Source organism: Emydura macquarii, unplaced genomic scaffold (genome assembly GCF_026122565.2).
Source record: "Emydura macquarii macquarii isolate MOO-44397 ecotype Brisbane River unplaced genomic scaffold, CSIRO-AGI_Emac_v2 contig_431, whole genome shotgun sequence".
Lineage (NCBI taxonomy): Eukaryota > Metazoa > Chordata > Testudines > Chelidae > Emydura > Emydura macquarii.
The window spans coordinates 2,600,111-2,733,838 of NW_027130568.1; the positions used below are offsets into that span (position 1 = coordinate 2,600,111).

At 38.8% G+C, this 133,728-nt stretch overlaps 1 long non-coding RNA gene across 1 annotated transcript; it reads right to left on the reverse strand.

The window, feature by feature from the left end:
* Nucleotides 1–46,211: 46,211 nt before the first annotated feature.
* LOC137146237 (uncharacterized) lies at nt 46,212–120,980 on the reverse strand. The gene is made up of 3 exons (XR_010917859.1): nt 120,846–120,980; nt 53,401–53,534; nt 46,212–46,330 (listed from the first exon to the last, which is right to left on the reverse strand). It is a non-coding gene; the product is annotated as an uncharacterized lncRNA (long non-coding RNA).
* Nucleotides 120,981–133,728: the final 12,748 nt, after the last annotated feature.

Sequence of the window (133,728 nt, forward strand, 5' to 3'; positions counted from 1 at the left end):
CCCTGCTGCTGTGGCTACACTGTGTTACTTGAGCTGAGTATGCCTACACAGGCTGTAATCGCACCACCTAATTGCAATGTAGACTTATCCTTTGGGTGGCCTAAAGTTACTGGTATGGTGGTTTTTGACATGATTACTTTGAATAGTAGCGTCATTTAAAACTGGTGCCAAGACAAATGCACAGTCTAGCAGTACTGAAAAAGTTTTGGGGAAAAAAAATCAACCCCACTCATGTGCTTCCATTGCTGGCCCTTCTGCATTTAGTGGTATGTGTTTCACATTGGCAACCAGATTAAAATACTGGTATTGTAATGAGCTTGATGGCTCTTTATTGAGCATCCTTCTTGAGATCAAGACTTGAGCAAAAGGACAACCAAGGAGGGGCAAAAACCCAGATTAGTACATTGTCTATATGGAGACCAGCCAAAGGAAATACACAAAGAAAGCAGATGTGGCAGATTGGAGTCAGCAGCTGGCTGCAGGGCCCAATAGGTCCTTCAAAGCGACCTGGGAAGAGCCAAGATTACAAAAGACCAGTACCTAAAGGACTGGAGAGAGTGATGCAGGCTGAGAGCATGGCTAACAGGAGAACAGCCAGTAGCACTGGTACTGGTGGAAGATAGCCAATCAGCAGCAAGTGAGGCACAAGTGGCTTGAGCGTCATATGTAGTCAAATCACTAAGAACATAGGCAAAAGCAGTTAGTTTAAGGAGTGGCCTGAGTAGCTACTACCAAGGCATGGAATAGGCAAGTGTAAGCCAGATCTGAGTGTCTCAGTGACACTCTCCCTGCTCAGCAGCTGAAAGGGGGGCACTTTGTTTGCATGGGCTTTATATCTGCATGAGTACAATTAAGTATTTAGCATAACTTACCTAGGTGCTGAGCATAATAGGAAATGGTTAGCAGGGCTGGTTTTGGGCTACAGACCACTTTTGTGTTAACTACTGGGGTAATTAAATGTTGTCCTTCAATTGTATGAACAGGTGTCAGCAAAACTGTGCTTAGACTGTTATGATAGAATCTGCACCCTAAACTAAACAGAGCTCCACAAGGGGGGCAGACAGATGTTTCAGCCTGGAAATGGGGGGGGGGGCGGCGGCGTGGGGGGAGAGTTGGAGCAGTCTCCTATTGGGAGCACATGGGCCCTGGTAAAGGGCTGCCCCCAGGCATGGAGTGATTCTCTCTCCCCATTGTTAAAAGATAGAATTAATGACTCATCTTGGAGTCTTTTGTTTCTTGAAAGCAGGGACATTGCCTGTATGTCAGCAGAAGGTTTACCCATGAGCTGAAATCACTAAGAGCTGAACCAGTAGAGAATCTGGGAAACCTTGCCTGACAACTAACAGAGCTGAGTGAGCACCAGGCTACTCTGGTGAAAGGCTGGCACAGTCGGTGCCAGCTGGGTCAGTGATTGGCAGAGGCCAGCCCGGTGCAGTCAGCGGGAGCCAGATGCGGTCGGAGCCAGCGGTTGGTGGGAAACAGGCGTGGTTGCTGCCAGCGGTCGGGGACTCAGCGAGGCCCGAAGGCGGTAAGAGACAGCAGCAAAGGGGGCCTGGTCAAGCCCGTGTCGGACAGGAGTGGCATAGGGGGTGGAGTCACCCCCAAGAGGTGGACATTGCAACCGACGCCGGTCAGTACAGGGGGAAGAAGGAAGGGAGAGGCGAAGGACATGCCCCGTACTCTGGGTGGGGTTTGGTTCATTGAGTTCATGAACTCTGTTTGCACTGTTCCCCAAACCAGTGCTGTGTTACCTCTCTTTTGCTATTAAAAGGTTTCTTTCTACACTCAGACTCTGTGCTTGCGAGAGGGGAAGTATTGCCTTTTGGGGGCACCCAGGGAATAATGTGTAATTTCCCAGGTGACTGGGTAGGGGCTCGAGCCAGTTTGGTGTTGTATCATTGAGAGGGACCCCTAGATATAGAACCCGGCCCTTGCTGCTGCCGACGCGGTCTGGCAGAAGGATTACACAAGCATCTGTGCAGATGAAGAGAAGTTGATTCTTGATCTCTTTTCCTGGGTGTCACACATTATTAGCCAGGAATTAGAAAGTGCTGATCTCCCCCGCCCCCAGTGAGAAAGAGAAACAAACAACTGTGGGGCTAAAACAAAGATGTTAAAATTTGTTTGTCCTAGAAGTGTCGTTGAATGCATCAATAGAACAGAGTGAACAATTGATTTTTTTGGTGTGCTGGCTGAACTGAAAAAACTGGGGGAAAAAATTACTTTGTTTCTAACAGATGCTAAATTTCAGTATTTTCTTGCCAAAATGAAAAACAAAAAACAGAAAAAACATTTTATTTGAGTTGAATGAAACATGTTAAATGTTGATTTGAGCAGACATTTAGTTTTAAAAATGTTGTTTCCAAAATGACTCTTGAAATGGTTTGTTTCAACCACTGTAAAAACAAAATGTTTCAACATTGCTAATTTTTTAAAATTTTATTTACTGTCCAGATAAAATATTTATTATCCAAAGCTATTTGCCAAATTCAACCCAAATTCTCAAATAGTTTCAGTGCTCTGAAAAATGCATTTTGGGGGGCAAATTTGAAGAAAAAATGTCTTACGTCAGTTGTTGGGTGCCGGGGGAGAAGGGGGAAGACATTTCTTATTTTGTTTTGGTTTTTTTTTTTTGTGTGTGTGTGTGGCAGCATGCTTTTAAAGGATTTACATATGTCCATGAGAGTTGCTTGCTGCCAGTTCCTCAACTTAACACATTATCATTTTAAATGGTCTTCTATGGCATACCTGACACTGACAAAATTTGGTATCTTTTCTTTTTTTCCTTTTTACCTGCTATTTTTATAAGAAAAATTGAATGCATCAATCCTATTTCCCCAGCTATGCTCCTTCCTGTGAAGCAATTGGAACTGTCCAGTGTCAAATCAGTGTGAACTGGTACAGCAATTGTTGTATTCTTCTTGGAGAAAAGCTGAGACAGATATGCATATATTGCACAACCCTTGTTTTGTTGTTCAAAGACAGACATTGACTTTCCAATTACCTACACTTGACTTCTAAATGGAGACTTTTTTATACTATTGCCTAACAAAAATGGGGCACTGTAGCAGAGACTTACACTCAGTGATTAATCCTATAAAGTTTAATGTATTGGAAGGATTACAATATATCGGAGGACCAGAATTAAGAGAGGATTTTCTCACTGAATTATCTGATCCTTGATAATTCAGAAGGGGAATCTTCCCTATGGTTCTGCATTGTCTGAGTAAGTTCTTTAAAATTTAATGAATGCTTATCTTAGGCTTATAGCAAAAACTCTTTCATGCTTGACCCACCCCAAAATAAAGTCCTTTTGCTGAAAAGGACAATCTTTGAGTGAGTGCATTTCTTGGAGATTCAGGGAAAGGTATTTGGAAGTTTCTTCTTTCTTTCTGCAATGCATGATGAAAATTAGCATATAAATAAAAAATAATAATAGAATTATAGAAATATAGGGTTAGAAGGGACCTTGAGAAGTCAGCCCTGACAGGTGTTCATGCAACCTGTTCTTAAAAACCTCCAACAACACAGATTCTACAACCTCCCTTGGAAGCCTATTCCAGAGTTTAGCTACCCTTCATAGTAGGAAAGCTTTTCCTAATATTTAACCTAAATCTCCCTTGCTGCAGATTAAGCCCATTGCTCCTTATCCTACCTTCAATGAACCTAGAGAACAATTGATCACAATGCACTTTAAAACAACTCTTAATATATTTAAAGACTGTTATCAGATCCCCATCTTCTTTCTAATGACTAAACATGTCCCTTTTTTTTCAACCTTTTCTCATAGGTCAGGTTTTCTAAACCTTTAAGCATTTTTGTTACTCTCCTCTGGAGTTTCCTTTGTCCACATCTTTCCTACAGTGCGGTGCCCCAGCTGAGGCCAGGACAATGGGACAATTACCTCCTATGTCTTACATACAGCACTACTCCTTAGAAACAGACCCTTTCTTTGGCTGACTGAAGCAAGTAAAACACCTAAGGAAAGAAAACAGCAGAGACTATATCTAATAAGAAAAATGCTTATTACCAGATACAATCACAGCTGGAGCTCAGCATCCAATATATTTATTTCTACTGGATCTGTGAGGAAACCGTCGCTTCGTGAGCAGCTGGAAAATGTCTTAAATGTCTTTTTCTATTTTCTGTTTATATTCTGATATGGCCTATAATAATAAATAGTAGTAGTAGTAGTACCATGGTATGGGTATAATTATGCACATAGTCTATATAAAGCGTGTTGAATTTTAATATTCTTGATACAATTGTTCAGTAGATGACAATCTTCACAAAAAAAAAGATGTCTGAAGCGTATTCACTTATTTATCAGTATTGTTTTGTTCAAGAGTAAGAAGATAGAGTGTGAAATTTCAGGAATGTCTACATGGTTGTGGAGGATGAATCTGATCGACTTCCAATGGGACTTTAGCTCCTTAGTCAACTTTGAAAATTCCACCCACACAACACATAAATAAAAAAATCCTTATTCAGACAATATCATCCCCTTCTGTGGAAAAACACATGGAAGCTGCTTTGGGGGAAGAAATCTCTCTGAGGATTGAGATCCCTTAAATCTCCATAGCCAGAGGGTTGGTGTTCCTTCAAAGAGAGAAAAAGCCATGAGACTCATTGCCAGACTTGGAAAATTCCAAATTATGTATAAAGGAGTTCAGGGCAACCTGCAAGAAACAGAGCAGGCCCTCTGGTTCCCTAGAAGGATGGCCACATTGGAATTGTGCTATCAGGATCACAGCTGACCATGTGAGTTTCAGGGGCAGGGAAAAGTGACCAATAAAAAAGTTGATGCAGCCACAACTATTATCTTTTTGGATAAATGATACAGGGCTGTGATCTGTGCCCCACCTTGCTTACTCCTGGAACCTGTGCCTCTGCAGCCAGGGAGACACTTCCTGGGGCTACAGGTGCGTGGAAGTGGCTGTGCAGAGAGGGTAGAAGAAGGGGGAGATATGCACATGAAGCCAATACAGCCACCTTGACAAGCAGCCAGAAGTTCTAAAGCCTAAGTGGCCTTAACCTCCTGTGGATCCCTGGAGACCTGCCATGTTTGGGGGGGGTCAGTCCTAACCCCATTTTCTGCAAGAGGTGACAAATTCCCCTTCCTTCCCGTGATATGGGAATCTCCACATATGATCATCTCCCTTCTCTGAGACCTCTTCTGTGGGATTTCCATGGAAGGGAATAACCTGGGCTCTAGCCACACAAAACTCCCATTTAAGCCAACAAGAGTTTTGCCTCAATAAGGAATGAGTCAGAGGTGATCAGTCATCCAGAAATTTTTCAGACATTCATTTTCTGTATGACAAAAAGACATCCCTATTTTCTCAGTGTTCCTTGAGATTTGATTTTTCCCCCATTTGTCCTTATAGACAGGCCCAGAGCTAAGAATCATTTGAGTGTAAAACACCCAGCATTCATAAAATGCATCCCATTGCTCCTGAAATGCTGGGTGATGCTGAGTAAACAGTTAATACACTGTGAAAAAATATGACCCTACAAATATCTGTATCAATTTCATATTTCAACCATTATGCTAAAATTTGATTTATGTGCTTAACCTCTAAAATGGAATGATGCCATTTCAACACACACACACCAAAAGAAAGAAGGAGGCAGTCCTCTCTGAGGGCTTCCAACATGGGAGACTTTTCCAGTTATACTGGTATAATAATGATGAAATGAAACCTCTATAAAGATGAAAGTTACTTAGCTGTAACTGGAGTTCTTTGAGATGGATCTGCACATTTACCCTTATGGGTGCTGTGCCACCTTATGGAGTCTTGAGGTAGAATTCTCTTCTAACAGTATCAGCTAGAGAGTTCTTGCACCTCAGTCCCTCCCCTCAGCATCCCTACGCACTGAGAACGAAACCATACAGGGGTGGAGTGCTCTCTACATCTCAGTTCCTTCCACAACAAAGCCAGAGACACAATACGAGCACTCTGGCAGAGGGGGGGAAAGAGAGTGGAAAGTGTAAATATGCAGAGCCATCTTGAAAAACTCTGGTTACAGGTAAGTAACCTTCATTTCTTCTTCAAGTGGCTCTGTATATTCCCACTTATGGCATAGATTGATAAGCAGTACTGAGACTAACTTGGAGGATGAAACTGAGTCGTAGTTGAAAAAAGACTGAAGCACCATCTTGCCAAACGCAGCACTCACTCTAGAAGCCAATTCTGGCGTGACAACAAAGATTATGGAGGCCAGAGTCAGCATATGGAAACAAAACTTACAGATATACCTGTTTAATTCTCTCAAGTCTATTAATTGACTGAAACTCCCCATCCTCCTTTTGCACCAGAAAATATAGAGAATAAAAACCCTAATTCCTTGGGTAAGCAGGAACCTCCCTGATTGCTCTATCAGAAGCAACTTCTCCACTTCTGTGATAAGAATTGCCTTGTAAGAGGGATCCCTGAAGAGGAATGGGTAGGGAAAATTGGAGGGAGGCAGTCTTTTGAATTCTATGGTACAGCCCTTTTCCATGATCCCTAAGAACCATTGATCTGATGTAATCTACCTCCATGTGTTGATGAAGTGGGTTAACCTGTCTCCAATGAAAGGGGTAGCAATGCGTTGGTTGTCTGGATCTGGACGTTCATTGTCTCATCAAAACTGAGGCTCGGTGTTCCTGGATGAGGATGATGACAAGGACTGCTTTTGCAACCCTGTTTGAAAGGCTTTTTCCTGTAATGACTCTATTATGCTTTAGGTTGTTGATATTGTTGGCATTTTTGATTGGAAGAAAAGTGAGACTTCCAGGGCTGGGGGTAGTGATGCCTTTAATACCTGAAAGAGGGAGTGGAGGACCTCCTTCAAGTAAAAGGGATTGACCTCAGAGATAGGGCTGTTGATCTTGTGTCACTGAATTTTTCTAATAACCCATCAGTTTTTTCACTAAAAAGACCCTCCCCTTCAGAAGCGAAATCTTCCAGCTTCCATCTAGTGTTTATAGCTAGCAAGAAGGACTGAAGCCATGCATACTTCCTGATATTCACAGCCAACACCAGTGCTCTGTCAGCAGAGTCTGAAGCAGTGAAGGATGCTCTGAGGGAATGTTTAGCTGCATTCTGACCCTCCAGTAGGATGGTGTTTGCCAACCTCCTCCTGCCAATCAGGCAAATCTTGGAGGAAGAACATTTTCTCTCATAGATGGAATTGATAACAGGCCATGACTGCCTGACAATTCACTACCCTGATACCAAGGGATAAGGAGAACACCTTTCTCCCCAGGAAGCCCATATTTTACCCTTCTTTATCATGTGGGATAAAGCATGGTTGACTGTACCTCACCTTGTTGACATGGAGGCCACCACCACCAAGTTGGTAGATGGTTGGTAGGAGAACCCTTTGGAAGATATCCGATGTAGTTTGTCCACCTTCTTAGAGATAGATTGACAAAAGACAGGGGATTGGACCATAACACTTTGCCCAGATGTAATACCCATAGAGGATGAGCAGTGATATCATACTCTTGGTAGAAGCACTTGGGATATCAATTACCAGGTAGAAAGTCTCTTCCATTGGTACCACAAGGAGATTCAAGGTGGAAACCGCACGATCCACCATATACTGGAATTGCATAACATCCTTGGAAGGGGAGGAGACTGAAGCCACCTCACATGCTCATCTGGTAACAGGTCAGGCTTGAGGTCAATTTCTAGCTGTCCTTGATTAAAATGAGGAGCTCTCTCTTCGTCCTCTTCCTCAGACAGAATACCTAGTACCAATGTCTGTGATGTCACTAAATCCGAAGGAGTCAAATCCAAGTATCTCCACATTCTTTTCAGATGAAATATCACCTCTCCATATATGTGTGGGAATAATTGAAGAAGTCCTGACATGGTATCCAAAACAGTCACAGGCCCAGAATGGCCAATGTCCCTTACATCTGTGGTTTGGGAACATATCGGGGGAGGACCAAACCTTGCTACAGATTTTTGCTTTCATCTCTATCCTCCTCCTGGAAAGGTTCCAGATCCAAGAAAAAGTGTAATGGACATAGCAATGGAACTGGAGATGAGAATGGGGAACCTGCTGTTTGCGGAGACCCTGAAGGAAGAAGTAGCAGAAAGCATTTCAGGAAAGAGCCAGAAACAGGATCTGGTCTCTTCTTTCCAGCAGGAGATGATAACGGAAACCCAGAATTGAGGATACCTGCTCCTTTTATGCACTGTATACTTCACATCTGGATCTGAAAGATGCTCCAGAGCCAAATCCTGGGCTTGGGCTGCCATAATGACAGAACTCTCTGGACTGAGGAGGTAACCAGAACTGGAATAGAGGCTGGATAAGGAAATAGTAGTGGGTCAGAAGGTTCAAACATCATTGAATACAAAAATCACACATGGACTCATTTCCTTCATTACTGAAATTGTAAGCAGAACAGGTCTCCTTTTAGGAGCAGTAGAGTTCCTATCCAAATCAGATGGATTTGAGAATTCTGAAGTACAGCAATAGGCACTGTTAACATTGGCTGTCTTCTTTCTATGCTTCCTTTTCATCAGTGCCACAGCCTCTGAGATTGATGGTGCTGGTGGTCCTCACAAGGAAGCACTACTTTCATCCATCTTCTGGGATCCAGAACAGGCAGTCAGAAATAACCCTGGTCCTGCAGCCACAGGAGTTAACTCAGGGTCAGATCATTCTGCGAGACAAGGTATGGAGCCAATCACAGCAGCTTAAGTGGTGCTTGACTTTTCTTCCAGAACCAGGACAGTGGGATCCGATCACACAGCTGTTTGCTTGAACACATAATGCCCTATGGGCTAGACTGAGGAAGCTGCAGGAACCAACTCTCCCCTTACAGGGACTATGTTTTTTTGGAAGGTTGCAGTCAACCAAAACTGAGGCCACTGGGGCTGACGGTGACTTTTTAGACTTTGGAACCAAAACCTGAACAGGTCCAGAGGGCTTGAGGGTTTCCTTGAGTGAAAGGTGCTGCAGACAAGTCTCTCTTGCATGCTCTGTGTGGGACTGAAGGTTCATCAGATTGAACACCCAGAAGATGAGTGGCCTTCTCCAAGATACTGCACCTTCTCATCTGATACCAGAAAGATAGCCGGACAGGAAGTGGAAAACTTAAACCCGTGCTTTTTTTATTTCTTTGGATCCACCATACTCCAAAAGCAGGGAAATAACCTAATTACTCACTGATTAACTATATAAACTAACACTAACTCACTAACTAGAAGAAAACAAGACTCTAGCTTCGAAGAAACCAGATGGGTTCACATCTATTGTGGCATGTGGTTGGAAGGAACTGAGATAGAGAGATTCACCATCCCTATATAGCTTCATCCACAATGGGTCTGAGGGGAGGGGTTTAAGTATGAGAAAGCTCTAGCTGACAACTGCTAGAAGAAGGTTCTACCACAAGGTATCAAAGCACAGTGCAGCACCCATAAGTTGGACTATACAGAGCCACTTGAAGAAGACTAGATGGTATCAGAATGCAGATATGCACCATGTGAAATTGATCTCCAACGTAGCCAGGCCTTCTGCCCATTAAAGTTATTGAAAAACACTATTTTTGTAGTGTCACAATTAGCTGAATTAAACAACCTTTATTGGACAAGAACATAGATATATTATACCAAACTAATGGACAAGCCTGGGAGCAAATGTCTTTTTGGCTCCATTTTGCTTTATAGTTAAAAAGGTCAAAGATGACGTAAATACCACTTGGTTCCGAAGCCTGCTCATTCACTGGAATTAGTATTCACAACCATCTGTCAAAGAAGATAATATTCTTTGTTCACTCAGCCAGACAAACACCCTTTCTAAAAATGATTAGCTCAGGGATAACATGCAAGCGTACTTGCAATATTTTGCAACAAATTTCCTTATTCAGTTGAAACATTTCCCATAATTAATAAATATTTTCAAACAAATGTTTTAATTTTCCAATACATTTCCTCTCTTTTCTCATGTGTGATACTGATTTTCACTTGAGCTGCATGTATTCAGGGGGTGGGGGATTGAAGGAAAACATGTTGTTTGCAAAATTCTAGCAGAAGGGAGGACAGGATGTAGGTGGTTTTTTTCCCCCCAAAAGTGAAAGCCAGCTTTTTCCAGTAAAAATTACTTTAATTTCATGAAGCGGATAATGGGATGAATACAAAGTATTGTGAAAAGGATTCTGAAATTAAAAGGGCTAGATCCTAAAGTCTAAGGCTATATTGTAAATTTAAAAATCTAAACATTATAAAATCTAAATATTTTACAAATTTTAGTTTTGCCCATTTCAAATAGATAGATATATATTACCATAATTTATACAACATACTTCACCTAAGAGAAAGCTTAGCTCCAGACAAAGTAATCCTATTGAAATTGATTGTTTCATTCTTTGGATCAAAAAAATTATTTCTTCCCCACTGCTGCACAGAAGAATCTGGAAGATCTTATGTATTCCATGCACTCTAAAACTACTTTAACATCACTTTTATATGCATCTGTCTATGTAAATATTTAAAAGAGAAGCGGAATACCATTATCTTAAACAAATAGAACCAAAATAATCAAAATCCTCAGCTTCATTTTGGGTAACACACAAGTTCGATAAAGCAAGGTTGATCAGGTTTTCACTAATGAAGAGCTCTGTTTCCAACTCTTTCACTGCTTCACTCTTTATTCTTGGGTAAACCACTTACCCTTGCTATGCCTCAGTTTCCCCATCTGTAAAAGGGGGATAATAACTACACGCTCACATAAATGAGCATGAGTCTTATCTCAAGTACCATGGAATAATATAGTAAGAGAGAACATCATTGAGGAAGCCAAAACCCAAACATTATAAGTCAAACCCAACATCCTGAACTTCACCTGAAATGAACTGGAGGCCAGTCTAAACCATCATTCTGAAGGCATAACAACGATCTACATGGGAAAAGAAAGGTCACAAGTTTCTTGTGAAGTGCAGATGGGCAAAAACCACCACACTCCTAGCCACTCTTCCTAAGTAGATAATAAGCAGCACCTAATGATCCAAACACTCCCTATGGCTCCCTGTACCCCGAGAAGCAAATTAGAGTTAATAAAAGGTGAGCAAACTTGCTTAGTTCCTATAAGGTTTTCCATTTTCATCAATCAATCTTGAACATAGGACAGCTAGTTCACAAATGATCATGGCTAAAAGCTGGGGAAAGTGATTTACTACATTAAGTCTGAAGAAATACAGACAGTAAATTTGGGTATCATCTACATGCTGAATGCACTGATATAATTATTTTTATTATATATTACAGTTAATGGGTGTACCACTACCTCTTTTTTCCTTTCTCAAAAAAGTTAAATTCCATTCATATCTTGGCATTAAATAGTTGATATTTTACACAAAAGGCAGTACATTGAAAGTTATGGTTCCCACAGCAACCACTACTTAACCACATTGCACATATATATTAAGAACCTGATCTTGAAATGGTCCTTGAGGGAGAACTCATTTACTACAGTAGGGTTTCTGAATGCAAAGGGTTTGTATGATGAAGCCCAGAGGCATTTCAGCTAACATCATTTAGCAACTGCTACATAGCAAAATCTCAATTGTTGGAACCATGAGTATGAAAATTCAGGGGCTTTGTTTGTGCTAAATCTCAGCCAAAAGCATTATATTAATGGTAGATTTTAGCATTTAATGAAACTTCAGTTCCATCAGTTACATACTAATGTTTGAAATACTACCTGAAGCAAATATAATTTAACCTCAGTAAAAACAGCATCGATCCATCTTGCAATAAGACAACTGAGAATTATCGAAACAGCACCTACAGGTCAGCACCTACAGGTGCACCTTCAAGAATCTATTTAATATTTTTATATAAAAAGAATGAATTGATTTAAAATAAAACCCAGGGTAAAAGTGCAGAGGGCTACTGACTCCGCATGTGAGCCCCTGAAGAAGATAATCTGTATTTTTCTCTGAAAGACTAAAAGTTCATGAGGTTTACCTTTGTATATATGTCTAATGACCGGAAGCAAAGAGAGATAAAATATGACCTCTGTAATAAGATAGACCATTTCCAGTAAAGCAGGTTTCTCCTCGCGAAGCCATAAAAGGATAATGTTTTACCCTTGTTCATCAAATTTCAGTGCCCAAAAATTATCATTGAACTGGAATTAATAAAGAGCTGTGAATTCTAGGAGTATGTTGCATGATGGTCAAATGCAACCTACAACCTACATGCCCAGGCAAACAACTACCTACTAAAATATGTCAGATTTGCTGTAACATTTGAGATTAGGCATCACTACAAATATTGCAATGCATAATTATTGGATTAAGGCACCACTAATGGTGTGTGACGAATAGTATAATATATGGCATCTGGATCTTCTGCTAAGGTAAATCTGTAGAAACCCCTGCAGTATTAAATCAGCCACTAAATTTTCATCACAAAGTTTTGATTTAAAATATCTTAATATCAACACTCTTTTGACTAAAATTCAGATTTAGGTGCCAATTTAGGCAACTAATTTTAGGCTCTCAAACTGAAATTTGGGAGCATACATGGATTTATAGTGGATTGCTGGTGCTCAACTAAGCAATAGTAATAATCCTTTTTTGTCACATTTTAGGCTACTGTTTGGGTGTGGAAATCTTGAGCAGAGTTGCTGCATTCAAGAATGATATGGCAACAGCTGTCACCGTTATCCCCCAAATCATACATAAACAAACACATGATAGTCCTTATGGGGAAACAAAGGAGCAAACCTCTCTATGATCCTGGACAAAATGAATTGGATGTATTTGGACAGCATTCAGGGTCACTGTCCTATAATGATATCACTCTAATAAGATCCTTTTTAAGATTCACTGCAGCAGGGACATCTTGTTTGGGTTCTTCACAATCAAAACACTGAATGCTTTGTTGCTAGATGGAGGAAAATACAGTAAACAGCTACCTTAAACTAAGCAGAGCTTTAAATAAAATAATGTGTGAATATCCTATGAAACTGAAGCTTATTGCCAAAAAATTTACATGAATTTAGATTATGAAGTATTCTGATGCCACTTTTCCTACAGGAGGGAAGACTAACTCCAGAAAATGAAGGGATTTGAATTGATAAAGACACCAGTAGATGACCCTACAGATTGTTGTTTTTATGTTGTGTTGGTCCTGAAATTAACAAAAGAAGTCAATGGGTCTGATTCTAATTTACAGAAAGGTCTTTACACTAGTAAGTTGCTTTTACATCCACTTTAAGGCCCCTTTATACTGACAGAGGCGTGCTCCAACAGTGTAAAAGTCTCTTGATGTACATGAGAGTAAGGATCAAGATTTGTACACCTTTCTTTGATCTGACTGGATCAGAAAAGTCTTGTAAGGTAAATATATCCTATACTCAGTGAACCAGGTTCAAGTAATGTTTGAATGCTAAGGTGTTTTTTAAAATCAGGAAGTAAAAGTAAGGGTATTGAGAAATGCCAGTATCAATAAACTCAGATTTAACATTTATTAGGACATTTGAACCAGGTTGTCTTAATCATCTCCTAAAGATATCATCTGCCCCTGAAAATATTATTCTGAGGTTAAGGATTAAAAGGAGTGATTTGTTAGATGAATATTTCACGTAAGTCCCCAGAAATGCATAACAGACAAGTAATTACAGTTTTTTGCAATAAAGGTCATGTTCAAAAAAGACTGTGCAGTTTCTAAGACACCTTATGAGCTGTACTGAAACTGAGCCAATAACTTACAGGCCTCTGTAGAAGCACAAGCAAAAACTATACTGAAGTATGATGATCACTGAACCAATTCATTGCACTAGCATATTTAGCTCAGACAACCAAACCCTTTATAGTGGAAAGGATCAATGCTTAGGGGAGAGCAATAAGTACACGTATTTAATGAGTTCAAGAAAAAAAATTGAGGGCAGCATCAGTTTTAGCTTTCCATATAATCTTGAGAACGATCAGGGGCCTGACTGTTTTGCTCTGATACAGGCAAAATTAATGAGACCTTTGCATTAGTAAGGAGAACCAAGCTGTGAGTATGTAATGAAGATTTATTCTTTTGCTTGGAAGCAATGCAGTTATAGAGGCAGACGGGTTCAGTGGAGACATTATACATAGGCCATGTGGCTCAGTGGCTGCCAAACAGGTATGAATGCTTTGAATTTCTGTTTTGAAATAACTTTTTGTTTACATGTTAATGTTATAAAATGAAAGAATCCAAAGCAGAATGACATGTTTTGATTAACCTGAAATGCACTTTTTTTGTGAGAATGTCAGTTGATGGGAAATTTCAATTTCATATATTTTTGTTGAATTAATTCTGTTCCAGAATGAAGAAATTTCAAAATTGCAAAGCTTTCCCCAAAACAAAAAATCCAGTTTCTACACCGCTCTAACAAGCACCTTTATATGGGTACTTAATGCCGTTCCACACAGAGGGGTGGGGACAGAGTGGATTGTGGCACTAATTATACTAGCATTGTGTATCTAGACAAGCCCTAAGTAAATCACAAAATTCTGATTTCTCTGTTAATTTCCAAGAATCTGGAAATCTTATTATGCTTAATTAAATAAGATGTATGGGTCCATACCACATTAAAGAGGATTTCTACATATATAAATATCACATGAGATGCTATGTATTGGAGACCCATATGGCAAATTTACAAAAATGGCCTCATAGACTTAGGAGCTAAATCCCATTTTCAAAATTGATTTAGGCCTTTAGGATCCTAAATTTGATTGACTTGAAATGACATTTAAGCTGCTAACTGCTAAAGGTATGTCTACATGGCAAATAAAAAGCTGTGGTATCAAATCTCAGAGCCCAGGTCAGTTGAATTGGACTTGGTCTGCAGAGCTAAAAATAGTTAGACACGCCTGCTTTTGGCCTGGAGCTCAAGGTCCAAGACCATACCCCACTTACTGGGATTTAGAGCCCTGGGCTCTAGACCCAGGCTGAATGTCAACACTGCTGTTTTTAGTCCTATGTCCCAAGACCTAAGATTCTAAATTAATTGACCTAGGCTCTGAGACTTAGAGATGTAGGTTTTTCTTTGCAGAGTAGATATGCCTGAAAGTAACTTTTGAAAATGGGACTAAGGTGTTTTTGAAAAATATTACATCACTACTCTAGAGCAAACAACAAATGCTTCAACAAAATGTGAACCAGAGACAGTATTACTAATTGTATTTTAGCCAGAATACATTACACTAAAAGATTTGTGAAAGATGACCTACAGTCCATCAGTAATTACAGGCAGTAACACCTATAAAGTTGTCCTACACTTCCCATTATAAGATCCTGTTTTTAAGCTGCCAAACATAAACCATTAGAGCTGAAATTTTCCATGCTAGGTATCTGCTCCAAGCTAATTATTATTAATTGTTGTTGTTATTATTTTGAAAGTTTCAAGCTGTTTCATTGCTGTTTGCCAGAAGCTGGAAATGGGTGATGGGATGGATCACTTGATGATAACCTATTCTGTTTAATCCCTCTGAAGCACCTGGCATTAGCCACTTTCAGAAGCCAGGGTACTGCGCTAGATGGACTATTGGTCTGCCCCAGTATGGCCGTTCTTATGTTCTAAGCTAAAATGATTCAACTGCTTCTCAGAATGAGAATAGGAAAAATATGCTTTGCCCATGTTAAAAAAAAAAAGTGTTTCATTGAGAAGCATAGGCTCAAGCCCTTAAAACCCAAGAAGCAAATATAAACTGTCAGGGATACAGGTGATGCATAGTTACTAAGTGACTCAGATTTTCAGAAGTATATAAGGCCTCAAATGGACACCTAACTTTGTGAAATCCCTTTGAAAATTGAAGCCTAAAGTCCATTGTTGCAAGTGCCTCCTGTGAGGTGCTGATACCTTAATTCCTGTGAAAGTCATTTACATGCACAGTTTATGCGGATTTATTGCACTCATGATGATCTTCAGCCTCCTCTTTGTCAATGGCTGTTCTATGTCTGCCCTGTTGGCTGGGGGCCCCAGATAGACCTCACTGTCAGGCTCCGAGTGGATCTCTCTCCAAAAGCCAGAGGAGTAAGAATCATGTTACTGAGACTGAGGAAATAGGCATCCTCAGCCTTAAATAATATTGCACATGTTCATGTTGTGTGTGATCCAACTGTTTCTTTGTGAACACGCCACTGACAAAACTGTAGTGGGATGTGGAGGTGTCCTTAACCATAGAATCATAGAAGATTAAGGTTGGAAGAGACCTCAAGAGGTCAAGTCCAACCCCCTGATCAAAGCAGGACCAACCCCTACTAAATCATCCCAACCAGGACTTTTTGAACCTGGACCTTAAAAACCTCTAAGGATGGAGATTCCATCACCTCCCTAGATAACCCATTCCAGTGCTTCACCATTCTCTTAGTGAAAAAGCTTTTTCCTAACATTCAACCTAGATCTCCCCCACTGTAACTTGAGACCATTGCTCCTAGTTCTGTCATCTATTATTCCTGAGAACAGCCTAGCTCAATCCTTCTTGGAACCCCCTTTCAGGTAGTTAAAGGCTGCTATCAAATCCATCCCCTCATTCTTTTCTTCTGAAAACTAAACAAGCCTAGTTCTCTCAGTCTTTCTTCATAAATCATGTGCACCAGCCACCTAATCATTTTTTGTTGCCCTTCTCTGGACTCTCTCCACTTTGTCCACACCCTTTCTGTAGTGGGGGACCCAAAACTGGACACAATACTCCAAAAGTGGCGTCACCAGTGCATAATAGAGGGGAATAATCACATCCCTCAATCTGTTGGGCTGCATTAGCAGAAGCATTGCCATCATGCCATTAGCCTTCTTGGCAATGAAGACACACTGTTGACAGATATCCAGCTTCTTGTCCACTGTAACCGCCAGTTCCTTTTCTGCAGAACTGCTACCTAGGCAGTCAATCTCCAGTCTGAAGCAGTGAATGGGATTCTTCCGCCCTAAGTGCAGGACTCTGCACTTGTCTTTGTTGAATCCCATCAGATTTTTTTGCCCCAATCCTCCAATTGGTCTAGGTCACTCTGTATCCTATCCCTAACCTTCAGCGTATCTACCACTCCCTCCAGCTTAGTGTCATCTGCAAACTTGTTGAGGGTGCAATCCACCCATCCTCCAGATCATAAATGAAGATGTTGAACAAAATTGACCCCAGCGCTGACCCCTGGGGCACTCCGCTTGTTACCGGCTGCCAACTAGACATCAAGCCATTGATCACTACCCATTGAGCCCAATGATCTATCCAGCTTTCTATCCATCTTATATTTCATTCATCCAACCCATACTACTTTAACTAGCTGATAAGAATACTGTGGAAGACTGTATCAAAAGCTTTGCTAAAGTCAAGGTATATCACATTGACTGTTCCTCCAAACAACGCTTAAAATTTCTCCTTAGGTGGTGTGTCCACGCTTCTTGCAGTGGCACAATCCTCATCCTCATGGGGTAGAATGTTGCACCATCGAAAAGGAGGATTCAGTCTGCACAGTCTTTCCCGTTACACAAGAGACAACAAGGAGAGAAACTGATTCCTATCTGAAGTGCCATGCCTCCCTGAGCTCTCCTGGGATGGTTCATTTCAAAACTATCCCGAAAATGGCCAGGGCCTATAGGCATATATTGGTCCATGTTAAATATTGTTATGGTTTGGGCTAAATATTGTTATGAGCCAGGAATGGCTGGCACTTTCCGTTCCAAATAAATGTACAGAAGCCATTGTAATCAGGTGTCTGAAACCCAAAATCACATGGAAATACTGGGTAAAAACTGAATCATGTAACCCAAGGTATTTTAAAATGCAGGAGCTGATGCTTATATTGCTGGAACTTCAATGTGCATGTGACAGAGACAGAGAGAGACTGAACAAGCACTGTGTGAGATCCTGCAAGAAGCTAGAAAAAGGGCTTCTCGGTTCAGTAGTAGCAAAAAGAGAGTTGGGAATAAAAGCAAAGAATCTATCCTAAGTTTTTGGTTCCTCCTGCATTCAGAGAAGTAGGACGTTCCTTGTAAACAAACCATACTGCATCAAAGAAAATACCCAGCTCCATCATCAGCTTCTCTTTCTCACTAGAAAAACCTATGAGGCTTTGAAGTTTGACTAGCTGCTTGGATCAAACAGGGAAAACAATATTGTTATTTTAAAGTTGTAAAACAATTACCAACATTTTTCAAAGTGATTAATGATTTAGGGTGCCTCTGGTTTAGGATGCCTGTTATTCAGAATCTCAGGTAGACCTCAGCACCAGGTTTACTGTCCTGTACAAAATTTTGAGATATAAAAAAAAAAAAAGTCCTGTCCCCAATTGGGACATAAAAATAAATAAATCAAAATCTCAAAAATTTCAAAGTGAAAATCAATTTTTTAAAAAAAATAATGGTTTGAGTCAATTGAAAGTTTTTCTTGTCTTAACTGCAAAATGTTTCATTTTGATTTTGACTTTTTTATTTTTTATTATTTTTAACTACAATTAGTTTGTTTCTAAACAAAATGTCATTTCAAAGCAGAAAACCAGATTTTTTTTCATTTTGAAAATGTCAAAATGAAATATTTTGACAAATTCAAAACTTATATTTTCTAATAGAAAATTTCATCAAATCCAACCTTTTCCCATTGAAAACCTTCCATTTCAATGAATTGGCATTTTCCAACAAAAAGATGTTTAAGTCAGGAAATTCCTGGCCAGTTCTAGTCTCAGGTTAAATGGAGGCACCCCATATCACAAGTCAAACTTGGCCAGCATATTTTAATGGATCTGGCTGATGTTTTGTAATTTTTGACATAAATCATGGAAAGGAACATATAGTCATAGTTAGCCAGTAGGTGGTGTGGGAGAGCTAGTTAATATGGAAGTAAAGTATTTGTGCAGTTCTATGAATGCATTAATAAATATTCTCTGCGTTGTTGCAATTACTAGTATAAAGTGTCTTGTTCTTCATAACCATTCACTTACTACCCTAGATTTTATTGGGATGTTTTGACTTTGCTTTCATGACTTATTGATCTTAAGTTGAAGCTTCTTTTGAACATGTGTTTCCTTTTCTGGATGATAAATATGTTCCCATAAAGTGAAACTGGTATTTTCACATTTTTATTGTAATACTTCTGCAGCATGACCTTGTAAAATTTGAAACATTTTGCCTTTCACTAAGTGAATGAGATATAAATTCTTATCCTTGTGTTTTGTATATGATCCAGAACTTGTATTGTTCTTTGAGAATCAAAAGAGCAATAAAAAACTGAAAGAACAAAACAAAAAATCCTTTTTTATGCCTGCTCATGAAAGTGCTTCAAATCCTTACCATATACACCAGTCCCTTCCATCCCAAGAACAACAGATAAGTAAATCAAACTTAATATTTTTATTTGAGTGGCTTGTATTTATATCTTGTATTTATAAATTCCTTCCCTGACTTAAAAGTTAATCAGATGTAATAGAAATCTAATGCTGTAACTAAATCAAAAACAATAAGTTGCTTTTTAAAAATCAAAGCAAAGTCTAAAAGACACAGTGACAGGGTTTCTAAATAATAACTACAATTAAAATAAATCTAGTTTATTTTCATCCCCATTTTCAGATAATCCCTCTATAAATATGTGCATCACCTGTAGCCACTGCCATTTTACAGTACTATATCAAAGAAAGAAAAGTAAAACCGCATGATATAGATAGCAGAATAGTAGTAATCCATATATTTTTGGTTTTAATTCTCAGGGTACAATTAAATTAATGGCAGTAAATCTCAAAACATTTGGATGAATGTCCAAAAATTCAAAGGTTTATCTAAATATCTATTTTTTTTATCTAGAAATTAGTCAGGACATATAAAATCTCGCTTCATTACAAGATTTCCAGAACCTTCTGGTGTTGGCCAGGCAATAAACACTATGAAAAGAAGTAATAAAATGAAAATAGGTCATTCCTCTTTGGGTTAATCATCATGAAGCCAGATTACCAGCTATTGTAACCTGATGTAGCTCTGTTGAGCGGCAATTTCAATAGAGTTATACCAAGTGACACCAGATGAATATTTGGCCTAGGAAACGCAGAATGTTTGTGAAGATTGAAAGAAACATTGAAAGATTAACAAGATATTTTCAAATCCCACAAAATTTTTCGTTCAGAATTGGAGTTGGGTGATGGAGCACATTAAGATTTTACCAGTCTAATCAACCATCCCTAATTTGTACCCATCTCATAATAATGAGTGTTGCAAATGTCATAGTTTCTGTTGCATTTGGAACTGTAGGTTCATACGGGTAATGGCTACTGTAAAGAGTTTCACCTTTAGGAATAAGACTTAGTACACTGACAAAGCAAAAGACCTTTCAAATTGTTATGCTACATCTGTTAGCATCCTGCTATATGAAACCTGGCACTAGCATTATCATTGTTACCACGATAGGCATTGAGGCAAAGATGCAAAATAAATGGGAAAAGCCACGAAGAAGAATGAGAGGATGAAATGGAAGTACAGGAAGCTTGCCTTAAAAAAATTCCTAAAGCTAAAAAGGTCTATATTCCAAACTAAAGTGGCTTTTTACAAATTATTTTATTTAACGATGTGTTCTTATCCCATTTGATTTATTTATAGTTCTTTAATTCTTTCCATCTCCTAATAACCAGCTTGTTAATATGCAGGTGTATAAGCTACAGTATTTTGTGGTAATTGGCTAATCAATCAAAGAATACTCATTTATTCCAGATCCTCTGAAGATGAATGGAGGTCATTTTAATGTTCAGCAAATATCTTTAAGCAAACCCAAGAGACAAGTTAAGTCAGAAGTGATTCAAACGTTTAGTTCCGATGGCCACATATAGAATTTGTATTTTGCCATTAAATATTGTATGTTGATTTTGTTGAGCCTCATTCTAATGCAATGCATAAATGTTATATACTGGCATATGGTTTCTACATATGGGCATGCTGCAATTAGCGTTGGAAACTGTAATTTGCCTCTTAGTTGCATTATTTATCTATGCTATCTAAGTTAGCTCTGTCATCTGTACCGATGATCCATGCATAACAGCTTTTGTGCTTAAGAATTGTTCATGAATACTAATGTTTATTCCTTATATACAATGAACACTAGAATGCATATGCAACATTTACCGTTAATATTTTTGGAAAGCAATTTTGCTCTAGTATTATACATTTGTTTCTTGGCTTTATATGTGGATAATTGCCAGCAATGGCAACATTCAAATTAGTAAGTAGTGTGTCTAGTGTTTGTGTCCGCCCTAATTTCATGGGTTTAATAAATTCAAGACATTCAGCTAAAGCTGGCCTAGTTTATACTTATTCTGCAAAATCTCTAAATCCTTGTTCAGGTCTGGTCTACACTGACTGGCAAATTCTGCGGCAGTCGACAGGAGTTACGTAAGCTATGTAGAGTAGCTTTTATAACTTACATCAACTTCCTAACTTCTGTTCCATGCGCCGTCTCCACTATGCTGCACCAACAGGAAATGCATGCCTTTCGGTGCAGCAATATGTTTCTTGTGGAGGTGGTTTTAATAGATCGACTTCCGGATTGATTGAGTGTGTCTTCACTGCCATCCAATGAAACCATGTAAATCAATCTGACAGCGGCGAATTTGCCACTCTCATTGTAGACATAGCCTCCGATTTTATTCAATACTTACTAAAACTTCCAGAGAAGCCAACAGAAATTTTAGTAAAGACCGAGTAGATATAAGACCTAGGCAAATACTACAAAGAATATTCGTGAACAATAATCAGCATTGCCAACCCCAATAATAAACAATTTTTGAAGTAGACATAAAAAGGAAAGGGTGGATTTTGGAGATGTTAAAAGGAAAGAACTAACAAGTCTGAGCAAAAGACTGAATAATGTGGAAGAGAAAGACTAACTCAAGATATAGCTGATATAGTCAGCATAGGAGCTGGGAAGTGCTGTAGAACAGAGAAAGAGAAGGTCAGTGTCAGGTGCTTGCTTGTCCCCAGTACATGAAGTACTGCCACACACCCAGAGTCACTTTCCAGGCAGTTTTATTTTTCAAATATAGGCAAAAAAAACCCCCAGAAGAACAGTTCCTCAGGCCACCTGGGCTATAGCTCTTTGGGGATTTTCTTTTTGGCTTTCTCTGTCCTTCCTGCTACTGGGCCTACTGCAGGATTCTTCTTCAGTCCTTGAACTGATCACCACTTCCCAGGGCTTTCTTTCTCCCTGGAGGCTTTTTTTCCCCCCCACTGCTCAACAGCTTTACACTGCCTCCTCTCCCAAGGGACTCCCTGCTGCTTCTGCTTCCCACTTCCTTACTGAAAGTCTGACTTTTTCTGCCCCAGGTGCTGCCCCACCCTCTTAATTGGCCAAACCAGGAGCACCTGTTTTAGCACAAGGGCAGCTTTTTCCAACTACCAAGTCCTTTTTCCAACTACCCTGTGACAGTCAGGAAGAAAGGTAAGTTTAGTTTTGGGAAGAGGGCATATGAAATAGCAATGGAGCACCTAAGCGACATCTGAGAATGATTTGGGTTTTGAGAGTGGACAGAGGGGAAAAAGGACAGGAATATGTGAAAAATTTGAGAACCATCTGTAAAGAGACAGGGAACTATAAAATGTTAAGACCGAAGCAGTGAGCAGTGACATAGCAATTATAAGGATTAGCAAGGATAAGGTACAGCATACTTCACCCAACTACCCAAGACCTCCTTATCTTAAAATGAGAACATTCCGAGTATGCTCCTATCTTGACTCCCAATAGTGAGCTCTGGCACTGGAAGCACAAATGAACTGCTTGAGTATCAGAACAGACTGTATTAAGAGTTTTAGCAGCCATATTGAAGAAGTTCTTCTTGCCATTTTGTACTAATTCAAGCAATTTCTTTGTCATGACTATAGGACATCGCCACTTAGTTTGCAATATAAACCACGTAAGATAATTCAGCAAATAAAATTGCTGTATTAATAGCGTAGAATATTCCAAAAGATGAAATCAGATTTTGTATCTTCTTGTGCACAGTTCATAAACTAATACATAACAGCCAAAAATCAATCCAGGTCAAAATAAGGAGATCAAATTAAAAATATAAAATGGTAACCTGCAAATGTTTCTCTTAGTTCCTTTTGTTTTACCTAAATTCTCTGAGAGGTTTGTGCAGCATATTTAATCATTCTCAAACATTTTACAACTCACATTAATGAGTTTCATGAAATAGATTAGATTAGATTAGATTCCATAATTTAAACTGGCTCATGCATATTTAACATATTAATTGGTTTGTATAACACACTACTATGTTATTAATCAAATATATGGGCTTGAGTGAGATGAGAATACTGATTTGCAATGGACCAATTTATATGATATCCTCTACCTAATGAATTTGCACCAACTACTGTACAGAACAACGAATGAAGGTGAGTATACCTGAACACAATTAAACATTTGCTTGCTCAGCACTATCACAAATTTTGGAAGTGGATTGAAGAGAGTTCTCAGTAAAGTTCCATTTTCAGAATACAGAATATATATTCTACAGTGGGAAGGTTTGATCTGAGCTTTCAGTCAAGGTACCAATATGAAATTCATAGTAAATAAAAGTTATTTTTGAGGGGCGTGGGACAGGCAATTTATTGCATGTATCACCAAGGAATCTTTTCAAGAAAACTTTTCCCTAATATTCGGAAATCTTGGAGGCCTGCCTACTTTAAAAGTGAGGATGCTAGACAACAATACTTGCCTTTAAAGTAAGTACCTACTTGGACTGAAAAGATTGATGTTGAAGGAGAAAGCTTGGGCCCAAATTAATTCTTGGCATAACTCCACCAGAGTTAGCGGAGTTGGGCCAAGGTTTTTGCTGTGCTTCTGTAAGGCTGCTTTAAAATAAGAACAATGGAATGGGATGGGTGGGGATGAGGATAGGAGGAGAGTCAGAGTTGACTGGATGGCAGCTGGAACCGGCCTAAAGGGAACAGTTAAGTATTTTCCATTTAAAAAAAAAATTGTTCAATAAAAAGACAGAATTCTACTCTTTCATGAGATACAACAGGATGATTTTGATCTCTTCTGTTTAAGGCCCTAATACTGCAAAGACTTACAAATATTTAACCATAAGTATGTGAAAACTCCCATTGGCTACAGTAATATTCTTTCATGTTAACATGTGCAACTCTTTAAGGGTCTGGGGCCTAAGAGTTCAGAAAATGCACCAGGGTTGAAGTTTGCATTTGAGGAATAGTCTTACAGGTTTTAGAAGTAATGTAAGAGTTAGTTATGTTACTTCTGCATGAGATGCTTTGTCATCACAAAGTTTCACAGAGTTTGCTTTAGGTGTCCAACAGCATTTTTTTTTAATTCATATGCATTTGTTCATATCATTTGGTGCCTATCCCAGGCTTCAGGTGAATTACACATTTTTATATGAAATAATTTAAATAAATTAATGAAAAAAACACGAGCCTACACCCACAGTTTGTGCAAGAAAGCACATTTCTTACAATATATTCACCATTCCAACAGCATGTGTCATTCAACTGCAACAACTCCTCTGATGCCTCTGTGCTGCTTGACAAAAAGGAATTGTGCGCAACAGTTCCAGGGCTGGTGAGCTGTTTTGACAAATACTAGCGACAGAGAGATTTTCTAGTAGCATAAGATTTGTTGTCTCTACAGAAGATTATGATTGCTTTGTTCTTTTAAATAGATTTCTAGTTCCACCACACCCAGAACTTTCAACAGCAGAATCAGACCCATTACACCAAGGTTTCCCTTACGTAGGCTGGAACAAGGCACAGTCACCATAGACCTGGGCCTAGGGCCCCAGCTCCTCATGTCACACCATTATGTCACAATCTCAGACTTTTAAATATGTCCTTAAAGCTGTGAAGAAAATTTTGAAATAGTGTGATATCGATGCAGTAATGTTCCCCTGAGTCCACAGACTGCCTGAAATAATAGCTTGAGGGGTGAATGGCCTCATTCCTCTCAATGGAGTGTTAACATGAAGACTGGGGGAGAGGAGAGCTGACCAACACTACCTAAAGGAGGACTTTGCGTGTGGCAGGAGAAGAAAAGTGTGCAGCCACCCACCCAATCTCATATAACCTGGCCTCTGGGGTAAGTATTTAGACAACTCTGCTGCCACTCCTGCCTTTCCAGGGGCCAGAGGAATCCCTGTTGTTTTCCCAGCTGCTCCAAAGGAGAGCAAAGTGTCCTATGATGCTGTGGACTTTGCCTCTTTGAGAGAGAACAGAGGGTCCTCTCTACCATCACCACCTCAAATGGGGGGCAGGGCCACTGTGTTCTGATGTGCTCCTAAATTGCCTTAATCTACCCTTGATCCTTGTCTTTAATATGTAACTCTGTGTCCTACAATTCCCAAGTGTGGGTGGAGTCACAGTCACACTGTAGCCTGTAATCAAATGTTAAAGTATATTATTCTGCTCATAAAATGAAACCAACCACACAACACCTCACTGATGGGCAGAACTGATACCATTTAACAATTCACATATGTTCCATGCTGAGATCTCAGTTGAAACAAGTGGAAGCTAGAGCAACGTTCTCCTTTCTCTGCTCTAGAAATGATTTTAATAAAAGGAGACACAACCATGCTGCAGTATCCATACTGTTCTGAAAAAACAAATCCTGTTATCTGAGATGGAATTTCCCAAACACTTCCATCCAAACACACTGGTTTAGATAAAATAATAAAACAAATGTATTAACCACAGAAAAATAGATTTGAAGTGGTTACAAGTAATGAGGCATAAAAGTCAGAATTTACAAGGAAATAAAAGTAAAACACAACAAGTGCTTAACTTAACAAGCTGAGTGGAGTCAAAGCAAACTTCTCTCTCACCACATATCCCAGCAGTTTTACTGGCTGAATTCCTCTCAGTAAGGATCCGTCCCTAGTCCTGTGATGCTTCTTTTATTCTTCAAGTGTTGTCAATGCCATGTGTAGAGATGATTTGGGACATTTGCTCTTCATTCTTATACGTTTTTTTATCTTTTTTGAGAATCATCTCCCGCTGAGGTTCGCGAGACAGAAAGTCTGTGTGGACAGTGTTGGGGTTGCTTATACGAATTAAGTTAAGTTTGGACACCGCTTGCTTGCACCTATCAACGAGGCAGTCTGGGATAGTTCAAACAAATGTATTGAGGGCTAGATAACAAGGCTGAGGGGAAGATTGCTTGGGGGTTAACAATTACAAATAGGTATGAAACCAAGGACCCTTTACCTCAAACGCAAACCTGGGGTCTAAGGGAACATACAACGTTATGTGTTGCTTCACCCCACAGAGTGAGGATCACCAATGTTGATGCAGCAGAAGTAGGACCAGGACCAGGACACTGATCGGGATCAAGCTCTCCAGGAACAGGAACAGGTAATTGAAGCTCAGGTGTTGATGAGCTAGAACAACTTCTCTCTTTTAGACTGGATCTGTGATGTTGAGGAGGATGGACTGCCCATGGCACACAGGAGCTCCTCAGGAGGACTGCATCACTGCTCCCTCTTGGGTGGACAGCCCTGCCTGACGGGGCTCTTAGTTCTAAATAGTCCTGCAATGTCCAATCAGAGGACAGGGATTTCCCACATCTATGCTTTGCACACGACACAACCCTAAACCTTTGCACACAAACTGTAAGCTATTTACATAAAGAATATGCCATTCTAACAGCAAACGGACAATACCAATGGAAAAATTTGTTACAGCCCTACAACGGGAACCCCCAGCTATTCCTTTGTCAAGATGTAGATTTTGGCCCACATCCTTTTTCCTGCCAAAGAATGGACTCTTAACCAGGTCATGGTCCATTTGATCTTATTGACACCTAGCTGGGGGGTCAGCTGGCCTTTTGTCTCTGGAGAACCAGTTTGTGAATGCTCTCCAGATTTGGAACATGTCTTAGTAACATCAAACAGTAAAATCTTAACTTCACGTATATTTTACCAGGACAATAATGATCAGCAACTTATAGGTTTTCAAATGATACCTCACAAGGCATACTTTGTACAAGATTTATCAGAGTCCTATAAACAGGGAGAACATAGGGGTACAGACTGTCACACAAACATAGTGGAACACATTCTCCACTGGAAAGCAATCTGTGGTGAACATATGCAGGGACACTGTCTAATTCTCTACACCACAGAAGCAATTTCCATCTAGTCTCCACAGGGGAACAGGGGAAAAGAACAGGAACACAACAAGTGGATCTACATGTCCTAAACTTCATGCTGCTGTAGCAGTGACCATTATCTGTTACACTTCCATATCTATTCAGCTGTAACCAACCCCAGGTCAGTTAAACAGGTTGTTCTTCAGCTTTTCTGGCTTATAGTTCAGCTTCAAGCAAAGTACTCTTATTTGAGCTTTGTTCTCTTGCTAAGGCTTATGCCCTATGCTTTTAGGGCCTGGCTTTCTTGATCATTCTCTTCTTAGACAGTCCATAAGACCAGTCCTTTCCGGTTGATTTCAGTGAAAACTGCATGCCCATCGGAGAGTAGAATTTGTCTTGTCCCACAGCAACAGGAAGGATGAATTATAATGTCATACTTTGGCAAGCTGTTTCATTTTTGCCATCCTTTAATTATGACATCCCAAGAGAGCAGCCCACATTTCAGACTTTGATGATATTTTCCCTAAGGCTGAGGATCGCTTTCTAACAAGACACTGGCATTTGATTATTTCATTTTGTATGACTATGTCAATGGCACGTGCTTCAGAGATGTGCCTGACATCTACTTTCACCTTTCCATTATATTATTCCATCTCATCCACTTTCACTTTTATTATGTTCCATTTTCTGAATGTGACAGTGCTGTGACTTTTCTTCCTGAAACCAATTAATTTGTAGCTTCTTTGCCTTCTGGTTTCCTTGGAACATGCAATATTTATCTTGGTCACATTGTTAACATTGTTTATGGATTACCAGTGAGTATCCACAGAAATTCAGTGCCTACTTTGTTTTCATGTTTCTCTCAAATCTAGCCTATTCTTTATTCGTCTGCTAATAATCAACCTGTATAGTATAGGTAGTCATTTTCATTTGGCATTGATTTGCTAATACTCATCTTCCCCATACTTCATAAGTCTTTTTAGATTCACTCAATAAATCACTTAGAACAAAAAGGAAAATAATCCTAAATAAAGTCCATACATTCATCACATTCCCTAGCTTTTATTTTAATTTTTAAACTAAATCTTTGAAACCTGTGATGCCAAAGCATAGACTATTTCAGTTGTTTTTCTATGGAAGAGAAGATAAATACACTAGAGTATAGTCATTGTTGAAGGGCAGTTAATATTAATATTCTTATGCACAGACCACAGACTATCTTCACTATGCAGAGCAGAAAGTAACAAAATGTACAAACAAAATGTTTGGAGACAAAAGCTATGATATGAGAAAGCAGTAATGCCATTGTTTCTCCTTTCTTGTCCCCAGAACTTCAGAAAGCCCTGGGGTTGAAGTTCTATTGCTCTAGGAGAGAGTGGCTAATGCTGGGAAGAAGGATCAGCCACTGGAAATCCATCAGAAACTTGCTGCTCAGTCAACAAGCAGTAACCACACCTTTGTAACTGTAATCCATAGTGAGGTGTGGTTCACTCAGCTTGAAGTGTGAGCTTGATTCTACAGGGAACCATGCTGATGGATGGTAGTAAGGAATCAGGGAAACTGTCAGAGAGCCTTGGATTTTCATATGGATGCTTCTATTGCAAATGTCCCAAGATTCATGAAGATATTGGAATATCCATAAATTTATGGACATAAATTCCTCACTCCTCCGTCACCACCATTTCTGTGGACTTCACCTCCTCCTCTCAATAACAGAATTGGGAAGAAATTCAGTGAGTAGAATCACATAAAATTTCTACAGGAAATCTGATGCAGGGTTTCTTTTGGCCTCTAGTTTCTAACTTTAATGGGGAAAAAAAAAATCTTTCCCTGCATACCTGAAAGCATGACTGTGTTATTTCTGGAGGATGTAATCAGGTAAGACCTTGAACACTTCATCTCCTCTGGGCACTCATCTTATCTAATGAAGCATTTACTTGGAACTGCTGCAAATTCAGTTCCGGGAGTTAAAAGTCACTCTTGACAAATGTTTGGGGTTGGTAACAGTTCAAAGCCAGGGTTTTAGCTCTGCCTACTATAAAGTTTATGTCTGGTACAGAACGTCCATAAGTGGTTTGGAGCCATCTGTCACTAATATTAAATCATGCCTTGTGACCAGGTCCTTGCGAGGAAGTTGTCTGCAGAGTTTTTCTACAGACTCACCTTGGCAGCCACACCAGGTGGCTTTTCTCTAGCTCCAACTTCACAATACAAAATGCTGATGTAATTCCTCAATGCCCAATAAAGAGGCAAAGCCCAGAAAAGTGGCAAGAGTTTAGAAAATACCTGTGTGTGGGGTACAGTACAGATTCTTAACAGACATATATGGGGTCTGTAAAAAATGACATCTGGTAGGGTTTAGCCATAAAATTATCAGGTAATTCATCACTAGAAAAAGGTGTTTACTTGCTAAGCTTAATGGATGAGAATGTGCTCTTTCTTCAAATTCAAGGGGAATAAAAAGAAAATGGGCTCTTGATCCTATAAATCCTACAAAAGCTAATAACATATGACAAGAGAGACAGGAGACAATTTTGCGAGTAACGATAAAAAGAAAAGAGGCAAAACTCAGCTGCAGTGCTTTAGGAATTCACAGCAACAAGTAAGGGGAAAAAATAGTCTAAGATTTCCCAAGCATTCTCACACAGTAACCACAATCAGAGGCATACTATCCATAAACAGTGTTACCCGAGGTTCCTCAAACATAAAGCTCTCGGTAATTTTACTCTTTGCAAGGTAGTTTCAGAAAATAAACCAAGAGAGACGCAGTACCTCCTTCTGCTATGTGGTTGGCATAAACCACACAGAATCAAGTGCTGTCACTTGAAGCCTTTACTTTATTAGTCTCCATCACTCTCACAAGAATGCCTTTACTCAAATCTCTGCTTTATTTAGTCTCAAGCACATACAAACACAATAGGTTATAGAGCACCCCAACCTAATAGTTACCCCACAAGTCTGGAACGGTCTTAGGTCAGCAGCAGATTTCTGTTGGCTGGCCTTTCTGTCTGCTGTTGGAGATTTTTCCAATGTGTCCATGAAGCGATCCGCTTGAGCCAGACCCACAATTCCCCTCTTATACTCAAAAAGTTACAGAGACATGTCAATCAAAAATGTAACATAGCTGACCAAATAAAATCAATCATTGGGCTAAAAGCAGGTATTACAAAAACATGTCACTAAAAAAAATTGTTAAGCAAGCAGTTTCAAGCAGTTAGTCTGGCAGTATATTTCCCCATAATGACAGTCCTAAAAGATATAGACACATATCAGGGAGGATATAAAGTCAGGCCCACTCCTTGTGATTGCTCCCCCTCCATCCCGGTTTTGCCCTAGTGATGCTGAGTTCCTACAAAGGCCTACTAAATGCAATAAGCAAAATAATTGCTAGTCTATCCCAATAATTGGCAGTGGCTTGGACACCCGTCTGGTTGCTCAAAATTCCCCTCGTCAAGAGGACTCAAATTACTTAGAATAATAAGTCATTCAAACAAAAAATCATTGTCTGATGCAACTCCAAAAAATGCTTATTGTTCATTTTAAAATTTCGCAAGAAAACAAGCTAAAGTATTTGGGGCTAAATAATGATTTTCAAATGCCTTTTTGTTTTATGGCCAATACTTGAAATATTCCATATGCTGAATACTGAACAAAAAATTAGCACATTGGAGGTGGAGGATAGCTTTTTCAGTTAAATCTAATCAGAATATTTAAAGAGAAAACCTCACATACACACACAGGAGTCCATGCTTTAAATAGAGGACATGTTGTAAACAGTGCATCCGTTTCTAAATTTAACACCAGAATAGAAAAACTGCCACAAAGACATGTTTTTTCTGATCAGTCAACAGTTGTAAAAAGAGTGCAGTTCAAGTCAAAAATACAAATGCTTGTGTAATTTCTGAACAGCAAACTCATGACCATTCTTGTCACCTTGTTTAGGGACAGCTGAGACAGGTCCCTAATGCAGTCTACCCACTAAATTAGAGATTTCTTATCCTGACTTTTTCAGACACTTCCTGGCTACCCTCTGGCACTAATGTAATCATTTCTTTAACTGCCGTCTCTCACCATCATTCAAAAACAGCTTTGCTGCATAGTTCTTCATGATAGTAATGTCTTCATTCAGAATTATCGTTCTGATCTGATCTCATATACATTTTTTCCTGGCGATCTGTAACTACTTCTATCCACTAATTCTGTCTTTGTGAGCTGCCACTTCAATCACAGACAAAGAAGAGGCACTTCTGTTTGTGTTTAATAATGTTTCTCGCAGCTCTTGCTCTAAAAAAAATTTCTTTTTTTTTCTTTGAAGCAACAACCTCTGGGTGGAAAGTTTTAGCAATGGAAAAAGCAGAGTATAAATACTTGGAAGGTATCCCATTTCTCCTTGTCAGACATTTCCTTCTCTCCCCCAGAGAAATCCACATGAACTTCCTGCCTGTCAAGAGTCACAGATGTTTTGTTTTCATGTAGTATAATTCCATCTTAGATTTTACTGATGTGGTCTCATTCCAACTTCAGCTTCCCTAAACAATCAACTCTTTTATCCCACCCTAATGTGGATTTATTCTCTTTCTTTGTAAAAGTCTCTCTCTGTGTGAACTGTTGGTGTAAATGATTTATACTATCAAGAGGAGAACAACTTGCTTCAGAAGACAAACCAGGCTCTTCCTTAGCTTCTAATTTTGCACCTGTTTTCTCCTACTACCATGAAGTAACGAATTTTGTATTGTACGATTTATATTAGAAATTTGTGAGAATTTGGAACATAGTATATGTGCATGCAAGAGGGTACTAAGTGGTAGTCCCCCACGCCGCCTGACTGACACTGACACTGACACTGACACTGACACTGACACTGACACTGACACTGACACACACACACACACACACACACACACACACACACACACACACACACACACACACACACACACACACACACACACACACACACACACAGAGGAGTAACAGCTATTGCCCTGTCGGAGGTGTGGCTGCTGAGACCAAAGATGAGCTTCCCTTTTGGAAAGCAGGGCTCTAGACTTCAGGGAACTACAATCAATGCCAAGCTGTGGCTGCTGTTGTGTTAGAGATATGCAATGTTTCAATTACAAATAGTTTAAGCGTTAAATACAAGCTCTCCATGCCTGAGGGAGAAGAACACCAACTGCCTCCACAAAAATGTCAATGTGTTTACGATCCTAATGTAGGGTTTTGTACCTGGAAACAGGCACTCTCACAAACTTTTCAGGTTATGTTAGGGAGCTCATTTGAAAATGTGGCCCTACAGAGATCTAACAAGATCTGATAATCCTGGGCCATGAATCCTCCCTTGCAGGATATGAGTAACTCCCATTGACGTCAGCAGAAGTTACTTGTACCCCAGAGGCTAAGGAAATCAGGCCTCTTTTACATACCTATCTAAACAGGACATACTCTCCTTTCAAAGACCTGCTAGCTGCTGTGGATGAACATTGAATTTCCCCAAAATCTGTTACTTCCCTTTTGCCTTGGGTACAACTCAATGGAACCATTTACACTGAGTAATTGGTGTAATGTTTCCTTGACAGGAAATCAATAATAATGAAAATGAAGTTATGTAGTTATCAGAGCTGCCTGTCTGGAGACCGGTCATTAAGCAATGCTTGAGCTTTCTGTTTACATTGCTAGTATTTCTGGTCATGACTGTATTTATGGCTGGCTTTGCTAAATATTTCACAAATGTAGTGGTTACAGTAGACAACATGAATCATCATAACTTCAATGGTTTTCTCTCTCAGCGAAGGGGGAGAGTAAAAAATAAGGATTTTTTTGTTTGTGTAACAGCATGGTTTGCCCCATAGGCATGACTGCCTGGAGCTAAGCCAACACTGATTACAGGATGAGCCACACAGGAGTGGCTGCAGTGGACAGGAGATGCTCAGGGTGAACAGAAGTGCTAGGAGTGAGCAGGCTCCAGCAGACTCCTGGGATTTGAGACTAAAACCTAGTCTATTCTAGAAAATTAGATTGGTCAAGGGTGTGAAAAATCCACACCTCTGAGTGGCGTTGTTAAGATGACCTAAGTCCCTGTGTAGACACCACTAGGACGACAGAGGAATTCTTCTGTCGACCTACGTACCGCCTCTCAGGGAGGTGGATTACCTGCGCTAATGAGAGAATGACCTCCATCTATGTAGGTAGTGCTTATGCTGCAGCTGTGCCATTATAGCCTTTTAAGCATCAACAAGCCCTAAGACTCCAGCCAGGGAAGGCTGGGAGTTGCCCGTTAAGGCAGTAGAGACCCTGGGAAGAGGGCAAAAGCTCTCCTGGCAAGGAGGCCTGGGAGTAAGAAGAGAAATGTTGTTTGTGGGACTTGAATTTGGGACTTGGAGTTATTTCCTGTGGATAAACCTAGACATCAAGGGGGGCTATTTTGACCTTAGAAAAAATGAGCGGAGTGTGTGTTCGGAACTCTTTGAGGGAGTAATTATTAGCATGGCACCAAAAAGGTATCCCTGGCCAAAGGGGGGATTCAGAATGCCATCAATCCAGTTACAGTTTGCTTCTGTTTCTATTTCCCTTTTCTCTAAGGTACTTTACAGGGCCCCCATTACCAAAGTATGTGTGTGCCTCACAATCTCTAATGGATTATCGTCACCACACACTTATGAGGTAGGGAAATAAAATTATTCCCATTGTACAGATAGGGAACGGAGGCAAGAGAGACAGAGTAACTTGTCTAAGGTTACACAGGAAGTCTGTGACACCCTGATCTCTCTCTCTCTCTCTCTCTCACACACACACACACACACACACACACACCTTTGATGAGGATTACATGCCTACAACTTCCATGAACTTCAACGTCCCTGAGATTTTACTTTAACCACTTTGATTTACTTTGATTTGTGTGATACAAAAATACACCTATTTTAGGCTCTAGGCACTCTTGAGATTTGTTTACAAAAAAGAATCATATAAGCAAGAATAAAACAAACAGTCCTGCCTGACCTCCCAAACTAGAAAAGTAAAATCAAGAACTGCCCACAAATACCAGCCTTCTGCCTCCCTGGGAGGTTTTAACTTATTTTATGAAATGTTGCTTTCTATGTACAAACAAATTAAAAGCAAAATTAATGCAAAATGTGTCTTGGATAAAGTATGGGCTCAAAGATAAATAGAGAAGAAAACTGCCAATTCATCAAGATCTAAACATTTTGCAGGGACTTGTCAATGTCATTGAATCTTCTAAGGGAAACCAGTCTGATGTCCTGCCAGCTTGTAGGCTTGCTGCACAGCCATGACCAGCCGTGTGAGCCTGGCAGCCCTGGAATCCTCAACTCAAGCCTGGGCTGTGAAAGCTTCCAGGCACCCAGCTTCTCAGTAGCTTGCCCGGGCAGCTTAGTCAATTTCATGCTGAAAAAGTCAACACAGAATTCCATTTTGAGTTTTCAAAATGAAAATTTCAACTTTCCCTAGCCCCCTGCCCCCCAATCTTCTAGCCCCTGGGAAACGGCAAAAATGCCAGCTTTCTGATGCAGAATGATTTTTTTTTTTTAATTTCCGAATTTCCCATGGAATGGAATTCTGGGTTTTGAGAGCCTTTCAATGAGATTAGAGCTGGTCAAGAATTATTCACAAAACAGGATTTAGTTGGAAAATACCAATTCATCAAATCCAAAATGTTTCATGAAAATACACTGGATTCAATGAGCTTTCCACAAACCACAGGCAGGTTTCCATTGCCTGGCTCTTGCCTGTTCACGTGATAGGTGGCTCCGACCTCTCTTCTTCCAAGGTCTGCAGTTCTTGGGCAGCCTCACCACTTGCTAATAATAATTTGTTTGTTTGTTTTTTTTAACATCTTTTGCCACACCCAGTTACAAAATAGCTAGCTGAAGACACATCAGCTGAGGTTTATTTGAAAAATATTGTTGAGATACAACATCCACCTTGAAATTTATATTTAAAACTTATCCAGTACTGAATTAGGAATCCTAACATGATCAGAATCTTGCAAACTACCTAAGGCTTATCCTTAGGATGTTCACCTGGAGGTTATTGGTTGTTACTTTATTTATAACAAATTTAAAAGCATCTATTCCCAAACTCGAGGAGCCTTTGACAAACTTAAAATGCTATTGTAACAAATTAATAACTCACCTGGATGAAGAGCTGGAACTCACAGTGTGCCCTGAAAACCTCAAAATTTGGGCTATTTTAGACTAAGAAAGATTTTCAAAGTTCAGGATCCCATATGGAGAACACCTGTCTGTCATTCATATTGATGTGTCTCCAGCTCGAGACCTAATCTATTTGTACAATAAAGCCCTTTTTTCCATAAACTCTGTTGGCTACACAATAGGCTGAAATCAGTGCAACTACTGGATGATTAAGAGCAAGGTGTGCCAGTCTTCAATGGCCACGTACGAGATGAAGTTTGGAAGGATTAAGGTAATTTAAATGGCTAAGGCCTGGTCTCCACTGGCCAGGGATTTCAACGGCAGTTGACAGGAGATACACAAGCTACATACAGTAACTTGCATATCTCCCGTCGACTTCCTAACGTCTACTTACTGCAGTGTCTCCACTGTGCTACGCCGATGGGAAATGCCTTCCCGTCGACGCAGCGCTACACTATTTGTCTGGGTGGATTTACAGTCGACTTCCAGGTTCAATTGGACGAATCTTTACTGCCGCTCAATTGAACCCGCAAAATCGATCCTGCACTGCTGGGGGTGCTGCTGGCAGTGTAGACATGGCCTCAGTGTGAATTTCCATAATTATTTTTTTTTCTCTGAATTTCTAGTTCTTTTAAAAATCTTATACAAATATTGTGTTTATTATGACATTTAGATTTCTAATACTTATTCTGGACCCTAATTTCACACCTAACGAAGTGTGATCTTTTCCCCTCCCCCCACAGAATATATTTTAGTTATATGATGATTCCACTTCCAAAGAGCCCCACAGATTTATTGTTGCTTTCTGTACCTTTTTGGCTTAGGTTTTTTTAAGAGGAAACTCTCTGCTTCTTCTTTCTCCCCCTCTTTTTCTCTGCTTTTTCTCTTCCCCACCCCCTTCCTCTGTCACTTTTTCTTTTTGTTTGGAGAGGTAAGGGTTAAAACCACATTTGGAATGTTGTTGCTGTTAGCCTTACTTTAAAATGATCTCACAGGGTTAATCAGTTGTTTTCCACCTCACTCCCCTTTTGCACTTACGTTTTTCTACCATTTTAATGCAGAGAACTTTGGATACACTTTGAAGGTGGTAAGTTTTGTTTGATAAGGCACAGAACAAGGCAGCTGTGTTTCAAAGATTGTAAAACCTGAGCCATCAAATACAAGCAAAATGCACCAGTTTAAGAAATAAATAAAATGCATAAGAATCACCTCAGTTAAAACAGTGGCTGATAAATACAGCACTCTGAGTAAGAGAATGGAGGGTTTAAAATGACAAAACCATGTTGCCAGTGAAACATTAAAAGCTATGGCAGCAAAGAATAATATAGTAGAGCTAAGATATGGCAACTTGAATGCAAAAATAAGTGATTTTAAGAAAAAGAGAAGAGTTAAATGTAGCTTTTATAGAAATTAGTACTACAAAAGTTGAGGAGAATTAAACAGTTGAAGGTTGCGGAAGGTGTTGTGGAGGAGAATTCTTGGTTTCTTTGCAGCCATCCTGAAGGAAGGATGGGCCCTTTTCCCAAGGAAATGGTCTGTGAATCATAGAATATTAGAGTTGGAAGGGACCTCAGGAGGTCATCTGCTCAAAGCAGGACTAACCTCAGCTATATCATCCCAGCCAGGGCTTTGTCAAGCCTCAGCTTAAAAACCTCTAAAGATGGAGATTCCACCACCTCCCTAGATAACCCATTCCAATGCTTCACCACCATCCTAGTGAAAAACGTTTTCCTAATGTCCAACCTAGATCTCCCCAAATGCAACTTGAGACCGTTTCTCCTTGTTCTGTCATCTGCCACTACCGAGAACAGCCTAGCTCCATCCTCCCTGGAACCCCCTTTCAGGTAGTTAAAGGCTGCTATCAAATCCCCCCTCTTTCTTCTCTTTTGCAGACTAAACAAGCCCAGTTTCCTTAGCCTCTCTTCATAAGTCCTGTGCTACAGCCCCCTAATCATTTTTGTTGCCCTCCGTTGTACTCTCTCCAACTTGTCTACACCTTTTTTGTAGTGGGGGGCACAAAACTGGACACAATACTCTAAATGCGGCCTTACCAATGCCGAATAGAGGGGAATAATCACTTCCCGTGACCTGCTGGAAATGCTCCTTCTAATGCAGCCTAATATGCTATTAGCCTTCTTGACAACCAGGACACACTGCTGACTCATATCCAGCTTTTTATCCACTGTTACCCCCAGGTCCTTCTCTGCAGAACTGCTGCCTAGCCCGTCGGTCCCCAGTCTATAGCTGTGCATGGGATTCTTCCTTCCTAAGTGGAGGACTCTGCACTTTTCTTTGTTGAGCCTCATTAGATTTCTTTTGGCCCAATCCTCCAGTTTGTTTAGGTCACTCTGTATCCTATCCTTACCTTCCAGGGTATCTACCACTCCCCCCAGCTTAGTGTCATCTGCAAACTTCCTGAGGGTGCAATCTACCCCATCCTCCAGATCATTAATAAAGATGTTGAACAAAACCAGACCCAGGACCGACCCCTGGGGCACTCCACTTGTGATTGGTTGCCAGCTAGACATGGAGCCATTGATCACTACTCGTTGAGCCCTATGCCCTAGCCAGTTCTCTATCCATTTTACAGTCCATGCATCCTGACTGAGATCATTTGAATGTGGATGATGTGATTGGAATCACTGAAGGGAAAAGGAGGCTTTCCGTTGAAACTTAACTGCCTTCAAATGTGTAAAAGGGAATGTAATTTGTGTACAGCTATGTGAAAATAATTAGAGCAGTGCAAGTGAAAAAGAGAATTTGTGTGTGAAAATGTATTGTGTAAATCTGTAAGGTTTTAAGGACCTAAACCAACACTCTTGGTTTGTAAAAACCTGCCCTGTAGGTTTCAGATGAATTGGTTTTGTTAGCATTTAACCTTTTGGGCACTTCCATGCTTTATAAAGTTCAACATCTTTTGAAGACCAAAGATGTGGCTGTGGGAGAGGCAGCCAGAATTGGGGAGAGAGTCTGGATCCCCCTCCCCCCCATTTTTTTTTTTTTTGGTGACAAAATAGCACAAAGATGCTGCACATAATGGACATATTTGGGCAGCAAAAAAACTACTTGAAACTAAAAAGGCTCAGAGTTCAATCCTCCAAGAAAGTAAGGTAGAAAACATTACAAACTTTGCTTGCCCATAGAACAAAAACACAAGAGAAATGGGGGTTATTCCTGTTTTGCCTGAAATCAGCAAAAAAAATGTAAAAAGAAGGGGTATTTTAAGCAATAATCTGTCACTCCTCCCCTTAAAGGGGATAGAAAAATGTTCTTTTTGTCTTTCAGAACTTCAGGAAAAGCTGGCACCAGCAAAACAGCTGAAGAGCAAACCATGGGTCTACTGTTGCAACAAAGATTGTGTTTTATGTTTTGTGTTGTTTGTCTTGTTACTAACATTGTTATGTAATATGTTTAAAAAAAGTGAGGTAAGGTAAATGTATGTATAATTTGGTACAGTCACATTGTGTGGAGCCCTGATGGTTAAACAAATTATACGAAGAGGTGAGGTAGCGGCTACTACCATGTTTTTGTCCCCAGGAGCCTTTACAACAATTCTGAAGGAAAATGGGCCCTTTTTCTGAAGAATTGTCTGTAAACAATTAATTGTAAATAACTGCTGCGGGCAAAGGGACAATTTGATTTGAATCATTTGACTACTTAACAATTGGTCAAAATTATAAAAGGGAATAAGGAGTTTCCATTAAAACTTGACTGTCTCCGAATGTACAAGATGGGACTGTGGGTACAGTTGCATTAAAAGAATTGGAGTAGTGCAAGGGATATTAAACAAACACAGACAGCTAGTGTTGCTTGTCTTTGTTATTAAGAATTTAATTTTTTAGGTATCTCAATGACACAAGAACATGATCATGTCAAGGACAGGCAGAACCAAAATAGTAAAATAAATCCTGGATTGAGGAAGTCCAAAAAAATTGAAAAAATCTGACCCAGGACTGGTGGGCATCACAAAACTAGGGACCAAGCATGTACCAAAGGGAACTAAGGGAAGATATTTGATGTGCTCTAACAACCGAGGGATCAGTAATGCTGTGCCATCTGGAAAGTTGGATGGCTTTCCTAAGCTGGGTGCCTGGGAGCTTGGTGGAGGGGTACCCTTGATTTGAGGAGTTATTAGGGAACTTCAAAAAGGTTGTGCTAGTGGCCAGGAATGGCAGTCAACTTAAAGTCATACCTGGAACATTGTTTAGATTGTGCTATGCATAATTCACCTCACAAGGTGCTAAGGGGTGACTTAATGAGACAAACTCCACAAGGACCTTGGGAAAGGATACAAATTAACTACACAGGACCCCTACCACTGGATCAAAGAAGAAATTGATTCATGGTGGTGGTGGTAGATGCTTTCAGCAGGTGGGTGGGGGCATTCGCCACAAGGCATCAAACTGACTAGGTAACTGCTGAAAAGTTGGAAAATGAAATATTCACTTGTCACTTGACTCAGACCAAGGAGATGCTTTTTGGTCGGACCTGTTGGGGGAGCTCTTAGCCCTCATTGGAATCACACAATTGTTCCATATTGCTTATCACCCACAGGGGCCAAGGAATCAAAGGGCACAGGATTCTCTCCATATGAGGCTCTCATGGGAAGGCCCATGGAACAGTAGGAAAATATTCTTACTCCAGTAACTGGGGATGTCACCACACATGGCCTAGCAAAAGAATGGGTTTTAACCCTAATCAACCATGTGAGACAAGTACAACAAGCGGTGGCCAGGCGAGATGAGCAGGGAGAAGCAAGGCTCAAAGCATGTTTTGACCTGCTGAGAGAGCACGATCTACCCATGGTGGGAGATCAAATAATGTACTGGATTCCAGGACAACACCATCCATTCCTAGCTTCTAAATTGAGGGGCCCCTACCTGGTTCTTGACTGATTAGAGCCCAGCCTGCTGCTATCGGGCACAGAGAATGGAGGGTGGGAGTGGGTTCACTGCACACAAATAAAAGGTACAAAAAGGGTATTGGGAAAGGGGATGAATATTTATCCACATTTGCAAAAACCTACCTGTCCACCTGGAAAATAACATCCCCAGCATGTGGGGCCAGCACTTGCGTAATAGTTACCAAGATACCGTGGGAAGGCAATGCAACTAAGGTGGTCACCCTGAGCCCTATGGGAGTAACAACAAAAGGAGGAGTGCATTGGGAACCACTGGAGATAGGTGGGGAGGCTGGAATGGTGTGAACTGGACTATCATTAAGTTAAGCAATTGTATATCCAGAGGAGATGTCTGGATGTGCCCTCCGCCTATGACTATGGAGGAGCAGGATCAATAGCCTGTTGCAAAGGGGGGGAGGGAAGGAGGGAGAATCCAGGGGTAATGTATATGGGATATGGAGTATTCTGTTGGGAATGCATGCAATCCTGTAATATAACACTAGGAGGCAAATCACAGCAGCATATGACCGGATTAAAAGCATCTATACTCTGTCATCTGGACTAAGGTGCACTAATGGATCAGTGGATCTAATTGTTGTGAACAATCAAACCAGCACCTACTATCCCATCCAGTACCAAGTAGTCTAATTGGTTTGGACAATACCGAATTTCACTGGACACACTATATGGACAAAAGTACACAAAAATTACAGGAGCAACTCATCACAACCGCCCATGGTTGGACACACTTACAATACATACTTCAGGATGGTGTTGACAGGATTTTAACACTGTCAAAGGATTAGAAGCAGTGTTTTTGGTGATGGCCAGGATGTTGGACTATACTGCAGTGGTCAGAACTCTCGGTTTTGCTGTAGATTATCATGGCAGTTGCTGTATTGTTAAGAATACTTGTGCTTCGGTGCATATGGAAACAGTCAAGAGGGGCACAACTTCTAAAGCACAGTCACTGAGTATAACACATAAATAATGTAGTAAGCCCTCCCCCCTAGTGTAACAGACAACTCAGACTCAACCTTCTCGGGCCCACGACAATGGGAAGTCTGGAACACTAATTGGAATAGGTATAGTATGCCAGTAGGAGAGAAGGTGCAGAGGGCACTGTGCTACACGGGGGCAGTGGGGCAGATGGAACATCAGTACATTCCATATTGATGCCTGGCCCTATCAGGAAATATGTCACCATATGTCCTATGCTTTTCCAGGGATACCTGCACAGGAGGATCCCAAAAGAAAAAGAAAAAAAAAGGGGTGGAGTGTAAGAATAAAGTCATTTAGGCCTGCCTGTAAAGACCTATGATTGTTTAAGTATATTCTTATTACTTAGCTAGTTATAGGGGTATAGAAATAAAGAATCAAAATCACAGGCCACCTGTCTATGGGTCTTCTCTCACTGTGACAGTCTGAGGCCTTGTACTTCAGCTAAGCAGCAGAGTCAGCCATAAACTGGGAAGTGTGTGGTCACATCCACACATTCCAAACAAATTGCATTAAAACAAAGCAATACCAGTCTGTTAAGAAGGCGATCCAGTCTAACACCTCCAGATAAAGGAAGGATCCTAGAATGTTTAAAGAAAACTTTGTTTGATAGCATTCTGTCTGGTTTTTAAACATTTTTCAAGAGTTGTGGTTGTAGAATCTACACTTCATATTGTTTGGTCATTATGGTACCCACTGTTCAGATTCTTTGATTGTTTCTTTCTGTCCATAACTAATTGTAATCAGTTAAGGTGATGGGGTATGATTGGTTAGAGAATTATGTTACAATATGTTAGGATTGGTTAAAGAATGATCTTGTAATATTTTAAAGAAAATGATTGGTTAAGATACACTATAAAAACTGAGGTCAAACAAGAAGTAAGGTGGGAAGAAAGAAAATTACTGGTGTGAAGAATTGAGATTCTTGCTTCATTACTTCAATAAACCCATAATATTGCCTGCTGCTGGACTCTGGACTTCTGCTTCTGTCAGCAAATCAAGAACTGAGGGAGGGGGCCTTAACACTGCTCAGGCCAAAAAGGGGCAATAGTATCTATTTCGGTCCCAGCCCAACGTTCATTTAAGTCTGTGGAAGTTACATCAATCCCTTACACTGTAAATTTTTGAGGCATAGTTCTAATCTTTATACATGTCTTTAAAGCATCATGCATATTTTTGCTGCTATACAAATTATTTGGAAGCTATTCCTAGAAACGTTTTGCAAGTGGAAAGCATTGAAGATAAATAGCTTAAGGCTTGCCTGCAGCTAAGATTATCAGTGTTGGAAGTGGGAGAGTAAACTTTTTGTTTCAGTTTGTTTTTGCTTTGGTGTTCTGCTACATTATCTGAGCACCCCTATTGCAGACTTTTGCAAGTTCCCTCTTTATTTGCTGTCATAATTACATTTGTAATGTAGTGATATCTGATTTATGATGTCTATTTATCCCATACACTCTGTGCAAGTCAGGAGCTCTCTTTACTTTTTTTTAGCTGATACTTTTGGGAAGCCATTATTTTATTCTGTTTAAATATATCTGTTCTTTTTCATTCTAAAATTTAATATTTTTCAAATTTTTCAAAACCCAGCCAGAAAACCCCCAAATTATTTCTTGCTTTAGAAAGCATTCACACATCCAGTATGAGGCATCACTGTTACCAAAACTCTTGTTAGCCTTTCTTAGGGAGCTGTTAACAAGACAGTAGAAATTTTATGAGCAGCTCTACAAATCCTCTACAATAGACACAGGGTGATTATTGTCTGCTATTAACTCAGTTGGGGCAGTGAGAATTCTTTGTGCTTCTGGAAAACTGATTTTCCAAAGCTTTTGCACACTCTTCCCATAGTGCTCTCTAATGTGTTTGCTTAAGTTTGGTTGCAATTCTAAACATCCAATCTTCCACATAATCCTTTGCAGGATGAGTTTGTTTAGCCTGTTTCCAAAACACACACTACCTTAGGGATTATCCTTCCCAAACTTCTGGGTCGTTGATTTATGCACTCATCTTCTTGGCTGCTTTGGAGTAGTTTGACATCATTGTCACAACTGATTATGACACTGCACTATTTTCAGGCAGTTTAAGCAGGGTCAATGTCATAGTCACATTTCAAAAACACGTGTGAACATAGTCATTTCAGAAAGAATCTGAAGTAACAGACTTCCTCATTCCCCAATTTGCCCCTCAAAAAACTAGTGTCTCTTTTCAGTAGATCACCATGGCTAAGCATTAGCAGAAGTACTAAAGCAATATTGAAAATAGACATAAGTGGTAACTGCAGCAATGCCATCCAACATGACATAAATAAAAAAGCCAGGAAAATTAAAAGCTAAAGCCAAACTCTCATTCCAATAACAATCCAACACCTTCACAATTCTCCACTATTTTAAAATGCCCGTCAGTGTGCCCTGAAAGTCAACAAAATTCAAAGCTACATGAAACCAAGGTGCAGATCAAATTCCAAAAGCCATGAAGCCCTTCCAGTGAATTCCCAGCCAGCAGTTCTTTATTGTTATTTATTATTTGTAGTACCATATATCACTTAGGAGCCCTAGCCAGTGACCAAGACCCCATTGAGCTAAGCACTGTAATTCTTTTTACTAACAGGGATACAAGTCAAACACCTCTGCTATGACAGTATGTTATGGAAAAAGAGACACATACTCTTTGGTAGGTCAGTCCTAGGCCACATTGTAAGCCCATTGGGGAAAGGAATATCTTTACATTATACACATGAAATCTAACTGTGTCCTCTAAGCACTACCATGATATAAAAAACGCAGTTTAGAAATAACCTGTACTATATGAGACATCCCCAGTCAATTGGGGGGGAAAAAACCTTTTGTTTTATATACTTCCTATTTAAACAATGGAATATTAAAATAAGGCAGACTATGTGGGAAATAAACACAGTTTCAAGGGAAAATAAAAGAGGTAAAGGAGGAATAGAGGTTTCCAAGATCCGTTCACACAAAGTAACATTTTGGTAGGGTATGTGTTTTAAGTGGTTTGTATATTCATTATTTCTGAATACCCAGTAATGTGCTCAGCAATTCACAGACAACACAGAAAAATATGATCTATGACCTGAACAGTTTATATCCAGGGCGTTAAATAGATATTTAATATTTATTTATAACAAAATATTATTTATATAAAAATGAAATCTTTATTTTGATCAATTAGTATTGTTAATCTCTATTTTGTATCTTGGAATTAAAAACACTTTAGTTACAATGGGCTCAAGGTTTTAATATAATTCAAACAAAAGAGAAGAAGAAAAATAATTCTTCAAGGCACTCATGCAGCAGAAATCAAAAAGAGATTGAGTGATGCATGGATCTCTCAATTCTTGTGGAAAACAACATAAATGATTCACAATTTTATTTTCAAAAGCCACAACAGTTAGAGAATGAAAAGATGCTAAAGTATTTGTTTGGCTCCCAAATTAATCATCCTATTTTAAAAATTGCAAATAGCATGGGCACACTATAAATATTACAGTTTTTTCCTCCCCAAATCAATTCTTGCAGGAACTGGGCTCATCTAGCTTTCTGTTCATTCTGATCTAACCATTTTATGCTATTTTTGCTGGGACCTCTAAATAGTGATCTTGATCCTTGTGCACGTTCCATGCATCCCCTGACAGTGATGAGCTGACCTTCCATTGCACATTTATTCCTGTGTTACTAAGGCAACCGGTTGATCAGGTTGTGTCATCATGTCTGCCCAGCTTTTTATGTTATGTCTGACAGTGTAACTTTGTAGTATATCATATTTCCAAAAAAAATCTCCTCAATTTAATTTGTATATGTTTCTTCCTCTTTATCTGCATGAGAAAATACTACCACCTTTCCCAATTACTGCATATTTTGATGGCACTACTGCCCATGCATTTGTGTAGCTATTGACAGAGTTGCTCTATTTTGACTGTTTTTCTGTCAAAACCCATATCCAATTGAGCCTTACAGTATTTGCAATTAATTGCTGTATTTACTGAATCTAATTTAATTACATTGTCTTTCAGTGGTCAATGTCTCTTTTTTGGACTCTTCACTAATAATGTTTTTAATGTGACGTTTAATATCTCAGTTCTTTCAACTTGTTCCCCAAAATACCCAAGCACCACCAACAGCAAATGAACTAGTATTGGTACGAGCACTGATAGAACATCTGAGACCATTTAAACAGTAGTGCTGATCAAGAAGTAGAAATACACAGGCACAGTACCCTTGCACTTGTTAAGATATTAAAAATGGCTGAGGCAGGCTGTTCTGGAACAACTGATCCTTGTTCCCCTAGAAAGCTGAAGGCCCAGGAAATGTGGGCAGTTACATATGAGAAAGTAAGTCATGCTTATTTCCAGTGGGTGCTTGATTAAGTTCCTCGTCAAAGCAGTCCCTTGTTGACCAGTGCTCAACTTGTGTGTGATAGTGGTGGATCAGCCATTTACATTTTCAGAAGACGCACTGATTTTTTTGGTTTTAGATTATTTAAAGCAAATATTTTAAGAACTGTGGGATGGCCTCCTTAATTTACAGCTTCGTATAACTTCCTGTTCATTGTTGGTTTTTTTTCTGTTATGCTCTTCTAGATTTCAAAGCATCAGTTCTGTCAGCTCCCTTAGCCCCAGTGGAAAAATGCAGAGGTGATGCATAGTGGGATGTAAATTACATACTTGTAAGTGGTTGTGCCTATAATGGAAGCAGAGCTGATGCAATTTACATATTGAGGAGAATGTTGGAAAGTGTAAATTGCATCAACATACATTCCCTTCGGTTTCAATCCAAGGACCATAGCCTCTCCTCCAGTGATGGAAGCTATGAGAGACATCTCGGGGAGAAGAAATCTCCATGAGAATCCCATCATGAGATCCCAATTACACCATTCCAATTGGATGAAAAAAGCAGCAGGCTCTACTCAAAAACCTGGCAGATCCACAAGGCCATATCACCCCATGCTGGACTGAAACCTATAGAAGAAGTCTGGAGTAAGTGCTCAGGTAGACACAATTCTTTTCTAAATTGCCATCATGGTTTCTTTCGTATTAATATGATTTTCTTTTTTTGTGCTTTTAGCATGTACCTTGGTTCTGATATGGTCCCCATCACTGCAATGTCAGAGTATCTCACTTATATTAATGAATTTATCCTCACAATTCTGTGAAGTAGGGACATTTTATTCTTCATTGCGTCAGATCCCCATCTGTAAAAGAGAGATTAGGTGACTCACCAGAAGTCACACAGTAAATATGCTGTAGAAATGAGAATAAAACCCAGATTAGACTAGGATTTGAACAATGCCTTAATCACAAGGTCGACCATGCCATCCATCTTTATTTGCTTAGTCTTTACTAAGGGTAATATAGGATAATAAAGGGCAAGAGAGAAGGGTTAGGGCCAAAGTCTACTAGCCTTATGCATGCACGTGATTCCTTTGTCAACAGTAGGCTACCTCACATGAATAAAACAATAGGATATTGGGCTTTAATGGCTCAACATTAACACAAATTAGAAAATGTAAAGAAAATCTGGCAAAAATCAGAATTTGTTTCTAGAGTAAAAGTTTTTTAGTTAAAAATGTTAATAGTTTTTCTATCAACTCTAGCAATTATATCAACCTGTGTATCTTTGCAACAACCCTGGAATTTAACAGTAATTGCACTGTACGGGAACACTCCTTCCAAAAACAAAGAAACCCACCACTGTTCAGTTCCTTTTGAAAGAATTTACATAACTCTTTGAACGGCATTAGTTTGGTGTTTCTTTTGGATTTGAAAATGGACCTGCTTGTTGTGGGGCTTTAAGTACTATCTCCAAAGAGACATACAAATAAACACTAGTTCTAATCATGCCAGTTTACTTCCAGCATATTGGCAAACAAAACAAACAATTTTTTTTTCAGAGAATGATTTTGCACCAGATTAAACTATAAAAGAAACTGTTACTTAATATAAAAAGGTGATAATATTTCATTGGAAGTATTTGTGGGTTTTTTTTTGTTTTTTGTTTTTAAAGTTTTTCCACGTTTTTTAAAATCTTAATCCAAAGAAATGTTGTGCCTGTGTTTAGAAAAAGGACTATCTTAATGTTTAGTTCTTTTCAAGTAGAGAAAAGAAGCTATTTTAAGGGCAAACATCTGGTTTGCTGTTGGCAATGAGTCATTCATAGGCAGCTGGCCACAGCTACTTAGTGCTCTCTTGTGCTCCATATGGTAAAAAGCTTTAACATTCCACACAACCTGCTTCTCTGATATGAAATTCAGAGCTCATTCCTTCAACAAAATGTAGTCTAACTCTATTATATTAAAGAGAGAGAGAGAAATGTTCTACCTGTTGCCAGTGTAGTTTTAGAGACCAAATATGTGGAAGCTGGGATGTGAAAGGATAACAAGATCAGGCCTTTGAAGTGGTGGATTTTTTGTTTTTTTGCTGGGAGTTGTACCACCTACAGGCGGAATGTGGCTTGGAAAAATCATCAACAGGTGCTGGGGTTTATCGTCTAATATTTTGATGTGGTGTGGCTTTCCTTACTTATTCCAGACATATCCCTCTGTAGTCAGATGTGCATTTCTTCCAACCCTACTGGATTACTTTGCATATGTGCAAGGGCAGAGATCTTCTCTCTCATATGGTTAGTCAACACAAATGTTCTAGCCATTGTAGGACAGCCTGTTCCTTGGTCCTACGTGACTGATCAGAGGGGAAAGGGGAAGTGAGGTCTCCACTCATTCATCTTCCTGTGCAGCCCTGCAGAACCTTCTCACATGTTGGGTTCTGAAGCAAGGAAATGGCGGGACAGAGCAGATGCTGCATTCTCAGGACTTTTTCCCTCAAGCAAGTGGACAGGGAGGAACAGAGAGAGGGAAGAGAGTAGAAGGAATTATAACTTTCTTCTCTCACAATGTCCCAACCAGTGGAGTTGGGCTTGCACAAAGGAGAGAAGTAAGCAGCACCCCTTTCAAGGATGCAGCAAACTGCCTCCCCCACCAGGAGATTATGTAATTCCCTGAATCCCAAATCCTTTCTAGTAAATTCTCAGTCTAGCCTTGTACTACTTAACCAAAAGAAAGAGAGACTATCAATTTAATATTTGGAATTTACATATAACTGTCGTTATATGATGTTAAAGAACTTTAATTAAACCCAGTTACTATCCTGTGTTGTAGATTTTGTTTAACTGATTTTACAAGCTTGGCAAACTGGGGCACTAAAAGAATAAGTGATTTGCACAAGATCACAAGACATTTTATGCTTTCTTCCATGCCAATGTTTATGAATGGAAAAAGCTCCCGGTCAAAATCTGTAAAGTTACCGTCTTATCAAAAGTCCCCTTCAAAACTCACCTCATCTGTAATGCATACAGAAAACTGCAACCAGATAACAGCTAATCAGGTAGACAGCTATGATCACTAATATTGACTGGCAAAAAATTCACACACATTCTAGTATCCCTTGACTCCTCCACCCCACTCCATCCCATTTGTTTGTTTTATCTAACCATTATGTCTTTTTCTGTTATATTAAAAAATCTTTGGGGCAAAGATTAAAATTTATTATTGTTGTTCCTGATATTATATTATTATATCATTGTTATATAATATATTATATTCTAGTTGTTCCTGCTATTATGGCCTTGCAGATCGGTTTCCATTGGAGGAGAAATCAGTGACAAAGAGTCTAGGTGTTTTCTTAGAGCAATTTGTTTATTTATGTTATATACACCAGCCCTTGAACAGTGGTGGCCAAAAGAGGCACACAGGAAAATCCCTTTTTCAGAAACCTCAGTTCAAACAACAATGCTAATTTCCCAAGAAGCAACACGGCTCTAAGAATGACCTCAGGTTAGAGAGATTAAGACAGAGAGCAAACCTTCATGCTGTTTGCCACAGCTCCCCTCACAAAAAGCGTGTATGGGAGACCAGGTTCATGTCCCTGCTCTGCCTGATTCAGGATCTTTTGCATCCAGGTGAGTGCCCTGCCTATTGGCTATTCTGGGGTCACTCTCTCTCTCCTCAACAGAAATTCCATTCTTAACCTGAGAAAACTTCCCAACAAAAGTTCTGTTAAAACTGACTGTGATAATTGCACTTGTATCTCATCTCCTTCCATCATCCAGGAGTACCCGGTTCCAGGTCTCCAGCTGTCACATCTCCCTGAGAAGGGACATTTGGTCCACTCCCTTTTGACTGGAGAGTTTTTGAGGCTGCACACCTTTCTTGCTCTATAGTGTGAGTTTCCCCAGGAAGCCAGTGTGCCTAACAACCTAACAACCTTTCTTTCCAAGAGCTATGAACAGCGTATTACCAGGAATTACAAGTTACCACACTGCTCTTTATAAGCACACTAATTTATTCTTAAGGTAAAAGCATAGCAGAGAAACCATAGTAAAACAATAAACAGATTTAAACCCACAGTAAACATACCAGGAGTCACCCATCAGTCTAATGGGGCTTTAGGAGGCCAGAGCCTTTCCAACCCTTCCACAAGGAATCAGTCCCCCTTAGACTAAAGGTCCCATCCATTGGCTGGATCAGAAAGAAAGCTCTGAGTCAATTTAAACCCAGCCTTTTTATATCTCCATCTCTTGGTTTCTGGAAAACTCAGTTTATGCAGGCCTCTACAGAGGGTGGTAAATCTCTCCAGTTGTTTACAAGCTGAGTGATTCACCTTAATCAATCCCCCCCATACACATACACACACACACACACACACACACACACACGCTATTTTGAGTTCCTGGAGGAACTGTGATAACCCTCTCCTCTGGGTTTACATATAATCCCTGGCCCATAGTGATACAGAAACCATTCATAAACTTAATACAACACTGTCCCCAAAGATATTAAACAGGGCTGCAATATCTATCACACTGACCCTTTCCCACAAAAAAATATGTTTAATTAAACTGGCATTTAACAGACAAAAAAAAATGATCAAAACATTCAGCCCTATTCGTGCCACCACTATTTATTCTGGAAGCTCTATTTCCCTTCTTGTAATCTATCTGAATATGCAAGACTAACAGACTCCAGCTGAGTTCATATCAGCACCATTATGTACAAGACAATGGTTACATTAAAAATTTAGCCTGTGCGGTTGGAAGCTTTTTCAGTGGGCAATTTTCTGCACTACAAGATTGTTTGAGATAGGATGCTACTTCTTACTGTCACATTTTCATCAAGCTGTTAGTGGAATTTACTGATAATAAATAGGGTTTTTTTTTTAAAGACAGCTGGAGCTTTTAAGACATTTGGTTTAATCTCCATTGAAACTATTTTTCCCTTTTTTCAGACTATTCCATTGGATAGTAGAAGCCAGCAATTTGCTGGCTAATTCCCTTGAGCAATAACAGCTGATGCTCCTACACCCAAGACTAATTCCACATGCCAAAATATGTCTTTATCAGTCTGAGGTATTTATATGACCCTTCACCATGGTATTTGAACACCTCAAATCTTTGGTGTGTTTATCCCCAGATCACTCCTGTGAGGTAAAGAAATATTGTTTTGCAGCTGAGGAACAGATCAGATGAAGATTTTAAAAGGTATTTAGGTGCCTTACTCCCATTGACTTCAGTGAGAGCTAGATGCCGCAATATTTTTTAAAAACTGGTCCTAAAGGACTTGCCCAAGGTTACACAGGAAGTCTGTGGTGGAACAATAAACTAAACCTAGGTATCTTGTATCCCAAGCTAGTCCCTACCCCAATAGACAATCCTTCATTTAATTCTGATCCTGAATGTAACTTTCTGCACCTAAAGTCCTCAGGCTATAAATGCTTGTGTACTGAGATTTACCGCCTTCTAGGGAGACAACATGAGCCTGGAATGAAGGGGGGAGGGAGTGGCAAGGGGTGTAGTGATTTGATAGGACTGGACCAGAAGTAGTGTGTAGCTTGGGGAGGACAATGAGGCTGGGAATGGAAGAGTGCACAGGAAAGGCAGTTAGGGAAAAGCTGGAGGGTTCATGAAGACAGGAGAGGTACAAGAGGCAGTAGCGCTCCCTGCTGTTGTGAGGTAGCTGGAGCTTTCTGCTCCTAGTGAGAACCTCAGGCAGTTGTTTCTGTGCTCACTGAGTCCCAAACACCAACACTCAGATTTTTGGCTTTACTTGGAATCTCCGCAAATACCACAATCTTTGTGTTTGTTTACTCATATGATTGCAAGAATACTAATGTGTCCACAGGAACTTCCACCCTAACTGCAATCCAGACTGAACCTCTATTTTGGATCCTGCTGGTCTGTTTTTTGTGCTGTAGTTTTGCACAGTGGAATCCTCAATGATTGCTTTAATCTTGTGATGTTTAAAAATATCTTTTGTCCTTGCAAAAAGGCAGAGGGTTACATTTCCAGCAAGAGAGAGCTGTTGGTAGGAATTGCACATCTAATGCCTTTCATACTTATTGAACATACATTGCTGATTCTGCTATTGTACTGTAAGATAAACCCAGGCAGGACTGCAGGGCAGTAATTCTACAGACTGGCTTTTGAGTTGTTGTATGTGGGACTTTTTGTTTCTTTGATTGTTTTTAGGCCACTCTTGGCTCCAGGGAAATGGATACTATTCTATAAAATACTGTCTGAATCAGTTTAATGTCATAACTGTGAATGAAACAAAACCTGTTTAAAAGATATAACACGCTCCCCATAAGAGCTTGATTGGGAGAGAATTCTCTCCCTAAAATGATGTATATTTCACAAAAAGATACATAAGAACATTAAATGAAAAAATATCTACTATATCTGTGTCTGAAAGAGAGAAGGAGGCATCATCTCTGGCATTTGAAGATCTGAGATTGCATAAATCCTGAAAAATCCTCCTCCTACACACCTGAATGTACAGATTTAGTTATAATGGTGAACAAACTTCATCTCTTTGTACAATATTAAGTGATTTGCTTGCCAGTTATACCAAAAAGGCAGTGGTGAATGACAACAGATACGTGCAAGGAATTAATTCAGGCATGAAACTTCAGGCAATCTAAAATCCTGCTTGTTGGGACATCCATGATATTTATTCTAGAACAGGAGTGTCCAATCTTTTAGCATGAGGGGCCACATTGCCATTTTTTTCTGATTCTGGGGGCTGGTGAGCAAGTTTCGGATGGTGGGGGTGTTGCTGATGTTGCGCCCCACTGACCGGCACAGGACTCTGAAGGTGAGGGGGCAGGTGCCAAGTTTTATTTTTGTCGGTGGGTGCCAGTGGGGAGGGGAGGTGTTTGAGGGAGGGGTGGGGGAGGACACGCTAACTGGTCACATGACTCACGTGTCTCCCTCTTGCCCATGGCCAAGGGGAGGGGAGTTGCACACTCTGCACAGTGTGCAGCAGAGTCCCCTCCCAGCCAGAACATTGCTGATCTCCTACACCCACCTCTGCTCCTGAGTCCTGGCTGGTGCAGTGCAGGGTGGTGCGGTGCAGGGCTGGAGTGGAGGGGCTATTCCTTGGATGGGATGGGGGGTGAGGCACAGGGCTAGAGGGGCCTCAGTTCCATCTGGGTTGGGGGGGGAGGGTTGCTGCACCTGGCGGTAGACAGCAGCCTTTGGCGGGCCAGATTCTGGCCTGCAAGCCCAGTTCTAGAAGTATGAGACACCAGTAGTTTTCTTTTCTAAACAGCCATTTGCAAAAAAATGCTGCTTTAGTTTTTTTTCCCCATATATATGATTTAAAACAAAATATTAGCACTTCCACCATGAAATGCTAGGAGAATTTGCAACAGGTGCAAATTCACAATTCTGGCACAGAAATGTTGGCATATTCATGGTTTAAAACAGTCTTATTGTGATGAACTAACAGTTTCCTAACTACAATTCTGAAAAACTTGAGGAACAATCTTAAAAAGGTTTCCCTTATAGAATCATAGAAATGTAGGGAGGCAGAGCCAAGTAAATCTAGATCATCCCTGTCAGGTATTTTTATATCTAATCTATATCTAGAGCTATAGATATATATATAGATATATACACACACACACACCCCACGTTATCATAACAAATTCAGCTTTGTAACTTTTGTGAGAGCTAGGAAGGCCCAGTCTATATTTATGCAATGGGGATGGGCAACTAGTCTTCCAATTTTGATGGGGGAGCGCATTGGTCCTTAGAAAAATTAGAATCTGCTCCAATAGGCTGCCAATCCCATTTTGGAAATGGGTGTCCTGAGAATCAGGAAAAGTGAAAGTAGAGAGATCAGCTGTATGAATTTTATTTACCAGTGTTTAAAAGTAAAGATGAGTCCCCCCCTCCTCTCCCTATCATTCATAAGAAACAGACACCCACCTTCCCCCCAGCTCTTCTTTCTTGTTGGCTCCTGCAAACAAAAGTGCCTCCTCCATTTTCAATCTCCTTTAACAGCCAATCTTTTCTCTCTTGGTGAGAAAAGGATTTCATTTTCCATGGATGAATTGGCCGTCCTGCAATACAAGCGAGAATCCACAGTCTTATGGGGCTTGTGTAATCTCAAACAGCTATAGATGTGTTCAGTTGCATCAGGCCCTAAGTTCTTCAGGTGGGATTTTGACACACACATTTATTACCAACCAACAGAATCTAAAGCTGCTTTCAGAAACTCTGCAACTGAATACAAACTCCTAATAACTGGCAGCACTTTTCTCCATTGTTGAAAGAAAAGCTGCTTTTTTAAAACTATATTTTTCAAATTCCTTCCTTTACTGAACATTTTTAATTAATCACATTTTCAATTAATCACAATAGTCTGCTGGGTTCTGTCTCTCCCATGCACATTTTCTCTCTCTACTGCTAACTCATCCTGAAGAATGAAGCTGTGTAATTCAAGGTAAAGAACTGAATCATGTTTCTCCAAAAGAAATGGAAAAGAAAACACGGTGACATTCTTCTTTCATGTACATAGGGCTATAAATCTTCAGTTTTCATAAAACATCTCCAAAGGTATAAATTACAGTAAATTTCAATACAGCAAAAACTGCATCTCTTTAACAAAGTCATATGTTCCCCCCCCCGGCCTTTTTTATTTTTTGCATTTGAATCAGTAAAGCAAATTGAGCACAATGGCTTGCAAGCTGTTTCTGAAACTTTAGTACGTTAAAAAAAGCAATTTTCAGTATGCTTCTGCTTCTATCCAACATAAAAGAAGTAAAATATTGTACTTCATTTCAATAAACATTTCCTGCTTCTTTTTTTTTTTTTTTTTTTAAATGTGTAGTCCATTGTCCTTTTGCAGGAAAAAATGGCTGGCTTAAAAGGGAGGGAAAGAAAAGGTGTTTCTTCATGAAAATCTTGAAAGGTCATTTTGTGTGTGTTCTATTGAACATTAAACAGTTTTAACTTCACAGTAACTGCCAAGAAACAAACACAGAGCTTAAACCAAAGCAACACCAGGATAGACACAGAATGCCATAAGAATTATGGGTGATTAAAAGAGTGGGAAGGGAAGTGGTCCAGAAAACAGTCTGCAGAATGCTAAAGTTGGAAAACTCTGCTATACAAATCTATGTTTGTCAAAAAGGACTGTAGCCTTTTCATTTAAATATGGACTTTACTTAAGCTATCTATTCTTTTATTATAACACCCTCCACTAGAGGAGCTTCATTCAGAAACAATTCAGAAACTCCATTTGGTGCAGAATGGGAGCTGTTCCCTTAGAAGCACTTCTTACATATTACGCCTGCTATCCAGAATCTGTAATGCCTTCTGACTAGTTCCGAGATGCAATTCAAGATATTAGTTTTGATCTATGAACCAGCCCTTTATGTATTTTAGAGATCACCTCTCCCTTTATCTTTGTACCCTGCAGTCAAAAACAATTAGGATGTTCAGGAAACTGTCCCCAGATGTACATTCTCCGTGGAGGGCTCTAGATTCTGGAACTTGCTCTCTGCTTAGTCCGACATATCTCAGATCTGCTGACCTAAAGAGTATGTTGCAAAGACCATATTTTCCCAAGTTGTAGCAGGTGGAACAAGTTGAGGTAGGTGGAGAGCATTTACTTCTGGTGGGTCGTAAAGACTGTTAACAATGAGTGAAATTGAATCTATATGTACTTGTAAAGATAAATTGTACACATGCTTGCAGCTTTGGATAAGTGTGTTTCTATAAAACCAAACATGTCTGAACATATGCTATGAATTAAAATAGGAGCAAAACTATGTAATCAGAAGTAGGACTCAGTAAAATTATTTTGGACAATAAATATATATGTGATATTTCTTGAGCTCATTCCATAAATGGAAAATCTCAGGACTACTCATTGATATTAACTGTCTGATCTGCACTGTAATTGCAGCATGCAATTTTTTTTTAATTCTCATGATAATGGCAAGAGAAATAAACATAAGTTATTTGTGCTGAAAGGTTAAGAAGGGATGGAAGTATCCTGGGGGTTTAAATCAATTTATACAAAGGCAGGAAAGGGCCTTTTAGCTAGCAAGCCAGAATCTTGAGCCAGGTTCTTTGAATATTAACCTAACCCTGAATAAGTAATACACAAATATTGTATGTTAATATTTTATTGTAACTTTGGCTTAATAAAAAGGTGGTTTTTGGTTTGTTTTTTTTAAAGGCAGGAAATTTTACCTGTCTTTTAACTTAAAGCTTTATTGTGCCACATACTATATCAGTCTCTTCCTATTTTTACAAAGGATGAAATGTTTATAGTTAGCTCTTGAAAGATTACATAGGAATATCTCTCTGTCTCTCTAGTATAGAAAGGGAAAGAATACTTTTTAGTGGATAATGCTCTTAAAAATGTAAGACTTCAATCTTTCACATGGATCAGCTTCCTTATATGATGCTGTTGTGATTTTTCTTATTTTAACCGATGTCTTCCTCTTGCTTAAAATCAAGCAGTTTTAAGTTGAAGATACTGGACATGATTGCTAACATGACTGATTTTGAATGTCATGGGACTCTAAAGTTGCACTCAACATGTCATAGAACATTCAGAGGACTTCTTTAGATTATTAAAACTGGCGCACAGTTCAGTGAGCACAGTACCAAGTAAACTGTATAATAAATAAAGATACATTAGGGTACCAAGGAAAAACAACTGTTAAAATTGTGAGGGTCTCAAATTCTTGACTTCTTTTAAAGAGCATTAATCACCATGTAAAGGAAAATCAAATATCCACTACAACTATTTAAGACAAACATTTCCAGACAAAGGAACAAACAAAACTATTCACCACCAGCACTGACTGCAGCAAGAAAGTCTATCCTTCATAATCTTTGCTTAACTTCAGGAAATTGGATATCTTTCTGTACTTTGTATTTTACATTGATTTTTTTACATTGATTTTTTTTTCCCGTTTAATGGAAAATTTGGTTTTAGACTTTTTTGCAAGAGGGATCAAAAAACAACCCCCTGAAAATAAACATTTCAGCCAAAACACAAAATATGTGGATCTGTTATTCTGCAATGGTGCTGCATGGGATCTGTACCTTAGTTTACTCATGTCCTCATTCTCCCCAATTGAACTATATCTGACAACATGCAACTGCTTCCCCTCACCTGAATGGAGAACTTGGTGCATCATGGAAGATGTAATTTGACCATGGAGCCCAGTTTATGGAGTGAAATGGGAGCATGAGGCATCTGAATTATAACCCCCATCAGGCACCACAACAGCTTTTCTGAAACTGAATATTTCAGTCTTTAGTTTTTCACCAAAAAGTTGAACTTTGTGATAGAAACTTTTACTTTTTCTTCATTTTTTGTCAAAGTTTTCCATAGGGAAAAAATGCCTTGTCCTGGAACAGAAACATCCAACCAATCTGAATATTCTTGTTTTTCCACATTACCAACTGGATAATAACTGGCTCTATTGATAAATCTAATTGAATAAATATCAGTTTTAGAAGTAATTTATCTAGTCTGAAACTGTAATAAATTTGGTGGCAATTTCTCATTTGTGATATTTATAGTAATTGAGTATTCCATTTTGACCCTTTTTAGTATTTAAAATTAAAATTAATGGGATTTTGCTATCAACTTCAATAAGTATAGAAGAAGGCCTTTACATAGTATAGTAACACCTACTATATGATCCTGAAATGCTATTAAAACTGTACATTTCTTTTCTTCTTTCTATTAATCTCTCTTCTTCCTTCTTTCCAGTCACAGATTCCCATTTTTCTGTTCGTTTCTGTTCATTTGTTTCTCTTCAACTTTCTGCCTTCATTTCTGATTCTCTTCTCATTCCTTCATCTCCATCCCACAGCACGCTCGGTCAATCCTGTGTTGAACCTGCTGTTCCCATTGGGTTGGTTCCATAACCTGCCTTCACCATTGCACTCCCTCCCCATGCTCCCTCTGTTTTACAACTCTCTGATTTCATGCTATTCTATGGCAGCTCTGACTGGTCTGAAATCAACCTTTTGTGCTTTTCCCTCACATTTGCCAGTCATTGGAGGCATCAGCCTACTCCCCCTTTCCCTGTCAAGGAAATCCACTGGTGACTGCCTCATTCGTCTGCTCCCCTGGGGCCTGAACTAAAGCTCATTCTAGTCACTGGAAAGTCACTGAATGGATACAAGGGCCTGATTCAAGTCATAGGCTTCAGTGGGCCTTGAATCAGTCCCTGGAACCAGAAATCCTCAGAAGTGCAGTTCTTTCTTCCCAGTTTTATGTTTAATAGCTCTGGAGTTCAGTTAATTTGCCTCCCAATGCTTAAATGTAACTATTAGATTTTGAATGAAGTTATCTTGACTATCTTCTATTAAAATTGAAATGCAGAAATTATCTCTAGAAATATTCATTAAAATTCATAAGAAGATAAATCATGATTAGGAATGTGCCATTTGTTTATTAAAATACTGCTTGCTATAAAATTCTATTGCTTGGGTCTTTTACGATTCAAGCTAATGAGAAGAAAGATTATGAAACAGCTGCACTAAACAAAAGAATTACTTCTTGGTATGCAAAGCCTAAGGAATCGCTGCACAGTAAATGAACAGCAAAAGGAAAAAAAATCTTAGATATCTTTTCAGCCCAACTGCTAACACATCACCCTCAATGGATGAAATTACCAACATTCACCTATTTGCCCTGCTGGCTATCTCTGCTCCATCTACAAAAGATTTAAGATAACAAACCAACAATATTCAGCTCCACATGGTTTCTACAAATACTTTCATCTAAAAGATTTTATCCACTTTACAAAGGCCGCAACCCTGATGTACAAAAGGAAGTTTCTAACTTCACAACAGTATTTGTTCTTGTTTCCTGATTTTTACCAATAAAAACATACCTAACTTTTGAACAATCATCTTTTTTCATGCATCATACATAAACGGAGTTACTGCTCTAAACTGCTCCAACATACTGGTTTCCAAGGTAACCAAGACAGAGCTAGCAACAGAAGTAGACTGTAGAAATTAGACAAAAAAAAAAATTAAACAAACACATACTTGATTCTAGATGTTGCCATTACTAAAATGTAACAAAAACGATACCTAAATTATATTGTGGCATGAAGACCAACAAGGTAAAGAGTAAATTCCTGATCTTTTCCTGCTACATCCTTCCTTTTTTTCCCCTATCACCATTAATTACTATATTTCCCATCACCCAAAGTCACAATGATGGCCTGGTCTTTAATTGCTTTCTTCCTCCTGTCGAGGAACTTTCCAGATCATGCTATTGATTTCTCTACAACATCTCCAAAATCCATCCTCTCTCTTCTATTTCAGTGGCTCAGATCTGAGTCCTACCTCTCAATCTCATTTCAGTTATTGCAACCTTCTCCTTACTGATATGACACATTTTCCTATTGCTTCACTCCAGTTAAGTCAAACAACAGTTATGTAGATACTATTTTTCTTCTCTGTCATTATGATAATTTATTTCCTCTTCTCTGCCTGGCACCCTCTCTTTTTCTGTATCATTTTCAAATTACTTCTCATTTCCAAGGCACACTAATCCTGGCCTACCTATATCTTTGCCATCTTCATGCCACTCATTTTCTTCCCAAGCTACCCTTAATGCCCACTGTCTCCCCTACTACTTCCAACTCTTTATCATATAGTACACTACCTCATATGGCTGGAATAACTAGGAGCTGGTCGGGAAAATTCTGCTGAAAAAATTGTTTTATTGGAATTTTCTGATTCAGTGAAGTCTGAACGTTTGTGGAAATGATCCACTTTTGCCCAAATTCCAACAGATCTCAGGCAGATTTCCATTGAAAACTTCCTGATTTCCTGCCAGCTCGCTCACCTGGATCTTCAGCAGCCAGTCTTGTGAACTGCTAGGGACTCTGAGCTTCCAGGGACCACAGCTCTGGGGGTTTCAGCCATGTAGATTGTCCCTAGGCCAGGGACCTCAGGGCTTCAAAAGTCCATGGCTTCGGAGCAGCCAGCTATAAGAGCTCCGTTCCCTTTCCCAGATAATTTGAACATTTGGTTTTGTTCGAACAAAACCAAATTTTGAAATATCTAAATCCTCTGTAAAATGGTACTACCTTTCTTCACACAGCTCTAAATAACCTCATCAATGTACACTGAACTACCTTAATCCTTCCTTTCAATAAACTATTAAAAAATCAACTATGTGTTCAAGCTTTAATAACCATGCTCCAGTCCAAATTTTGATTTTGGCTTCTCTCATTCTATTTCTATTCAATTTTGCCTTTAGACCATTAGTTTTCTGGGGCAGGGATGTGTTCTGTTTGGTGCCGATCTACCAATCTACAGCACAGAGCATATTTTTATTGCTAAATAAGAGTAAGGACAAATGTATAAATTAATGCTATGAGTACTTCCCTACTGCTATAACCCTAGTTTCTAACTATAGTTTCTCTCTTTCACCCCCCACATTTATATCACATGAAGGAGGCAAAATTAGATTGTCTCTCTGCCTGCTTTACAGAATAAATAATTAAAAATTGTACAACAGTAGACCTCATTAAAAACAACTAAAACAACTCCACGTGGGTTGAAAGTACTGGGTCATTAGTGAAAGGTAAATAGTCTACCCATTCAACTTAGGCCATTAGGCACACTAAGAATACAAAGAGAAATTAAATGTGTTTTTAATGTTTTATTGAACTAGATGAAATTTTTTGCTGCTTGGGCAGCTCCACCCTGACTCAAAACATTTCACATATAATAAAATTCATGCTGAAAAAAGAAATATTTCAGCTGTAAGACAGCTGTGATCGATAGCCTGCTTGGAATCATTACAAGCTTCTTTCCTTCCTGAAAGTGAGAGAAATTATGATCACTCTACCACTTTATATGATCTACATTCACCAAATATGCCAGGGACTAAACCTTGTCTCCTTCCATAACCTGCATTCCCTTTTCTTTGGACTATATAATTAATTTGGAAAAAGGTTAAAAATAAGACATTTTGTTATTTTAAAAGAATATCCAGCTAAGCAAGACATACTTAAAGCTAACTGAGGCCATCTCAGAGGGAAGTATTGTCAAGTGGTTAAAGCAGGATTAGAAGGCAGGAAACTTGAGTTTTATTATGGCTCTGCCATTGACTTGCTATGTCACCATGGGCAAGTCACTTCAACTTGCTATTCCTCTTTTTCTTCATCTGTAAAAAGGGATGCTAATAACACTTTCCTAACACACAGGATTGCTGCTAGGCTTAATGCATTAATCAATTAATAGGAATTTTGTTATTAACTTTACTGGGGCTAGGATTTCACTGAGTGTTTCTATAATTTATTAGATTGATGAACAGAAAAATAGTCAATGTTTTCCAATAGTTTCTGCTTCTTGGTATGTGAGAGCCAATCATGCCCTTCTGAAGTATTATTAATGAGCTATGTGAAGAGCTGTAGTATCTGTTCAGATTCCTAGTGGAATAATTCAGGAAGCACACTCTGGGGAGAAACTCATGAAAGATTTTTCCCCTAATCCCTTCCCACAGATTTTTCCACAGCATGGTTGATCACATCTGAAGATCCCAGAGTTACATTCTCAGACTAATTACCAATACTTCAGATAACTGCATGTGTAGCTTTAGGTAAAAACTGAGGGTGAAAATTTTCAAATCATCTGGAGTCCCATTTTCAATAGGATCTAAATGATTTAGGCACCTTTTGGAAAATGGTTTTAGGTTCCTAACTCAGTTACGAGCTTTTAAAAAATTTTACCTTAACTTTTTAATGATGACAATTTAATGGCTGTCATTATGGTTATAGGGCAAACCTAGAACTAGAAGCAAATAAGTAGCCACTATGGAGAAGCAGGTGCTTTTCTAAGAGCAGTTCAGAAAAAACTCCTCAACATTGTCTTTTTTTTTTATATGCACCTTTCTTTGGTCTGATTGTACAGTGAATTCATGAACCAATTAGCACTGAGGTAAAACACAACCTCTTTTTTCTTTAAAATTCTGTTGTTGGTACCAATTCAAAACTAGTAAAAAAATAAATCTTTGTGAAACTAAATAAAGTAGCAAGATACAAGCAAAGAGCTACTGTTCAGATATCAACTTGAAGTATTAGGCAACACTTCTTATTTATATAAAATCAGGCCCCTTTCAAGAGCCTCTAGGTTTCCAAATAAAAATGTCCTGTCCCAATTTTATCTGAACTGGTAAAAAAAAAATCAACCTCTGTTAAATCATAATAGGTCATTTTTATTCTGAACTAAAGACTTCCAAACATAGATTTGCAGCAAAATAACTAAAGATGTAAATTAAAACTGACTTAGTTATCTTGGTTCCAGTCTGGATAGGGAGGCCTTTAAGCAGGGATGAGAATTTGGCCCTATGTATTTATTTAGAACATAAAAACTACCATATTGGATCAGACCAATGGTCCATATAGCCCAGTATCCTTTCTTATGACAGTGGTCAATGCCAGGTGCTTCAGAGGGAAGGAACAGAACTGGCAATCAAAGAGTGATCCATCCCGTCATCAACTTCCAGCTTCTGGCAAACAGAGGCTAGAGACACTCAAAGCATGACCATGAGCTGCATCCTGAGCATCTTAGCTAATAGCTATTGATGGAATTCTCCTCCATGAACGCATCTAGTTCTTTATTGAGCCCTTTTGGCCTTCACAACATCTGTCAGCAACGAGTTCCACACTGACTGTACGTTGCGTTAAGTACTTCCTTTTGCTTGTTTTAAATCTGCTGCCTATTCATTTAACTGGGTGACCCCGGTTCTTGTGTTATGTAAAAGAGTAAATAAACACTTCCATATTGACTTTCTTCACAGAAGTCAAGATTTTTTAGACCTCTCTCATTTCTTCTCTTAGTCATCTTTTTTCCAAACTGAAAAATCCCACTCTTTTTAATCTTTCCTCAGATGGAAGCTGTTCCATACCCTTATAATTTTTATTGCCCTTCTCTGTACCTTTTGTGTGTTTTATGAACACATTTTTTATATAGCAGTCAAACTCCTGATGAAGTTTCATTTCACACTCTCACTCCAGCACTGATCACTCTCCTGTATCATACCAATAAAGATGATAACATTTTGTTATTTCACAGAGAGAGAGAGAGAGAGAGATGTTGCAAATATCCAAAACTTCTGGGCAACTTTGCCTACACTACTGATTGGCTGTGGCTACACCCTTCACAATGTTTTGCAAAGTCAAATGGAAAGAGTTTGAAATAGACAGACATGTTAGGACTGTTTTGCCCCATATCACCATTTCCTAACATTTTAAATAAATAGAAATGGGGAAGCATCAATCATGCCATATACAGCTGCTTGTAGGATAATAGAATTTCACTCCCTCTTAAGAAGATTGTTATATGAGCAAGTTTTTATAGAAGCCTACAGATTCCTGTATTGAGTTTGTTTTTCCTGGCATTTGATCCAACTCTGCATATTTGGTAAGTTCATTGCAGCAAAATTGCTAAGAGATTCCATAGCAGGAAAGGAAGTATTGAAAGAATAGCATGGAAAATAGAATCAGAAACACTAGAAAAGAAATGCTACCATTTTGCAATTGCCATGCAATTGAAAATAGAGGATGAAGGGTCTGAGTCACCACTCTGTAGTCACTCCTTGTTCAGGCAAAGAGGGATATGAATTTAGGAGAAATTTTGCCTCAGTAAGTAATTATTAGGGTCTTAAGATAAAAGATTGCATGTAATTCATCTAAGCTTACTTTTATTTTATAACCTCAGAACTCCTCAGGGCAGCATGCTTCACCACACAGTGCATTTCTTTGTCAGATTACAGACACAGTAATTTGAGAAACACAGTATTTAGCTGTTCAGACATACGGACAGACGTGTCACAAGGGAACCAGAGGCTGCAATGGAAACAATGCTGGAATCAGAGTATTGACTTGCACTTCCAATGGCACAGCAGATATGCTATTAATTTTGCTGCCTACACGGGTCAGGGCTGCTAAATTAACTGTCTTTAGTGATATATTAAGTTCTCAGGGTTTGTGACAGATTTCGTTCCTCATCTGTTCTGAAGCTGACAGCAGCCATTTCCATTGCCTCTGAAAATCACACGGCAGTTATAGACTTTGAGTGTATGACAGTGACTTTAAGTAGCGTTATGGCTGACATACAGCATTTGCTGTTATTAAAAAAAAAAAAATCAGTATCCTCAAGTGAGTTATCAGCCTATGGTAAGAGTGCTGACTGCGACAGTTTAAAAACTCTCTCTGTCTCTTAATGGAGGCAATTCAAGATATCATCAAAATTGTTATAACACTTGTCTTATTTCTACCTGAACTCGGAGAACTTGATGCTGATGACCTTACATGGCTAAAGTAAATGAAAGCACTTACCCACTCTGAGGGTTACCTTAATAACCCTGCATCACAAACAAAAAAAGTCTACTTTTTTTAACCCATTCTTACCCTTTTGAGGCAGGAAGACTCAGCCTTTTTACTGATACTTTATCCCTATTTTCTAAAAATGGCCAGGTATTGAAATAGCAATCACACTTCATGAATCTCAGCATGTCTTTAACCCACAATTCCCTTTACACACACCGTGAACTGCTAGCCCTAAAGAAACCATGCCAAAAATTGTGTTTGTGGTCTTTGCACTCCACAGCAAAAGAACTGAAAACCCTGGCCTCTGCTCTTCTGCAGGGGAAGGGAATAAAAGAAATGACATGTTATTTTAAACTCTGTCTCCAAAACATACTGTTGATAACAGTAGTTGCCTTAAAGTCTACTATCCCAGACATTTTCTAATCCAAACACTTTTTTTATAAAATATAAAGAGTGTCAAGTGTATAAAAACACTTTGTGCTACCTACTGATTCTGTTTTCAGGGTGATTTTTTTCCTTTTCATTGTTGTTAAATTTCATTCATGTTAACACGCACATTTAATCTTTCTAACAGAATGATGCAATCCTGGACAAAAGGGTTATTTTTTTCCCTTCTCTTTTGAAGGATGGCTCTTCAAAATGAAGATTACTGATTAAAAAGCCACATTTATCTTTATACTTTTCTAACAGGCATTATTAGGCAGTCAAAACGCAAAATATCCTTAAAACCCATCTATGTAGGGGTGTTATGTGAAATAGACTGGTGAAATTAAGTAATGATATAACTTAAATGTGAGGGACAATGTTGTTTATTTCAGTATTTTCTCTTAACACAACACTTTCAAATGTGCAAAGGTCAGCTTAAATTTAATGGGTCAAATTAATTTACATTCATTGTCACTTATTTTGTGATGCCAATAGTACTGATTGCAATGCATTTTAAATTACTTGTGGTTTTGCAAAGTACTTCAAACCCACTACTTTGAACATTAGCAAGCTGTAAATCTTAGGTAGATACAATAAATACTTTACAATCAAACTTTTGTCTGCTTTACAACTTTTAAAACCTGCGAGGAACATGCTCTGAATTCTAAATAAAGTCGACCAATCTGACACTATGAACCACTTGTAATAATATGAGCATAATTAAGTGATGTTGAATTTTTTTTTTAAATCAGTATTTTTTTTTTCTAGATTTTGAATTTGGATGAAAAATTGTTAACTTTTTCCATGAAAACGTAGTCCCATTTTTCAACTGGTTATAAAGCTTATTAAAAAGCTTGAAAATCCATTAATATTTCATTTTGGGGGGAGTGGGGGAGGGATGACGTTTTCTCACACAAACAACATTCATTTTCTTCATCAGTTCAACAGCAAGTAAAAATTGTGACTAGAGTAATCACTTTTGCAGAAACCTACAATATTTTTGTTCTTCTACAGTCAAATTCAAATGTAGACTATTCTGTAGAATTGGCACAAATAAGATCCAGTCACTCTTTCAATCCATTGTTATATTAACTACATTCTTCATCTCACCTTTCTTCCCCTCAGCTGAATTCTGTTCAGAAAATGGGAGAGATGATCAACTGATGGGGCCATGAAATGTCTCGACAATAACTATTCAATCCCAACTCTAGCAATGCCCCAGAGAACTCCATGAAGAACCCCAGAGGTGTCTACAGAGTTCCAGAGAGGGAAGACAGAGGATGATGATGCTGTAGTGGAAATGGCACTCTCTTTCTGCATAGACCTGTGCTCCTTGGGGGCCTTCTGACTTACTGATACCAAGGGTGCTTGTGTGAAAAAACAATATTACCAACCTGTGAAGAACAAAACCAGTAAAGTAGTAAGTGCTATTTTCTAGCTTCTGGGAGGGCATTTCAAACAATGGAATGTGCAAATATGCAAGATTAACACTGACAATTCAAATACAGTTCTCAAATCCGTATTCTAGTACCTCTGACAACATATACAGTTTGTAAGCATATCAATTAATGTTATTACTGAATCCATTATTCCTCTGTGAAGCTACCTAATAAATCACTCTGAAAAAAGATACCAACTCATCCTGTTCTAGAGAAAGCCAATTCTCTAAAGTACTGCATGTGGCTGTGAAGCAACTAGATAGTTATTTGAGTGTAATTTGAGTGTAAATGTACTGGAAATAGTTTGAATTATAAGTACATTTCCAGTTACTTTCAGAGATGAATCTGAAAAACAAGGGTTAGTGAATATTGATAGTAATGTTACCAAACACTATATATTCTAAAGTTTCACATAATCAGCCAGCGACTATTCTTGATTTTACATCAAGTTTGCTTCTCTAAAATAAATGTTAAGGGAAAACTGGCTGATAAGTTAAATGGACATTGGATAGACAGGCCAGTATTTTCAAATTAGGCACCTATATTTTAATGCTTAAATCCATGTTTAGACACTTAAATCAAAATGGCCTGATTTACCAGTATACTGAGAACACACAATAGTCATTCAGTTTTGTGGAAACTATGAGTGCTCAGCACCTCTAAAAATCAGGCCACTTTGCTTTAGGTGTATAAATATGGATTTAGGCATCTGTATTTCCAAAATGGAAACATGTAACGCAAAGTTACTTTTCAACATATAAAATTAAATAAAAAATGATAAGGAATAGGAAAATGGTATGACAAAATATAAGAATTTGTAGTATTCAAGTCTTCATAGAGAATTCCAACCAAATTTCCTTGATGTTCAGTAATGTTAGTTGGTTGGCTGTGCACTATGAAACTGTGAGGCATTAATTTTCTTGAAATATCTACAAACTGTGTGCACGCAGTGGCTGTTTTGTTCTCAAACTTGCTGCACAGGAGATACTCACATATATACCATGTGCTGTCTCGTAGAAACTTTACTTTTGTTCTTTCTTTTTGTTTTCTTTAATCTAGAATAAACTATTTAGCACTTCCAGTTCACAATTCCAAAAAGAGTTCTAACAACCCCATGTCTTGTTAACAAGTACAGGTCAAAGTCAAACCCTGGATGAGTTCAAGTTACTTTTTCAAAACAAAAACAAAAATATTTTTTCAGAACTCTAGTTACAACAGAATACAAATATATTAATAAAAATCCATAGGATAGCTTTAAATGGCCCACATTGCAGCCAGATACTGAACATTTTCATCATAGTTCAAAGAGTACTAAATACCTATCCCTGTTAGCAGTAGTAGAGAGAATTGTGCACCTTGCATGATAGATCCAAAAATAGGCTTCATGGGAAAACCCAGTGGGTTAAATTTATCTCTTGTCTAAATCTACTAAGGCTGATTTCAATTACAGCAGTGCAAACAGCAATTAAAATGTAAAATGCATATAAGGAAGACTAAAACGAGACTCAATGAGATCAGTTTAATTACACCAGGGATTAATTTGTCACATCTTCAACAGCAAATGGAAGTTTGGTTTTTGTGACTAATGTTAATTAGCATACCAAAAAAACAGAAATTGTTGCTCCAGAACTTGACTCCCCTCCACAGATGCATACAACCACACCCGAGTAGTGCAAGACATCCAGAAAACTTCAGATTCCCCTGAGGTATGAGATATTTGGATAATGCAGAGCTGGATCTACTAACTCTATACCAGAATTCACCTTCTTCAACACAGAAGCTTTGCCAAGGAAAAGTATGACAAGAGCACTATTGTTCTCCAGCAAACCCTGGGTTGTGAATGGCTTCTTGCAGGGACATGATAATGGCACATCTTTGAGAAGCAACACTACAAACTCTGTGATGACCATCTGAGAGAAGAGACAGCTGCTAACATTGTGCAAAGTTTGCTGGTGGGAGATTTACCATCTATTATGCAGAAGCCTCTGGAATGCTGGAAGATGACATTTAGGAAAAAGAGAATGAAGTAATTGTTTAGACCACTTGTGAAACAAAGGCCAGTGGAGCTCCATTGATTTACACCAGCTGAGGTTCTGGCTTCCGGACTGTTTTTGACAAAGACCATATCACATCTCCTAAATAAAACAAGTAATTTACAAGTGGAGCTGTATAGTTAAGTTCGTTTTGAGAAAGAGGAAGAACATTATTTCTGTGAAGTGTAAATGGGGTCATTACTATGACAAATTTCAGAATACTGAATCTGGAATTACAGATGTCAGCAAGACATAGTGGACCAAATTCTGCTGTCAGTTATACTGGCATCTATCAAGAACAATTCAGTGAAATCAGTGGATTTACTCTGAAATCAAATAAGTGTTAGTGTGTGGGTAATATCTTTTGTTGCTTAGTTTGCAATTTACAAGATGTTCATGTACTGTAACACATTTATATGATGTAGAGCCCATATGATTACTCACACGAGGTGAATAGGATTTGGTTTCTATGAGTGTATAATTCACAAGTGAGAATATTGATCAGACAGACAAACACAATTACTTTCTGGTTCCCATAGTGCAAGTCAAACTACATTTCCCTTGAGGTACTAAGATAGAGAAAACATTAGGCTACCAAGAGATTTCAGAGAATGTGAGAACCTAAACCAAGCACATTACATATTGAATAACCAATACTGTGGTACTTAAATCAGTCACTTTTAACACTTAGAAGTCTACATCTGGCCACTAATTACACTTTTTTATAGCAGTAACCTTGATCGTCCACTCCGTAACTAATTTTTATGTTGGCATTAGAGTTCAATAGCATAAAACTGGTTTAACTGAATGGAGAAAGAGACAAACACTGTAACTTCAGAATAATTACAACTAAACATGAAATCAAATGAATCAAACCATCAAACTGAAAAGAGAACCCCCTCAATGACTAATTGGTACAGGCACCAGTGGAGTTGCACAAATGAGAGGTTTGTATTGTCTATTCAAAACATGTTTTAGAATCCTTGTCTGGGAACAATTTTTAAAGTTGCACTGAAGTTACAAAGCCATAGTCAATGTATTCAAAATGTGGTTTATAAAAGGATAAACAACAGATGAAATATTTTGGCAAAGAATATGTAGGCTTTGTTAGGGAAAGACTATGAAACTAAAGATTCATATCTGTATTTGATGGGTAGATATACTGTTGTGACCGGAGAAAAGCACTTTAGATAACAGAACATAGTTTTTGCTTGACTTAATTCTTACAGGCACTGAGAAGTGTAAAACACAGTGTTACACTGGTGAAATGTACTGTTGTAAATCAGAAGCCACAGTGCTGGTAAAACTCCAGAGACATAATTCACAAGCTACACCAATATGATACTAGCCACAATGGAGTCCAACAGATAACTTTTGTGATGTCTGGAACAATTTATATTGCCATCATCAAAGGAACGGTAACGAATGAGAGGGAGTCTTGTTCAATGGTTAAAGCTGGGAGTTAGGGGCCAGAACACAGCTTAATCTCCCAGTTCTGACACCAAGTGCTGTGAGAAGTGGGCAAGACACTAAGGTTCACTAAGTCACATACTCTCAAAGGCCAGATTTTAAAGGTACTAGATGCTTAAAAATGCACCTCAATTCCTTATTCCCATTGATTTTAATGGGATTAGAGGCCGAGGCTGCCAAATGCCTAACTCACTTTTGAAATGGGACATAGGTGCCTGATTCATTTAGATGCTTTGGAAAATTTTATCTTAAGGATGAAAATTTTCAAACACGGTCACTACTTTTGATTGCCTCAGTTTCATCTGAAGAGAATGGGATCTGTGGCTCCTTAGCATTTCTAAAAATCAAGCCATCTATTTCTGAAGGTTGGTGCCCAAAAACAAAGGTACCCAGAATTAGAAGTATCTTATAAATAAATAAATACATTAAATTGGACTTTAACCTCTCTCAGCTTCAGTTTCTCTATCTGTGAAAATGGTTTAACCTAATTTATATAGCTTCCAGCACCCTTGTGAAGTATCTGTTTGTAAAAGAACACAAGGTGCTTAAATGAAAAATCTTTCAGCATTTGAATTTATTTTTATTAGTATAGCAATAATTTCAAGCAGCTCGTTGTTGAAGAAGCAAAATGTAATTTTAGAAGTGCAGTACTGAGGTTTGTTTCATAAAATATTCACAAAAGTAATTTTGATACAGAAGCTTCTAATTTAGGTCTGGTCTACAGCAAAAAATAGATCAACCCAGCTATATTGCTTAGGGCTGTGCACCCTGTGAAATGTAGTTAGGTTGACCTAATCCTCACTGTAGACATAGCTGGGTTGATGGAAGCATTATTCCATTGAACTATCTAACACCTGTTGGAGAGGTGGCTTAACTACATCAACAGAAAAACCCCTTCCAAGGATGTTGGAAGCATCTACACAATGGCGCTACCTTGTCACAGCTGGAGTGTTGTAGCTGTGCCATTGTAATGTAGACATACGTTAAGTGCTGTAATTATGGACATGCATTTACCTGAACAATTTAATTCCACATGCAATTTTTTTTCCCCTTCAGTGGGATTTTAGGAGCAAATGTGTTTAAACTAAGGGGAGAATCTGACAGGTCAGCACTGAGCTCAGGGGAGGCAGCTGACCACCAATTTCCAGCAGAGGGTGCTAGGCAGAGGGTCTGCACACTGAGAATGTATATAAAGGGACAGGACCCTAAGACTGACACAATGGCTGGATTCCGTTTAGACTCTAGAGGCTTAAAACATACGAATAACCAGCAGCTGGCTAATGAGTGGCCGAGTAGGGGAGCTCAACTGGGATCTGTGACTATACAAAAAAATAAATAAAAAGAACAGGTCAGTCATAAAAATGTGAGACCTGGTTCTGATATTAGTTACATCAGTGTAAATCTGGAGTCATTCCAGTTAGCAACTGGAAAATGATACAAAATATCTCAGTAACTGAGGTAGACAATGATGAAGCACTTACAACAGTACAATTAACTTTTGGATCTCTGGAAATGTTTTAATGCCAATATTAATGTCAAGGCAATTTAGTCAATGGTGTTTCAATAGGGTAAATTCCAGTGTTAAGTAAGATCAGGTCAGAATCTGGCTATGGTTATGTGAAAAAACGTCTATACTGTTGGGGATAAGGGAATCTAAAAGTGCTGGATCCCTCATTCCTTGGCACATCCAAAATTCCTACTGAAGTTAGTGGAGTTCTAAATGGTTAAGTCAAACAAAATATAGTTTTGGCAAAGTTAGTCTCTCCCTCTCCAATTCAGAGAGACCAGTGGGTTTATAAATGCTAGGATGGAGCAACAAGCTGTCTTGCCCTCCCAGCCTAGTCATTTGAAAAAACACAAAGAATGGTTCTGGTACAGCCAACAAGGGGCCTGCAGCCAAGTATTCACCTGAAAGTTGGTAATGCCATCTGGAATGGAGGCCTGGCTATGGTTACCCAATGGTTGATCTGATTCAGCATATCTAAGCAACTTCTACCAAAAATCCTATGATGGAGAACACAGCAGGATGTAAAGCAGCTGAAATCCAAAGGAATAGTGTCATGGTGCCTGGAATGGGTCACAGCAGAGAATATCAATCTCAGGGCAGACACACCCAAATACGTGGTATACTCTATACCACCAACCAAACCAGCAACATTTAGCTGTGTGCTCCTGGATCACTATGCTATCCTGCCATGGAGCCACAGCCTGTACACTTAGATCAATCTATGTTACCACCCAGACAAACTAGACTTAATGATAAAAGGTTATTAAAACCAAAAAAATCTTCACACATTCAGTTACTCCAAGCCCCAAAGGGCCAGTCACTTATCCCAGGTCAAGGTATACTTCAGATCTCACCAAAAGACAATGCTGAAGCCAATTTCTTTACTAAACTAAACTAAAGATTTATTAGCTAAGAAAAGAAAAGAGAGCAATTAAGAGGTTAAAGCAGGCAACACACATTACGGGTGAACCAAAGTTTGTAAGTCCAATATGCTAGCCTAGATGGTGTATCTGCTTAGTTCTCCATAAATCTCTCAGGGTTTCCCAAAATGGCTTTGGGGACCTCCGTCTTGTATCTGGAATGCCCACTGACAGCATTCAACTAGATCAGAGATACAGGATCATTCCCTTGAATCAGTATTTATAGATCCTGCTCACCTAAGACAAGCTGGCAAGTATCTTGACCCACGTCAGTGCTTCCTTTGATGATGAAGATTAGGAAATGCAGACTGGGACTGTGAATCCATTGTTGCTTAATGACTCTTGCTTTGAAGTTAACAACCTTTTCATTTATATTTTCAAGGCTCCAATCTCCAATGTGTAAGCATAATGTAAACACAGTGTGATAGCCAAAGACAATACTTCAGCAGTTTTACACATCAAGTAAATGTACATCTAAACACTAACACACATTTCTATTTAAGGCTAATTAAGTACAGGATCACAATCACAGGAAACAGTTTAGGTAAAGAAAATAACATTATTATTTCACTAGCTTTCATGGATTTAAAGTAAATGTAATTATTGGGCACATGCCATGTACAGTTAATGGGATAACATCCCCATGTTCCATTCTAACAAGTGAGATGGCTTGAACACACTATGACCTTTTAGCATTTGAATTGGCTTGAATACACTATGACCTTTTACCCTTTCTTTGATATACACACACCAGTGAATTATCCTATTGCTCTAATCTGAGCTGGTCTGCCAGAGTCAACGAGCTAGTAACCTGTTAGACAGCATCACAAATGGCAAACAGAAATACCATCACGTACATTCCTCCCTGGTGAATCCCACCAGGGATGAAGCAGGTCACTCCAGTGTAAGGAGATGTAATTTGCATCTCTCTGTGCCAGCAAGTGTGGGCTTGACACCATATTTTATGTCTAAAACATTTCCCTATCCCTTTCTAATTTGAATGTTCAATATATGTGATGTGCTTTGGAACAGATAAGAACAAAACAAGTGGTGATAACAGATTGATTTTATTTTAAGCCAATTTCCTGTCAACTTATTGAAATAAAAAAAATGCCCCAGATTCTCCAGATTCATTCTTCAAGTTCATTGATTCATGAGGCTGAGCACTTTTAACAACTGATATCTGTGAAAAAGAGCACCACAACTGAAGAACTGTCTCAGCATTTGTATTTGTAATGTATGGTGTAGTATGCAATTAACCTCAAGCAAGTGAAAAGGCTATAAAGAATATGACAAAAACAACGAGAGTTCTGTAGCACTTTAAAGACTAACAAATTTAATTTCAGCAGGCATAAGCTTTCGTGGGCTCCAGCTACCAACTGCATCTGAGAAAGTGGGCTGAAGCCCACGAAAGCTTATGCCTGCTGAAATTAAATTTGTTAGTCTTTAAAGTGCTACAGAACTCTTGTTGTTTTTGCTGTATACAGACTAACATGGCTACCCCTCTGGAAATCTTCCATAAAGAATATGGGATTTCAGATTTAGCAATACCAGCACAGGCTTTTCCACAAGAATAGCCCAAAGGATGTCTCTCATATACATTGGATTGTTTCATTTCACACATAAGAACTTGCACGCTTTGTTAGCAGTTTACTATTCATACATTGTATCTAAAAACAGAGACATTTATTTCTGAACATAACTGTGGATAGGATTTCTTTTTTTGCCACTCTTAAAATATGTAACAAACATCACTTTCATGCACAACACAGCAGCTTTTGCAGGAAGCCCTTACACGATAATACCATTAATTTAGGGGGTCTGAATTACACAAAAGGGTTAATAAATTGCTTTGACATAGATATTGATTATATTTTTATAATATCTGCTTGAAACAACATTTAATTTTTTTCTTACAGTTGTTGGAAACACTTCACTGTTTTCCCCAGTTACTGAGATGTTTTGAAGAACATTTTTTTCAGTCATTGAGGTCTCAGAAATAAGTATTAACATTTCAGTATATGAACACACTCATATAAAGTGTGCGCATGATTGTGTTTCTGCTTTACAGGCTCAATAATGCTTAATCAGTATTATCTACAGAAATTTTGTTTTGTAACATAATAAGGAGACGGAGTCCACTTGTTTATTTTTTAAAAGTTTAAGTGAGCCTCTCATATCTACTACATACACATACTTCATCTATTCTTGGAATGCAGGAGAATGTAGGAATTGCCATACTGATCAAACTGAGGTTCATTAAGTCCAATAACTTGTCTTCAACCTGGGCCAGCATCAGATACAGTCAAGAAAATGTATAAGAATTCTGCAGTATGCAAAACATGGGATAATCTGCCCCCTCTCTCTCGCCCACATTAGGTTTTATCCAGATCTCTCAGAGTCAGTGATAGGCATAATCCCTGAAGCATGACGTTTAATATCCCTTCCATATTTTTTGTTATCATTAATAATGAAAACTTAAAATGTTCTTGATATTCACATATATCTAATCTTTTTTTTAAATCTTGCTATGTTTTTTGGCTTCTACAACTTTTTGTGGCAATGAATTCTACAGTCTGATGACCTGTGAAAAAATATTTCTATTTATTGAGCTTGAATTGAATTGAGCATTTAATTTAATTGAATGTTGCAATGAGACAAGGAAAACAGAAATTCCCAATCTGCCTTCTCCATCCATTCATTATTTTATATATTTTCTTCCCTTCTTGTCTCCTTTCTAAAGTAAACAATCCCAATCTTCATCTCTATTTTTATGTGATTTTTTTCAGTCCTTGATCATTCTCATTCCTTTTTTCTGGATTCCCTCTAGTTCGTCAATATCCTCTTTGAGTTGGCATGACCAGAACTGCATACAGTATTCCTGGCGAGGCCACATTATTGATCTACATGAAATCTTTATAATATTCTCTGTATAAGTCACCATCCTGTTCCTTATTTATCATAATATCTTGTTAACTTTTTTGATCACAGCTGCATATTAATCATATTCTCTACAATGACACCCAGCTCCTTTCTTGAGTAGATATGACTTGTATTGAGACATCTATGCCATAACTATGGCACATTTACTCGCTAAAAATAATGAAACATTTATCTATCAGCGCTGGCCAAAACATTTAATTTAATTTTCTTTATTATTTAAAATTATCTCTTTTCAAAACCTAAAACTTTTTGTGAAAATCTTTTTTTTCCTGAAATTTTCCAGTTATTCATGTTGTATCTAAGATCCCAAAGTTATGAGTTATTACTATTTAAGAATTCCCCAGGAATCAATGCTTTTTAGATAAAATAGAACAGAGGGCTAAGAGAATAAAAATCTAAGGTCTAATGGATAAACTTCTTAAATAGTTTGAAGAAACTCAGAATTGCTGCAGCCTTTCACAAGCATGTACTGCTGGTTCATCTAAGGAGACTTCTTTTTCCCCAGTCTATGAATGAGTGAATTAATTACAAATTAGATTAATATCAAATACTGAAATTATAAGATGTGCCAGAGACAGTAGTAAAATAGGGATTTGGGAATCTAATATCATGATTAAAATGTCTATAAAAAGGAAGTTAACTATAAGTGATACAACTTTGGCAAAATATGATAAAATATGATGAACTTTAATGACAAGGGCAGTTCTGTTAAGAAAGAAAAGGGTTGTGTTCATACTGATTTATTTTAGTTTAAGTAATAATATGAAGGAGTAAAGTTAATGTTTGCAATCAAGCATTCTTATGCTATCAAGTTAGTCAAATACACCTGTTCTGAAAGAGGCGATAAATACAAGGAACTGAAATCAAAAAGTGTGATTATAAGAACACTTGACCACAGAGTGGAATAATCAGAAATGAAACTGATTAATAATGCACAGAATCAGTTCTCACCATTGTTGTTAAAACAAAGAGAACAGAAATGGAAAACGTAAGCAGCTGCTCTGGCCTGCTGAAGAACAAACAGTGACTTTGCATTGTAAAATGGTATGTAAACACCAGTTTAAAGAGCATCAAAGAATATAAAGGGACTTTGTATAAATTATATGAACTTTAAATTGGACATTTCAGCAGCTATGGAGAAACTGCAATCTGAGCAAGGATATGTGCAAAGTTGGCCCAGGGATCACAACAAAGAGGCCAATGGAAAGCAACTTGAAGAGGTAACTTGCTGAGTAGAGCAAACCACTGTTCAAGGTTCAGGAACCACTGTTCAAAAACTGTTCAAGATAGGTCCCTAGATGACTGCAGCAACAGTTGTTGCCTAACTTGTCTTACACAAGCTGGTGTGCCAAGATGTGTTGCACAAAGATTGCAAAATTCCAGTTCCAGATGCAAGAACTCAAAAACTGATATCAATCATTCCCTGATTGGATGGTGAGAGAGGACTACTTATTTTGGTTGGACTTTTCAAATCTTTGGAAGAAGTATGGGTCACCATCTGATTGATCCATGCCAGCACCTCCTAGAAGAGCCACCGAGTTAGATCACCCAGAAGAAATAAGATAAAACAGTCTGTCTCTTTCAGCACATCACTTTCAGAAAGCCAAAATCAGCTGGAAGGGATAAGATTGAGATGCTAAGCTGCCTGGGCTGGTGACATCAAGTACCTATCTCAGATTGGCCACTTTAACTGTCTCTTTCTATTTTCCAGCAATTTGGGATGCCCACTAGTACACTGGGAAAATTCTATAGTCATCATAATGGCATCATAGAAATATCTCCTTTGCTTCATCTGTCTTTACAGTGTCAATTCTTGCTGTGAACAATAACTAGGCTAAAAACTAATGGCTAAGCAAAGATCTGGTCATGAGTAACACCGACTTTCTCTTGGGTGATGAATCAGTCAATCAACCAGTTTCTGAAACTGGGTACCGAATTGGTAAGGAAGTGTATGTGCTTGTGTATCTGCTTTACACACAGTCACAGAATGTCCTTGTTTGTAACAGGTTCCAATCAAGATTATTGGAAAGTAGCTTTGAAACTGAACAAGTTGTTGTTGACTAAGATTGTAGAACACTGTACATATGTCTCCCATAGTTAATGGTTTAATACTACCTTTCAAATTCTAGGTACACACAGATATCAAATGAGAGCAAATGTGCAAGCTTCTTGAACTGCACTCAATCTATAGATGTAGGAGTACCATAAATCCACTGGCAAGGAGACCTTCAAATTTGTCGCCGTCAGATCGATTTCTCTGGATCGACTGAGCGGTCAGTGAAGACCCGCTCAGTCAATCCAGAAATCGATGTACTAAAACCCGCTACACAAGTAGTGCAGCACAGTGAAGATGGAGCACAGAAGAGAAGCTCAGCAGTCGATGGGAGTTACGCAAGTTTTTTGCATACTTTGCGTAACTCCCGTCGACTGCTGCCGAATCTCTCAGGTAAGTGTAGACAGGGTCTAAGTGATTGACCAAATTGTCTTGTGAGTTAGCTTTGGATTGTTTTTCCCCTGTTGTTTCAGCAACATTGGAGTTAATAATCAGACAAGAATCTAACAAAGTCACTTTCCCCACATAGTGATTGAGTATGAATGTTATTTTCTATTGTGGTTGTGTGATCTGTCCTGAAAAACTTAAATGGTTATATCGACCAATTTTTACTATTTTTGTCTTCTTAGATGTTATACTATTAGTTGCTATTATTAAGGATATTTAATAAAACTCTATAAAACTAAATTAAACTTTCCTATCTTTTTCTTTGATTAAACAATCAAAATTAAAAGGGCCATTAGAAAGGTGGAATCAGTTAAGCAGTTGATTAACTAAGGTTTGTTTGTTTTGCACCCTTTCTTTCTTACATTCATCAAAACTGAAAAAAAAAAAAATCAAATTTTTAAATTTTTGATTTTCTGCTTTCCCCCACCTCTTCTTCCTTTTTCCCCACTGAATGCAGCAGAATGAATTATATCCAGTGCATGTATGTGGCTTTTTAAAAATTTCATTCAATCTCCAGCTTTTCAGATGAGGGCAGGGGTTGGTCTCTCTTTTTTCTTTTTCTTTTCCTCCAGGAAAAAAATCCAAGTGTCTCTAATAAAAAATATTATTATTCCCCTTTATAGGTGGAGAAACAAGCAGAAAAGTGAAATGACTTGCCCAAAGCCACACTGAGTCAATGGGAGATCCAGGGTTAGAATGGACCCCTAAATCTGTGCTCAGCGCTTGTCTACACTTACAGCACTGCAATGACATAGGTGCCTGCTGTAGCGCTTAGTGAAGATGCTAACTTCACCAAAGGGAGAGCTTCTCCTTCCGGCATAAGTCCTTCACCTCCCCAAGAGGCGATAGCTATGTCGATCGGAGAAACCCTCCTGTTAACATGGTGCTGTCCACATCCCTGAGCAATGTAATTATACTGACAGAAGTTTGTAGCATAGACCAAGCCTTCAATTGGGTCAGAGAAGATAATTCTGAATAGAGTTCATTACGGAGTGAATAGGCCAGTTCCTCAGCTGGTATATACTGGTGTAACTCCATTGATGTCAAGACAGCTATGCTGATACATACAAAATAAGGATCTGGCTCCATTTCAGTAGAGCTCAGAGAATGCGCTCACAGTTTCCTCCTTATGCGACTGTGTCTTTTGTGACTTGGACCACCCAGAACCCTCTCCACAGTCCTGGTTACAAACCAATTAAATAAATCATACGATAATCTGCTTGCACCCTTTGTAGCTGGCCTTTCATGTGAAAATTACTTTGTTTGAATGTGAAGAAAAAATACTTTAAAAACTGTCCCCATATTATATTACACTAGTTAATTTTCTGATAGCAGCAATATCTCAACCAAAGTCTAACTCAAATGGTCTGGCAAATAAAAGTTTTAAATTATCCTGAAAACTCTCTAACTCTGCCAGCTTAACTGTTTCTATCTCCAAAAGCTGTTGCATCCTCTGCCTAAGAGATTTAAAGGCCAAGTGATGTGGTCTCATTCTCCAGCTTCATTTTCTAGTTATAGTCATGCAGTCAGGAAACATAAATAATACCATAGGACTAAGGTAATTTATCACACATTGGTTATAATAAGGACTGGTCAAAAGGAAGAAAGCAAGCAAGCAAGCAGCATTCCCCTCCGCCCACCCTCCCCCCATCAGAGAATGTGTTTTCATCTAAATCAAAGCTTTCCACAGGAATATCAGCTTTGGTAGAATTTTTGCACTGGGAAAAATCAGAATGCTTTGATATTTCCCAATTAAAATTAATGCGAAATTTTTATTCAGCAAAAGTTTCTGATAGTTTAACTTTTCATCCTGAACCAGGATGAAAACAATAGTCAAAGTATTGTAATTTCCTGTGGAATGGATAGTCCTTTTTTTTTTTTATCATCTCCAGCTATAATGGATAGTGACCTCATGGAACAAACATAGCTCAGGAACATTTCATAGGCTTAAAATATGTTTGCATGAAGAGGCTGAACAAATATACAATTATCATTCCTAAAAGTCAAAGTCTGAAAACTTATAAAAGGCAGAAAATAATCAAATAACTGACAATCAATAGCTCAGATAGCTCCACTCATTACTGTTGTGGGGTTTTTGTTTTTTTTTTTGTTTTTTTGGCCCAATCCCATCACGTTAATTTCCATGTTAGCCTTTGCAAAGCAATAAATGCACCTCATCTAGCTGGTTTGATAGCCATCTAGAAATTCCGTAACACTGTCATCAGCAGAATTTAACTCAATCTTTGTTTTGTAAAAACACACCCATTCTATGGTAGCATAATTTGCTCTGGGATTTCATTAATACATACATAATTTAATACATAAAAAGATCTTTCTCCTGTGAAAGATGACTTGATAAAATCAGATATTCAGTTCAAATAATTCTTAAGGCAGCTTGTTGTTTTTTTATCTCTTTCTTAATCCTAAAAAGGAATTTTAGTTTTAATTATTTTCTGTAACTCTTATTAGATTATGGCTTAAAATTTCCAGGGAGCCTAAAGTAACCTCAAAAGAGATTTATTTCGTATTCCATCTGCTTTTACCCAGACGTTTTAAAATTAATTTTCACTAATGCCCCACAATGAACTTCAATATTTCAGACACCTGTCTTCATTTTAATGAACAGATGTTAAACTGCCTATTGGATTTTGCTATAAATTATTTCCCTAAAAGTTGTGTTAATTTAAAAATTAATTTGAAAACATAAGACAAAAGCATATTAGAAACTGTATTATAGAGATGCCCTTTATGCTAGCTAAAGAGAAAATGGGTGACTGGATAGTTATGGGGATCGGTAATGGGACTTACAGCCACTAATTTCTAAGGCCCCTAACCAGAAAAGTGCTCCATGCATGTGGATTCTTGCACCCAACCAGAGTCCCACTGATTTCAGTGAGGATCTACCCTTGCGAAGCAACTCAAATATCAGTTCAAATCTAGCCTATGCCCACCCAGCAGTTAAAAAACATTGCTATCCAATCACTGTTGCTTATGTGAAATTAGCAGGGGGTTCTTAAGCCAGTTCTTAGTGAATAGCTGTCTATAATCCCAAAAGCCACCATCAAAGGTGAAACTGGCATACTCACTGGTATCCTCAGCAGAGGGAAAAAAGACTGAACAGATTATGGGGACTGAATTACTCTGGTCGTTTATGGTGATACCTACAAGCGAGGTCTGGGAGCCTAGTTGCAGAATGTGCAAAAAACATGCTATCTACTAACCATGTTGTGTCTGGCTATAAAAAACGAAGAATTTGGTGTTCAATCGGTCTATCTGGAACCTTTTGTATACACTTAATTTACGTCTGACCAACTAGCCAGTAGCCACTACATAATACCCTGCCTGGAAATGAAGTGATAAAGTTACCTGACACCAAGATTCCAGATCTGTATAGGTGCTAAGTAATGCATACAACTGACTACCTATGTGCCTGCCTCAGTATCCACTGCCTCATTTCTATGCTACATTAGTCCAAAAAAAGACAGCCTATCTGATGACACTTATCCTGCAAGGAGCTCTGAGCAGGCAGACTCCTGCATCAACATGAACTGACTTCAGTAGAACTCTCTATAGGTACAGGGATCTGCCCAAGACAAATCTATCTCACTCACCTTCTGCAGAGGCAAAGAAATTGCACCAATTTAGCCAAATCAGCTTCCAAATAGATTTTGTTAAATTGATGCAATCCCTTGTGTGGACACACCTAACCGGGCATAAGAGTGGCTAACACAGACATAGCTGACTTCAGTTTGATTGAAATTGAAATTTGAATTCAGTTTGATTTAGAATTTGATTATTGGCACAATTTCTTTGTATAGAGCAGTCCTTAATACTTGCGTGTCTTTTTTTTCATTGACATTTCACCCTGTTGGGCCAGTGGCCTTTTAAGGGATAAGGACTACACTAGCTGCTAAAAGCACAATGTTTCTGATAATGACTGTGGTGTGCCTGTGACTAAACAGCTGTAATAGCAAACTCAGAAAAATAGACTTCATTCCTGGATCTGTACTATAAAGGACACTATTTAGAAAAAATATCAAAATATAAACAAACAAGAGTGGCAATTTAAAGTGTGGTTCTGTTCTGGAAAGTGAGTGCAAAACTATGATAAGGCGCTTCCACATGTATTGTCCTTCAGTGATTACCAGATTAAATAAACTCAATTTACAAGGTAAATATAAAAAAAACTCAGTGCAATTATAACTGCAACTTGGATTTGAAAATCAAGCTAGGTTTTTTCCTTCCTGTGCCTCATCACTTATAATAAAGGTTCTGCAGCCCTAATTATGGCTTCAGTTTCACCTATGTGATCTCATGGTTTTGAGCATGTTTTTATTGGTGTAAACCAGTGGTTATGTTCAGTGGAGAACCTGAAATCATTTGGGGGCTGAAGGAAGGGTCCTTGATTGTGAGATTCCCTACCACCAGATATCTTGAGTCCTGACAATTTTTGTGATCTATGAAAGAGTGGAACCTCCTCAGTGCAGTTAAAATGGAAGTGCAAGGTGCTATCCGCAACAAGGCTTGTCCATTCAGTATAAGAATGAGCATATTTGCCTCAGCTATGGAGCAAATCCTTTCTGCCTCTGCAATTAATAAGGATAATGAGCCCACAAGATAAATTATTCTTCGCACTGAAAGAGAAAAGATATAGGCTTCTAAAAAAAGAAAAAAAAAAAAAGAAGTGCTCTCAAATTATTACATGGCAAAGATTAGAGTCCATTGTGAGATCAAAAAAACAAATATATTGTCCCAAGAAAATAAAACATATGCACAATCAAACAAAAACTGCTCTTCCTCAATCCCCGTGACTATCTGTAGCAACACAGGTTACAGGAAGCATTTCAAGTCACCAACAGAAGCAAGAGAGTCCTGAGTCATCTGTGCCAGCAACAATAGCAGAACCAGGAAGTCACAAAATGGGGGTAGGGTGGGTGGAGGGAGAAGGAAAAACCAAACCACAAAATCCCATTTCCCCAGAGCCAGTGTCAACTGAGACCTTCACTTCACAATTTACATGTAGCCCAGGAGGCGCTCCCTGTCTACAACCCAGTTTCTCCCTGTCTACAACCACCATAGAATCTCAATCCCATTCAATTTAGAATCTGTGCTTTCCAGAGCACACCTGCTCCAGAACGAGCCTTTCACGTTCTTCCCCCGACAGTGCACCTGGGAAGCAGATGGTGTTACACAGTGGAATTCCATTGGTCTATAAAGTACCATGCCTATTTATGACGTATTGGTTATTAATGATTATATTATAGCAACTTTTCTCTGTGAGCAAGCCTTTTTTTATGACATGAGCTTTCAGTATAATGTTTGCTTGAACAGCTGTTTTATGAACTAAAACCTCTAGACCTGAGCCTTACATAAAGGGCTTTCACATTGCCAATAGAACTACATAACTCACAGTCCTCTAATTCCCTCCCTCCAGCATCCTGTTCCTTTTCCTCCCCTTTATAAAAGGGAACTGTTTATATATTAATTTGTATGCAGAAACCCCACATTTATGCCCATAAACAGATAGGTGGACATGAAATTTACAAATATACATATGCATGTGTCCTAACAAAGATATGCATAACGTTTGAAAATAATAATTGAAAATTAGTCCCAAAGCATAAAACCAGTGGCTGCTTTTGATAATTTTATGTTGAAAGATCATAAAGCAGTGAAAGGGTAAACTCAAAGCAAATGGGCACTGGGTTTCTTCCCACGACTTCTTTGTGTCATCTTGAGGGACACTCGTTCTTCTCTTCCTGCTGCATTAATGATTGTCTATACACATAGGAATCTATATAAAGCACCTACTCTACATTACTCCACACTTCAATAATTCCTTTCCTTGTATTATTTCCTGTCCTTTCAGTTAATTCCTTTCCAACTTATTTTAAAGTTTGTGTTGAATAATGATAAAAATCTGCAAGCAAATTTTCTGACAATGAAACTTCCTCAAAGTGATTTTAAGAAGCTGAGAAAAAAATAGGTAAAATTTCTCTTTCTTACCAAAATGCTTTCAAATTGAAGCAATCTAGCTATTTTACACAATATTCATCACGGAACCTGTTGACTGTAACCGACTCTCTATTTTAAAGATCTTTTGAAAAAGAATGCAAGCTGGCACCAGAATGTGAGGCAATGCCTTTAATGAGGTAGAGACTAACTAGAAAGCAGAAAGGAGACTTTCTTGAAATCCAGGAATTACCTCAAATTCAGGAGCCAGCTTCTATCATCCATTTAAATCCGAAAGAACTTGTTAGAGTGAGTCCATAACTAACCCTGGTGGACTTGCTGCTGCCCAAACTGTGTATGATTCTTTGGCTTTGGTTCCAATGTGTTATTGCCAGATTTCTAACTAGACAGAAAGAAATAAACCCCTCTACCTGGCTTTGGTCCCTTTGTTTCCATTTTCAGAAGATTTGTTTAATTCCTCCAATGGCATTTAAAACAAAGAGTGCCTTTCCACTGGCTACTCTTCCAGGCATGCAAAAACCAAGGTGCCTTCTGAATACATGCAAAGATAGTAATAATAACAGTTGCCATAGAAGCAGAACATAATGCTTAGGAATGCAGAAAGAGGAATGAAAAGAAATAACAAAACCAGTAGAGATTTCATTAAGAGCATATTGATGATAGGTGCAATGTTAGCACTCCCTAAATATATTGTGATAAATCAAATTTACACAGCTGAGGATACCAAAGTTCATGTTTAACTGAGCTCAGTTTATTTACTCCTACGAAAACGTATGGTCTCCGAAAGGCTCATTAACATTGATTTTCATAGCACCCACTTGGAATTAATGTGTGTCCTTGATACATGAATGTATCCAGGCTTGATATAAATGGCTACCTGGAACGATTCCATGTATCTTCAGCAGATGCATGTTATCTTTTGTGGCAAGCCAGACAAAAGATCTCGCTGCCTGAAATAACTGCACCAACAGAATGATGAAAAAATAATGCAGGGATACATTAATGCCATAGGGGACTGCTGATTTTGTTGAAATTCTAAGGTCAAAAAGGGCCATTCACACCTCTAAGAACCAGTCAGCCCCTGAAAGATCAGACAATATATTTTCTTAAACCGAATACAGAAGGTCTCTAACTACTTACCTTGCTTACCAAAATAGCATACTATATACATATATATCTTTCTAATTTTGCCAAACTGCAGAGGGTTACTTCACCTGGGTAGTTTTTTAAAATAAAAATAGATATGGAAAGTTTTTTCTGCAGTACCTGGACAATGTATTCTCTTTTTGTTTGCAACTATATTAGCTCAATAGGAAAAAAAGACCTCACAAAGTATTTTCTTTAACAGCTTTCTGGTCAATTGGTTGTTTGATTTTTTAACACAACCTGTTGATTTCCAGTGAGCCTTTTCTTACATGAAAGAATCTGTCTGTTTAAGCCAACAAATTTTAAAGACTACAAGAACGCTGTATTCACATATTCAAAATTAATCGGCTGTAGTAGCTTGACTACACAGTAAGGTGACCTTGTTACATATTTCTATTTCCATACTCCCACGATGCTTTCTCTAGTCTAATTAATCCCTTCAGCAATTAAATTGCCCTTTAGGTTTGCCACTCTTACACAATGCACCTGGTCTCTTCTTAGATCTCCCACATTTTCACACTGAAACCTATAATCTTGGTTGATTTTTCAGGCAAAGCTGCAGCTGCTGAATAGTTTTCTCTGGGCTTTAAAAACTCAATTCAAAACCATTTTGCATTTATCTTTACTCTATACACAAGTCTTTTTTTTTTTTTTCTGGTCACATAGTGGGGGTAAATTAAGGTGAATTAGACAAAGAAAGCTTCAATATAGAATTATGCCAATATGTTGCACTATGTCAACCCAAAACACAAAAATGCGTAATTTGAAGCCTAGCCTGGGGCTTCCAAGTTTGCATATTTGACCGTAGTCTTTAAAGACTTTTATTTCCCACACTTGAGTGTTACTCTGTAACCATTTGTTTCCAACATCATTATTCACTATCTCCTGAATCTCTAGTCTTTTGTAATAAACTTATTCTTGTTTTCACTATAAATAAATCTCAGTCCTGTGGAGTTAAACCAAAGTGTTTGGTCCTGAGCTGAATCTGACAAGCTGGTGTGTATACTGTTCCATAGGAACAGGAGGCCTGGTATTTCTGCGAGTGTTCAGTGGATACGGGGCTGGAGAAGTATAGGGCTCAAGGATCTGATATGTGCTATTTGCTAACTTTCACAGAGGAAGCAAGGCCTGCAGAGGCCGGGAAGGCAGTACATGTTTTGCCACAGGCTGCTGGTTTCAGGAGCTGCACCACAGCAAGTTCAAATAAGACATCTTCAGGTGGTGATATGGTGGTTCACAACCCTGGGTGCCTCTGGAGAGCATCAAACTACCTTCATAACAGCCCACTTCTGGATGTGTTGATAAATGAGCTATTAAATTAGATGTGTTACTTTTTTTTCTTCTTCCCTCTCTTTTTACCAATTTATTCTATTAATTGAACTTTTAGAGATCATGTTATGGTTTATATAGGTTACATGGTGCCAAAAGTCCCTAAAATTTGCTAGTTTTAACAAAGATGAATGCTATTTTAGTGCCTGAGGTATTTCCTTTTGCTTCTTCACACTTAGTATAGGAAATACCTTGAATAATCCAAATTATGAATTTATCTAATGGCAGATATTTATGATTAAAAGGTTTCGGACACACCATTATGCAGAATCTGACTTCATGCCATATAAATATTGATAACTTCGAAGACATAGCCAAAGACATACCTGAATGGAGAGCAACTATCAATAAAGATTGTAAATGCTTTGAGGAAGACAGACACAAAGAACTGATCGAAAAAAAGGTCTAAGTGTCATGTGAAGTGTTCAGTGGGAGCTGCCCATTCCTATGCAACATATTTTTATGATCATGGCGGATTGAACAATACAGCCACATGAGAACACACATGATGTTGTGACATTATTGGATAGCCTACATTTATGATCTGATCCTATTGTCACTTATACTAGATTTAAGCCATGTTAGCGCCATTGATTTCAGTGGAGTTACGCCATGTTCTACACTGATGTATGGGTATTTATTTACTTAATTATGGAAAGTTTATGAGGGTCACCAATGTGGACATTACAGAAGTATCTAAAATAAACTGAAAGACAAAAATACTCTCTCTTTCTATTATGCATAGGCATATGCCTTTTTTTGTACAGCATTCCATTATAATTCTATTGATTAATCAAATTTTAAAAAGAGACTAAGTTGTTTTGGAGCCAAGTTTCATTGAAAGTCTATGGGACTAAGTCTCCTAAGTGCCTTATTCACTTTTAAAATGGAGACCTTAAGTCACTTAAATACTTCTGATTTCACCTTAAGTTTTGTCTTTAATAAATATTAATTTCTAAAACCTGGAGAGGTGGTGTTTTGGGGGTTCATTTTATTACTAGTTGGCCCACAAAAACAGATACTTTTTCTACAGGAGTCATAAATAGGAGGAGTAATAATATATTCTACTTGCCCATCACCCTCTACCAAGATCTTTGAAATAACAACAAAGATAAAAATCTAATGCCAAGATTCTTTCCAGCTCTCTTATATGATGAGATGACATTTTCAGGGAAGCACTTACTTACTGATCCTGAAAACAGTTGATGCTTCCATTAGTGATGACTCTGCATGGATGGGGCTGGGGCATTTAGACATGCACACTGGTGGTAGCATAGTACAATATGAGATTGTATGAGTCCTAGAATTAATCAGCTGATAAACCAGTAAAGTGCTTGAGCTCTTTCTATTGATTATACTATAGAAACATTATCTTCCAGCTATACCACTTCAAACAGGGCAGGTTAACATTTTGATGGATCTTAGGAGCATGGGAGATATCTTAAGAGACAGAATCAAGAGGGATCTTAGCTTGATTAGGCAGTCGTGGTCAGGAGATATGGTCAGAAATGCTCGTAGGGAGCCGCAGACCCAGACTGTGTGGACAAGGCTAGGAAGAAAGTGAATAGGGAAGTCACCAGGATATTCATGGAGTCTGGGGTTCAATGTTACAGCATAGAAACATTTATTACAATCAGCCTGAAATGATTGATGCCATGCACATGTCAGATGGAGGTGCTGACACATGGCTACAGAATGTGAGGGGATGAATTGGGCAGGGCCTATGATACCAGGCAGCATGGTTAGGTGAGGGGGTGGGGGAGTGAGAGCTAATCTATACAACACCCTGTGGCCAGTTTCCAGTGCAGTTCCTGCAAGTAAAAAGACCTGGGATTTTGTAGATGGTCCTTGGTCTCATAGGATAGGATGAGACCTTGTGATCTTCGCAGGCCAAGGTCAGACTTCGTGGCCATTGTGGGCTAAAGTGAAGGGGAATAAGAAGGGTTTCTACAGGTATGTTACCAACAAGAGGAAGATTAGGGAAAGTGTGGGCCCCTTATAGAATGGGGGAGGCAACCTAGTGGCAACCACAGAGGATGTGGAGAAAACTGAGGTACTCAATGTCTTTTTTGCCTCTGTCTTCACAGACAAGGTCAGCTCCCAGACTACTGCACTGGGTGGCACAAAATGGGAAGGAGGTGAACATCCCGCAGTGCTGAAGGAACAGGTCCAAGACCACTTAGAAAGATTGGACATACACAAGTCTATGGGGCCAGATGCAATGCACCTGAAGGTGCTGAGGGAGTTGGCTGATGTGATTTCAGAGCCATTATCTTTGAAAGTTCGTGGCAATTGGGGGAGGTCCTTGATGACTGTAAAAAAGCAAATATAGTGCCCATCTTCAAGAAAGGGAGGAAAGAGGATCCAGAGAACTACAGACCAGTCAGCCTCATCTCAATCCCTGGAAAAATCATGGAGCAGGACCTCAAGGAATCCATTTTAAGGCACTTGGAAGAGAGGAAGGTGATCAGGAACAGTCAACACAGATTCACCAAGGGAAAGTCATGCCTGACCAACCTGATTGCTTTCTATGAAGAGGTGACTGGCTCTGTGGATGTGAGGAAAGCGGTGGACGTGATATACCTTGACTTTAGCAAAAGCTTTTGATACGATCTCTCACAGTATTCTTATCAGCAAGTTAAAGAAGTATGGGTTGGATGAATGGACTATAAAATAGATAGAGAACTGGCTAGAGCATAGGGCTCAACGAGTAGTGATCAATGGCTCCATGTCTAGCTGGCAGCCAGTCACAAGCAGAGTGCCCCAGGGGTCGGTCCTGGGGCCGGTTTTGTTCAACATCTTCATTAATGATCTGGAGGATGGGGTAGATTGCACCCTCAGCAAGTTTGCAGATGACACTAAGCTGGGGGGAGTGGTAGATACCCTGGAAGGTAGGGATAGGATACAGAAGGACCTAAACAAACTGGAGGATTGGGCCAAAAGAAATCTGATGAGGTTCAACAAGGAGAAGTGCAGAGTCCTGCACTTAGGATGGAAGAATCCCATGCACAGCTACAGACTGGGGACTGATGAGCTAGGCAGCAGTTCTGCAGAAAAGGACCTGGGGATTAAAGTGGATAAGACACTGGATCTGAGTCAACAGTGTGCCCTGGTTGCCAAGAAGGCTAATACCATATTGGGCTGCATTAGTAGGAGCATTGCCAGCAGATCGCGGGAAGTGATTATTCCCCTCTATTCGGCATTGGTGAGGCTGCATTTGGAGTATTGTGTCCAGTTTTGGGCCCTCCACTACAAAAAGAATGTGGCAAAGTTGGAGAGAGTCCAGCGGAGGGCAACAAAAATGATTATGGGGCTGGAGCACAAGACTTATGAGGAGAGTCTGAGGGAACTAGACTTGTTTAGTCTGCAGAAGAGAAGAATGAAGGGGGATTTGATAGCAGCCTTTAACTACCTGAAAGGGGGTTCCAGGGAGGATGGAGCTAGGCTGTTCTCAGTGGTGGCAGATGACAGAACAAGGAGCAACAGTCTCAATTTGCAGTGGAGGAGGTCTAGGTTGGACATTAGGAAAAAGTTTTTCACTAGGACGGTGGTGAAGAACTGGAGTGGGTTACCTAGGGAGGTGGTGGAATCTCCATCTTTAGACATTTTTAAGCTGCGACTTGACAAAACCCTCGCTGGGATTATTTAGCTGAGGTTAGTCCTGCTTTGAGCAAGGGGTTGGACTAGATGACCTCCTGAGATCCCTTCCAACTCTGTGATTCTATGAAAGTCTCCACCTTTCTGCATCCTCTGTCCCCCTGAAGGCGGGAAAGGTACAGTAAAACCTCAGAGTTACAAACACCTCGGGAATGAAGGTTGTTTGTAACTGTGAAATGTTTGTAACACTGAACAAATCATTATTGTTGTTCTTCCAAAGTTTACAACTGAACATTGACTTAATATGGCTTTGAAACTTTCCTGTGCAGAAGAAAAATGCTGCTTTTAGTCATCTTAATTTAAATGAAACAAGCACAGAAACAGTTTCCTTACCTTGTCAAAGCTTTTTTTTTAAAAACTTCCCCTTTATTTTATTTTTTTAGTGGTTTACGCTTAATACAATACTGTACTGTATTTACTTTTTTTTTTTTTTTTTTTGGTCTTTGCTGCTGCCTGATTGCGTTCTTCCAGTTCCAAATGATGTGTGTGGCTGACTGGTCAGTTCATAACTCTGGTGTTTGTAACTCTGTGTTTCTACTGTAATAGGACTAAAAACAAACTGAATCCTGGGGGTAAATTGAGGAGACCCTGCCCTGAGGTATGGATTAGATGGTAGGAGCCCTGTAATCCCTGCACTGGAACCAATTAAATGACTTACATAGGAGAGTATGGGTGATAAGCAGGTAGCACCTCCCTCCCATGCTAAAGTAATAGAAGTTGCAGCCTGCTACTTAAAATCCATCCATGTCTGTCCTCATTTCACCATTGTGTCCATATGAGAGGCTTTTGCGAGGGGCTGATGCACTTCCCTAGGTGGAACCTTACTTGTACAGAGCCTAAAATTTGTAGTGTGCTTCCTGTGATGTGAACCTCATAATAAGGGTGACTTTTTTTTTGGTAGATGAAACCTCACTAAATTTGAATTAGGAAGACACTTGATGTATTTTGGTTATGGTGAATCGAGTAAATGACCAAAATTAGAATAAAATTATCAAGGCGAAGAGCTTTTATGGAAATAATTGCAGTGGTGTGCTTAATTTTAAGAGTATCCAGATATAATTCCCACAGGGAATATAACCATGGTGAATGCCCTCTTCAAAAATTATATTGTAAATATAGCCATTGCCTCCTTTTTGTAAAAGTGTTACAATCATAGGTTCAATATGATTAATATTGTGATTATTGTTTATGATGTGCGGAATCAATGTTGTGTAAACTCAATGCTAACTTAGTAGATGAAACACAGAAGCCATTTAACTGTATCTCATGGTGCTTGATGTTTCTAACATATTTATCTGACATATTTGCATAATGACTCTCTTAAACAAAAGCAACATTTTCCTTTCCTAATCGAATCTGGTAACTTTAGACAAAATATCCCTAGATTTGTTTTTGGGCTTTAATATGTATAATTAATGTGCTGATTAATAAAGAATTTAAAAGCCTCAGGAGTATATGAGTATGCATATGGGCTTGCATATAATATATGGGACATTTTGGGGGTACATTCTCAACTGAGTGCAGAGAGTAAAGGCATGCAAATCTTTTTAACGATAATGGGATCTAAGCTACTAATTCCCCATGCACACAATTGAAAATTACTTTACACTTTGTTTAATTCAAGGTAAACTTTAATACAGTAATGATATTTTTCATCCCAGTCTCACTGAATGAAGTAGTTTCCTTAAATCTGTAAGAGATGAGCTTTATATCTATTCTTCAAGATAAGATTTTAGAAATTTATTTTCCAGACTTGTTAAGGCCCTGAAAAAGCAAGACGCTTAACCACATGCTTAACTTTAAGTTTGTGTTCATGTTCCATTGAGCCCTTTGCTGAACAGGGATGTGTTGAAGTATGCAGTCAAGGGCTTTTCCGAATACGGGCCCCTAGGGCTATACAATTGTGTTATTCCATGATGCATTTCTTTTCACACTTTAGTTTCATCAAAAGGTGACCTGAAGGGTTATATCAATTATGTGAGAGCCAAAGATGGTCTGTTATTTTCAGTCACCATCTTTGCATGATGCATGAAACCTCACCAACAAGCTTGTAATGTAATTTTAGGTGATATTTTCCATCAGCAGGTAGGGAGATATCCATAGAATATAGCTTATTGTAAAATGTTTTTGCTGGAGAATAAAAGGAAAAATATCCTGAAAAAAGTTAAAGCTGTCTCTCCCCCCCCCCTGACATTTTGATTTTGGCAAAAATTTCTGAGAAGCCACAGAGAAAGGAGAGGGGAAGTAAGGGACCATGGTGAAAGGAAGAGGTAGTAAGGGAAATACAGGGAAAATACATTTTTCTTCTCTACTTTCTTCTTTAAAAGGAAAAAAGGCAAACAAAGGCATAAATTAATTAGGTGCTACACTTCATGCACTTCTTTTGGGCCTTCATCCCAACATATCACTAAATCTACCACCTTATATAGACACCCAGATCAAGAACCTTCTATGTCAATTTGCCTGGAAAAATCTGCTAATTTAATACATACAGTAATTATATTATTAATTACACTGGTGATTCCCTCACCTGTGTCAGTGCACGTTCCTCCTTCTGGCCCTACACAGGAGAAAATGTTTGTAGGCCATGTATGACCTGGCTCCCTAGTTCTTCTGCAACCAAATGGCTTGGTCTCCCATGAGAAGTCATTGCTGCTTCTAGCCTGAGTTTCCTGTTCTCCACTGTTTTCTGACCTCTGCTATTGCAGAGGGGCTATCTGCAAATCTGGATGAGTGCAAATATGTGCTTCACGTGCAAGCAGTTGTGCAGTCCTTGGTGCACTTGCTTTTTCATCCATCTCCTGGGATTCCAGCAGCAACTTCTGACTGTTACAATTCCTAATTTTAAAATATTTTCAGCCTTTTTTTTTTTTTTTAATGAAAACTGATGGTGCAACAATGCACTCATTGAATCTGATCTCTGTGAATTCAGTTCCTCCTGAAAAGCTACCCCTAAATACTTCCAGTGGAGCCTGGGCCATGTGCTCAGAATCAAGATAATCATTTCTAAATGTCATTGCACTTTTATCCCAGTATCCACCTTGTTTTCAACACACGAGTGAATATGACTGCCTTCTCTTAGCAGGGGATGTGTGTATAAATCTAATGTATTAGGAATTCATCACATCCTTTTGTTTATAAAGGACCAGTGCATTGCTAACTAGAGGCCTGACCTTGCAGTAATTTACTCATAGTAGAAATTTCTGCTTGTAGTAGTGCAATTAACTGCAATGAGATTATTTGCAATAGTCAAGCGTTCACAGGGCCGAACCGCACAGCTGTATTGCACTCCCTTGAAATCTTGAGAAATTATTCTTTTTTTCCCCTGGTTCTCTAACTAGATTGGCATTATTTTTCCTTTTAATAAAAGATGCCAACAAAAGAAAAAAACAAGTGGGAATAAAAGGCACTACAGGCTGAGTCAGACACTCTAGGAATTGGCATACAGTATTGCAAAGACAAACGTCAGCTAAGAGGATTAAAAATTCATGGTTTCTGGAGAACAGCTTATTTCCTTGGGTATGTTCATTTGTTATGTTTTCTTATCCATGAACATGTTAAAAATAAAACCACCTGTATTTTTACCAAAAAAAAAAAAAAAAGGACTTGTGTCAAGACTGGACAAAAATCCATTTGTAATGAGCCTCTAGGACTGGAGACGCTGTGGAAAACAGCTCATTGCAGACTGCCCTTACAAACAAATCACCTGAATCTATTCTGTGCCACTTTAGCTTCTACCGTACAAAATAAAATAAATGGACTGGACTTTTTTCTCCCTTTCCCTTAGCTCAAAGACAAGACTAGAGAATTTCTTTGCTGCCACTCAGATAAAGGGAGATATAGCTGACTTGGTTTTTTGTTCTCAAAAAGACAATGATTGACAACAAAGGAATCCTTTTATTCCAAGAGAGATAAGAAATGGGAAAACTGTAGATGAGAATCTCCATCCTCCATCACTTCCCCCGTTAATTAAAGCAATGGTACGAAGTTTATTAACCATTGAACTGAAAAAAAGGAGATGATAGAATTTAAGAGCTTGGTTTTTAAGTTTACGAGGTTTTCATAGGAAGGGTATATAACAACTCCACACACCCTCAAAAAATATAAAAACCTACACCCTCTCCTTACTCAAAAACCTATGAAAACCCCTAGTCTCTAACAACTCCAGTCAGCTATAAGTTCCTACAGCTAAAATATGCTGCAATATGTAGGAAGGAAGATTTTGGGGTTTGCAACCCCTCAAGAGTGGAATTGATTTAGTAGTTTCTTTGAAAGAGGAATCTACATTGTTTGGATTAAAAAAAATCCAAATCCTTCTTCTGAAAGTGCCTTATTATTGCAAGAAGGAATTTAAATTATTACTGTTCCCTGGCCTCTGCAACTTTCGAGTGCCCTGATTTATGATTAAGTATAATTATCTGTTTACAGCACACTCCCTGCTGTGAGCATCCTTATGATAAATCTGTTCCTCTTTGAACAGTGCTTTGTGATCTACAGATGGAAAGTGCTCTGAGCTATGTAAGTGCCAAGCATTATCATTATTATTTATTTGTATTGTACTCACTGGGTGGCTTCACTCAATAGCAGTCCCTTTGTGCTAGACACTGTGCAAACACATAGCAGCTGAGACGCCTAGCTTCAAAGAACTTACACGCTGGTTGATCAGCTTGTATTGTGCTGAAATATGCTCAGATAAAATTACATGACCACTGTCCCAGTGGAACATCCTCAGAAACATAGGCCCCAGTTCAGCAAAGCTCTTAAACAGATGCTTAGCTTTAAATTTTATTGGGACTTAAACACATGATTCAGTACTTTGCTAAATTCAGGTCACAATGAGACCATCCAAGTGAGCAAGATTGTAAACTAAGTTTTTAGTCCAAGTCTTTGAACATTTGTATCAGTTTTGCTTGTTCTGAGCTTTGTCAGACAAGTCATTTTCCCACACCTAGGCTGCCTCTTGTTTTATTGTTGATAGAAGAGGGTAAAGTTTAGACATCAGTCACATGCTGAAAAAGGATCAAGACTTGCCTCACATCTGACAGCTACCCCTTTAAAAAAAAAAAAAAAAAAAGCACTGACATGTCAAACATCTCTAGAAGATAGTAAAAATTAGAATGTTTCTAAATCAACAGGAAAATTGCCTTCACAGCATTTAAAAAATAAGCAAAAAAAGAAACCAACTTGTCATGCAAATCTGTTGTAATGAAGCAGAGACTACACAATAATAACCTGCTTTGGAGTTTGTGATTTGCAAAAAACTAACACTAGGATGAAAAATGTATGGTTTCATAGGAAAACTAAAAATAGCCCCGAGCTGAAAAGTTTCTGTCCTGAACGGACGTCACCAGGAACTAGGGAGTATTTCCTCATCCAGGGCTTTAGTTTGGCCATTTGCAGAGACGGGCCAAGAACTAAGTTTGGATGCAAACAATAACTTTCCGAAGCATAAAAATGTTTGAACTGGGTATTTGGTTTAAGGTTTCAAATTGGAAATACTTCTATGTCAAAACCATGTGAAACTCACTGGTGTGTGGTTAAAAATGTACAGCCAGGAGAAACTTTTTTTTTTTTTTTTAAGATTCAATTTAACCTAAAATGTAAAGTGAAATTCAGGAGATGAGGGTGAAGGAATACATCCACATAGACAAAACCCCAAAATAATATAGATATGAATCCCTGCAAAATAAAACCACAATTTTTCACAGTTGCAGCGTAGAGCCATCACATGGTATGCACAGGGCTTGAGAGAGATGGAGACAGTTTAGGGGTTCCCTGAATAAAATTTTGAATCATTTTAAATCACTTATGTTGTGGATATAAAATGTGAAATATGAGTAGTTCACTGATATTGGAGACTCTCTGCTTCCTCAAGAACGCTTCAACGGTTTTGTTCCTTTATCATCCATACCATGCCATTAAAGCACTAGCTCAGACCGACCACATGAGATACATTGTATCTCTCAATGCAAGAAGCAGTGTATCTTGAGGAGACAGGAAGAATCCCAGAGAGTGCTATCACTATATCATCATGTCAGAGAGCACACCATATGCCTTTTTCCACAGGTGGCCAACTCCACTGGCTGGTGTATAAAGACTCCTGCTTCCTCCCTGCCTCTGCCTATTAATTTTGGGGTGGGCACTAGTAGGGAGAAGTTTCTGCACTGAAGGGCCTACAGAGTCTGTGATTGTATTTGGATCCCATGTGGAAGGCTCCTTCCATTCACTCTTCTTACCCTTCATCACCAATGCAAGGGCAAGATAAAACCTGACCCTAATGCATTTTCCATTTGTTACTTTTAGATTGGGAACAAATGGCATCCTGTCAGCTACAACCAAACATTTTTGCAGCAAGATTTTTCTTTGTCTACAATGTGAAGTTTTGTTTGAATGCCAAGAGACAGCAAATATTAAAATGTATCCCTCAGCTTTACTGCAGTTAATTTATAGCTCAAGGATACATGTCTTTATTTTCTGTCTAACTATATGATTAAACTTCACGCCCTTGCAATGGTTGTGATGTAAAAATAAAAAAGTCACTTTTGTGCAGATTTGGCATTGCAGATATCCCCAGGTGAGAAATTAGTTCTGACATTACTGACTCTGATGCAAAAATAGATCCCTCCTTCCAGAGAAACAATATTTACATAAGCTACAAAAGAAAAACTGTACTTAAATTATATTAAGGCTGTCTCACAAATGTATAGCAAGCCAGGTGGGTAATTCAAAGTGAAAGATTGTGTTTTGGCTTTAAATCCCAGTTGTAATACCCCTTGCCATGTCAAATATCTATGAGCTTTTTAATTTTTGTATATGTGCATTCACAGTGTGTAGCGAAGAACATGATTTGTTCCCTAGTTCTTATGCAATCTAGTGTTTGTGACAAGGTAAAATAAAGAATGTTAAGTTAATTTAAAGTTTACTTAAAATTCACACCAAATATTTCTTTTTTCCAGATAATTTATTTTTGCATGCTTCTCTGATCCTCAGTTTCACTGATGTAAGCATAGGAAGCAGTGAAATAATGTACAATACAGATATCTAGTCTTGCGGGAAAAACTGAAAGGTTTGATTATGTTTGTTCTTATCGTCACCATTCTGCATTTATTATAACTGTTTCAGAGAAGGCAGACCAAATGTGGTTATCAGATTTTGTCAAAAATAATAATAGGTGAATGCAAGGGAAAGACTAGAAAGACCTGATCTGGCTCAAGATATTACACTCCTCCCTTCTTTGAAGATTAGTGCTTCAGGGGAAGAGACTTAGAGCAGCAGGAAAGAAGTATGGTGTTCTCAGAGATACATTTAATAACAGCAATCATGCCATTAGGGGGAAAAAAACACCTAATATATCATTTTCATTGTCATCAATCTTGAAAGGAAACAAAATCTTCTCTACGGAAAAAAAATCATAAAGAAGGTAAAACAAAGGCTTTGAAAAATTAACACTGAGCCAAGAATGCACCCGAATTTTTTTGTTTCTGCATCTGTGCCCTTGAACATCAGACTGTGAATCTTTGCTGGCAAACAGCAATGGGTTAAGTCTCCGGTGAGCCTGCCTCTACTCCAATCAAGGGGTTTCCACAACAGACCAAAGGCTTCCCACAACTAGACAGAGGGCTCTTGCCATTCCTGGCTCCATGGTCTGCCCTACCTAATTACATCCTAATCTTCACTGCAGATCCCTATTCTCCGGTGGTCTGCTTAACCCAAGGGATTCTTGGACCCAAACCACATAGGTGCTTCACACAATACTGTCCCCTCCAGACACACATGGAACCCCTTATATTTTGTGGTTTGGGGGAAGAAGCAGTGGCCTGTTCCTTCTCAGGACTGGGTGGCCTTTTAGCTCCTGTCCCCTAAGGAAGTGAGAAGGGATGGGTGGCAACTTTCCTTTTCTGTTTGTTTGTGCTGGGGGTTCAGGGGGACAACTGCAGCACCGGCTAATGTCCCTGTCCTTCCCTCACAGGTCTAAAGCAGGACGATGCCATGAACCTAACAGCTGAACACTTGTTGGAGCAGCTAGTGCTGAACTGGTTGGGTCAGAGCTAATCTCTCCAAAATAGTCCATTTCTACCTCATCTCTTGTTTGGATTACTGTAACTTCCTTTTCACCTGCACAACTCAATACCCCACCAGCCTTTCCAACGGACTTCAGCGAAAGTGATCTTCTTTGCCCTCATTGCCCTATTAAAATCCCTCTCTGACTTTGTGTATAATTTAGTATCCTTGTCCAAAATTCCAAGACTCTGCATAGTTCTGCCCGTACATATCTCAGCTTTCATCTTCTTCTGTGTCCCTTCTTGTATTCTGCCAATCCTCTCTCAGTCGCCAAACTATCCAATTTATTTGCAGCTCCATGATGTTTCCCTGATGCTTCTTACGGCTGGAATTACCTCCCAATACTCAAACTCTTTCAAAACCTACCAAAACACTCCACTCTTATAGTTATCAGATCATTACTAAATATCCCATCCCTGTTACCAGTTGTCACCAGAAAGCCCTGGATTGTAGGACATGGGCCCTCCCTGCTTCATAATAAATGCAGTTTCAGCAGTGAGCTGAGAGGAAGCAGTGGCGATGCAAAAAGGAAGTTACTCAGCTCATGAGAAGTTCTGTGTCTGACTAATTCGGGTGAACATTTGAGTTTATGGATGATCACCTGAATTCACACACTGAAATTTTGAGGTTAACCCATGGCAATGTAATGTAATCACTCCTTTATCAAGACAGAACCATGTTTTTAAGCCAGTGGATGTCAAGACCATGAGAGCTACAAAGACAACTCTTACTTGAAACCTCCAGTTAAAGTGTATACATTATTCACAAATCTTATAAAATAAAAAAGAAACATGGCTTAGCAAATCCCTTAAACTGGCATTAGGCGTAACTGTGGATTCAGTTATAAAAGTTTTAAAACTCTAATGGGTCTCTGGAGAATTAGAAGATGACTGAAAGCATATTTTAATAAACATTATCTGAAAATGCAGTGGCCTGCAACAGGCAAACAATTACTAGATCATTTTATTTTGATCTGTTTTTATCCCTATTTGGGGAAACTGATTCAAGACAAGATGAGGCAATATATAATTTTAATACATCAGTCTGAGCTTCATCTTTAAGTGTCTGGGGTTTTTTTCTATTGCATTTTATAATTTCCAAATGATTTTTGTTTGGCTTTTCTGAATTTATTCAGGAGACCCTAGTTTTGATTTTCTGCTCTATTCTCTTTTATTGAGCAAATAGCAGCAAATGGGTTTGGATAGGGAGGTATTAATAGAATTTAAACAATATTTAAATAAATAATTGTGATCTATAATTTAAGAACAAATGTATTTTTAAAAAATCTCTTTATAGCACTCCAAAAGTCTCAGTACTTTAGTAACCTTCTCAACATTTATGCCATCAGTCAGACCTATCCTCTGCTGATGGTGCAATTATTCACTGTCAGTCTCTATCAGACCTATCATATGATACCCATCAGCGAGAGTTTGCTACTATTCTCAAAGAGAGTGTAACTGAAATAGGTTTTGCTTGAGAAAACTAATAGGTCACTTATAAAACAGTTTGATAAATCATAAAGTGATTTAAAAGGCCAAATCCTATCTATCTTATATGGCTCCCATTACCCTAATATCTAAGTAGCTCAAATTTTTTAATATTAGTTGCCTACCTCTCAAACTCTCCATGGTCCACCACGGCACCCACTGTAGGCTTCTGACTCCTCAGCCATCAACTATCTTGGGAAGAGGCTTGTATCTTTTCCTCCTGACTGGGATTTTTCCAGGCTGCACAGTTCCCTGACTATACTGTGATATTCCCAGCAAGCCAGACTGCCTAACCGGGCCATCTTTTCTTTCTCTCCAGAGGTTATGCCCCATGTGTTCCTCACAGCTATAAGTTACCCCACAGCTTTTTATATGCAATCCCATTTATTCTTAAGGTGAAAGCATTACTAGAGAAAACATTAAAAACAATAAAAGAACATACACATGCTAGAAAGCTTACTGGAGATCAACTCCAACCTCGGGCTCTGGTAGGGGTCAGTCCTTCAAAACCTAAAAGTGGGTTATCCCTATGGTTACAAGTTCATGACTGTCTCAAAGAGAGACTCAGTACTAACAAGAATAGTTCAGTCTTTCCTTTATACAGTTTGGGCCTTTGATCTTGGCCTGTTGTAACAGATGACCAGCAGACAACATCCCACTCTTCAGAGCATAGCTTCAAAAAGGGTTTTGCATAACTTGAGGTGGGAATTTGCATTCACCTCCCCTAGGTATTTTCCAGGAAAACCACTTAACATGTTTTGTTCCAAGAGTCCATTCTCGTGTGGCACATTGTTCAATATAGTCCTTTGAACCCCCAAATCTCACAACTGTCATATCTCTCCCTAAAGAAGTTACATACAACCCCAGTCCACAATGATACATAAATCATTCATTTACTACAACAGATACCAAAGATAATTAAACTCAGTTCAGTAAGGTCTCCAAAGGATATTGCAAGAAATTGTCATATGTGTCACATTATTAATCATTTTACAGGCTGGAGAATGGAGGCACAGAGTGACTATATGACTTGCCAAGAAAATCTGTGGCAGAGAAGGGAATTAAATTTGGGTGTCCGAAAATCAAGGATAACACTCTAACAACAGACAATCCTATCTCAGATCCTTACCTGACGTAAACTGGTATAGTTCCATTTACTTCAGTGGAGCTACACCAGTTTACACCAGCTGAGGATCTGGACTTCTGGTAGTATTGCCAACCTCCTATTAGAGCTGCCATTCTATTCCTTGGAAGCATTATTATTTGTTTATCAAAAACAATGTGCTTGAAACTGTGTGACAGACAACATGGACAAGAGTCCCTGCCCAAAAAGATAAGATACATGGAATATAGAAAATCCTGGATACTACAAATACATATATTAGAGCAGCACCCAATCTTTTTAATCAGAATCAAAGTACCACTGTGTTAAACTTTTTACAAATACCTACAAATATGTGGTCCCAGCTCCCAAGTACTTGGTTTTTGTTTTGTTTTTAGTTATAAATTCATTTCTTGTAGGCCTCAGAAAAGTATCAGGGTTTTTAAAGGGTGAAATTGAGTGTGAAGGATGAAATTGACAATGGAGTGATGAAATTGACAAGAAAGACCAGCCTGGGCTGCTGAAAGCCCTGGTGGCTGTCTCCCACTCCCAGATGGGAGCAGGGCAAGACGACTGGGCTGCTGGTCTCCACTTTTGGCTGGGAGCAGGGTGAGAGGTCTGGGTGCTTCTCCACCTGCTCCCTGCAGGGGCAGGCTTGTCAATTACATGTGAGCCGTGAAATTGACATGGCTGGAGAGTGGGGAACATAGAAGCCCCAGGTGGCTTCCCCCGGCTCCCAGCAGGGAAAGGAGAGGAGAGTCCTCCTCAGTGGCTTCCCCAGGGTCCCGACTGGGACTGGGGAGTCTGGGGGAGGCTCTCTACTCTTCACACTGTTCCTTAGGTCAGTGGAAGTACTCCTATTGAGGACGCACTCCACCAGCCCAAGGAAGGCAGTGTGGACATCAGCCACCATTGTGATTACAGCGGTGATTCTCAGTCAACCTATGTTAGGTTGACTTATTTTTTTTAAGTGTAGACAAGGCCTACATGTGTCTATGCAAATGTGGTCTGCTCCTAAGGTCTCTTCCCCCAGCTCATCAATAGATGCTAGGGGAGAGCTCATTCAGAACACTGGTTTGGAACAGATTTAAACACCACCAGTAACATACCAAAATACATAGTTAATAAAATATGTTCTCCTTTCACAGCTATGTAAAGTACTTAGAAGCGTTAACATATTGAGCATGATCTTGCAAAAGCTGGCAAGGTGTAATACTTACTACAGTTCTGAGAACTCCCAGAACGTAAATGTTTGCAGTAGCTGGTTCTAGGTTATTTGATAATTTTGTAAGAAATGTGGTCATCTCAGTTTCAAAATTCTTCACTTTTTAAGAGGATTTGTTATGCTTTCCATCCACATTTACTGCATAATGATTACTATATCTTTCTGTATTTATAAAGCCTCAAAAATAGTGAATTAAAATAAGACATATCCTTCATCTATGTTACAGCTATACTTTTCAATATTAAAAAAAAAACGAAAAAAGATTTTTCAAGATAAATTACCACATTATACATATTTTCAATTTCCTGAAAAGTCAGGTAGGCAATTTAGATTATAGCCCCTGGAAAAACCTATGTTTCACAAATGGCATTTATACAGCAAATACCAAAGCTGACATTTACTTTTCCAGCTTAGTAGGTAATATTTTCACAAGGATGAATTGTTCTTCCACAAATTTTCCAATGCACTAGACAGAGAGATAAATAGATATGCTGTTTTCAAATGGTATGTCTATCATAAATGTTAAATGTACAGTACAATGCTGTCTGGGAAAATAGCAGAAAGTACTTGAATCTTTTGATTGCAAAAGCATATGACAAGAAAGGTAAAAAATAAAGTCAATCTTTTTCCAGTCTCCAGCAATTATTGTATTGTATTGTATAAGTATTACTCTAGTACCACAAAGATATTCATTTTTATCATTTATTTATTGTGATTGAAAGCTCAAATTGCCACACTAAAGAGTGTCCATCCAGGACTCTGGGCTATTTTGAAACACAACAGAACAGATTAAGAGTTACAAATCAAGGTCCTGCAAACACTTACATATCTGCTTTATACCCCATGGACTTTAGAGTTGGCATATACTTTACAGAGTTGGTTGGGAATTTATGAATCAAACGTTTTTAGTCAGGAAATGGTGATTTGCCAAAAGCTTTTCAACCTGAAAAATTGGAAAAAGATTTTTTGGGGGTAGGTGGGAGGAGGTACTTACTTGGGAGGGGCTCAGCTAAATGGAGATAAAAGGGAAGGGAGTTAAGGGGGGCAGGGCAGGGAAGAAGAAGAAGGTAAGAGGGGCAAGTGTGGGTGAAGCTAAAGTGAAGAGATGTGAAAGAGAAGATTGAGTCAAACAGCCAAATATCAGAGAGCAGAGAACATCAAGTCAAAACCGGAGAATGTTCTCTGAGTCTGTATCTACACTTACAACAGCATGGAGAGTACAGACACGGCACACTCCCCTAGCACGGGTATAAACAGCAGTGTAAATGGCAGGCTTTGCTTAGGTAAGTAGGCATACCAGAACCTTAGCGTACTGAACTCTACATGGCTCTCTACACTCAAGCAATACCTCCCATGTCTACAGTGCTATTATCATCCACGTACTGTCATACTGCCTCAGTGTTGCAGTGAAAGACTCCAGCAGTGGGAGCTGCCGGAACCTTTCACTGCCTGTTCAGTAGCTATACAGTGCAGTATGGACACTGCCTGCTTTTCACAGGGGTGTATAGCTACATGTACCCTATGCACTGCTATCAATGTCGACAAATCCTGACTGTCTGGAGGTCCCTGCTTTGGCTTCTTCTGCCCCTAATGGCTAGAATCTCTCTGCAGTTTCCCACAAGTTCACATGGCAGCAGGAGGGGAAGACAGCAGCTGAGTTCTAGTGTCCCCAGAATGGGAGGGGGAGTCCTCCTTTGAACAGTTCTGGCTCCAAGGAGCTGCTGGGGGCAACGATGGTCCCAGCTGGGACTCATTTTAATCCCTCCCCCAGAGAGCAGACTTTCAGAGTTTCTGAAGTCAAAAGCCAGCAATCCTCCTCCTACCCTGCTGCTAAGCCCCTCTTTTCCAGCTTTGTGGAGGAGGGACCTTATGGATCATTGCTCCCCAGTGTCCAACCCCAGTGTCCAAGAATGTGCTGGGAACACATAGCTAAAAGGGCATCAAATGTGGAATTGTTTTATTTTAGTTATTATTATTCATAAGAACCATTTTATTGTGCCTACAGTTCCTCAAATATAGGTGTTATATTCATTTATATATTGTATATAGCATCAGAGAAGACACTTGATATGTCACAATCAAGTCCACATGCACTATGTGGAGAGCTGGACTTAAATTCCTGGTGAAGGTTGCTAGAGACTGTGACCCACTGATGGAAATTCTTGAAGTTGTAAAGCAGCATTGGACAAATTTTTAAAATAGACGGTATCTTAAAATGGTTTTAAATAATAATCAACATGTTCTTCCCTTTTTTTTTTAAACTAAATTCAGTTTCTTTTAAGCTGCCCCCACATTTTCAGTTTTCGTGTCACAGACCATAATCTTTGCAAAATTAAAATCCCATTAAATTGAATGGGGCAATTCACCCCTCTGAGCTATTTTTTCCAGATTTCTTGCAAAATCAGAAGTCTAACTGTTCAGCTCACTATTTGAGATGATATTCACTACCACGAGAGCTAGAAACAATTTTAAACTCAACCTTATCTATGGAGTGCTGATATAATGAAAGCAGAGTACAATTTTCCAACAAGGAAGGTGGTCAATTGCAAATTCCATGACTGTGAAATCCCAGAAAACACTGGGCCCTGAGCATAATCAATAAAATTTCTTTTCTTTCAGCAATTTGATAGCTCCTTTCCTCTGAATCTCCAAATCATTCAGTGAGGCCACAGCTAATCCCTTCTAGACCTGAAACACTTTCTGAGTAAAGAATCAGGATGTCAAAAACCCTGGATTCTGAAATCTGTTAGTGACTCAATCAGGCATGAGACAGAGGAAGTGAATGAATAGGAAAAGAAAAGGACAGGACATGACAGTTTGATGGAGTTTAGGTAAAATATTAGAGTACTGTGACTTCCAACACTTGTTAGCTTGTGTGTGTTATTTTTTGTGGGTCAATTGTTACCTCTTTTAAAGAAATTCCATAGTGTTAACTGTCAAGGGAGTTTGTAGGTTGTATGTCTGTAACGTAGTAGGATAATTCAAGATCGTAAACCTTTTCATTATATAAACTCCACGTTCTCCGTCTTTTTCAGCTGCTAAATCTGCTGATCCAAGTCACTGATAACTGAAGAGATGTAGATGGCATGACTAGACTATGACAAAATAAAATTTAATTTTGTGGGTGTATACATCTCACACTGTGATAAACCAGAGTTATAGGTCAAAAGGGACATCATGGCTCCATTCCCTGTGACACCTGTACTGAGCTTTACTTTGGCTTGGCTTAATATTGTTCCGGGAGTAAAAATGTGTAAGTGTGCCTCCCAAGTGATTAAAACATTTTAGAGAAAAACACAGGGTGTGGGTACTACTGAGATGATTCATGGCAATAATATCTTTATTACATCAATATGTTCCCATAATTGAGCAATTAATAAATCCATCTGCTCATTTCCAGAGATTTCCTCCTAATTATAGAACCAGATCTTATGTTCCATTTTCAAGAGTGTAAGTATATATATATATATTTTTTTTTTGCTTTTACTCTCACATACAAACCTGTAGTTAAGTTTGCACTACTTTTTCCAGTATATTCATCTTGTAATTGCAGTTGGAAGATAACTAGAGTAGTATCTTTCTGATTGGGTAACCATTTTGAGAATGTCTACTTGGCTCTTAGTACTCATTTTCCTTCCCGATCACAAGTTATTCTATTATAATTCATATCAGACCAACCATTACTTTTATCAGTCAAAACCTCTTGAAGTGTTTCCAACTGTAGATCTGTGCTGTATTAGATTTAAACTAGAAATGGAAGACTGGCGAAACCCAACCTGCATTATACTCTTGGTTGTTAACATTCTGGTTTCATATTGCTTCAGATTCACCCATGAACATTTTACATCTTTTAACTCTGCTATCCCCAATCTTTTCTTCTTGGGGGATGTCATAGAAAACCAGCACTAGAAGGCACCTGGATACAGTGACTGGACTCCTGATCCCATATCTTTGGACAAAGGAAAGATAATTTATGCTGACTAACTGGTCTACTTTTTCATCTAGCTATGTGGCCTTTTGACACAGCATATCATGCTTGCTTAAACCACCTACATAGAGAAAACAGTAAGAATACTTACCTGGCTCTATTCATATTTTGCAGACAGATTCCTGAGGGTCATAACTGAAAACTGCTTCTTTTCTCATGCAGTATCTCAGAAAGTACAGTCATTAATACTCTCTTATTCAACATTGTTGGACCCTGACAGAGATAATGAGATTCCATGGGCTCAAGAGCCAATTATATCCGGATGACCGGAGCCCTTTTCTCATGGGCATCAGACAGTGTTGTTTGCAGTGTTTTTGTATACATGTTGGTCCCAGGATATAAAAGAGACAAGGTGGGTGAGGTAATATATTTTATTGGACCAACTTCTGCTGGTGAGAGACAAGCTTTCAAACTTACACAGAGCTCTTCTTCAGATCTGGGAAATGTACTTAAAGTATCACAGCTAATGACAAGGTGGGACAGACTGTTGAGCAGAAGCAGTTAATTCACATTTTAATATCTATAAGGGAATTTATGTCATCTGTCCAGAGGATGAAAATATCATCTATGTATCTCTGTTATATTATTGGTATGTTGGGCATTTGTCCAGAAGTTTTTCTTCCAGGTGGCCTATATACATTATTACAACAATCTCTAAGCCAGTTAACTTCCCACTCCAACATTTTATTATTATTTTTCCTTTCCCCCTACGAGTGGAGAGGTGCTAATAGGTCACTTCACCTTGAATGGTACTTTGAAATATGTGTTAACTACTTATGCTAAAATCTGTTTCACCTTGTGTTTAGCTGTGAAACTCTGAGTGCATTTCCCAGATCTGAAGAAGAGCTCTGTGTGGGCTCAAAAGCTTGTCTCTCTCCCAACAGAAGTTTGGTCCAATAAAAGAGATTACCTCACCCACCTCATTAGACGGTGCTTTAAGATGGCTAATTAATTGTCTGAAAGAAATAAATTCTTTGATTAAAAGTAGCTGGGTGAAGTTTAATCCAGGTAAGACCAAGAGGCTACTGGTAAGACCAGGAAAACAATTCAATAAATGACTGAGACAGCAACTTTGCTCTTTGAATTTGCCTTTCAGCAATCAAAGTGGCGCACAGTTTGTGGGTTTTCCTTAACTCAGATTTAGACACCCAGATATCAGTGGTGCACAGAACTGGATCTATGACATTTTTAACACAGTATTCCATGCTTCTCTCACCTCAACTCTGGACAATTTCAATGTCCGCTAACTAGGCATTAAAGTGACTACTGTACAAAAGATTCAGATGGTCTGCATCCACCAGCTTATCCCCTGTGTGGAATAAATGGGAGAGAACATAGCACACCGGTGCCAAACTTTTCACTTGTTCCCTCATAATATGAAATCTGCTCTGAGGTACCAATTCCTGTCTACAGAGTTATTAACAGAGAAGGACCTGACTATTACAATAGACTTTGTGCTCCATATCTAGAATTAATCAATCTATACAGAGGCCCTGGTTAAAGAAAGCCATGAAAGAAGTCTCCTGTGATGGACTAAGCATATATTTTTAGTGAAGGACAGTTAGGATACATTCACATCTTGCTACTTATGGAGTATAATGCAAGATATAATTTTTTGTTCAGTTCTTCAGTGAGGCCAGAGAAAACTTCTTTCCAGTACTATTGTCACGCTGCCTGATATAGGACACAGCTAAGAGCGCCAGTCTTAGGTCAGACTGCCAGGAAGCAGGGCATGTGCCCCAAACTAATGGTATATTCTATCATAAGATTTCACCAAGCCAGTAACAAATGTGTGCTTTGGAGCCCATGGGGTTAGATTGCCTTTATTATATTCATTGCCTTTCCTTTATTATAACAAGTTCATCAATATTATTATATTCAGCAGTAATGCAAGGAACCTACAGGGTAGTATCCTGTAAGACACTAGCCTGAGCAGTTAGCATAAGGCTTGAGGCCTATGAACAAATAAATGACTCAACAGTAACCTCTAAGTTTTGGAGAGCTGGAAATGGAGTGTGACGGGGAATTTTCTCCATAATGAAATCAGCCAGCCACAGAAACATAAACTAACACCATCTTTTGGAAAGAATATCCAACCACAAGAGGGCCATAGCAACGAATTGACGTACCTGATAATAAATTGAGATCATTAATATACTAACCTATAGAAGAAGGATACTTCAACATTAGTAAGGTGAGGAAATACCAATAAGGAAAGGGGGAGAAACCCCTACTGAATATGAATTAGACATGGTAGGGTCAGAGCAACATATTATAAAAGTGGCATCCGAGCCTGTGGGCAGTAGGAAACAGATAAAACTCTTAGGAGATACCAGAACGATGGCCACTATTGATGAGGAGGAAAGTGATGGTGATAAAGGTGACAATAGCTAACATTTCAGGCTGTTCTACAAGGGACAGTGAGAGTATATGGATGTTCAGAGGTATGTTCTGTAGCATCTCTATCTACCTTATTGAGTTGGGGTGTTTGTGACTGTGCTAAATATATTAATACATTATTTGTAAATATAGAACTGTTTCTATAGTGTGAGTGTCCCAACTGTGCACATCGGGGTTTCTGACTATATAATAATTTGAATAATACTGGGCCTGATCTTGGGACAAGAACCTGTCAATCGTCAAAATGATAACTGAAAATTCTTAAGTAATCAACATGATCAATATATAATCTATAGATAAGGCTACAGCTTCCAAAATACTATACTAGTTATTATGAAGCCACAGATAATCCCTTTCAGACACTCGAGCTCCTCATGCACCACCCAGACAAACCAGACTTCTGTGATAAATGATTATTAAAACCCAAGAATCACATATATTAGGTTCTTCCAGTTCTAAAGAATCAGACACACCCCCTCAGGTCAAAATACACTTCAGATCTTAATCAATCCTTTAATAACTAAAATTAAAGGATTATTAATCTAAGAAAAAGGAAGAGAGTTATTAAGAGATTAAAACAAATCATATACATTACAGATGATTTCAGAATGTGTAGATCAGGATAATAGCAGTGATGTTAAATCAGCCAGTTTGTAATAAGTCTCTCCGGATCACCCAAAAAGATGGGGGTCATCAGTCCTTTGTTCAAAGCTTCCCTTTGTTAAAAATCATAGACCAGAGATGTGGATCAGGAAAGAAGACAATTTATACCTCTTAGTCCAGGTGCCTGGAAAGTCATTGGCACAAACATGGAGTCCTGAATCACTTGTGCCTTTCTGAGTCATGAGGCATTCATTGCTTATGTGCTGCCTGAAGAGACCTTGGAAGTGGTCCCTGAAAGAGCTGATTGTCCTCAATGGGCCATCAAGCAGGCTGGCTAATGTTGATGTAAATCTATGTCGGCAGTGTTACCCAGAAATACAACGGCTTTGAGATACAAATACAAAGAAAAGTTTCATAACTTCATATACAATGTTACATGCATATGAACAGGATAATCATACTTAAACTTTTCCAATGATACCTTACACAAAATACTTTATCCAAGATTTGTCACAATTATGCAAGAGTGGTAGTACATCTGTGATGATACATTAGCATAAACATGGTCATCTTTCTTTTTTACAGCATCACTATACCTTACTCCAAGGGGATCCATGAAATACCTAAACAATAGTCTGCTATCAGCAAAGAAGTGACTTAATCTCTGTTACAGCTGCTACATACTAGGATGACAGAGTCAAAGTCCATATAATGAACTGAACACGAATTAAAGACATGTTTTGACATTTTGTAACATAAGCTTTTATGAATAAGCTTTAACTCTAAGAATAAATCAGTATTCATACAAGCAAAACACAGTGAGGATTTGTTTAATTCCCAAAATCCTTAGTCAACATAGGTGTTTTGCCCATATCAGACATACAAGATGAATCGCTTACTATTACAGCAAGAGGCATACAGGGTTTGAATTGAAGGGGTGGTCTTTCAAAGGAAGCCAAAAATCCTCTTTTTAAAAAAGGTCAGTTGAATGCACATGCACTGAAAAAGGAAATAAAGTGGAAGTTTCCCTTAAATATTTATAATCTGAGTCTTGGTAGAGGCACAGTCTGTTTGTGTCTTAAAACCTATAAATATGCGACATAACAAAGGAGATTCCTGAGGGCAAACAGGAGAATGGTACATAGGTCAGAGAAAAGAAAAAGTTCACCACCAAGAGGAGCACTGTAGATGAAGTAGTAAAGGGAGCCAGGAATTAAATGTCTCTACACACTACCGTAGCATTCAAAGAGCTGAAAAGTAGAATCATATGGCCAATCTTGCTATCACTATTCAAAACACTTAAAAAAAATAGACAATGGCTAGAGATGTGCATAAAATTCACATTGTACCATGGAAATGGTAACTTGACAGCCTCTAATGATTTCAAATTCCATGGTACAATGCAAGGAAGCAGGATATCGCTGAGATAAATGGGACACAACCCCTATAAGGCTTTACCGAGTAAAGACAATACCTTAAACTGTACTGAAATATTAACTGGCAACACAACTGTAATGTACCCCCTGGGGAAAATATCCGTTAACTCAGAGGCCTCTACATTCTGCCCTGCTAAAATTTCTGGTTGGAATTACACTGTTGCTCCATGCATTAATCCAGTGTTGCATTAATTAGTGTTGTGCATTGCATTACTCCCATCTCCAGCTGTCAAAGGCATGTATCACTGCAGTAGAACATGTCCAAGAGGACACAAACTTCTAATCAAAGGCAAATGATAAGAAGTCCTCTTGGCCACTGACTTTGCCTAGTCCTAAAGGAGCAGCTAATGAGTAAGAGTAGGTAAGCAAACTCCCCCCCATCAAATGAGTAGTAATAAACTTCCATTTCTTCCAGCTGCTTCTCCTATCTTCTTCCTGTGCTTCTCCAGCACAACCCAGCAAAAAAGCCTGAGGCTAAGTCCCAGACAGCTTGATCCTAGCCCTGATCCCAACAAGGCACTGAGTGAACAAATCAACTGTACTTGCCAGGTCCATTCAAACAGAACCTGTGCCAGCTGCACATTGAAGAGACACTGAATCCATACTACCTCACTATCTCATCCAACAGCCTCGCATTATTCAACCTACTCCTCTTCCTCAGCACACACCTTCCCTGCTCACATGACAATGCAAAAACAAAATCACTAACAGACTCTCACATATTGAAAACCAGTCGCTTCTTCTTTTCAAGGTCAAGAATCTGAGGCTGCCCTTTAAAGTGATCATTGCTGCTGAGGGTCTTAGGGCAGATATATCCAGCCCTGAATGGTGAGATTCCTTTTTAAAAAAAAAGTGCAGTAAGGTACTTGTCTTTTACATGTCTCACACTCTCACTTCCATGGCTCTGTCTGCTGCTTATAACTGCCTGAAGACTAGACAGATTCCTATTTAGGAAGTATACATCAAGCTTCTGACCATCAGAAGGCTTCATCAGACCTTAGAGGTATTAGAGAGGAAAAATTGGTTGTCATGTGTTTGTACAATATAGAAAACCCAAGTTTTTAACACCTTCCCCCTGCCCCCCTTTACCTCTGTACCTAATCATTAAGAACTGGAAGAATAGTACCTTGAGAAGAAGAAGGATTTTACTATTTAAAATTTTCAGTTAGCCTATTTCCTGCTACAACACTCATGACTCTGTCACTAGGGTTTTGGTTTCACTCATTGTATGCCAAACAAAACATCTGAACATTTATTAAATACAAAGAAAACCCTCAAAACATTTAACTCAAAAAGTTAGAGCTGGTTGAAAAATGAGATGTTTTGTAGAACTGTCCCTTTTTACCATTATGAAATTTCAAATTATGGTTTTTTAAACCACCCTTATAGTTGGTTAAAAAAATTGACAATTTCCTTTTCTTAAAAAAAAAAACCAACCTATTTTATGGGAAACTTAACTGAAAATTCAGGACTTTCTCAGGACACAGCCATGGAGATGGTGATGTATCTGAACAAAGCATCTTTAAAAAAGAAGGCCCATGAGTGCACTTATAAATCCCAGAATATGGTGATGTGCATGATGAAGATATTCCACTTTCACCACCACACAGCTTGCTGCCCACTGCTTTCCAGACAAGAATGTGAGGCGAATTTGTTCCATCAAACTTGACTATCCAAACACATTTCTGATGGTCTATATACGTAAACTTCTTTGCATTTTAAACACAATTTGGTCTGTTACCAAAATGATTTTGTAACCTCCCAGAAGCTCTAAAATTGGTTAATCAATTGTTGATATCACTTATTTGATTCCATTCCATGTTCCTCCCAACCAAACAGCATGTTTTTGAGTTAATATGGTCCTCCTGTCACTTTTCATCCACTTTAGACATTGTAAAGAGTTTAACTCAGGGAAGGGTTCACCAAAACCGATAGTGGACAGAAACTTAAAGGCATCAGTTTGATGTCAGCCTGACAGCAATTAGAAAAATAGACCACTGGGATAGATAATTATATAGGAGAGCACAAAGCAGAGAAACTGTACTGCACAGTATGAAAATGTACAGTACAGAAGTCTAGTGAGAATAATTTGATGAGTCTCATTATACGGGGGAACACAGAAACAAAGTGAGCGATAAAGATAGTAATATGGGCCAAAGGTTCAGAGGAGAGGTTAGGGAAAGTTTATATTAATTAGGAAAGTAGAGATTAACAGCAGAAATTATTAAAATGCATTAAGTTTTAAAGGGCACATAGAAGGCGGATGATTTGAATTTATTCAACAGGGTAATGGGCTGAAAAACAAGAGGGCATGAACTGAGGCTAAGAAAAGAATGGGCAGCAAGGGAGTTCAGGATAAATCTCTTCATATAGAAGGTAATTAATGGGTAGCACTGAAAGCAATTAGGAGGGGAAAAATAAAGACACAAATGCTAAACAGATCAGTGGATGGACAGATAGGTGGATAAGCTGCATGGCCTAATTTCATTCTCAAACTCTGCTCCACTACCTCTTCTGACAGAAGGACGAAGATAAAACATTACCTAAATTAGTGAGATAATAAATGAAAAAAATACATATAGTGAAGAATTTACACAATAAAGCCAAAGGCCATTACTATGGGCTAAAAGAGTAAAGAGATAATCCACTAAAAATAGCCAAATGGCTATTTGGCTAAAAATGGCTGTGCAGTAATGGGGGGAGGGGAGAGAGACATGGACAAATTCTGTTAATGGTAAGAGAGGGACACAACTGGAAAAGTTTGCTCCATACTACTCTAAGGACTCCCCAACAGGCACATTTGCCTCAATAATACCCCTCTTTGGAGCTGGTTTATTACAAAATACAATGCAAATAATCCCTTAAATCCCACAATATCAACACAGTATATACCACATTCCAGTGTAACACTTTGGGGTTCATGCAGACCAGGAAGGCTTTCTGTCACCTCCTGCCCTGTAACTCTGGGTGCCTCTGTGCTGTGCAGCTTTGGCTCAGAGGCCTGACACCAACAGCCTGCTCACTGCACAATGGTCTCACCCTGGCCTCCACCAGAGTGGTTACTCATTGCAAGGGGACATCAACAGCCCTTCCAGTCTCAAGTCAGCCCAAAATGATCTCCCCTGCAGTGTCTAGTCCCTCTCACTGGATAAACACATTACTGGTTCGCATAGAATAACTTACAATCTATATCTAAAAGGTGTCATGTGACACAATGTGTCAATGTCAGGCCTGATGTGAGTTATAGCATGGTGTACCCTCTGCTATTTGACACGGAGAGACTCCCTGGATAACATCCAGCATCTTCCATCATATCCAGGCTCTTCTTCCATCCTCTCCTGTGGTTCTGCCAGGATGGCCACCCTGATCGTTTCAGGTGGAGTGCAAACCTACTCTTCCCAGCAGAACCCATCGCCCACCTTTTCTACTGGGAATTCATCCTCACCAGGGAAGCATTCATCACTCCCCCTGTTCTATTAACCTCTCATCTCAGACAAGCTGGCAAGTAGAGCCTTCCACTGTTCCCCTGGCACTCAACCCTTTCTGGTCCCCGATCACCAGCTCTCAGCATGGAGATGTTGCTGGGGAAGCTTCCCTACTATTCCCTGCCTTCAGCCCTCTTCAGGCCTTCTGCTCAAGCAAATCCTTCTTCTGCTCTCCTTCCTTCTATCCTCTCCAGCCTTGGCTCTTCAGCTTAGGGTTGACAGCCAGCAAACCACTCTGCTGATGTACCTTCCCCCTTCCCCCAGGAATCTCCGCAGCTTCCTTCGGGGACCTCCTCCCCTTTTTGATTCTCTCTGATCTTTTATAGTCCAGCTGCTGCCACGTCCTTCTAATGATCCAAACTGGGGCACCTCTTCTGGCATAAAGGAACTGAACCTGCTTCATTTAAAGGGGTCAGTCCACCCTGTGGCACTTTCATACATGTTTTTTTTTTAATATAAATTTTCCATCAAAAACATCCTCAGTAGAAGATGGTTTTCTTGCAAAATACCTCACCGTCTCCCAATGTTCTTCAGCAAATCAACTATTTAGTTTAAACGCTATTTACAGAAAAGAACTATTGATTTGATTTGATTTCTTTCCCAAGGCATTAATGCCCACAGTATCTGAGCACTCAAAAATTAAAAACTAGCACTGAGTGTAACCTAAGTGGATATTTTCTCAAAGCTTCTCCCTTGTTCCACATGTTTGACGTGGGATTTCTCTCTCTCTCGTTTTTTATTTTATTTGGGGAGGGGGGTAGTGGGTCTGCAGACAAAGAGGCTTCTCATTTTCCTCTTATGCTACATCTACACTGCATTACTTCATTTTTAGCAGCATATAGGGCATGTACAACTACACACTGCAGTGAAAAGCAAGCTTTGTCCACACTGCGGTATGTAGCTACGTCTGTCAGTGAAAGGCAAGGGGGAGGTAACATGGAAGGGCTTCAGTAGCTCATTGCTTCCAGAGCTTTTCACTGCAGTGAGGAATTTCCCTGCTGCCTCTTCCAGCCACTCATCGCCACCCAGGAGAGCCATTCCCTGCTGCCAGAATCGTTTCTGGTAGTGGGGAAAGGCTCCAGCACCTGGGAGGCAGCAGGTCGCTACATGGCTAAAAATAGCAGTGTAAACGGGAAGACACCTCTTGGGTGAGTAGAGAGAGTATAGGGTACATACTCGGGTACATACCCATATCTTTCAGGTGTGACTGTACTCTATTTGGCTAAGCCATGCCTCACCATCTACAATGCTGCTTAAACTCATGCTACCAGAGTACATACTGCCAGGCTACCAAGTACGTAATCTGCACGCCACCAAAAGGAGCATAGCCGTAGCTATATACACCAACCAAAAATGGCACATCCTGAGTTCTGAAGTCATAGATTCCAAGACCAGAAGGGAACATTGTGATCATCTAGTCTGACATCTTGGATAGCACAGGCCATAGAACTTCCCCAAAATAATTCCTAGAGCATATTTTATAGAAAACACATCCCATTTTTTTTTGAAAATTGTCAATGATGAAGAATCCACCATGACCCTTGGTAAATTGGTCCACTGATTAATAACTCTCACCATTAAAAATTTACTCCTTATTTCCGGTCTGAATTTCTTTAGTTTTAGTTTCCAGCCATTGGATCATGTTAGGCCTTTCTCTGCTTGAGTGAAGAGCCCATTATTAAATATTTGTTCCCCATGTAGCTATTTTATAGACTGTCATTCCTTAACCCCCTCTTTGTTAAAATAAATTGATTGAGCTCTTTGAGTCAATCACTATAAGACATGTTTCCTAATTCATTAATCATTTTCACGGCTCTTCTTTGAACCCTCTCCAATTTTTCAACATCCTTCTTGAATTGTGGGCACCAGAACTGGACACAGTATTCCAGCAACGGTCACAACAGTGCCAAATACAGAGGTAATATAACATTATTACTCCTGAGATTCCCCAGTTTATGCATTCTAGGATCACATTACCTCTTTTGCCCACAGCATCACACTGGGAGCTCATGTTCAACTGATTTTCCACCATGACCCTCAAATCTTTTTCAGAGTCGCTGATTCCTAGGATAGAATTCCCCATTCTATCCGTATGTCCCACATTCTTTGTTCCTAGATGTATACATTTACATTTAGCTATATTAAAACACATATTGTTTGCTTGTGCCCAGTTTACAGAGTGATTCAGATTGCTCTGTATCAGTGACCTGCTCTCTTCATTATTTACCTCTCCCCAATTTGTGTGTCATCAGCAAACTTTATCAGTGTAGTACACTGCTGATTAGGGTTAATAAATGATTGACCAAAATGCACAACTTCTTTAAGCTACATCGTCATTTGGCACAATAATGGCAAATAAGATATCAACATGAATAAAGGATTTTTTTAAAAAACAGAGAAGGATTACAGATTAGAAGGCCACATGTTTTCATAGAATCATGGGGCTGGAAAGGACCTCGAGAGGTCATCTAGTCCAGTCCTCTGCACTCATTGCAGAATTAAGTAATATCTAGACCATCCCTGACAGGAGTTTGTCTAACCTACTCTTAAAAATCTCCAGTGATGTAGATTCCACAACCTCCTTAGGCAATTTATTCCAATGATTAACCACTCTGACACTTAGGAAGTTTTTTCTAATGTCCAACCTAAACCTCCCTTGCTACAGATTAAGCCATTGCTTCTTGTCCTTTCCTGAGGTTAAGAACAATAATTTTTCTCCTTCCTCCTTGTAACAACCTTTTATGTATTTGAAAACTGTTATGTCCCCTCTCAGTCTTCTCTTCTCCAGGCTAAACAAACCCAGTTCTTTCAGTCTTGCCTCACAGGTCATGTTTCCTAGACCTTTAATCATTTTTGTTGCTCTTCTCTGGACTTTCTCTAATTTGTCCACATCTTTCCTGAAATGTGGCACCCAGAACTGGACACAATACTCCAGCTGAGGTCTAACAGGGCAGAGTAAAGTGGAAGAATTACTACTTGTGTCTTCCTTACAACACACCTGCTAATACATCCCAGAATCATGTTAATTTTTTTTGCAACAGCATTACACGGTTGACTTATATTTAGATTGTGGTCCACTATGCCCCCACCTCCCTTTCCACAGTACTCCTTCCTAGGCAGTCATTTCCCATTTTGTTGCTTTTCTAGGCCAACATCAATACCCACTGAGGGTAAGCAACATACGAAATATCTTTGGCTCCATTCTTGTAGTGAGCTGCATATAGTTGGATCAATGTACCTGCAAGGATGCAGCTGCAGGATCCTGTCCTTTATACACAATGCATGAGTGATGGCTTTCTGTATTGGAGACAATCATTTCTAAATAGTTTCAAAGTAGATTTTTTAATAAAATTTTAGATATTGAAATTGCTAAATATACTGATCTGAGAAAAAATAAACTAGTGATGGATTTTGAATATTCATATTTATAATTGCTTCAATAATGCAAGAGATATAGAGTAGGAAGAGAAAAAGTAGTTGGTACAATGCACCTTTCTATACTTGTCTAAAAAGTTCCCCTTACTAATCCAAAAAAAATCCATATCTTTATGTGCCCACAGAAAGAAGTTCTGCTCAGCATTCAATTGATTAAAAATGTTAGAAGAAATTTCTTTTAGATGGAAATGAAATGTAAACAAACACTGTGGCAAAATTATCAGTTGTAATAAGGTTAATGCAATCTATTATTGAAACATTGAAGAGAGAAGCTATTTCCCCACTGCATAGCTTTTAGTTATTTTTATGCAATAATGGAATATAAATCATTATATAAAAGGGCTTCTAAAGAGATTTAAATGCCAGAAAACCAAAATGAGCCATTAAGTAATTCAAATGATTGGCCTTTATTGCATTTAAGATCATAAGTTTGGATTATCTATGAGTATAAAACCTGGATGTTGTTCAGACTTGTTAATAACCTTGATTAATGTTGGGAGGAATTTTCTAACTTCTGATAGAAAGTTACTATATATCAGCAGAAAGAAAAATGCAATTTACAGTGTTTGTGCTGAAATCCGACCAACTAAAATAAATTGACGCAAAGGCACCATATACAATATAACAGTAGTTTTCCACCTTTTTTCATTTGTGGACACCTACAGATTTTCAAATGGAAGTGTGAATCCCTTTGAAAATCTTAGACATAGTCTGCAGACCCCCAGGGGTCCACAGACCACAAGTTGAAAACCACTACTCTATGGTAAGGATAACCTTTCACAAACCCTTTGATATAGTCTGTAGACTCCCAGGGGTCTGAGAACCACAGGTTGAAAACCACTGGAATATAACCAGGGCCCCGGGATTTCCAAAATTCAACTGCTGGGGAATGCCTCCTAATTGTCCCCTCTCAAGAGAGGAGTTAGAAAGGACAGGTTCTCTTCTGATTTCAGTCTGTGTTCACCTCCTACTTCACACCTGGAAAAGAGCACTCTCCTCTTAAGGCATTATATCCTTTTAGGTCGTAGTCCTACAATATGATCTGTGTGGATGGCCCGTATACCAGTGTGGAATCCTATTTAAGTTAGTAAGATAGAGATATAGGAATCCATCCTCACAGATCAGATTGCAGATCAGGGGAGCTCAAAACCATAAGAAAGGCAAGAGTAATGGGAAATAAATTATTTGGCAAGACTTCTGATGAGGCACAGATATGAAAAATTAAAAACCCTTGAAGAAAATCAAGGAAGTCAGATAATTTATAAATTGTATTCAGAACTTCTTTGGCATCTCCTTAATTTGAGGGCCCCTCCCCCCCACTTTAGGTTTTCCCAACTATTTCTAAAAACCACTTTGGGATAGAAACCAGTGCTTGCCATAAATATCACAGATATTAAAGGCTCTGGACACAGAATTTAGGCCCAGTAGGTTTCCAAATAAATGGGGTCTTCAGTATAAAGGAAATAAAATAGGCAGCATCATTTTTCAGTCCCTCTATGTAGTTGAAGAAAAAGAAGCATGGTACGTTGGTGTAAAATTAAGTGTCTATATAATCATATAGAGTTGAAATATTTCTTTTTAATTAAAGGAAGGAGACAACTTTCTCCCAAAATCCGTGTGTACACCAGGAAATGGAATCCATGCTGTTTTGTGTTCTCTTCTGGGTAGCCACAGGAATGATGTGGAAAAGATAGGGAGAGGGTTTGTCAGTTTCCTTGAGACGGGGGCTGAGTGTGTGTATACTGCACAATGATAAACATTGCTGACACTAAACAAATAGAAAGCTTGATATAAAAATAAATCTGGATCACAAAGGATCATGGGAAATATTGCCCTTAGCGCTGCAGTTCTTTGGATATTCAACTGGAATGCCTACTCTTCCCTGAATTTCCAACATGACTCTTTCAGCACCTCTTGGCTCCCTGCCATATCTGCACAACTATCTCCCAGAAAGGGAATAAAAAGCTACAGCTATAGAACTAATGAAGATTTTAAGACCATCAACTTACATAGGACTTTGCTGTATAGTTTAGGGCCCATTGCACTGGGAGCAGATGGGGTAGAGTAGCTGCTCCTAAGACCTACTCTCATTAAAGCTTTGCCAGCTGTGCTTGTGATAATGTGAATTGCTGCATTAGAGAGATTGCAAGTGGCTTCCTGGTGGGTTTGAGCATTCCACAGACACTGGCTTGTGCCTGTTCCACTGGCCATACATTTACATATGTTTGCTCCCTTCTGTCCTGTGCAACAGAAAGGAACTTATAACAAGCACCCTTAAAAGTTATTGTTTACTCTAGTATGCTATGCAGCCCCACTGAAATATTTCAGTAACTTTAAATACTCCAATGTGGTAAATGTTAATGGCACCTGGTGTGTGGCCCATTACTTCTCATCCTCCCCATCCCCAGAACTTATCCACAGCCATTTGTTCCAACATATTCTATAAAAAATCCTCATAAAGTAGTGAGAACTCAATGAAACTGACTTGAGATATCAGTGAGAATAACATTATTTGATCTGCTTTCATGATAGCAATGCACATGCCGGGGACACACTAGGAGACACATTGTTAAGGATGTTAAGGATTCCAGGCGCTATGTTAGGCCATGTCTACACAAGGAACTCTTTGCCAGTATGCTCCTAGGATAGATGCTGTTTTGCCACTATATCATATTCCAGCTCCCCCTCCCTCTCCAGAGCAAAACAAACTATACCAGTTAAGGCACATTTTTGTCAGCATAACTTCATCTACACTAGGCATTGTGGCTGACATAGCCATGCCAACAGAAGTCTGTAATGTAGACTTTAATGTAGACCGTAATGTGGCTTTAGACTGGGAACTAAATGGCAACCTCTGCATTACACACATTCCTTAGAATCACAGTTCTAATGTTATTCTGAAGCTACCTGATCATTTTTTAACCGAGGCAATAGCCGTAACTGCAATTCCTAACATAGATGGTCGATTTATTTAAAATTGTTCATATTTCTGGTCCACTTACATTGCACTGTGCTTGTTGCTCAAGGAGTGTACATCTCTACTATAATTAATGAATCCATGTATTGGAAGCTGGTGTTGCTTGGAAATAATACTACAATACAGTACTTACCACAAAGGCATTACCCCAAGCAAATTATCTACAAGTCAGAAGCTTTTGCATGAGGAAGATGTCATTTCTCATTTACTTACACATATCTAATATCTAGTCACTTGTTGCAAATCACTTTGCTACTAATAATCAAGTCCTTACTGTAAAAACTTTAATTAAGTACATTATACCTAAGAACCCATGATATAACTATATTTAAAATAGGGGCTTTGTGCTCAGATTCACTGCCTGCAGACATCTTAAAAAATATGCAGTTGTAATATGCACAATCAGACTATGTTGTTCACGCTTCATTTAAAATAGAATTTCCTACTCAAGTGGACTTAGATGTAAGTGCTTCAACATAATGGAAAACACACCTGAAAACTGAACACCTTCAGACTAAATTGATGCCAAAAGAGAATGATAACCTTTCAGGAATCTTTCAGATACTAGCTCTTTGGGGCAGGGACTGTAATTTTCTGTACATTTCTACAGTGTCTGACATTACATGGCTCCACATGGGTGGCCTGTTGGTGGTAATGCAATATGAATATTAAACAATGATGAAGAGAAGGCAGAGACAGTTCTTTCACAAAGGTAGAGAGTCTGGGTTCGCTTTAAACAAAGGAAAAGAAATGATACTCAAGACAAAGCAAGACAGAATAAAATAAAATGTATTAACTCTCCAACTCTGTGGAAAAATCCAAAACAACAATCACAGACACACTACTGTCAAGTTCACATCATACAAAACAGAAAATATACAGAAAACCAGAAGACAGCTACAACTTAAGGGACAAAAAAAAAAGGTGTCTGAAAGTGATAGAACACACCATCACAGGCTCTTGACAATATCTTGCAGTCAGCAGCCAGCTGAAGGATGGTATGCAAATTTCCCAAAATATGAAAGTCAGGGGAACATGAAACAGTAACCAAAGGAGACAGAAAAGTTCACCAACTGGCTTTTTCACATAGCCAACTGCAAAGCGGCTGTTTAGATAAAGCTTTAGGTTACTCTGCAAAAAACCCTCTCTTTCAGCTCAGTTTCACTTTTGTCCTAAGATAGCATAAGTGTCTACCTGTTATTTTATCCTGTTTCACAAACAATTTTGGTCATTTTATGTACTTGTTTTGTGAAGCAGACTGTATATCTTGATATTTGCCTTTTAGGCTTGATATTATTTTGTCATAATATAAATTTACTGAAAATTACCTAAGAGCTGCTGTAATTTTTCCTTTGGATATCAGCATGATTTCTGACAGTGCAACCACATAACCATTGTGGCTATCACAGTATTTTGTTTGGTGTAACCACTTTTTAAGGAAGATGTTTGAGTACATGATTAAAACAAAGAATATCAATGAGAAAACTTACTGACCAGTAATATTCACTTAGTGCTGGTTTGCTAGAGAAATGTGGCATTCTAGACTCCAGATAGTAGGGGTTTCTTCCTACAGAGAATGTAGTACACCATTTAACAACTCTTTCCTTTGTTCTTTCTCTTCCTCCTTATTTTGCCTGAACTGGGTGGTGGCTTCTTTCTTCAGCTGGGACTGTTTGAGAAGAGAATCCAAAATGGAGGACAATCCATTTATAGAAGAAGCCCCTCCCCCAACTAGTGGTGTGATAAATGGGGGTGAGGGTGGGGAAACACACAGGGCAAAATTTGCCATTCTGTTCAGAGTCAGCATAAAGCTATTAACATAGAAGCTATAAACCTTATGCTGCATCCCTTCCCGCCCCCTGCAATACAGTGGTGAATTTCATTTGGAGTGAAGGAATTCTGTTATTTCTAACAGCAATCAGTTGAGATTATTTCTGAAGGAGAGGTAAACCTGGAATGCTCCAGGCAACTTTCTTAAAGCCTGTGAAAATTTGTTGTCTCCTGTGTTTGTATACTCTGTTACTGTCACTGTTATTATTTTTATTCACACTCACATATATGCTGCAATCACATTTTGTATCAAATGTAAGTCACACAGGCACAAGTATATTCCACCCAGATCTGAATACCAGACTGCGCTTTACCATTTGCTTCTGATTTTAAAGAACCTCTTCCTATCCAAAACTGGAAAGTTTTCACAGCTCTAGTTTTATACCTATACTTTTGTACATACAAACCAAAAATTACCAAATGCAACATGTCCAATTCTTAAACAAATTCCAGAGCCATGGCAATTAATTTTTTTCTCTAAATTGTAATGTTTCAACATGACAGTAGGCAATTAACGATCCAGTTAACCATCAGTAAAGTATGTCTCCCACACTCTAATGTAAGAATCTGACCCCAAGCAAGACATGTATGAGCAACAATGATGTAACCATTTGTTCCTAGGACTGTTAATCTCATCCTTCCTCCTCCATTCAACCCTGGGTTGCCTTAAAATCTTTATAGAAATGTTACTACTAACTTCTAAAGGACTTGTCTACAAGAGAAATGGCAACATTTCTGTTCACATTGGGCGCTCTCTAATGTTAGGTCCCATTCCTGCTAACTCTTATGCACATCCTTACCTTTACTACCATTCATAGCCCTGTTTGCATAAGTGTTTTCAGGATCAGGACTTTATTATTCTATCAACTAAAACTACAGTGTGTGCAAGATCAGGTCCAGTTTTACTAAGCAAAACTATAGGTATTCATAATCTAAACTACTTGATGCTGTCCCTATAAAACCTGCTATGCACTTAGAACAGATATTCTTACTGACAGCCGTCTTGCCAGTGGCAAATTGTGTACCAGGAAAAGAGAGATTTTTAAATCTCTATTACAAAACTATAAAAATTCTTATTTTGTTTGCGAACAGCTCTAACTTTTAGCACTGTTTTAGATGAACTAGAATAAAAAAGCATGGCTGGTTTTTTTTAAACTCAGAAGAAAGGTATAGCACTAATAGCCAAGACTTTTATAGGAAAATCCATGCTTTCCTGGTGCAGATACCAGCAAAGGCATAGAGAGAAGGAGGCAGAAAGGCTGGACCGCCCTGGGCACTGGGTACCACTGGGCTCTGCACCTCCACAGCCGGCCCCACCAGCACCACAGAAATATTGGTGGAGCTGGGCCCACCATCTTCAATGCTGGGGGAGCCTGGGCACCACAGGCCCATATAACTTGCCATCTATGTGCATGGATGCAAAATTGCTGGGGTGCAAGTCCGCCCTAGCCCTGGCCCTGAACCACCATCCCTCCCTTTGGCACACCCACACCTCATTTCCACTCTATCCTCTAACCTAGCTCCTGCAAATAGAGCCGCTAATGCTTGCAAAAGATTTATCCATATGCTTTACTTTCTGCATTGTGAGTAGTGCCATGGAAGTGAATGGAGCTGCTCACACTATGTAAAGACAAACAGAGGGAAAGGTTTTTCCAGGATTGGGGCCAGAGATCACATGAAGCGCAATAATTAATCTACATTAAACTATAAAGAAGACATTTTCCTCCAGGAAAGTTAATGCAGAAGCCTGAAAGCATTTAATTCCCATTATTAAAATGAACTATAATTGAAATTAATCCTGCCAGGAGCTGAACACCCACAAGCTGCCATTGAATTCTTAATCTGAAACCAATTTTAATGGGAGATGAGGATGCCCTGCGTTTCACAGAGGTCACTCAGCTCCTTGCACAATCTTGTCCTTTATGAGCAATTCTTCATAGAAAGAAAGCATATTTGTGCAGGGGGGAGGTGAGGAGAAGATTGTTATTCAGCCAGGTTCATACTGAATTTTAAAAAATGGCACCGAGTGAAGATATCTAGCCTGAATGTCTTCCCAGGGGTTCAGATCAAAAACATTTAACTTCACATAATTGAAATTTTAAGAGGTTTTTAAGTTTCATAAACTGCAGATGAACTGGCCCCTTGGCAATGTCATTCTCTCCATAGGAATCTTAAAGAAGCTCCAGAAATAAACAACATGGGTATTTCTTTTTTTTGCTTTTGTAAAATAAGGGTTTCATTTTTTATTTTCTTTAGTTCCTTTTCTCCTTAAAGACGAAGTTAAATATGGTTTATTATCCACCTCTGCCACTGACTGCCCTTAATAATACTCTGTAGTTGTATACTGTAGCATTACATTATTATTTTGCTAGGTCTCATAACACCCTGATGGAATAAGTAAACATTATTCTCATTTTAACAATGAGGAAGCTGAGGCTCAGCAAATTCATGTTAGAACCAGGATTGGTACCCAGAGCCAGGAGTTTAAAAAATGATCAGTCTCAAGTCTGTAGATCTCAAAGGAAGGGGCCAGATTTCCAGCAGAAAATGATCTCCCAGCAAATTGCATTATAGGAGCTGGTGTGGGCTCAGTGCTTTTGAAAATGAGGCTACCTATCCAGGTGCCTCGTTATGGAGTTTGAAGTTATGTTTTTGAAGTGTCTATTTCTTGAAAATTGTGTCCCAGGTTTCATATTTTGCAGATGCTCAAGTAATAGGCTGGAGCACACCACCATCTGGACAAGCACAGCTTCTCTGCCTCAATTTCCCCATTCATAAAATGGAACTAATCATATATACATCATTAAAACCAACTATTTTGAACCTCAAAAAAAAAAGTTTAGGTTTGACTCTATTTTTGTTTTAAAGAAAGTGATTCACTTGTCCTTAGTTTTTGAACATATCCTTCCACTAGTAGCCTGTGATGTATTGACTGCTACATCCTCTCTCAGAGAAGAGTAGAATCTTCAAAAAAACTGGGATTTATAGAATCATAGAAGTTAGTGATTTAAGCTATTAGTTTTTCCTTTCAAATCAATTCCTCAAACACACAGGTGGGCTTTGGGTGAAATCAATGGGATCTGAAGATGTTCAGCTCAGGAAACAAGTACTGAATGCTTTATAGGATCAGACACAGAGAGCTAGATTCACAAGGGGATTTAGATGCCTAACTGCCATTTTAGATTCTTAAATCCAATATTTAGATACTCAAAATCCCTGCTCTGCTGCAACCCAACACTGTAGATGCCTAAAGTTCCTAGGTTCCTAAATTTCCATTGGTGACCATGCACATAGCCCCCTCAGTCCTGACTCCACCAAGCTGCTTGGCCCCTAAGCCCTGGCAGGATCCTCAAACTAGGGCGCATCCCTCCACCTATCTTGGCTTTGGGGTCAGATCTGGTAGCCATTCTCACAGTACATCTAAGAGCACACCAAATGGATCAGACCCTGCACAAGGCACAGAAGATGAGATGGTAGTGCCCCCCTTAAACCCAATAGCCAGCTGGTTAGAACACTGATTCAGAGCAGGATTTGAACTCAAGGCTCCTGCTTTACAGCTGAATGGTCTGTAACCACTGATCCACTGGGCATTCTGAGATGAAGATCTCTCAATCTTTACTTTTGAAACTGTTCTACTTTGCATGACATATATAAATATTCATTGGACCGAGAGAGCGAGAATATGACTCTGTAGCTTTGTGGTTAGCACACTCGCCTGAAAGATCCAGGTTCCAGACCCTGTTTCAATTAATATTTATGTACTGCATACAAAGAAGGGCACAGAGACAGGATACCTGGATTCAGATCTCAGCTCTGAATCTGGCAGAGTGGGGACTTGAAGGTGGCTTTCCCACAGCTTGGAAAAGTGCTCTAATCACGGATTCTGCCATCCCCTTTTTTTTTTTTAAATGTAAGAAAGAACTGACCTGGCTTAAGACCCTAACTCCAGAAACATATTTGTGGCCAGAGCTAGGCACCTAACTCTCTTCCAGGGGCAAGGCTTAGGCCATACCTCTCTTGTCATTTCCCACTAGATAGTTTAGGGGTCTCCCTGGTCAGTTTGCTGGCTCTTGTGAATCCTATCTCTAACTCTCCCCATTCATTGCATAGGAAGCCTGGGCATCTAACGCAGGGATGATAATTCCACTTGGTGATATGGTGCCTAAAGTTAGGTATTGCAATGCTGAATCTGACTCCCCTTTTTGTATCTAGCCCCATTTTCTGACTTATGAAAGTGTGTTCTCCCCTCCAGCCTGGTGCTCATATATCAGCGCTTTCAATGCACTCCTTCACTGCTATCTCTTTCCCCTAGGTAGCAGCTCTATTCTCCATTATCTGTAGGATTTAATATAAGTTTATTGAATATATGTAATTAACATTAAAATGAACACTGTCCACTAGATAGGCCTAGACAACAAACAATTTAAAGTCCATTACAAACACAAAATATTTTATTTCCTACCCTAACATAGCAAGTGCTTTTTTGTCACTGCATGCATTAGGAGATGTTAAATTTTCCATATTTTTTGTACATTTCAGTCCTTTTGTTATATGCTTCTCAAAGACTTTTGGTTTTGGTGATTTGCCTGTATTGGGATGTCATTTTTCATTGTTCTGATTTATTTAATTGTAAGGTAACCTCACTAATAGGGACAAATCATATTCATATCAACTTCAGGTTTGAAATCTGCTTAACTAAGTCTGACCACAATGGTTTAGTTCATGATAGAATCAACTTAACAGTTGGAATTCTACTTACTATGTTGGCATCATTTTATATAGAGATCAGGAAAAGTATACAGAATTGTACAAATAAGGAAAAACGTTACACATTTGATCTGCTCCAGCTGCCAAAAACAAATGGAATCACCTTGATTTAATCATATGCAATGATAGGGATTTAGTGGCAATTATGTCATCAGAGTGACTAGTTTCACAGTTAATTGTTTTCAGCTTACGCAATCTTTCCACTGGGTAGCACTGATATCTCAGCCTGCGCTCATTAGACAAAAGTTATGGAATTACATTAGGGTCAGGAAGAAACATTTATAGAGAGTGAGGCCAGCAAATTTAACATACAAGGCCATAGTAATCCAGGAGTAATGGTCAGGCATTAATGCAAGGGGAGACGTGGCCATTGGGGATTCTAACACAAGCAACAGATCTTTTGTTATGTTTACAAACCTTGAACAAAAGAGGAGGTTGGGGGGGGGGGGGGGGGGAGTCAAGGTAACTACAATAACTTAATTATAATGAGCCACCATGCACTATTAAAGGGAAACAAAACATATGTGCCATTATTGATATAGGTGAAATGATTTTGGCAATAATCTTCTTTCTAACAAAACAGACTATATATTACGCACAACCAGTGGGAGTTGTACTCCACAAGCAATATACACAGACTTCTATTTTTTTAAATTGTCCTAGCCATTCTGCCCTGAATGAGCTTTCTCCTCCTCCAGTGAAGTCAATGAACAGACTTATGTTGACTTCAATGGGCTTTGGATCAGACCCTCTGCCTGAATTGCCTTGGGGTACAGGAGAGAGAGAGAGAGAGGTTGATTATTAAGTTATTTTCATCAGACTATCATTGAGCATGATGAACCCTTTTCATTTTTAAGGCTGATTTAATACATAATAAGAATTCCACCAAGTGTTACCTATATACATAGCAATACTGTATGAACCCCCAGTGGAAGAACGGGAAGCTTAAAGCTTCATTTTCTAATCTCCATTTTATTTAAGATATGACCATAGAGATACACAGGGCATTTGTGACCTTGAAAATGAAATTCAAGCAAACCAATGTTTTGGTTTTGGAATGCTGTTAGACAGCCTTAGTGCAAGGGATTTGTCTGAGGGACTTGTCTATAAAACCACTTGGTTTGCGGCAAAGTGGGGTGCAAATTCTCCCCACATCCGTACGCCACATAATAGCTGTCTATGTGGACGCAGCTGTCACATATTAAAAGTTTGCTAGTGTGCTTTTGATCTACTCCCTTTTCAAAGCAGAGTAGATCAGAGTGCACTAGGGAACTTCTAGTGTTTAGCAGCAGGGTCCATACATACACTTAGTGTGTGGCAGGCGAGTTCAGGGTAGTTTTACACCCAAGCTTGTTGCAAACTGAGTGTTCATTTAGACAAGCCCTGAGCACAGAGAATTCCCTTCAAGCTCTGTGTGTTGAGGAAGTAGAAAGCATTTCCAATTGTATCTTGAACAGTGCATTCATTTGGCAGTAAAATCAACAGCTGGAGGCTATTGTTGGACATCAGCACAGTATTGCCAAGCTCTGCTGTTCAAAGCTTGAGTCAACTCTCAAAAAATCATTACATTAGTTTAAAAAATCATGACACTTTAAAAATAATATATTATTGTTCCTTGTATTTGCCTTCTAGATTTTGAACCTTTTTATCATTCATTTTTCAAAGTTTTCTCTGCAGCTCCAGGGGCTAGAAATATACAGAGTCTTGTATAAGCACCTGAATCCAGAAGCTGGGGCTTTAAGAAAAGCATCAAATATCACAAGATAAAATCAGCAGAGGTAGAAATACTGCAATGTGATGAAATAGTAAGTTATAAATTCAACAGGTTCTTTTTTAACATCCTGTATTTGTATCACTTTTTTTTTTAATTTACACTTAAGTAGGTAATCTTGGAATCAAGCAGGTAATTCTCATCCAGCTATAACCACTGAAAGTGATTGTTAAGGTAATATATTTGAATGTGTTCTTCGTATTACAATAAAAGATATTCCATATGTTATGTTCTAGTTTAAACACATTCCTATCATGTAAGCTATGGCATACTGTGGCCAATCTTAATTACACTGGGGCTGAATCAACCCCCAACTTCTCCCAGAAACAAGAGCCAGAATAGCACCACTAGCCTTTCCCAAATCAGACTGAGCAATTTTCTGGAAAACAGGAGTATTCAGCCCCATGTGTTTCTTTGCTTACCCTTATTAAGGATCAACCCAGTGAGCAAAAATCCAATTAACTTGTTCTGACTACTTTCTATACTTTCAGCAATAACTACATAACAGAATATTTGGCTGAACTTCAAAATTGTTCATAGTAGGTAATGGTGTATAAGGTAGAAGCGGTTTAAACAGTTAGAGATTTTTATAGGCTAAGCTTCAAAGCAGTTGAACTGATAACCTGCAACTGTTCGAAAATGATAAAGAACTGAAGTAGTCAATAAACTGAGATCTGATTTGAACAAAGAGGCTTCTGTTTCTCACTAGGAAAAATAGTACGTATTAAATAAAATCCTGGACTGAATCCCTAGGCCTAGAGACTGATTAATAAATGGTCCTTTAAGTCGATAACCACCTAGTTAGAGCGTTCTTTTTTCTTCTACAGTTTTTTATTTTGTCATAGTTATCTGTGATTTTTTTGAGTTTTATTTAAAATAAAAAGTAAAAAATATAAATTTCATTATTTCAAGAAAAAAAAAAAGAGATACGGAGACTACCCCTCCCTTCCTGGTTTTTGTTTTTTCTCTACGTATTTATTTGGATACTTCTTCCAGTGATCTGTGCAGCACCTAGCAGAATGGGAATCTTATCCTGATTAGGACCTCTAGACATTACCATGACACAAACAATAACAATAGTATTTTATTCATAGCACAAAAAAAACTTTAACCGTTGATTTCAAGGTAAAATAGTTTTCCTTTGAATTGGTAGGGGATGGGGAATGTTGCTGAAATTTTTATTTCCTTTTTGTTTTTCTTTGGAGCTGTGATAGAAGATGATCACAGGATCCACTATGTGGAGCAAGTGTTTCAGTCTGTTATCTGATTTCACAGACCTAGACAAACTTAATAAATCATTGAAAGCCCTCATTTCTTCTGCTTTGTTCACCACATAACTTGTTCTCTAAATTACAATATTTCACAAAGCTCAAACAAGGAGAAAAATTCTGGTTTAGATATCACTTTATAGCATCTCTCTCACACACACACACACACACACACGTTTCACCTGCTCGTGTGGTGAAAAAGTGACTGTGAGGGTTGTGAAGACGGCATACACTATATTTTCCTCCCAATGGGCCATGCATCTGCTTCAAACAGTGGTGTTTAGCCTCAAGTTATTCAAACACTAAAAGACGACAAGGTTGTTGCAGAAAAGCTAAATTAATTCTTTGCATCGGTCTTCATTGCAGATGACGTGAGGGAGATTCTGACATCTGAGCCATTCTCTTTAGGTGACAAATCTGAGGAACTATCCCAGATTGAGGTGTCAAAAGAGAAGGTGTGAAATGAAACAGTAATAAGTCACCAGGACCAGATGTTATTCAACCAAGAGTTCTGAAGGAACACAAATAGGAACTTACAGAAATACTAACAGTGGTATATAACTTCTCACTTAAATTGCCACTGTACCAGATGACTGGCAGATAGCTAATGTAATGCCAATTTTTTTGGAAAGCTACAGAAGCAATCATGGCAATTACAGGCTGGTAAACCTAACTTCAGTACCAGGTAAACTGGCTGAAACTATAGAAAAGAACAGAATTATCAGACACATAGATAAACAAAATGTTGGGAAACAGTCAATACAACCTTTGCAAAGGTAAATCATGCCACACCAACCTATTTTAATTCTTTGAGGGTGTCAACAAACATCTGGACAAGGGTGATCCAGTGGATATAGTACACTGGGACTTTCAGAAAGCCTTTGACAAAGTCCCTTGCCAAAGGATCTTAAGCAAAGTAGGCAATTATGAGATAAGAGGGAAGGTCCTCTCATGTATCAGTAACTGGTTAAAAGATAGAAAACAAAGAGTAGGAATAAATGGCCAGTTTTCACAGTGGAGAGAGATAAACAGCAGGTTCTCCTAATGATCTGTACTGTGACCACTGCTGTTCAACATATTCATAAATGATCTGGAAAAAGGGGTAAAGAATGAGGCAGCAAAGTTTGCTGATGATACAAAATTACTCAAGACAATTAAGTCCAAAGCAGACTGCAAAGAGTTAGAAAGAGATCTCAGAAAATTGAGTGACTGGGCAGCAAAATGGCAGATGAAATTCAATGTTGATAAATGCAAAGTAACACACATTGGAAAATTGAATCCCAATTATACATACAAAGTGATGGGGTTTAAATTAAATGTTACCACTCAAGAAACAGATCTTGGAATCATTGTGGATAGTTCTCTGAAAACATCTGCACAATGTGCAGTGGTAGTCAAAAAAAACTAAGAGAATATTAGGAACCATTAGGAGGAATAGATAAGATAGTAGATGATATAACAACACTATAGAAATCCATATTATGCCCACACCTTGAATACTTCATGCAGCAGAAAGAAAGAAACTGCATGAAGTTCCGGTCACCCCATCTCCCCAAAGATATATTAGAATTGGAAGAAGTACAGAGAACGGCAACAAAAATTAGTAAGATTATGGAATAACTTCCATATGAGGAGAGATTAAGAAGACTGAGACTGTTCATCTTAGAAAAGCAACAACTAAGGAGGGATATGATTGAGGAATCATGAATGTTGTGGCAAGTGTTATTTATCCCTTCACATAACACAAGAAACAGGGGACACCCTATGATATTAATTGGCAGCAGATTTAAAACAAACAGGGAATACTTCTTCACCCAATGCACAGTCAACCTGTGGAACTTGCTGCCAGGGGATGTTGTGAAGGCCAAAAGTTTACCACAAATAACAGTGGAAGCCATTATACATAGTATGTGAAAACACTGGGGCTTTAATAACTATCCAGTATCTCTCCCACACTCTCACTCTTCCTTATTAAATTATTTAGCAATCTTCAGATTATAGTCTTACTTTGAAGCTCTCACTGAAAATAGGGCCCTATTGTGCAAGGTACTGTACAAACACATTATAGGATACATTTTAAGAGACAGTTCCTGTCCCAAAGAGCTTACAATCTAAATAGACAATACAGAAAGAATTATCCCCATTTCTATGTGGCTATTGAGTCCAGCAAGGTGGTTGAACAACTGATAAATTACAAATTAAAAAAAAAATTACATTAAATAAATAGCATGAGTAGGTTTGGTGTAGATCACCATCCAAAGCAAAGGAATCCCACTCCTATTGATCAGGATGTGCCATCAGGTCTGATCTCTTGATGCTCCTTTACTATGGTAGCTCATGAACTTTTGGACAATAGTGCTACTCGCCCTTTACCATGCACAGACTCATAGACTCACAGACTTTAAGTCCAGAAGGAACCATTACAAACATATAGTCTGAACTTCTTCACATCACGGCCATAGAACCTCACCCACTCAGCCCTGTAGTAGGCCCATAACCTCTGGTTGAGTTACTGAAGTCCTCAAATCCTGATTTAAAGACTTCAAGTTACATAAGAACGGCCATACTGGGTCAGACTAATGGTCCATCAAGCCCAGTATCCTGCCTTCCATCAGTGGCCAATGCCAAATAATCAGTGCTATTAGGGAATGGAAAACTACATCCTTACAGAGTGGAAGCATTGGTGGGAAGGAGTCTAACACACTAAGTAAATTCAGGAGTCCACTGCTGCACTTGCTTCCTTGTCCTATTGATCACAGATCCTGACCATGCTCAAGAAGATACTCTCTGGCTCATCCAAAGTTGCCACAACTATTCACTGGCTTGGCCTGTTTCCTCCCATGCTGTGACTGTGGCGCAGAGTTGCTGGCAATAACTCATGACAGAAGATGCCCAACTTGATGTCTGGAGGGCAGTTTACAACTCCTTGCTTCCCTTAATACAGAAGCTATCCTCAGGTTATGAAGCCTGGACACTGAGCCCTGACTTCTGCATAAAAGAGAAGAATAGCCCTATGTTAAGATGTCTCTAAGGGGAAAAATGTAGAGAGATAAGCAGCTATACAAGTTTAGATTTTTTTGTGTGTGTAAATCTTTGATTTACCCATCCACACGCACTGCTTTAAATTTATCTGCTTCTCACTTTGATATAGTCAAGGCTTGCCCCTTGATACATGGTTGCCATTTCACAAAATGTTATTTTTTCATATCCCTGTCTCTAGTGTGTACTTCCTTTCATAGTGCATCTGTCCATCTGGTATCTCTCCTGGCAATGTATCATGCCAATTGTTAGTATCTCTGATCTTGTGCTGTGAAGCATTCATAACTTCCCTCTCCTTGTCTTTCACTGGTGCAACATAGTGTTGCTTCCATTTTTTAAAATTCTCTTAATGACCCCCTCCTACTGAATGGGGAAAGATGACTATCTGCAAATCTGTATAATTCACAGAATGGACTGGGAGTATTTCAGGCCTTTTTTTCCCCCTGTCAGGGTGGTTGCCTTTATACCAGCACACTAATGCATCAATGCATCTTCCTTTCCCCCTGAATGCATCCTGTTCTATTAAAAATAAGTTAATTGTCTTATCCATATCCATGAACAGAAATGAGGCACCCAGTGGCAAAACTATTCTGCGTCTTGTTTGGAAAGACTTCTTAGCAACATAGATTAGGTTTTCAGTTGGCAGAATTGGATTCATTTTCTCCCCTGTCTGAAAGGCCATTCAAATCCTCAAGCAATGAGAGAGATTTTTAATTGTCTGCCCTTTAAATGTATAAAAAATAATCACTGAAACAGTGATATGGCCAGTAGTCATTCAAATAATATTCTGAATAGAATTTTGAATGAGGTTTCATTCACAATTCCTTTAAACCAGTTTTATGCCTTTAAATTTTCATATACGTCAAGGGGGTTACACCAGTGTAATACTGAACAGAATGAAGTGCAGAATTAGGTGCTTAATCTTGTTCAGCTGTCTGAGTTTCCCGTACAGTATACAGTTCTCAATTCAGCAAATCACTTAAACATGTGCTTAACTTTAAGTCCCATTAAATTCAATAGAACTTACAGACACATTTTGCTGAATCGGAACCACATGGTGACTTTCCAAGTGAGCAACATTTTAAACAAGCTTTTTAATCTAAATCTTTGAGCATTTGTATAAACCCATGCTTGTAGTGAACATCTCACATACAAGCTAAAAGTTAAGCATGTGCTTGTGGACTTTACTACACTGGGGCCTTAGTTGGAAGGAAGGGTGAAGGTCCTTTTTGGTCTGCTTTTCAGAAGTGCTGAGCACCCTCAGCTCCTATCAATGGGAACTGTAAGCGCTCAAAGTAGAGCTGGCCAAAAAATGGAGTTTCTGTCCCATAAGAAATTCCAAGATTTCAAAATATCAGTTCATCCTGATTCAGATGAAACCTTGAACTCTTGGAATTTTTCATGAAATGAAATATTACAACATGTATAATTTCAACCTTATTGAAACAGTTTGTTTTGATTTTATCATTTCAACTATGTCACATCATAAAAATCAGAACTAAACATTTCCATCTTAAGACAAGATGTTTTGACGATTTGCCATAGAAACTGTTGACAAAAATAGATATGGTTTTGAAAAACTTTTCATTTTAGTTGAACCAGCATTTTCAATGGAAAAATATTCAGTCCGAAAATTTATGTCAAACTCTAGGTAAATCATCTGAAAACCAGGCATTTTCTGGAGTATTCAGGGTATGTAGAC